This window comes from Phyllostomus hastatus, unplaced genomic scaffold (assembly GCF_019186645.2).
Source record: "Phyllostomus hastatus isolate PE091 unplaced genomic scaffold, TTU_PhHast_1.1 phas_scaffold_78, whole genome shotgun sequence".
Classification (NCBI taxonomy): domain Eukaryota; kingdom Metazoa; phylum Chordata; class Mammalia; order Chiroptera; family Phyllostomidae; genus Phyllostomus; species Phyllostomus hastatus.
In genome coordinates, this window is record NW_025334041.1 from 82,843,693 (window position 1) to 82,966,867 (window position 123,175).

General features: G+C 46.3%; 2 protein-coding genes across 4 annotated transcripts; one reads left to right on the top strand and one right to left on the bottom strand.

Annotated features, from left to right (window-relative positions):
- Positions 1–687: 687 nt before the first annotated feature.
- SLC4A5 (solute carrier family 4 member 5) lies at positions 688–100,774 on the top strand. 3 transcript variants are annotated; one of them, XM_045827469.1, is made up of 27 exons: positions 688–708; positions 6,810–6,890; positions 12,150–12,341; positions 28,445–28,574; positions 51,188–51,348; positions 52,169–52,324; positions 53,586–53,681; positions 56,552–56,607; positions 59,902–60,059; positions 60,492–60,579; positions 61,518–61,672; positions 62,049–62,234; positions 63,319–63,493; positions 65,362–65,495; positions 66,170–66,441; positions 70,759–70,817; positions 75,358–75,558; positions 79,730–79,843; positions 80,893–81,054; positions 82,129–82,307; positions 83,558–83,630; positions 91,833–91,901; positions 92,552–92,725; positions 93,897–94,052; positions 95,640–95,724; positions 96,784–96,851; positions 98,842–98,899. In XM_045827469.1, exons 2-26 carry the CDS (start codon positions 6,818–6,820, stop codon positions 96,816–96,818), a joined length of 3,339 nt encoding a protein of 1,112 aa, XP_045683425.1. In that variant the 5' UTR covers positions 688–708; positions 6,810–6,817; the 3' UTR covers positions 96,819–96,851; positions 98,842–98,899. The 3 variants fall into 3 exon arrangements, with proteins under 3 accessions (XP_045683425.1, XP_045683427.1, XP_045683426.1); XM_045827471.1 differs by lacking the exon at positions 95,640–95,724 and having other exon boundaries at positions 98,842–100,774; XM_045827470.1 differs by lacking the exons at positions 688–708; positions 6,810–6,890; positions 12,150–12,341 and adding an exon at positions 23,990–24,102.
- Positions 100,775–101,649: 875 nt separating this feature from the next.
- MTHFD2 (methylenetetrahydrofolate dehydrogenase (NADP+ dependent) 2, methenyltetrahydrofolate cyclohydrolase) lies at positions 101,650–118,806 on the bottom strand. The gene is made up of 8 exons (XM_045827472.1): positions 118,684–118,806; positions 108,894–109,078; positions 107,643–107,765; positions 106,497–106,649; positions 105,929–106,036; positions 104,746–104,838; positions 103,772–103,897; positions 101,650–102,599 (listed from the first exon to the last, which is right to left on the bottom strand). Exons 1-8 carry the CDS (start codon positions 118,782–118,784, stop codon positions 102,436–102,438), a joined length of 1,053 nt encoding a protein of 350 aa, XP_045683428.1. The 5' UTR covers positions 118,785–118,806; the 3' UTR covers positions 101,650–102,435.
- Positions 118,807–123,175: the final 4,369 nt, after the last annotated feature.

Consider the following 123,175-nt stretch of genomic DNA (forward strand, 5'->3'; position numbering starts at 1 on the left):
TCAGACCTCCACTTCTAACATCCTTCCAGGACAGAATTTAAAAAGTAGAAACTCTGCAGGGAGATAAACCAACATTTCAAAATCCAGGCTGAAACATAACACTGCCATAAAAAGATCACTAAGTTAAAATGTGAGAAGAAATTTAGACCAAAGACACCCTCCTACGATCACGGCCAGCTCTGTTAAGACCCTGCACTGCCCTGCTCTGTCAGCCAACAGGCTCGCCCTGCAGGGTGTCCCTTCCCCCACCCTGGTCACATGGCTGGCCACCACTGAGCCCCACAAGTCAATCAACAATGCCCCAAATACTGTTCAGCCTAGAAGTCACAGGGCGTCCTCCTCGCTGTCCAACAGCAACAGAGCGAGTGACTCGGGCCTTCCTGGGACTTGGGTCGTGGTTCCTGGTGCTGACTGCGAAGGTAAGTCTGCACCTTGGTGGTTCAGGGGTGGCGGACAGCGCCATGCAGACGAGGGGAAGTGTGCTTCGCAGTGCAGCACAGGGCACTGAGGAGTGAGCTCCACACACTGAGAAGGGAAACACCGTGAAGGCTGGGTAAATCCTCCAAGTGAACTTTGGATATTTGCCTTTCCTTAAAAAAGATTATACTGTATTAGTCACCCCAGTGCCTCGAGGTCCCTGGCTTGGGGCTCAAAACCTCACACCATGTGAACAGAAATGGCAGGAGATGCATCCTCTGGGACACGGTGGTGAGTTAGTTTTTTTGGTTCTCCTGTGATGGAGCTGAGAATCTTTTCCTCTAGGCGTGTAAATTTTTACTGTCTTTGCCAAGCTTATGAGACTGGCTGAAATATTTATAAAGTAAAAGAAAAAAGCCCTGAGATTTGCCCCTTTTCCAGAAAATAAATGACATCTGTTAGCACAGGGTCACAAGAGAGAAACTGAGTGGAGGTTGGTCTCCTCTATCACAAGCCTCTGGTGTCAGGTTTGGGATGCAGCGCTGGTTTTGTTCCGGTGGTTTGCTTAGGGATATTTTGTTGCTTGTTTTGTCTTTCTTCTCCCGGGGCATCCATGGTGGGGGGCAGTGCAGAGGCAGTAGATAAGCCATCTGTCGGGAGGGTGGCCTTTCTCTAGCTTCTAGTTTGGCTTTTTAAAGCTCAGATGCCCCTGTGTCATTCTTGTCAGTTCAGTTCACAGAATCATCCCAGATGAGCCCTTTGCTGAACTACTTTGGGCTCTCAGAGGGGTTCACTGGATACCCCTCTGGTCCTATGTTCTTAGGTGTAATAAGCTCAAGCGACTCAAAAGATAGGATGGGAGGAAACACTCTCAGAAGGCTAGCCCCGATGAACATGGAGCAACTTTTTTCTGGTTAGTTTTCTTACAGAGGCACGGTGTCTAATCTTGAGGACTTGTTATCTCAATAAGGACCCAATTCCCCCCTCCCCTCTAGTAACTGAACCATCACTATGTCTCTGGTGTCTGCTGCAAACATCTGGAACACAGCGGTTGGCTGGCCTGAACCCGTGTGCCCTTGTGTGTGGGCGGAGAGCTAACTGCATTTTTTTTTCTGGACCATAAGACGCACCCCCCAAATTTGGGAGGAATAGTGCTTGTTAATGCTGCTGTTGAATTTTGTTTACATGTACATTGGTGAAATACTATGTTATTTATGTTATTAAATATTTTACCACATTTTTTGCTTCAAATTCCCCCTCCCCCCCCATTTTCCTTCTCTAACAGCTAGGTGCATCCTATGGTCCAGAAAAGTGGGCAAATGACAGGTGACCCAGTCACCAGATTTCTGGTGGTAGAATGTGCCGTTCTCGCGTCAGGTTGGCTCTGTCACCACCTCCTCGCTTCCGTGGACACGGAGGCTGCTCCGGGAGCCGCCCTGTGTGTGTGTTCGCCGGCATGGCACTCTGGGCCTTAGCCTTGCAGGCTTAGGGTATTGATTTCGTCAGTAGGGTTTGGATCAGGGACCCCAGATACGATTCCAGACTGGTAGCTGGGGCACTGAAGCGGAATGGGGCCTTAAGTGACTCCGAACAGAAGAGAATGTGGTCTGATCCCTCACCGGAATGCCCTATTTCCCACTAAGACCGTCTGTGATCTAAAGGTGGGTGGAACTTAACCGGTGCTGGTTGGGCAGCAGAGGGGCTGGTGTGGGAAAACTGCTGTTGCAAGTTTCTCATTCGCTACATGACAGGAGCTGGTGTGTTGCTAGCACAGTTCCTGTGGCAACATATTTGTAGTGGGTGGTGGTACTGGCTGACGCTCTTTGGATACAATCAGCTGAAGCTAGCAGAAGAGAAAAGTCAAAAAGTCGGGGTTGGGGGGCAGGTATTATAAAACCATTAAGAGCGATCAGGATTCAGCCAGACCTCAGGAAGGGCCTGGAACCCACCCTCCACATCTCCTTGTTTTCACTTCTTTCTTTCCTCTTCTTCCTCCCTGCCTTCCTTGGGCCCAGGAATCAGAGAGATTCCAATTTGAATGTTGGCTCCACCAGGGCTGGCTCTGTGACACGAGAAAAATTATTTAAATCTCTGAAAATTGGGGGTGAAAATTATGCACTTCATGAAATTTGGTGAGGATTAAATGAGATATGAAAGCAAGATATCTGGCATTCAATATAATATGCATTATATGAAATACTGGAGATAGAAATTTTGTTTCATGGGTTTGGTCATGATTGGAAATGTTTTTTAAAGATTTTATTTATTTATTTATTTATTTATTTATTTATTTATTTATTTATTTATTTTTAGGGAGAGGGGATGGGAGGGGAGGGAGAAAGTGAGGGAGAGAAACATCAACCTGTGGTTGCCTCTCTCACACCCCCTACAGGGGACCTGGTCTGCAGCCCAGGTGTGTGTCCTGACTGGGGATCAAACTGACAACCTTTGGGTTCTCAGGCTGGCAATCAATCCACGGAACCACACCAGCCAAGGCATGATTGGGAATTTTTATGATGGGCCCTGCAGCTGTAGATCAGAGCAATAATTAATCTAAGCACCTTCCATACGGCCAACACCTGGCTTCAAACGGACGGACGGCTCCCTTTGAAGCTGATCTGGGGCAGCCCCCATTCTCCTGCTACTTCTGCAGACTCCTGGACGGGAGCTTTTCTTCTGTCGTGATGAGGCAGGAAGCGGTGGTCTCAACTAGTGCTGGGCCGGGAAGTGCCTCCAACTGGATGGGAGCTACATTGTGTCTCCAGGCTTCTACAGTTCTGTAGAGTTTTCATCCCTATTTGCAGCTGTAATGTCATTTTGTATTCACTTTTGTTCAGTTTCCAATCTGAAATCTATAGGATTTCAAACATGAAAGAACACATTTTTAAACCACCCTGGAAAACGATTGTATTTGGATTAGTCAGGAACTGTTGACTGCAAGTGTCAGAAACTGGACTCAAATGTGAAGAAAAAAATAAAGGGCATTTATCCGCTCAACACAACTGAGAAGGCCAGTCCAGAGTGAAGTGACTCAGGAGTTACAGAGTCGGCAGTGCTCTGTTCCTTGGGCACCTCCCTCCACAGGGCCCGCCAGATAGCAAGCAGCCCCCAGGCTCATCAGCCTCCCAGGCTGGAACAGAGTGGAGGCAGTGTTTCCGGATGGCTCAAGCAGAAGTGCCCTGGGAAGAGTTCGGACTGGCCCGGCTTTGGGCTCGGATCACCCCAGTGTCTGTGGCTGGGGACCCAGGAGCATTTGATTGGCCAGGCTGCGTCACTTGGCCTTTACAGTGTGAGGTTGGGGAGAGGCAGAGTCAGCCTACACAATTAGGAGGTAGTTCTCTTCACTCCTCCTGCCATGCCAGGATGGAGAAAGATATCAACCCTCAAAAAAGACACCAATCTCTATGATGCTACCTGTGTGTTCTCACTAAGTTTACCTGTTCCCAGTGCCCAGTTTGAATGAAAAGACGTGATATTGTTATGTAGGTGAAGCTCAGCATATGGAGATTCAATTTAATAGAACATATAAATTAAAAGCTATTTCCTTAAGCCAGTGGTTCTCAAAGTATGGTCCCTCAGTCAGTAGCAGCAGCAGCGCCGATGAGAACTGCTGCCTTGCCGCCTTTCCGGCTGCACCTCGGACCGCTGAGGCCGGTGATGGGGACTAACCCGCCCTCCAGGCGCCACCGCCGCTGAGACAGACTCAGGTTTGGGAACCTCTGTCTCACAGGGCTCTTCGTTTTGTAGTTCTGAGTATTTTAAACATGACTCACTTTCAACAAATAGATTGAAGCATACAGTGGAGCCACATGTGTCATCTTGGATTATTTGCCTTAAAATAAAAATAATATATAACTGTAACGTGAAAACCAGTCAACACATGTGAGGATGTGTGATAAAAAGCAACAAACTCCACCCTAGCTGGCCTTTCCACCCATCCCACAGTTCCACTTCCCAAAGACAACGTGCCAGAATAATGCTTTTAGCTTCTTCTGTTGATCACTTACACCCTCCTAATAAAACCTGTGTATATTCCGCTGTTCATCAATGTTAGAAATTAGCCACCTAACATACGAATATTTAACTATCTTACAGCACGCCCATCTCCTCCTTTACCCTCTCAGTGTAGGTACATCACCACTGTTTTTAGTTAACTCAGAAGGCCGTGTTCATTCTCATGGTTATGCACTATGATCACCTTTTATTTCCTGTACTTTCAGTTTTTCACTGGTGTTTCTGACTGCCTTTCTTTTCCTTTGCATGTTTTATTCTCTGTCACTCCCTTAAGTTCTTCCAAGTTCTCAAGGAGTGTATCAAATCTCTTGTATTTTATTTTATTTTGAGGGGGGTGGCTTCTTCTGAACCCTCACTTTTAGCTCTTTCTATAGCACAGCTGCCCTGGAGGAACCTCTGGGGGACGAGTGGGTGCGGCCCTCACCGTTTTGTCGGGTGTCCCCTCCAGTCTCCCGCCTGGAGCGTGCATGCTTTGCTGGTGTCCCAGGAGCCGGTCAGGCAGTGAGCTGCACACCCAGCTGCCTTCACTTAAATCCTGCTCCCCTGCCCCCAGGGAAATGACTCCTCCCTGCCCTCAGCTACCCGGGGCCTCCTGGTGTAACCCCTCCATTTTCTGCGTGGTGGTGGAGCAGCTAGAGGACTGGAGCCTGGGAGGGAGAGCTGAGGGTTTAGCTGATTGGAAGAGTTCTAGCAACTCTCCTGTTCTCAGTCCCACCCTGAGTCCTGGTCTTCAGACGTACCTGCTGCCTCCAGCTCTTCCTTTCCTGCTTTTGAGAACCATTTCTGTGTAAGTTAGAGACTGTCTAATCCTTGAAGATCTGGAAAAAACATTTTTAAACTACTTCTGGTGTTTATTTTTCTTTTAATTACATAAAGAAAGATTTCAAACATAACAAAAATAACAAAATAATATGATGGGAGCCAAAAATGGGACAGGGCAGACCCTTCTGTACCTATAATCCAGCTTCAACAATTATCAATATATGTGGCTAGTTGGGCTGCCTTTCTCATGACCATTTCACTTAGGGGATATTGGTTAATTCAGGTTTTCTAATTTTTCTCAACTCAGTTTTGATCACGTACACTATTTTTCTTTTTTTAAAGATTTTATTTATTTATTTTTTTTAGAGAGGGAAGGGAGGGAGAAAGAGAGAGAGAGAGAGAAACATCAATGTGCGGTTACTGGGGGTCATGGCCTACAATCCAGGCATGTGCCCTGACTGGGAATCGAACCTGTGACACTTGGGTTCGCAGCCCGTGCTCAATCCACTGAGCTACGCCAGCCAGGGCTGCTATTTTTCTAACAAAGTATTCATTCAGTAGCTTTGTGACTGAGTGCTATAGTTCCAGAAACAGAGCTATCTGGGTTCGAATCCCTGTTCCTCCATTTCGGCAGTCAGTTAAGCTCTCTGTGCCTCAGTTGCCTCATCTGTAAGATGGAAATAATAATAATGTTACTTATCTCGTAGGGTTGTTGAGAAGATTCAATGAAGTCATACATGCAGAGCATTTGTGATAGGGTTTGGCACGCTGCAAAGTGGCTATTGTATATTATCTAAGTTAAAATGTATCGGCACAGGAGGGTGGAAGGATGGAGCAAAAAACAAAAAAAATATTGGCATTGCATGAAAATGTATTTTCATGGCATTCATTTATAATTAAAATTTTTCCTATTATATTTTTAGGATGTCCCTTTTTTCTTAATGTTTATTTATGAATATTCTTTTTTCTTCTTGGTTAGTTTTGCATGGTTTGCTTATTTTAATAATCTTTTCAAATAATTGCCTTTAGAGTTATTAACCACCTCTATGCTCGATTGTTTTCTATTTCATTATTTTTCCTTTATCTTTTATATTTACATTCTACTTCCTCTGGGTTTTCTCTCCTGTTCTTTTTCTAGGTTCTTTCATTGAATGCTTATCACATTTATTTTCTTCCTTCTTTCTTCCCTCTAAGTATGTTTTACTCTGCACATTTCAATGTGTAATAGTTGTAATTATTGAGTTCTAAATATTTAATAATTTTCATTGTGATTTCCTATTAAACCCATAATTAGAAATTATTTTTAGTATCTAAATGTGTGTATTTACCATGGACATATGATAAAAATTCTTCAAAATTTACTAAGGCTTTTCTGTAACCTGGTAAATGTTTCCTCTTTGTAAATGTTCCATTTGTAATTGAAAAAAAAAAAGGTGTGTTCTCTATTTGTTGCAGGTGGATAGTTGAGTTTCCTCAGTTTATGCATTCCTTTGCCTTAATTTTTTCATCTGCATTAAGGTCTCCAGCTATGAGTATGGATATAACCATTTCTCCTGGAAATTCTACTTCTTTGTGCTGTACACATTTTGAAGCTGTGTCCATCTTTCACTTAACAGTGCTGCAGATGGAGGAGGAGAAGGCTGGGGCGGGGAAGCTGGACCCTGCTACCTACCAGAGGCGACGTCAGAATCAGGAAGGTAAGGGCACTCTGAGACAGGAGGCAGGTCCCAGGAGGGTCTGAGAATTCCTTGAATATCCATCCTTATAAAACCTCTCCCTCTCTAGGGAAGCTAGAGAGCCAGTCCACTTTCCTGACCCACCCAAGTGTCTCCTCTAGATCCTGTGGGACCAGACTTCCCTTCATGTGTCCAGAAGGGACCACGTGGTCCAGCTGGAGATAGGACACTAGCACTTTGCTTGCATGGGTTAGGGCTCAAAATTAAACTCACCTAATTTTACAAGATCTAAAACCATACTTAATGCCAAATATCAACATTTTATAGATTCTAAGAATGGCAGTGCCGTTAAAACCAGTGCAAGAGGGTGCTGAGTGCACATATTCCTGTTGCTTCAGAATTGCTGACTCAGAGGCCTGAGGGATCCTGCACTCTGAGAAGCAGCCACCGGGCTCAGGAAGAGGCAGGCAGACAGGCTGGTGCCCCACCACTGCCCCTTCACTGCTTGGAGGGAAACACTAATCTCCTGGCCCAGCTAGGTGTTTGCTGAGCTGCAGAATGTGTAGAGCCACTCTGTCAATACAAAAGGAGTGAGGAGTGCTTAGAAGAACTTGGCATTGCCCTGAACAAACTGCAAGACGTTCACCGTGGGAGAAGAGGTCCCACAGAGCAAAGAAAGAGGGTTAGCCCTTCCCCAGTTTACCAGCTAAATGAATTGGCCTCACTCTGATGATCAGAGCCACAAAAAAAAGTGGGGAAGGGGGTACAAAGCAGATCCAGGACAGAAAGTGAAGTACTTCCCTGACAGCCATCTCTCCTGGTTCCTTTAGTAAGCATACACTTCACGTATATAGCCACTTACAATTTTTGTAATCACATTCTCACGAACCATCCCATTCTACCTTCTCAAAAACCTGTCCAGCCAGTAGCGGAAGGATTTTTTATTTCTTCGTGACAGATGAGGGCACTGAGTCCCAGAGAGGGAGATGTCCATGACCGTAGCATGCAGGGCAGCTGACTCTTCAGGGTTTAGCTGGATGTGATTTCTGTATGATATCTGCAGTCAGGAAGTGCCCGGGCATCTAGCATGTGCATTTCAGGAGTTTAAACCAAGAGGCAGTCTTCCTTTCAAGAAAAGAAAATCAAGTTAATGTAGATCTTGAAAAGCTGAAGGTTCTTCCTTTAAGACCAGGAACAGGATAAAGATGCCCACTCTTACCACTTGTATTAACATAGCACTGTAAGTCCTAGGCAGAGCAATTCGGCAGAATGAATAAGTAAGTAAACAAAAAGTAAAAATAAAAATTAGAAAACATTCAAATAAGTGACACTGTTTCTATTTGCAGATGACATGATCTCATATACAGAAATCCCTAAAGGCTCCACCAAAAAACTGTTAGAACTAATAAATAAACTCAGTAAAGTTGGAGGATACAATATACCAAAAGTCAGTTGCATTTCTATGCACTAATAACAAACTATAAAAAAGGAAACAATCCTGTTTATAACTGCAACAAAAACTAAAATGCTAAGCCCTGGCTGGCATAGCTCAGTGGATTGAGTGTGGGCTGCGAACCAAAGTGTCGCAGATTCGATTCCCAGTCAGGGTACATGCCTGGGTTGCAGGCCATGACCCCCAGCAACCGCACATTGATGTTTCTCTCTCTCTCTCTCTTTCTCCCTCCCTTCCCTCTCTAAAAATAAATAAATAAAATCTTTAAAAAAATTTAAAAAACTAAAATGCTTAAGAACAAATAAATTTAACCAAAGAGGTGAAAGACTCGTACACTGAAAACTATAAGATATTGATGAAAGAAACTGAAGAAGACACAAATAAATAGGTATCTCATTCTCATGATTTGGAAGAATTAATATTGTTAAATGTCTGTACTATCTGAAGCACTCTACAGATTGAAAGAAGAACAAAACTGGAGGCATCCCGTGTCCTGATGTCAAACTATATTACCAAGTTATAATAATCAGGGCTGTATGGTATCTGTATAAAAACAAACATTTATATCAGTGGACCAGAACAGAGAGTCCAGAAATAAACACACAAATATACACTCAATTTATAACAAAGTAGCCGAGAACATACAATGGGGAAAGGACAGTCTCTTCAATCAATGGTGATGTGAAAACTGGACGGCCACAAGCAAAAGAATAAACTAGGCCACTGTCTCACGCAAAACACACAAATCAACTCAAAATGGATAAAGGACTTGCACATAAGACCTGAAATCATATAACTCCTAGAGTGAAGCACTAGGGGTAAGTTCCTTGACATGGTCTTGGCAATGATTTATTTACTTACTTATTTATTTATTTATTTATTTATTTATTTATTTATTTATGGATTCGACACCCAATGCAAAGGCAACAGAAACAGAAGCAAACAAATGGGATTCGATCAAACCCAACAGCTTCTGTACAGCAAAGGAAACCATTAACAAAATGAAAAGGCAACCTACAGAATGAGAGAAAATATTTGCAAATTACATGTCTGATAAGGGGTTAGTATCCAAATATATAAAGAACTCATGCAACTTAATAGCAAAACAAAACAAAACAAAATCCAATTAAAACACGGGCTGAGGAACTAAATAGATATTTTTCCAAAGAAGATATCCAGTAGCTAATGGATACTGGAAAGGCACTAAACATCACTAATTATCAGGGAAATGCAAATCAAAATCACAATGAAATATCACCTCACACCTGTTAGAATGGGTATTATCAAAAACACAATAGATAAATGTTGGTAAGGATGTGGAGAAAAGGAGACCCTTGTACACTCTTGGCTGGAATGTAGGTTGGTATAGACATAAAGGAAAACACTATGGAGGTTCCTCAAACAGTTAAAAATACAACTGCCATATGATCCAGCAATCCCACTTCTGGCTATCTATCTGAAGGAAACAAAATCACTGTCTTGGAGACATGTCTGCAGCCCCATGTTTACTGCAGCATTGTTTAGAATAGCCAGGGTGTGGAAGCAACCACAATGTCCAACAGTGGATAAGTGGATAAAGAAAATGTGATACATTCAATATATGTCAGCCATGAGAAGGAAGGAAATCCCGCCATTTACAGCAGCATGGATGGATCTTGAAGGCGTTATGTTAAGTGAAATAAGTCATACAGAGAAAGACAAATACTGCATGATTTCATTCACACATGGAATCTAAAAAACCCAAACTTGTAGGAACAGAGAACAGATTAGTGGTTGCCAAAGGTGGGTGGTAGGGAACAGACAAAATTGGTAAGGACTGTCAAAGGTGCAAGTTCCCAGTTATAAGGTAATTAAGTTCTGGCGACCTCATGTACAGCATGGTGACTCTAGTTTACAATCTGTATTGTGAAAGTTGTATTTGAAAGTTGCTAAAAGAGTTGGTCTTAAAAGTTCTCAGCACACACAAAATGTAACAGTGTGGTGATGGATTTAACTGAACTTACTGTAGTAATCATTTCACAGTATGTACTTAAATCAAATAATTTTGTTGTAAACTGGAAATACATACAATGTTATATGTCAATTATACCTCAATAAAAATAGAGGAAATTTTGTGGAGGTGGGGTGTGTGGGGGAAGTGCATGGAAGTCTATGGACTGTCTGTTTGATTGTTCCACACACTTAAAACTGCACTAAGCAATCTATTAATTCTTTATTTTAATTTTTAAATTTTATTGATTTTTTAGAGAGAGAGAGAGAGAGATTTGTTGTTCCCCTTATTGGTGCATTCATTGGTTGATTCTTGTATGTGCCCTGACTGGGGATTGAACCCACAGCCTTAGTGTATCAAGATGATGCTCTAACCAAAATAAGCTACCTGGCCAGGGCCTATTAATTATTTTAAAAAATCATTGACCCACTCAAGACACCACTGGTGAGAAGCTGGTAGCCGAATGTCCCTCCCGAGGGCTAAGGGAATTTCAGCTGCCTCTGTGGCGCAGACCTAGAGGCGCCGGCACGGCAGTCAGGCTTCCTTGTGGGGTCTGCACTGAAGGTTGTCTGCAGCTGCAGTTCTTGAAAAGTCTGGTTTACGTAACCAGCTTTGAGAAATCCTTAATAATTTGCTTTGCTTTTTCTTTCTTTTTTAACTTTGTTATTATTATTTTTCTTTGCTTTATTTGATCTTTATTGTATTCTTTTCCATTCCCATTTAGTCCCCTTATGTCACCCTTCCCCAAGCAATCACCATAATGTTGTCCGTGTCCATTAGCCCTTTTTCCTTTTTGCTCAATCCCTCCACCCCCTCATCACCGCCCCTCCCCAGCTGTCATCCTGCTCTCCATCTGTGAGTCCATCCCCAATTTCCTTGTTCGTTCAGTTTGTTCATTAGATTCCACATATGAGTGAAATCATAGGTATTTGTCTTTCTCTGACTGGCTTTTTTCACTTAGCATAATGTTCTACAGGTCCATCCATGCTGTCACAGATGGTAAAATTTTCTTCTTCTTTTTTTTAAGGCTGAGTAGTATTCCATTGTGTAAATGTCCCATAGTTGTTTTGTCCACTCATCTACTGATGGACCCTTGGGCTGCTTCCATATTTTGATGATTGTAAATAACACTGCAGTGAACATAGGGGTGCTTATGTTCTTCTGAATTAGTGTTTTGGGTTCCTTTGGATATGTTCCTAGTAGTGGATGCCGGGATGAAAGGCAGACCCATAGTTAAATTTTTTGAGGTATCTCCATACTGCTTTCCACAGTGGCTGCACCAGTCTGCATTCCCACTAACGGTGCACTAGGGTTCCCCTTTCTCCACATCCTCATCAGCACTTGTTTATTGATTTATTAATGATAGCCATTCTGACAGGTGTGAGATGATATCTCAATGCGGTTTTAATTTAATGACTTGCTCTTCTGATAAGTAGTTCAGTAGATAAGTAGCCCTTGGTTGTTAGTAGAAATGGCCCACGATGGAGGTGCATGCAGCTTGTCTACAACAGCCAAACAGAGGCTCTTCATTTTGGACTAAATCCGTGACCCAGTGAGGGCCATGTGGTCATTGCCGCCTGGACGAGCAGGAGCAGGGAGATGGGAGTTCTGCTCGTGCTGACAGAGCTCTAAATAGCACCAAGAGTATCTTTCCCCGCAACTGTTGAGTTGCTCAGAAGTGGAATTTTGCCAACCCCTAGTCTCGGGGCAGTGGCCCTGTCCAGGAATCCTATGCCTTCCATTTTGCTTTTGGCCTTAGTTCTTTGTAATTGTAGGATATTAAGGAGAAATGTCAACTTTTATTAACTCTTGCTTCCCCTTTCTTGTGTGCCCACAGACTGCCGTTCCATCCACATTGGGCTTTCAGTCCCCACTTACCCTCAAAGGAAGAGAGACCAAAAGGGACATCCCTCAGGCCAGCAAAAGGGCCGCTGGGGCCTGAGGCCAGACAGGCCTCCACAGGAGCTGACCTGCTTGGGGAGCAGGGGAAGCAGCGGGGACAGCAGTGTGGATCATGCCAGCAGGACCCGTGAGTTCTTCGGGGCGCATTCTGGGGGTCCACCCACTTGTGGGAGCAGACGGGCAATGGCAGGGCAGCAGGGACTCTGTGGAGCCCGTGGCTCCGGCCTCTCAGCCCCCTCTGCTCTGCGGCCCCACTGCAGACAGCCTTGCTGCTCAGGGACACCTTCAGCCAGGCTGAGCCCCATCTCTCTGTGGTGACTCTGCGTCCTCTGCTCTGACCCATTCCTTGCGGATTTCATGGTTTAATGCTCAGAAACTCTTTCCCTCATTTCTACGTTCCTGGAGGCCACATGGCTATTGCCCCAGAAACCAGTGCAGACATGACTGCCGGGCATGAGGCGTTGTGCTCAGAAAACAGAATTCCCTGTTCCAGTGCCTCCCCCCACCCTCACTCGGACTTGAATGGTGCAGAATTGTCTGGGACCCTGGCTGAGAGGGCTTCTCTCCTGCACAGAAACCAGTTTGGGGCTGATTAAAAATCAGCCTTTTGTTCTTTCCCTGGAAAGAAAGACATCAATCTTAAGAGGAGTGAAAAGGCTGGCGTTCTCAGAGCACGACTGTGACATTTTATTATTTTCTGTCTGTTAATAGGGACATCATTTTACTGCCGTCATACCCTACCCCAAGTCTGCCTAATAAATGGTATTTAATTGGTTTCTATTACATATTTTTACTGTCTTGAGCAAGACAAAATTAGTGATTTCACCATCTAAACCTTCCCAGGAAGGTCAGAGGCAATAGCGGGGTTTAGTGTCCCAGTGGGAGAAGATCAGACACACGTGCTGCTGAAGGCCCCCAGGGCCTCCCCCAGCCCCGCAGCTGCCTGAACCGCTGTTCAGGGACGCGGTCCACTAGGGCCTGTGGCCTCTCCAGGGCATATGCATCTGTGTGACCGGACAGGGGCCTGGCCCTGAGCAGGTCTGCCCAGGGCCAGAGGTAGTGCGTGGGTTCTTGACTTCATGTAGGGAAGGTTTCACAGCACAGGTTCGGGTGACTATGAGGGTCTGTGTATGAAAGCCAGGGAGAGTGAAACACGGAGGGGCTTAGCATGGAGGAAGCAGCAGGAGAGCTCGGGCTGGGCTGCCTTATCTCACTGGGAAGTCAGAGAAGAAGGGGCTCTGGGGACAGGTTCAGGGGTCAGCCTGTGACAAGCTGCCAGCTGCCCATTGCCTTGGAGTTTAGGAGAGTTAAGAAAGAGGTGGTGGGGGAGGGGAGAGAAGGAAGGAAAGGAAACGGCCCTGGCTGCTCCCCAAAGGGAGAGCGCGTGCCTCTGTGCTGGGACCTCTGTCTTGAGGCTTTTATGTCTTTCTAGAAGGCTAAGCAAGTGTAGGGGAGGTCTCAGGGGAGGGTTTTAGTAGAATATTCATCAGTCCTCCAGGTGTGTGTGTCATTTCAGGGTCAAGGTCTCCACTGACTGGTCAGCGCCAGGGCAGGGGGTCTTTAGTCATTGAAATTGGTTCTGGCGATGTCCACCTGGTTTTGCTGCATCTCTGGGCCTGGAGGTGAAACACGACTGAGGCCTAGGTGTTACCTCCAGAGAGGACAGGCCAGGAGAGGAAGGGTGACCCTGAGGGTGAGGTCCTTGTTTTCCCAGTCTACATCTGCCTGGTCTTCGCCCTGGTGACCATCGGTCCCTGGTGGTAAATTGCTCGGCCACTGTGTTCAGCTGCCTGTCTCAGTTTCCCTGTTCCATTTGCGAAGGACTTTTCCTAGCTTCTCACTATCCTGTCTCATCTATGCGGGAGACGGGGTAATGGGGAGTCCTTTGGGTATGCCCAGGGTAAGAGATATGTGCTGATTAAAACATGCTGTACACACAGACACACAAACATGTATGCATGTGCGTGTGCACACGCCCACTGGGGCAGGGGCAGCAGAGGCCAGCAAAGGGCAAGCCTGGTGGGGAGCCTCCCGCTCCGCATGTTGTTGGCACGGGATGCCTCATGCTCACTTTCTGGGATATCCCCCTGTGGCCCCACTGCTGCCTCCACATCCAGGGATGCAGTCACCCTTTGCAAGTTGAGTCTGCTGGGTCCTTCCTGAGCCAAGGAAGAGGTGGGTGGTTTAGAGTTGGTGCTCTCTGCTCAAAGGGTTTGGAGGAGGCCCAACAAGTAGTATTTATTGATGTGACATAGCGTATCGCATGGTGTGAACGGTGGGTTGTTTGGCAGTTTCTGGCTCAGTTAAGGGGACACTGGTTTTGCCTGGAAACCAGTGTGGGGGAGAGAATGAAGACTCCTTTGGTGCATTCGTGCGTTTGGTTTATCCCTTTCCTAGCCTGCTGTTCCCGTAACACGTGCACGTATTACTGGCTTATTCCTGGCATGGCTGTGAAACAGGGGAGAGAATGAGACAGCCTAGGAGGACCAGAAATTGTAGGCTGTGTCTTTCAAACCAGAGTAAAGTAGGGACCCCTTTTAAGAAGAAGATAGCTTCTTGTAGATGCATGAAAATGCATTTGTACGTTTGTAGAGCCACCCGGGGACACCAGATCTCAGTTTGAGAAACTATCTTAATTAACTAAGGCTTTAGTTCATAAAAATATGTTGCAGCTTTGAATTATAACCGTAAAAAAGTTTTCCCCTTATATCTGATAAAAGAAATACAAAATTTAAAAATTCCCACAGAACCTACTTACCCCTAAGAATACATTCCAGACCCAGTTGCAGGTGAGCTGATTGAAATGAGCCACAAAACCTACTAGAAAGTCAACAGCCAGAGCAATTTTCCTGCAGCTGGTCTGAGCTTGTTCCTGCTGTTCTCCATGGGGTTGGGGAAGCGATAGAATGACCCCTAGTCATTCACTTCTTCTAAGCCAATGGGACATTGTCTCTGTGAGGCAGATACAAACTCCGCTCCATTGTAGCGTCAGTGACAATGACCTGTGGAAGAGAGGACCCAAAAGTCCCTAAATCCTTTCTACTTGCATCATCTAGGTACAATAATTGCCTGAATCTTTCATTTCTCCTTGGCTTCTGACCGAATGTGGTTTTCCTCTGTGAGTGTCCTGTCTCTTCTGTGAATCCACCCAGACAACCCAGGCAGGAGGTCCAGCTGGCCTGGCCACATAGCCCCAGTGGGAACTCCTACTATGCAGGAAGGGTATCCTGCAGAGTTGGGGGGAACTGGGCTGGGCAAGGGTGGCTAAATGTGATAGGGCCTGAGCATAAAGCAGGCTGTGCAGATGAAAGATTGCCAGGAGACACTTTAGTTCCTGCCTCACTGAGGAATGGCCAGGATCCAGCAAGACTATGTACGTGAAGGAGCTTTGTGCCTATGAATGGTAGTTCATTATCATTGTGTTAGCTAAACGTAGTGTTAACAAAAGGGAGATATTACTCTGCCCATCTTCAGATGAAGTTCAAAGGGATGTAGTATGATGCAGCTGTAATCAGTGAAGCTGGGATTTGGATACAGGTCTGTGGACTTCAAAGCCTGTGTGTGCTGTCCTTCGTAAGAGGCCATTGGTAAGTCCCCACATTCAGTACAGGCTGAGAACTACATCCTTCCAAGCAGCCAAATTGCCTTATGGTGAAAGGAGGAAGTAGGTAGGGAATAAAATGCCATAACAGTTGGTTTGTCTGTTCTCTCTCTCCACACCACCCCTCCCTACAATGTGAATATAATTTTAGGAAGTCAATACTCAGTCACAATCAATTTCAGCAGAAGCAGAGCAAGTGTGAGGAATACGGTCACCAGGCTGTGGTGAGGATCAGTAAGAGCCATGCTTCCTGTCCTGGAGAGAATGCATTTTCTGGCTCTGAGAACCTCCTGAGAGGCGATTAGGAGCGAGTGCACAGAAGCATCTTTAGAAATATGGTTGCACTTCTACCTCTCTGGGCTGGTAATAAGAACTGGAGCCAAGGCCCCCAAACGCAAGGTCAGCCAAACCCGACCTGACCGTGCAGTCCCTGGAGTCTTGGAATCTTCACCTGTAGAGGGAGAGGTGGCTGCAGGATGACCACCTGCTTCAGTTTGCCTGGGACCAAAGGGTTTCGCAGGACAAGGAATGTGGGACTTCCGATGCCAAAACCAGGTCACTCACAAGCAAATAAGGATTGTTGGCCATACTAAGTTGTTGTGAGTTGCTAAGTGTATATAAACAGATATAAAATACTTCACATGGTTCACGACACATGGTAGGTACTTAGGATATACAGGGTATAGCACAAATAATGCCTCTTTTTATTACAAACACTTATTACAAAATCATAAGCATGTAATTCTGTAACATAACAATATCACACTCAAGCACACTGTATGGCATTTTAGGTGAAGTGTTCAAATTTATTACACACATATTAGTGCCCTACCAACCACACTCAAGCAATCATTTCTTCTGCCAGACCCTATATTAGGTCAATTGGTATACGAGGTCTGTCCAGAAAAAGTCCAGCCGTTGTGAGAATGTTTTGATTGACACTGATGTAACCTGGCAGCCAAGGAGAGTGGACTGGAATGCGCATGTGTGAACAACAATAACTTCACTGTACTAGTCAGAGGGGACAGTAGATGCTGTTGAGTGAGCATGTGTATTATGTGGCCATCACATTCAAGTGGAGCAACAAATCTGCATCAAATTTTGCATTAGGCTTGAACATTCCTCCACAGAAGCTACTGGGATGATTCAGAAGGCCACAGCTACAGACAACTGGTGATTTGCAGCTTCATCACGACAATGTGCTCACTCATGCATCACGTCTCATGCAGAGATTTTTGGCAAAACATCAAATCATCTGGGTGGCTCACCCCTATTATAGCCCAGATTTGGTGCCCTTCAACTTCTGCCTTTTCCCAAAACTAAAATCACCTTTGAAACGGAAGAGATTTCAGACCATGGATGAGATTCAGGAAAGTGTGATGGGGCAGCTAATGGTGACTGGAAGAACTGTGTGAGGTCCCAAGGTGCCTGCTTCGAAGGGGACTGAGGTGTCATTGTTCTGTGTATAATATTTCTTGAATCTTCTTCAATAAATGTCTCTATTTTTCATATGGCATGGCCAGATACCTTCTGGACAGACCTTATATATTAACCTAATCTAAGAGCAAGAAGGAACCCAGATCTTTTTCCTCTACAAGTGGGTATTGGTTTGGCTTGGCCAATTAGTACCAACAGCTTATGAGAGACTTCTGGTGGCAGGGGTGTGAAATTATTAAGTCCTTCTACTTGCCAGCTGTTGAACAGCTCTGGGGTCACTAAAGGTCAAAGCCACCGCAAGATGATCAGTAAAGGAGAGAAAGGTGGTTTTCTGGCCAGACATTTGAGCCTCATATGGTTCTAAGGCCTTAGGACCAAGGGTATGTTTCACGTGGTCTTTCTTTCCCCATTTCTGATGAGGAAGGAGCAAAAGTTGGGACAGAAGACATTTATCTTGTTGAATGAACTCAAAAAGAGTCTGGAGGACTTTGCTAGAGAAAGATGATGAAAATTTATTCGAAGGTCTTAGAGTCTGTAATCTTTAAACAAAGCTAGGCAAAAACCCAGAAGTGTTCCAAAGGAGACAGAAACGATTTCTTACAGTAAAAAGTGCATTCTGGAGAATTATCAGTCCCGCATTCTTAACCCTAGGCTTGGTCCAACACAGTTATGTCAGCTGTCGGGCAGTCTGGACAATGGACGTCAAGGGACTAGAGGATAGATGCCCAGCTGTCTGATCATGTCCCGTGGCCTGGATAATGGATGTCAGGTGGCCTAGATATGTGAGTCCTTCAGGCAGTGATCAGGGGGCTATCTGGGGACCTGGGTAAGTTCTCAGTCTAGTTAGAACAAGAATAGAGTCTTCTCATGCCTCAACCTTCATAATGTTAATGATTTACTTTTATTTTGTTTTTATTAAAACATTTAAAAAATATGTTTATTGATGTTAGAGAGAGAGAAGAAAACATTGATGATTGGTTTCCTCCCATACCTAGGTATGTGCCCCAACTGGGAATCAAACCCCCAGCCTTTTGGTGGATGGGATGATGCTCCAACCAACTTAGCCACACTGGCTGGGGCCATAACATTAATGATTTTAACAGCTTGGTTAAAGTGACTGCATTTTATACACGCCCTGTCTTCACTCTTTCCTCAATCTCTGAAGCAAGGGTTTCCAACATTTTGACGTCTCCAGGCCACACTGGAAGAAGAGTTGTCTTGGGCCACACATTAAATACACAAACACTAATGAAAACTGATGAGTAAAAAAAAGGTTTTAAGTAAATGTATGGTTTCATGCTGGGCTGCATTCATAGCCGTCCTGGGCCGCATGCCACCCCACCCACCCTCGGGCTGGAGGAGCCCCTGAGACAGAGACCAGAGACAAGCTGTGTTGCCAATGTAGGAGCAAGGACAGCTGGGTTCCATTTAGCATTTAAAAATTTTTTTAAATTTAAAAAGGTGTGGCTTCCTCACTTTTGTCTGTGTTACTCATTCGTATCTGGGAAGGATACAAGAGGAGAAAAGGGGGGGAAAGGGAGGAGAAGGGGAAACAATGGGGATCGTTCTAGACCCTGTGGGCAGAACGCCTGTCTGCACTCGTCTGTCCCGTCCTCTGCTCTGTGAACCTGGGTCTCCTGGGAACGTCAAGGTGTCCCCTCTTTAGCTCCAAGGGCTATTCTGAAAACAAACAAACAAAACACCAACAAACAAAAAAACCCTAGTGGGACAGAATCCTGAGTTAGTGGCCTTAAGCCCTTAAGGGAAAAGTAGGGTTGGAAGCCTGAGTTTACAAGTGAACCAACAAACGCGCCCCCACACGTTGTCTTGATAAATTGTCCATTAGCCAGATGGACCTGGTTCCTTGAGAGCTAGCAGTCTCCTAGCCCCCGTCCCAGGGAAGGTCTGTGCCGTGGCCTAAATTTCTGTGAATTCCCAGGGGCTTTCAGCCTCAGGTCACTCTGGCTCCAAGACCCTCCCTGACAGGCTCGCAGTCTCGCTGTGCATCACCTCCTGCTCTACCTCTGGGCCAGCTCCGGCCCGGACTTCAGGCCCCCTCTGCTTCCCCCCAGCTGGTCACACACAGCACATGTGTGAGTAACAGGCTTTTTGACGGCCCAAAACCATGGAGCAGTTTAACATTGCAGAGAAACACAATTTTTAAGATGAGATACTAGATAACCTTGTTCTTAAAAACCTCTGGCCCCTGGAAATTTCCCGTGTGGTGCCAGCCTCCTACCCGCCTCACCCTGAGTCCTCCTCTGGAGCCCCTCACACCTACCTCCTCGCAGCTCAGGTTTTGAGCCCTCCCTGCCCCCCCCCCCCCCACTTACTCCTCTCACTTTTCAGTCACATGCGTTTCCCTTTGCCCCTCACCTGGCTCAGGACTCATTTTTGCACAACTAAAGACACGAAGACCCTCTCCCTGAAGTCTAGTCCTTCAGCAGCCTAGAGGGCCTGGAAGACGCCCCAGCCACCAACCTCTGCCAGAGGAAGAAGGCAGAATGAGATTCAGTCACAGGAGTTCGGCCCCCATGCCCATTTTGGCTTAGACAAGAAAAGCAACAACTGTCTGTTTTGATTTTAAATAACCATTTATTCACTTTATTGCATTTATATTCACTAAAACAAAACAATAAGGACTACATGCTAAGTGAATACTATCAGTGACATTTTATACCTCACAGATTAGAAATAATGGACGCAGTACAAAGAGTTGCCTTTTACTGTTTTGGTTCTCCGGGAATGTCAGAATCTTTTCCTCTGGGGCTCCGGTGAGAACAGTGTCATCGTGGGCTTTTCCCTGTGGCCTCATTGACTTCACCCTGAGCTGGATGCCCTTCCCAGGGAGCTCCTGGAGGAGCAGAGTGGGGGGAGGCTCAGCAGGGGAAGGTTGAAGGGTCTCTTATTTGAATTTCTCAACCAGCCTTGGCTGAGTCTCCACTCACCCAACACAGAGATCTTCCAGCCTTGGCTCCCGCTGAGAGCACTTTTGGGGAGCTAGCAATGCACTTGTGAGGCTCTGCCACCCCTCAACACAGCTTCCTCCTCGGGCCAGGGCCAGGGTTTCTTCCCTCCCTCCCTCCCTCCCTTCCTTCCTTCCTTTCCTTCTTCCTTCCAGCCTGTTCTGCCTTTGCTCTGCCCTCTCTTTCACCAATTCCCTCTTCCTTTTTATTCTAACTGTTCTTACTATAGTAACTCAACATTCTTTTTAAGTCTTAACCTTTCAGTTTTGAAGAAGGTGTGCAGAAGAAAATCTTTACCCTAGAATTTCATACAAGGTGTACTCACGATTAAGAAGGCAATTTTATCAAAAGTATCAGAAACTTATTTGGGTTGGTTTGGCAAGGAGGGAATGTGTGTGTGTGTGAGAGAGAGAGAGAAGGAGAAAGAGAAAAAGAGAGAGCTATTAGATTGTAACAGCAAAGGAGTTTCTCACAGTCCCAGAGCAGAACACCCAGCCGGGCTCAGTGGGTGGGCACGGCACCCTCTCTGTCACCTGTCAGGGACTGCACTGGCTTCTTCTCCACACCTTTCCTGGGAGTCTGCTTCATTTCCACCCTGCCCCTGCCCCACATTTCCTGCTCCCTGTGCCCTTATCTTCCTGTTTACCTGCTCTCTCTTCCCCAAACCATCGGGAAAGGCCTGGCTGCCTCAGAGACCCAATTCAAAATTTTCAGGCTTGGGTCGGGTAGTCAGCTAACTCTTCCTGGTCCCATGAACTGTGGCCAAAGGGCACAGGTCATGCATCCTGAGAACACGGCTGCCGAAGGGCCATCCTTTTGCAGGAAGGGTGTGGACTGGGCTGACATCCCCAAAGCTACCTACATGCAGCAGGAGGGGTTCCCATAAACACCACAAACAGGCAGGGTCCCTGCTCTTCCTCTCTCAGGGAGCACATTTGGAGTTTAAGGGCAGCTTTCTCGAAAAAGACATTTACTATTCATGAAACTAGAACTGGGGGCCTTCAAGTCCCCTCTCTAGACCAACTTCACCCAACTGCAGGCATGACTTTGCCCTCAGGTTTGTCTCCCTTTCCCCAATACTCGGTGGCCTTGAGCTACCCAAAGTCCTCGGCCAGCTCCACCCACAGCTCCATTTCCTTGTTCTTCCCTCTTTTCTTGCTGAGCCTAATCCCAGCTGATATGCTTGCAAGTGTTAGTGAAGTTCATTCACCCAGCTAATATTTATTGAGTGCCCATGCTGTGTGAGCCCTGTGTTGAGGGCCAGCAGCGTAGTGTGAGCATAAATGGACTCCGACCTCACCACGCTGGCTGTCTGGCAGTTGGTGTGGAGCCTAGGAGAGAGGGGGCCTCTGATGGGACTGGTCCAGAGACGGGAACTCTAGGACCACGTCCTCATGCTGACTCCCTTAAAATCCTAAATACCTCCTGGGCCATTTTTAAATTCACACTCAAGGATATGTTTATTGATTTTAGAGAGGAAGAGGGAAAGAAGAGAGAGAGAGAGAAACATTGATGTGCAAGAGAAGCATCTATTGGTTGTCTCCCATATGTGCCCTGACCAGGAATCGAACTCACAGCCTTTTGGTGTACAGGACAATGATCCAAACAGCTGAACCACCTGGATAGGGCCCTCATGGGTCTTTAATAGGAACTGAAGGCTTGCCTATTTACAGTCCACTAGATTATTTAGTGCTTTGCTCCTCTGATGACTGGACAGTTCCCATCTAGTAAAAGCCCGATTCTGGTTGCTTCTTTTAGTGTGCTTCCTGGAGCTTGTTCCCACCAAGGTTGTGTTTCTTCCAGCAACTAACTGCTGATTGAATTTATTCCTATAGTTGGGCATTGCTATGTGACTCACTGTGAGCTACGGACCAGTGGGGCTGTTGCCTGTGGCATGTCTCATTCTGTGGATTAACTTTTGACATGCTGCGTGCACGAGGGGCCCGCCGTGCATTACAGCCACCCGATCCAGCATGTAGTGTGCTAAACCTTCCCTGGGCAGCAGGGAGGAGCAGGTGAGGAGAGAGGCCTCAGGGTGGTGGGGCAGAGGAGCAGCATGGGGGTAGAATGGAGATTTAGAAGCTGAAAAGGTTTGAGCCCTTGGAGTGTTGGAAAGACCAGGCAGGTCATGGTCATAAGGGAGAAGAAGTCACTTGTTGGCAACAACAAATGCAGTGATATAATTTATTGGGTGACAGGTGTATGCCAAGCACTGTGCCAACCACATCACATATATTATTTCAATGGCCACTGTGATCCAGTGAGATGAGTGTGAAAGTTCTCACTTTATGGACGGGGAAACTGAGGCTCAGAGAGCCCAATGCCTTGCCAGGATCCTAATGCCAGTAACTGGCGGAGTCACGAGTTGAACCCAGTCTGGATGGTGACAGTACCACATAGAGACAGGATCCTTTGGCCTCCTTGGTGACCTCTCTGGTATTTCTCTGGGGGTCAAGGTCACACACAGCCCCTGCCTGACTCAGCGTGGTGTGCAGTGGCTGCCCAGTGGCGTTCAGGACGTGCTATGCAGTGTGCGCTGTAGAACCTGGGACCCTCAGAGGGGCCCATCCCCCGCATCGTCCTGCCTGCCAAGGAGCCCACGGGGCCGGGAACTCCTTGCTGATGGTGTTGGCGTGGATTGTACTCCAGGCGCCCCTGACTGGGGTCTGTTGGGGCCTCTGTGGTGTAAACTGGGTCTCGGTTTTCTAATCCATGAAATGAAGGGTTTGACCGGATGATTGCTAAGCTGCCTTCCAGCTCTAAGCCTTAGTGAATTCAGGGTTCAGAGCTCCTTGGAGCAGCAGCCGCTCAGCGACCTCTAATCAACCTTGGCACATTCTAAGTACTCAGTAAGCACTTGTTGAACCGAACCCAGGAGACTAGAAGTTTTTCTCGGCAGAGCAAATAATCTCCTGGTGGGGTTCACCACACACCCTGAAGTGGCCAGTTCCCACTGTCCACAGATGCTCCGAAAGCACCCACTGGGTGATGACATCTGGGACTGTACTTAGAAGTAGGTAAAGAGGGAAAGAATCAGGAGTTCCGGTTTGAAGTTGTGGGGGAGACAAACCAGCTTGAGGTATGGTTGCCGTGAAATGTGAAACCCCACAGCGACCTTCCCCCCAACAACCCCACCTCCACACCAGTGCCCTGTGGCTGAGAGGCCTGCCCTGCCAGGCCACTCCAGCCAGCTCACCTGCCAGCCAAGGCTCTTAAGGAGGCTCCAGGGAGTCTCAAGGCAAATCCTACCTCTGCCTTTATAAAGGGGCCAGAAGAGAGGTGCCTGGGCACTTCAGGAGCCCCCCGGCTCTGTGGGAAGGGCCAGTGGGGGCGGGGAGGGGGCAGCTCTGCCAGTCGCCTCAATGGCCTGCGGCTGTGGGGACCCGGCTGCCTGCTTGAGGTTCTGCTGCAGCCACTGAGCCCTCCTCTTCCAGTGCACCTGAGAATCTCTCTCTCTCTCCCTCCCTCCCTCTCTCTCTCCCTCCCCCCTCACACACACACACACACACACACACACACACACACACACACCCCTCTCATACTTGTAGTAGCTTTACTTCCCTTTCAATGCAGTTTTTCTCTCTCACACTTACTCCATCTCTTTTCTCTCTCACATAGAGTCGTCACTCTCCCCCTTCCCAGTCATTCTACATTTCCTTCTCTGTCTCTCTCTCCCTCTCTCCTCACCACCCTCACCCCACCTGCCTCACCCACACCTCCCCTGGTGCTCGACTGGAAACAAAAGTGAGTTTGTTGTGCCGGGCCCGGAAGCAGACGTGTGGAGGCAGTGGCCGGTGGCCGGGGTGGCAGCAGCAGAAACAGGCTGGGGCCAGAGGCAGTGCCCACAGCTGGAGACCCCAGCCCTCAGCTATTCCGGGGAGCAGGTAATGCATCAGGCAAGGCTCACTCGGGGATCCTGCTCTCCGCTCTGCCTCATCTCTCCACTTATTTGCCTTCTTATCTGGCCTTGAAGTGTTAAGGGGACTCCAGACTCAGGGAATTGTAGGCATGAAGGTCCATGGAGTGAGGTGTCCTCCTTTTCAGAGAACTGTGTGTGGTCTGATGTGGCTGGGGTCCAGGGCATGTGGGGTCAAGGATGGCTGGGGTCAAGGGTGGCTGGAGTTGAGGGTAGCTGGGTTGCATGGTGGCTGGAGTCCAGGGCATTTGATTGGGGGACATGACAGAACCTAGAAAGGCAAGTTAGGTCCAAATCACAAGGGATGTTGTAAGCCATGTCACGGACCCCTGGCTTTAGGTAATCAAGAGCTACTGAAGGTTCACCATCTAGAGAGTAAGATGATCAAAGCTACACTTTGGAACAATAGTTCTTGAACTTCCATCACATGGAGAATCAGTGCGCCCTCTTGGGATCAGTCAGTCGTCTCCCAATTTAGAGAAAAAGTAACGCTATTTGTTCAATTGTTGGTTTTTCTCCTATAAAGTTTCTTTAAACCTTTGGTGTGTGCTACCAAGTATCAGCTATCAATAAGCTAATGAAAAAGATGTAAGTTAAAAGTAATAAAAATTAAGAAATAAAATCTATTTAAATAAATGAGCTCCATTGAGCCATGTGCAGGTAAATTAATAGCATTTTTTGCTAGTAAAATTATTTCTAACTCATGCACAAAATATTTTTAGTGACTCCCAGGAGTCTGCCTTGCGAACGTGTTTGAAATGTTATGAAAGCCAACTCTGCTGTCTCATACGGGATGGGAATGGATGGGGCAACCGGAAGCTGGGGGAGCACTAGGTGCCTGTTGCAGTAACAGGAACAGGAGACCATGAGAACCTGAACCAAGAAGGCAGCGGTGGGTGGGGGGAAAGGAGAGAGGTAAGAAATATTTAGGAAGCAGCCCTGGCTGGTTGGCTCAGTGGACTGAGTGCTGGCCTGCAAACCAAAGGGTCACCAGTTTGATTCCCAGTCAGGGCAAATGCCTGGGTTGTGGGCCAGGTGCCCGGTGAGGGGAATGTCAGAGGTAACCACACACTGATATTTCCCTCCCTCTCTTTCTCCCTCCATTCACCTCCCTCTAAAAATAAATAAAGAAATAAACAAACAAATAAATAAATAATGTTTTTAAAGAAATATTTAGGGAGCAAATGAAAGAAATCAGTGTCTGATTGGACCTGGCTGGTGAAGGAGAAGGAGGCTTCTAGAGTGAGTCCAACATTTCTTGGCCAGATGACTGGGTAGCTAGGAGTGCTATTGATCAAAACAGAGGAGGGCAGGCCTGGGGTGTTGGAAGAAGGGATGCAGAAGTGTTTTGAATATGTTGAGGCTGACTTGGGAAGGCTGCCAAACTCCCAGATGGAGAGGTCCAGTTGGCAGTCGGAAGTGCTCAACGCAGGCTGGGCCTAGAGACATGGGTGGCCTGGGGAAAATCAGGATTTAAGTGAGATGGCAAGAGGGACCAGAGAAGGATGTTGAGGAGCCCTCAAAGAGATAGGGAAGAATATCAAGAAAGTGCTGTGTTGTGGGAGCCAAGAGTAGCATTTCAGTTCAGAGGGAGCAAAGATGCCCCAGAGAGATAAGCCAGTCCATAGCTTAGCAGCACTGTTGGTTTGATTGATTTTTTTTTTAACATACCGGTTAGAGGATAAGATAACAAGGGAGGTCTGAGGGTGGTGTTGTAAACTCTGGTACATAACATAAATGATATTAGCAGGGTAGTAGGGAGTACTGGGGACTGTGGCAAACTGAAATACGTATGCCCAGCTAAAGAAGACAGCCATTACTCAGCTCTAATTGATTGTTGCCAAACAGGAGTGCCAGCACAGCTTTCAGAGCATCTACATTTTCAACGAAAGTCAGGAAATGGATTTTAAATGATATCTCACAGTTTTTTTTATGTTAGCAACAATTTCAAAAATGTTTATACTCCATGAGGTCTGAGTTAAACACATCTTTGAGCTGCCATTTTGAAATCTCTGCCTTAGTCAATGTCCTTAATGTGGTGAGGTTGAACCAGTTGTGGCAGGTTGGGGAGTGACTGGGTAAGGAGGAAGTGCAGGTGACAAATGTAGACCACTTCTTCAAGAAGTTAGGGGAAAGCAGGGGAAAAGGAAATCAAGAGAGTTTGGAAGGCCATCAGGATTAAGGGAGGATATTCTAAGGTAGAGCTATTTTACAGGCTAGAGAAAGAGGTGGAGAGAGGGAAGTTGAAGACCTAGCAAGGAAAAGCTAGTTGATGAAATAAGGATCCAGCAGAATGGAATGGATGGGGCCAGAGATCAAGTTGGAGGTAGGGCTCCTTTGTTCAAAGGTGGAGTGTAACAGTGGTAACGAAAAGAAGGACCAGAGGGGAAGAAGTTGGTGGATTTCATACCTGGAGGCCTGTATTTTCTTGATGAAATGGAGTAGGAGATGGTCCAAGAGGCTTGAAATGAGGAGCAAAGGTTAGGGGTGGCATTGGGGGATGCTGGAAAGGGTGCTGACAAGGATGAGTGGAAGGTGGCTGCACTTCCGGAACCTACTAGAGAGGAAACCCTCCATTTGCACAGTTGGGTGGTTTTCTCCAGCAGGGTTCAGGAGGCTGGCTGTGGAGTTGGTGGTGAAAGGGATTAGCACCTGTTACATTCCAGGCCCCACGTCATGCGTCTCCCTCTCCCTCTCTGATTTATTCCTCCCAACACCTCCGCTCACTCAGATTTCACTCATGAGTAAGTGGCAACTCTGATTCCTACCTGTGGCTAGTTGGATTGAAAGCACACTGCTTCCACTGTACCACTGTACCCCACTGCCTCTCCCTGCACCCCAGGGCACACCTGCAGGGAGGAATCATGGGCCAGTGAATTCTGGTCTGGGAATTAGCTGGCTGCTTTTATTGGGAAGTTAAGGAGTAAGAGTGGAAGCTATGGTGAAAGCATAGTTGAAATTATTGACCATTGGGAGCCCATGAAGCAATAAGTGCAGGTTAAAGGGGAGGATGATCTGAGGGGATGGAGGAGGTTCAGAGGAAGGGAAGACTTGGGGAAGCCCAGGAGATAGTCGGTGAGTGAATGAACCAGGGCAGTGATGGCCGGATCAGTGTGGAGGGAATGTGTTCTTGAAAACTTTCAATATGGGAGTGGAGGTGAGAGAAAGAGGTGAGGTTGACTCCAGGGTATCCTATGCAGTTGGGTGGACAGTTGTGCCTTTAACAGAGACATTCCACATCTCGTCACCCTCTTTGCACACCATGCCCTAGACACACTGACCAGCACATTCCCACCTTAGAGTCTTTGAAACATGGGAGCACCCTTCTTCCGGATACACACAGTGACTCTGCCCACCTTTCCCATCATAACTGAAGCACACCCTCCTTGGAGAGGTCTTTCTTGACCGTATCCTCTAATGTAGCTCCCTGAAAAAGAAAAGTCATTTTCTTTTCTCTTTTTCAGAACACTTATCACTACCTGAAATAATCATTTATGGATTTGTTAGTGTATCGCCTGTCTCTGCCACTAGAACAGATGTTTAAGGAAGCAAGGACATATGGGCCTTCTTCACAGCTTTGTTTTCCAACACCTACAATGACACCCAGCACGTAGTAGGCGTTTATTAAATATTGAGAGAAAGGAAGGGAGGGAGGAAGGAAGGATGGAAGGAAAGAAGAAAGGGAATAAGGAAAAGAGGAGAAGCATGTCTGGGGAAGGGTGCATGTCCAGTGTCCAGATGCTAACTTTTGAGGTCCTGGAGACACATGTGGGAGGGGACACCCCGTGGACAGTTAGAAAGCAGACCAGGAGCTCAGGCACAGGCTGTCTTCTTGCCCGTGTAGAAAGTCAGCCACGTGGCTCCCTGGTACAAGCCCGTCCTCTCACACAGCTGACCGCCCCTCCAAGACCAACGTTGGGAGTTGACTGGCTTGGGGCCCAGTGGGAAAAGGATCCCTCCGGGATTTTTATGCTGAAGTTGGGTCAGAATTTTTCTCACTTCACTTTTGTGTCCCCTGTCCTTGCTGCTGCCCCAGCATTGGCCATTTTACATCCTTCTTCATTGTCCACTACATGACCCTAGATTTTGAATGCAGACTAAATCCTTTCATCACTGTTATCCCAAAGACTATCTCATCCTCATCCAACCCACAGAGACTTGAATCCAGCTTCACCCAGAAGGTGGACTTAGTTTTACTGAATTAGGAAATACCTTTCCTTTGCTCTTGGCTCCTGTTCCATTTCAATTGGCCTCTCAGGCCTCTGTCTCCCCCGGGACACTCAGCGGATCCTGCTGTCCTCTCTTTGCAGGGGCTCCAGCTGCTGAGCAGCTCCAGGACATCCTGGGGGAGGAAGATGAGGCTCCCAACCCCACCCTCTTCACAGAGATGGACACACTGCAGCACGATGGAGACCAGATGGAGTGGAAGGAATCAGCAAGGTGAGGCAGAGCCCCAGGTAGGAGGCAGACGGGGGCTTCCCATTGTGCTCTGCCCAGGGCCCAGGCTGCGCTGGCTCTGCTGTTGGGAAGGCCATCGAGCAGTGGCACCTTGCAACTGGAGTTCTGCAGGCCACTTTGTGGACCCTAAAGACCTTCCCACCTGCCTTGATTGGTATCCTGAACTGGGTTGCACACTAAGGAGCAAACAGAAACTTACAACTTTTTCTTTATCCTCTAAGAAATTAAAATCCAAGTTGGAAGATAGACCAGATACCCATGCAACCATGAGAGAATAATACGAGGGCATACATTCTTTTGCATCAAATGGTCCAAAGTAAATACTACAGGAGAAGGGGGAGCATCAAGCCAGCTGGGGTGGACAGGGAGGGAGAGAATCCAGACGGTGTGCTCCAGTGGGCTGCTGGGGCTTGGGGCGGGGCAAGCAGAGTGGAGCTATGGAAGCAGGTGCGGGGAGCAGAGAGCTGTGTCCGTGGGGCAAAGGAAGAGAAGAGCCAGAGCCTGGAGGGAGGAGCTGTGTGGTGAAGCCATGGGAACCAAGGGAGGATTGGGGTAAGAAGTAATGTATGCCATACCCTGGGACAGAGTGACCTCTGAACTGGACTGGTCAACAGTACAAAATGCTGCCAAGAGCCCAAGGGGAAGAAGGGTATGGTCGGAGGTGGCAGGAAGGGCTGTGAGAGGAGGGCGACCCTGAGCAGAAAGTTGAAAGTCTGGAAGATGGACCATACCAGTGTTTCCCAGCCTTCTTTGATTAGCATCCCCCACCCGACAGAAATTTTAATTTAAGCTAACTTTGTTAAATTAGAATTTACTTCACTTCTAATGAGAGAAATGAAATACTACTAAGATGATTCTCACATCAGTGTTTCTCTTTCTCCCTTCCTCTCTAAAATCAATAAACCTGAGGTGAGGATTAAAAAAAGATAAATTATAGTATTGTACCCCTGAAACCTATTAACCAATCTTATTAACCAATGTTCCTCCAATAAGTTGACAAAATAAAATATAAATATAAACATAAACGTAAATATAAATAAATACTACAAAAAATCAGATTTTGTCAGGTAGGGTTGAGCTTTGGAGTGCCACAAACCATTGTAATATCTAAAACTATTTTTGCTCCTCTAAGAACCAATTTTTGCCTTGTTGGGGCTGATATCACCCCGACTGAGAGTGCACAGACGCTCTGCCTGGGGGCCACCATATGCCCAGAGCCTGGCAGCTGCCGCAACCATGACCTGGGTCCTTCCCTCCCCTGCCAACCTCATTCACCTACATAGTTGTTCTGCAGAGCCAAGAGGAGCAGGTCTTCACATCCCCAAGCCCCAGCCTCTCTGGGAAGCAAGGCCATCGGGAGGACTAACTAGCAAATCCTTGCAGGCCTCAAGGAAGGAAGGAATTTCTGGGCTCATGGCTGGGCCCAATCCCAGTCTGGAAGCCACTGAGCCTCTTCTCATCGGCCCATTCAGTGAGCCCTTACTGTGTGCTAAACAATTCACAGGCTCATCCTCTTCAAGCTGCACAGCGACACTGAGAAGGAGGGAACTATTATTATTCCCATTTTTCAGATGGAGATACTGAGGTTCAGAGGGGCAAATAGCTTGCAAGGGTCAGAGGGTGCCGGCAGCTGAGTCTGGGCTCCAGCCCCAGCCTGTCTGCCTCCCCAGCCCGAGGCCTGAGGCACGTGGCCCTGCCTTCCTCATGGGGTCAGTCATCTCCCTCTCCTTCCTCTGGCTTCCGGGGACTCTGCCTTGGTTTCCAATCTGGAGGCAATCTCACTGGGGTGGGCGATAAATGGGGACAGCCACAGAACCTAGGATATCTGTCCAGGGCTGACAAGGGAAGGCAGGACATTTCAAATGACCAAGGCCCAGTCTGAGCTATCGTGGCTTAATGGCTGTGAGGGGCTAGTGCCTCCCTGAGCAGGTGCCTTTCTTGTCGAGGGGAGCTTTCTCGGAGGCCCAGTAGGGAGAGCTTGCCTTTCCCCCTCTCCCTCCCCGTGGCAAGGTTGGCATGCAGACCCCTGGCAATAGCTCCCAGAGCCAGACCCACCAGGGGAGCCCGTCGGACACGCCCAGAGCCCTTGCTGGGGAGGCCTCAGGGCCTTCAGGGACAAGAGTGTTCATCCCCATACATAAAATACCTATGTTCTGGCCTCTCTGAGACCTGATTGTCTGTCCCCATAGATGAAATACCCACTTTCTAGCATCCACAGCGTCCACACTACAAACCCCTCAATGAAATGGGTAAACTGTAGATGATGATGTTTCTAGAAGGAGGCTCCTCCTGAAACATAAAGGTGCCTGACGATTCCCATTGGCAAGCTGGCGGGTTCTCCCACCAGGCGGGCTCTCTGGGGACAGCATCCAAGGCGACCCGGGCAGGGCCTCACCACAGCCTCAAATGGACACAGAGAGGAAAGTGGCGACTGTAAGTTAGAATGGTTGGACCTGATTCCAGGCAGAGCTGAGAGGAGCAGCTCGAGGAACACCCTGGGGCATGAAGCAGTTGGGGGAGAGGGGCTCCGGCCTACCACCCATCTCCTTTTTCTACCCCAGCCTCCTTCAACCTCCTTGCCAGCTCTCCCCACCCGGCTTCCAGCTGACTGTTGGAGGTATAGCCAGCTAGCTTCTAGAGAGGTCAGGGCCCCTGGCCCGCAAGTCCACCTCAGCCTGGACGGTTGTGCTGGGGACTCCCTCAGGCAAACTGGACAGTAGAGCTGCTTGGGGCCAGGCCTGTTGGAGACCTGTTTCCCCTCACAAAGGAATGGGACGCATTTCCCTCAGCTGACGGGCTGTAGGACCTCCTCGGGGAAGTCAGAGCTCTCAGAAGTTTTCAGAATCCAAAATTAGCAAATTCTAGTGTGTTCTGGGCCTCCTTGGAGCAGGAGAAAATGGTGGGCAGAGGCCGACCCCTTACAGACACACTCAGGCCCTGGGAGGGTAGGCCGGTCTACACCACATCAAAGAGAATGGGGGAGGGGATTCTTTAATAAAAGTATTTAACTTGCCGCAGCAGTGTTGACTTTATTGAGTTAGGAGATTAATGGAGTGAAAATCTCAAATCCGCAAGGAATTTTCCCTCGGCAGTGCTTTGTCTGGGGTTATTAGTTTGGGGGATGTTTCGGGCCGTGGGGGAAGCAGTCACCCCCGGTCAGAATTAAACGGCTTTTTGAGCTCCTCTGAGCCTTGCCCCTCTGCGCATAATGGGGACTGTGTGTGCGAGCATCATGTCTAATGGGATCAATGCTGGCTGTTCAGGAGATAGATTTTTACTAACTCTGTCTCTTTGGCTTTCCTGGGAGGGAAGTGCAGCTGGCTGCTGATACTGACCTTGCCTGAAGGGAGGGCTGGGTCGGATGGGGTGGGGGCAGGCGAGCCCCTCACTGCCAGCAAACAGTTCACCCAGAGTTCCCTCCTCTCTAGAGCCCCTGCCCGCCTGGGGGGGAGGTCCAGAAGGGAAGGAGAATGGCCTGAGCTGGAACCCTCCCAAGGTGGAGGGCCCTTCAGGGTTACTCAAAAATACCCAGAGCTTAGAGCCTTTCAAGAGCTCTGAAATCACATTTCAAATCCAAGCTGCCTCTGATCTCAGACAAGACCAAAATCATGAACTTGCCAGAAAGTTCTTGTGAGACACACATGCCCTGAGAACCTTCTTGCAAGGACCAGGAAAGGACAGAAAGAGGGGCAGGAGAAGTGGGTCAGCTTAGTGGGGTCAAACCAGATCAGGACATTTTCAAAAGCCCCGAACAACTCTCAGCGCAGGTGGGGATGCTTCCTCACTCTGCACATGGGGGGGACGCGGGGATTGGAGCCCGAACTTTGTCTCAACCCTAAAACTGCTCCTGCCCAAGCTCTTGGGGGTTGCCCTGCTAGCAGCATTTCTGCTGTCGGTCCAGGACAGAATGCACCCCAGCACTCTGCTCTCGCCGCTCACCTGGGGTCACCCTTTTGAGACCAGCGCTGACCACTCCATACACGAAACAGACTAGGAAGCTGAGAGCTCTAAGTACAGAAGTCAACAAACCTTATCCATTTATTCAGCCAATATTTACTAAGGGTTTGCTACCTGTAGGCCCTGAGCCAGACACTGGGGAGACAAAAACAAACAGCAGACGCCACCGCTGCTCTCAGTCTGATGAGGCACAGAGGTGGACAGCCGGGCTTTGGTGATGGGGTGCCCTGAAACCACCGCGTAGTGGCGCCTATTTAGACAGGAGGGGTCAGAGATGTCCAGGAGGAAGAGGTGTTCACACTGAGACCTGAAGGATGGGTCAAGGTTAGCCAGGAGAGGGAACGGGAGGGGAAGGGGCCCTGCACCAGGGGAAGCAGACATGCAAAGGAAGGCGTGGAAGGGTCCTGTGGCTGGCCTGCAGAGCATGGGGCTGGGAGTGGCAGTGGCAGGCCCTGTGCAGGCCGTGCTGTGGGGGCTGAACGGGGTGCTGAGGCTTCAGAGCGCCACCGAGGGGATGTGGTAGGAAGGGGCAGGTTTGTCTGTTTGAAAGAGAGCACTCGGGGGGCTGGTCCAGGTGAGAGGTGACAAGCCCCTGAACCATAGGTTGACAGTGGGAATAAAGACTTGTAAGCATATTTTTAAGCATATAATATAATAATACACATATATCCTTTTAAATATACTTTATTTTTTAGAGCAGTTTTAGCAGCAAAATTGTGCAGGAGGTACATGTGTGGGGTGGGAGGCCCCTCCCATATGCCTCCCACCCCGCACGTGTATAGCCCCCCGGCATTATCAACACCCCCACGAGAGGGGCACATGCGCTACCGCCGGTCAGCCTCCGCTGACACATCACTAACACCTGGAGTCCTCGCCTCCATAAGGATCACTCTTGGTGCTGTGCCTCCTACGGGTTTGGGCAGACAATAACATGTATCTGCCACTACAGTATCATATAGAGCGGTTTCGCTGCCCTGAAAATCGTCTGTGCTCTGCCTACTCATTCCTCTCTCCTCCCTAATCCCTGACCTTGTTTCACTGAATCTGAGAGGTGTCTTAAAAGGTAGAGCTCTCAGGATTTCAGGCCTCATGGCGTGTGGAGGAGAAGGGCAGTCAGGGAGATGCCCAGCTTTCCAGGCTGAGCAAGTGGGAAGCAATTTAGGAAGCGCAAGAGCAGTAGTAGGTTTTGTTGTGTTGGGAATGATGCTTCGTTTTGTCTTGAGGAGGTAGGTTGATGAGGAGCTCCATCAGAGGGAAGAACTGATGAGTATCCATAGGATGGAGAGATCGGAACAGTCTCCAGGGAGGGATGGGGACAGAGGGTGAAGAAGGATGGAGGTGGGTTCATTTGAATTGTTGTTTCAAGATGCTTGTTTGTGGAGGGCAGGAGTTTGGGATGTCTTTCAAGGGGAACATGGGGCCACAGGAGGCTTCTGCTTCTTGTTTTTGAGGATGAAAGAGATGTGAGCATATTGAAGGCTAGCAGAAAGGGGCCACATGAAAGAGAGTCGTTTAGAGATGCAAGAAGCAGAGCGGGGCTGCTGGATGGAGGGTTCAGGGCCTTGGGTGCAGGTCGTGAGGCTCTTCCGGCCAAGAAGGCCCACATCTCTCCCTGGTGACAGGACCGAAGGGGAAGAGGGTAGGGCACCTGCAGCAAGGGTTGGGAGCTCCTAGCAGAGTTGAGAGAGTTCTGGGCTTCCAGACTGGTCTTTTGTTGGAGAGAGGAGACTAGAGAGCTGATGGAGGAGTTGCAGATTGCCATGCAGTCCTGAGGCAGGTGAGCAGGACAGGGCCTGAGGCAATCCTCATTTATTTCGGTGGAGCCACACATGGAGATTTTATTTAAATTATATTTTATTTATTTATTTTTAATTATATTTTATTGATTATGCTATTAGAGTTGTACTGATTTTTCCCTTTTACCCCACTCCACCCAGCACCCCCCACTCCCTCAGGCAGTCCCCCCACCATTGTTCATGTACTTGGATCATGCCTATAAGTTCTTTGGCTACTCCATTTCCTATACTGTATTTTACATCCCCATGGCTATTCTGTAACCACCTATTTGTATGTCTTAATCCTCTCACCTCTTCACCCATTCCCTGACACACCCCTCCCATCTGGCAACCTTCAAAAACGCTCTCCATATCGATGATTCTGTCTCTGTTCTTTCTGTTTGCTTAGTTTGTTTTTTAGATTCAATTGTTGATAGATTTGTATTTTTTGTTATTTTATTGTTCATAATTTTGATCTTCTTATTCTACTTCTTAAATAAGTCCCTTTAACATTTCATATAATAATGGTTTGGTGATGATGGTGAACTCCTTTAGTTTTTCTTGTCTGGGAAGCTCTTTATCTGCCCTTTGATTCTAAATGATAGCTCTGCTGGTAGAGCAGTCTTGGCTGTAGGTCCCTGCTTTTCATGACTTAGAATATTTCTTGCCAATCCCTTCTAGCCTGCAAAATTTCTTTTGTGAAGTCACCTGACAGTCTTAAGGGAACTCCCCTGTGGGTAACTAACTGCTTTTCTCTTGATGCTTTTAAGATTCTCTATCTTTAACTTTGGCCTTTTAATTATTACGTGTCTTGGAGTAGGCCTCTTTGCATCCATTTTATTTGGGACTCTCTGTTCTTCCTTGACTTGCATGTCTACTTCCTTCACCAAATTAGGGAAGTTTTCTTCCATTGTTTTTTCACATAGATTTCCAATTTCTAGCTCTTTCTCTTCTCCCTTTGGCATCCCTATGATAGGAATGTTGGAATGCTTGAAGTTGTCCCAGAGGATCCTTGCACTACTCTCACTTTTTTGGATTCTTTTTCCTTCTTGTTGTTCTGATTGCTTTCTGCTTCCTTGCATTCCAAATCATTTATTTGATTCTCAGCTTCATCCAGTATACTGTTGTTTCCCTGTGAATTGTTCTTTATTTAAATTAGTGTATCCTTCATTTCTGACTGGATCTTTTTTATGCTGTTGAGGTCCTCACTAAGTTCCCTGAGCATCCTTATTAACAGTGTTTTGAACTCTACATTTGATAGATTGCTTATTTCTATTTCACTTAGTCTTTTTTTGGAGTTTTGATCTGTTCTTTCATTTGGGCCATATTTCTTTGTCTCCTTGTTTTGGCAGTCTCCCTGTGTTTGTTTCTATGTATTAGGCAGAGCTGCTTTGACTCCATGTCTTGGTGGTGTGGCCTAATGTAGTAGGTGTCCTGAAGGGTTCAGTGGCACAGCCTCCCCTATCACCCAAGTTCAGTACTTGAGGTGAACCCTTTGTGTGGGCTGAGTATACCCTCCTCTTGTAGTTGAGCCTTGGTGGCTCTTGGCAGGTCAATGGGAGGGATTTGCCCAGGCCAGTCAGCTGCAAGGTCTGGCTGTGATCACTGACCACCAGTCTCCACCCTCTGTGGAGAATCAGCTGTGTGGCGGTAGGGTGGTGGTGCTCCTGTGTGGTCTGTAGCTGTCTACTGGGTGTGCTGGATTTGAGGTTTCCTGGGTGGTACAGGCCAAGGTCAGCCCCTACCTGTGTTCTGCCTGGGGCCATCCTGCGTGTGCTATACAGCAATCTGCAGATGACTACTACTTCTGCAGGGCTTGGAGGTTCCCAGATGAAGCCAAACTATAATCCAAATCTGGCTGTTGCTAGTGCCAGGCCTGTGGCCACTTAGCAAATATAGGGGGCTGTGGCTCACTGAGGCCAGCTGTTGCTTCTTTGAGAGGATTCAGAAAGTTGTGAAGCATGACCCAAGACCAGCCATTCCTATGGAAAAGCCATTGTTAACTGCTTGGGTGGGCCTGTAAGGGGGGCAGGACAGAGTCTCAGGGGATCTCCAGGGTGGGACAAACAGTGTTAGCCAGGTTGGCCAGGTTGATGGAGTCTCAGTTATGGCACCTGCCTGTGGGCTCTATTGTTCTGTTGGGGGAAGTTTCAGAAAAGGGACAATGGCCTCTGCCCACCTTTCTGTCTGGGAGAAAGCTATCCCCCAGCTCTGGCCTTGATGCCAGACACTTCAATTCCTCCCTGTATGCCACTGGTGCCCTTCAAGCTGCTACCTGGTGCTGGGTCAGAGGGAGTGAATCTGAGTAAGTCCATGTGTGGGTTCTTTAAGAGGAACTGCTTGGGAACCCAGAAGCTTCTTCCACTTACTCAATCCCTACTGTTTTTTGTAGCCAGAAGTTACAGGGACTTATCTTCCTGGCACTAGAACCCTGGTCTTAGGGGGCCTGGCAAGGGGCTGAGACTCCTTGCTCCCAAGATATCCGTCCCAAATTTGTAGCCATCACACATGGGTGTGGGACCAGCCTGTTCTGCATACATGTCCCTCCTACCATTGTGGATGGACGTGGTTTCTTTAATTCAGTAGTTGTTGGACTTTGATTGAACTTGATTTCTGACAGTTCTGAGTGATGGTTTTTCTATATTGTAGTTGTAATTTTGATGTGGTTGTGCAAAGAGGCAAGCTGTGTTTATCTATGCCTCCATCTTGATAGGAAGAGAGCATGGAGATTTATGGTCAGAGGAAAGTTGTAAGGTTGTTTGACCAGATGCTTACCTACTGGTCTGAGCAGTCATACAATTTGTCATCATCAAACTACTTTCACACCCGATATTTAACATGGTCCTTCCCTCTCCCTCCACCAGTCAGATACTAATACCTACTTGATGCTATGCTGGGCAAGCAGGAAAAGTCACTTTATATGAATCAGAACCTGGATCAAGTTCCAGGTAGATGTGAGGAAGGTTTCCCCAGGTCTTGGAGGCCCTGGCTCCAGCCACTATCTCATCTTTGAGCTGTGTGAGCACAGAATGGGGGCTGTTAGGGCATTCATTCCCCCAGATTTAGTGATCACTTACAGTCAGCACAGCTCAGGATGGGGCTGCATGAGGCCTAACCCATAGGGGGTGGGGGTGGGGCAGCTTCAAAGGGCCTGCAGTTAGGATGGGGAAGTGGCAGTCTACAGCCGAGGAGACAGTCATACAATGATGCAAGGCCATCAAACAATGGACCCAGGATGGTAAGATTGAACTGGTCATGAGTACGATAGGAAGGACAGGTAAGTGAGGTGAGAAGAAAGGGGCTCTCCCACGCACCACTTGCTGGCAGCTCCTCAGAGCCCTGTAGGCTGGTCATCAGGAGAGACCCCTCCCTGGAATGGAGGACATCCTCGGACAGCTCCCACAACTGCAGGGGGACAACCCCACCATCAGACTGCCTTACAAGTCAGATCCCACTTGATTTATCCATATGTATAACATAGTATAAATTATATATAATAATTTACATTTCTAAATGTGTATTTTTAAAATTTTTATTGTGGAAAATTTTAAACACAAAAGTAGAGAGAATAATGTAATAAATCCCCATGTATCCATTACCTTCTTTCATCAATGATTAATATTTATGTATCTCCACCACTATTTTTTGTTTGCGCTTATGGATTTTGTTTTGTTTTTGCCAGAATACTTTAAAGAAAGTCTCAGCTGCTGTAAACATTTTTGTACACATCTTTATGACATTAGACTTCTTTTGTAAACACAACTGCAATGCCATTATATCCCCTAACATAACTGGGAACCGTTCCTTAATGGAATGGAATTGTCTTAATGCAATGAGACATCCAATATTGATTCAAATTTTCCTTACTATCTTAAAAACACCTTTTTACTGTTGCTGTGTACAACTTAGAATCAAAACAAGATCTACACACTGATTTTGGTGGTTTTGCCACCTGTCTTGTTAGGATCAGAACTGTCAGATTCTAGAGGTGCCAACAGAAAGGTCCCCGCTGAAAACCATCTGGCAGGAGCCCTTTGTGCTAAGAAAGGGCCCCCATCTTATATGTCCATCTTCAACAGCCCCAGCCTAAGCTTGAGTGAGCTGTGTGGCCCTGAATATGATGCCCAGTAGAGTGAAAGGCCACGGTCATTGTCAGGACATTTTAGGCTGCATGTTAACAGAAAGACACTCAAGTTAACTTATGCAAAAGGAGGAAGGACCGGCAGAACACAGAACACAGAGGACCTTCTGGTGCCCAGGGACTGTCAGATCTCTCAAGTGCTGGGCCTGGGAAACCAGGCAAGCTTTTTCTGCTTGTCTCTGGCCCTTGGCCATTCCTCAGCCTCCATGTTTACACCTACTCTACTCAACGGACCGACCCAGAGCTCCTGGCTGCTCCTGAATCCCAATTCACAATTCTTCACAGAGAATCTGATTTGACCGGCTTTGGTTGTCTCATCACTGTGACCCAGATCAGAGTTATGGGGGGTAGGGGTGGGGAGAGCTGGCCATGGCTTAGAGAACATAGCCCCATGGATGGCAACAGAGTGGACACCCCCAATTATGTCTTCCTTGTATATGTAGTAGTAAGATATGCACTTTTATACAATCTGTTCTTTGGCCGCAGTTATAGCTGTTATGCCAACCCAAACTTTCAGAATTCTTCAAGTTGTCCATGAAAGTGTAGATGACAGAATTTCGCAAACCCATCCCTGTCTTGGACAAGCACCTTGAATATCACGCCCTGTCTTGGCATGTGGACATTCACGGATGTCCTGCAGTGCTGTCTCAGTCCCCAGGGCTGGGGAGAAGGGGAAGCTCCATTCTGTGGCTCTGGGAGACCTGTGGAAAGTGTCTTCTTCACACCATTATTTTTTATTTTAAAAACATTTCAGGGGATGTTGTGTTTTAGGTCCCATGGGAGAATTTAACAAGTAAGATATGAATCTGTTCCCAAAATACATATGATCTAGCACAGATGTCAACAAACATTTCCTAAGGGCCAGATAATAAATATTTTAAGCTTTTTGCTCATATATGATTCCTTCCTCTTTTTCTTCTCCTTTTTTACACTCCTTTGAAAATGTAAAAACCGCCCTGGCTGGTGTAGCTCAGTGGATTGAGCGCGGGCTGCGAACCAAAGCATCGCAGGTTTGATTCCCAGTCAGGGCACATGCCTGGGTTGCAGGCCACGGCCCCCAGCAACCGCACATTGATGTTTCTCTCTCTCTTTCTCTTTCTCCCTCCCTTCCTTCTCTGGAAATAAATAAATAAAATCTTTAAAAAATGTAAAAACCATTCATACAAAAACAGGCTGTCGGGTGCTTTTAGTCCATAAGGTATGGCTTTCCGACTCCTGATCTGGAGTCAAAGGCAGGTGTGTGCTCATGTACACAGACAACCAAACCTCAGGGCAGGGTGTGTGAAGTGGAGAGAACACAGCTCTAGAGTCAAAGGGCTTATCCTCAAACCCCATCTCTTATAAGCTGTGTGATTTTGGGTAGGTTCCTTATCCTCTAAGAAGCTCGGTCCCCTCACCTGTGTAATGAATATAATCACAGACCCACCCATGGGAGCAATTTGAGGATTAAATGAGATACTACACAAAAAGTCTCAGCAGAGCACCTGGCACACAGAAAGTGCTCAGTAAGCTTTAGCTATTGTTGGTGTTACTGTGCTATGTGACAAAGGACACAAAGTGCAGTGGAGCCAGAGAAAGGAGCTGTCTCTTCAAGCTAGGCCCCTGGGGAGACTCTGTCATGTGGGAGGTGGCCTTTGAAGTAGGCCCTGAATAGCAGAGGTGGAAGAGAGCGCCTCTCCTGAGGGGCAGTGAGGAGAAGGTGCCAGCAGACTCTGGGGGAGGCGGACAAGTCTATAAATGACAATCCCGTGGGGCCAATTACAAATACCGGCTGGACACAGACCAGCAGCCTTCAGAGCAATTTGGCTCCAGAAACCTTCCCCTGAAGAAGCCAGTTCAGAATTTGCCAGCAGCTTTGTCTGGTGGCACTCATATAGCCATGGGCTCCCCCCACCCCAGCCCTGAGTGAAGACACGATGTGCAGCAGGACAGACCCTCACCAAAGGCATGAGTTTGCAGGGTGCTGCCTCCCTGAATTCCCTTCACCACAGCTCCCGGAATGCCACACCTCTGCCGCATACCTGCGGCCTACCACGAGGTGCACTTCTGGGGAGAAGTGGCTCTGCAGTAGCACCCAATTGCACCGCATAGCCAAAGGCCCTTAGAGGAGCCAGCAGCAGGAAATACTTTCGAGCACAGGTTGTTAGTCAGCCATGGAAGCCTGTGGGGTTACTTCCAAATTGTCCAGGACCCAGCTCCCACCCATCTGGTCCCAGTCTCTGGCAAATCTCATCTGTGGAGTTGCAGGACTCCAGACAGCTTATTCAGAATCTCTTAAACATTTTAATTCGTTAGTTAATGTGCCTCATTCTGATTCTTTATCTTTCCGATGATAATTTGACTTTTCCTGTAGGTCTGCCTATAAAGAGAGAATGCAAAGGCTAGAAGATGTGAATTGTTAACTCCTATAACTGTTGTAAACCTCATTGAAAACTGAGTAAATTGGCTTCTGGGTTTCTACATCAGCCGGTGTGAACCTGGTATGCGTTAGACAACAGCCTGGGGCCTAATCACCTCTGGGACAACAAAAAGGCAGATTTCTGAGTCTGGTCTGGGGTGAACAGCCCATGTGGCCTGCCAGGGCTCTCTGGGGCTCACCCACCCCTCCTGGGACCTTCCAACTTCTGTATGTGCCTGCTGGCCCTTGAGCTGTGCTTGCCCACTCAGTCTCTTATTCTTTACCGTCTTCCCAATTCGCTGTCAGGTTTGATTTGTGAGCATACACACCATATGTGTTGTTTTAATCAGTTGAAGAAACAACTTTTTGCATTCTTTCACATACATATTTCAATGCATGTGCTTGCATTATGTAGTAAGAATTTGGCAAATAAATTATAGAGATGAGCAAGAATTTGCTTAGGAGGTTCCCTTTTGAAAAACTTTCCTTCCATAAATTACCATGTGGTGCCTCTATCAAAGACTGAACCTGCAAGTATCTGATGGTTGCTCAGACATCTCTAGGAAAATCCTTCATTGGCCTGTAAGAGAATTCACATTGACCTTTGGTTTCTGCTGAAAAAGCCAGGTCCCTGATATGACTCAATGTGAAGCTAATGGCTTTGCTGGATAATGGGGCAAAAAACTCACATTCCTATTACTTTTAAAAAATATATCTGTTAGAGTCACAAAATTTATTACCAACAGGCAGAAAGTGAAAACACTAAGTCTTAATGCTTTGTAACTAATACATGGATGTCAACTCTTAGGTGATGGGTGGTGGCATGGGGATGGGACGGGACCGAATGAGGTCAGGGAGGCCTCGTAGATAGACAAGGCTGTGCACCTCACAGCTGGTAGGTGAGTGACCTTAAGTTCTCTAAGAAACAAATTCGCACAGATATAATCTTAAATGTTTGGCGGCAACATAACCCTAAGGTGAAAGGTTGTATTCTATAGGCAATTACGTTTTTTTAAAAAAAATCTTTAAAATTAGGATGCTCTAAGGGGAATTTTTGAGCACAAAGTTAACCACGGCACAATTGAAGGGTAATGGCATGCACAATAAGTACAGACAGAAAGGTCCTTCTCTCCAATCCCAATATTTTTCTATATTCCTCAGATTTTACTCTTATCTAACCTCACGCAATGGCTCATGCCTTGTTTGCCTTCCCAAAGACCTGGCTCTTCTTTTTAAAAACACTGAAGTCTGATTCTCAGGCCCCTGAAATTCTGGTGTCATTGGTCTGGGGTTCAGCCTGGTTGTTGGAATGTGTTAAAAGTTCCCAGATGATCCTCACACAGCGAAGGTTGCAAGCTGCTGCTGCATAAGCCAGTCAGGGAAGGGTTAGTGTGGGTCATGATTTAAGTCTCCCTCTGAGGGAGGACCTAGCTCTCAGCTCTCTCGTGTGCGGCCCTTTCCAGATCCTCCTTTAAGCAGAGCTGCCCTCTTGTTCCCACACCCGTGGTCTGAGCGTTGGGAAGCCTTGGCTGTACCTGCTGGCTTGCCCCACACACTCTCTTCACTCTTGGTATTAACTGAACAGCAGCTTCCTCTAATCGTTCCTGTGACCGAGTTACTACTGGTCACAGGAAAGGCCTGAGTTCTGGACCCCCTTGCGTGACAGAGAACTGCTTTCTGGGACATGTGACTCTTGGAGGTTCTGTTTAGCTCCATCTCAGCTGGGAGAGGAGCGGCTGATACCTGCCTGGCCCAGACCAAATCCCTGAGAGTCCTTTTCCAGCCCAGAGGTTTTCTTTCCACTTGACCTGGTTCTCCAACTCTAATTCCCCACTTTTTGAAGTCAACCGTGACATAAAGGTCACTTTGCAGTGAGGTGCTTGGGATTAGACATGAACCATTTATTCAGGCTTCTAAGAGTTTAAACCTGGCTTGGATCAGAGGCTTCTTAAAGAGCCCATTCCTTAATTGATTCTGTAAAGGGGTTGAACACTTTTTAATGGAAAGTTCAAATTTATACAAATGTAGTATGCGGTAGAATGAACCCCCACGCGCCCATCACCCAGCATCGTGGGCAGGCTGCATGTGTCTCCACCCACACCCCAGACCCCACGCCAACGGTGCCGGTGCTGGTGCCGGTGCCGGTGCCGACGCAGGCCTGGCCCTGTTTCATTCCGGCTGCAAACATTTTAGTGTGTGTCTCCAAAGGAAGGCCTCTTTCTTTACCAGTTGTTTTTACTGTAGTAAAATATACTTAACACACAAATGACCATCTTGATGATTTTAAGTGTATATTTTAGTGGCATTAAACGTACTTTAGTGGCATTAAATGTTGTGCAGCCATCGCTGCCATCCGTCTTCACAGCTCTCCTCAGCACCTGTCAAACTCTAACTCCCCGATCACGCCTCCCTCCAGCCCCTGGAAACCTTTCTGTCTCTGTGATTTGGGCAGTTCTGAATGCCTCGTGCAAGTAGAATCCTACACTATTTGTCTTTCATGGCTGGCTTGTTTTACTTTACACAATGTCCCCAAGGTTCCCACATGCTGTAGCATATATCATAATTTCCTGTCTTTTTACAATGCGATAAGATTCCACTGAACATGTATACCACATGCTGCTTATCTGTTCGTCCACTGGGGGACACTTGAGCTGCTTCTACGTTTTAGCTATTATGAATAATGCTGCTTTGAACATGGACATACACATACTCCTTCAAGACCCTGTTTTCAATTCTTTTGGGTAAAGGCCTCTTTTTATCACAATCACAATAGCACTGTCAGGTCTTTTTAAAAAAATGACAGTATTTTTTATTTTTATTGAATTATCCAGGCAGTATCCATCTTTCCCAGATTATCTCATTTTTTACAAAAATGTGATTGCTCCACACATTGCATTTGGGAGACACATCTAAGTTACCTTTAACCTACCTGTCCCTCCTCCTTCGTTTCCCCTACAGTTGTTATTGCTAAAGAAATGGCATCATTTGTCCCGAGTGGTTCTCCATACTCCGAATCTTGTTCATTGTGTCCCTGTGTTCACATTCAACAGATGCCCCTGACCCTGTACTCCCTCTGAAGTGCTAGTTGGGTCCAGGCCCCTCTGGCTCCTGCCTGATGTTTTCGCAAGCCTGTTTTGTAGGCGGTGGTGTCTGCTTCCCTTAGGAGGCAGATGCTGCCCAGTTGCCCTTCACGTATCTGTCTGCCACATGACTAGACTATGATGACTACACTTAGATTGTACTGAGTATTTCAAACACACTTGAACCCCACAATTGTTGAGCTGTCTTTTTTTTAGTCATGTCCTCATAGCGAGACTTCCCCCAAAGAAATCAGTGCAGCCATGTTACCCTCAAGCAGGAGGGCACGAGCATTTCATGAGGTCTGTTATGGGCCAGGGACCACAAAGAACCAGAGAAGAAAGAGTCCCTGTTCTCGAGAAACCTGATGTCTATTTGGAGAGGCAGGTACAGATGCTCCTCAACTTACCATGGGACTATGTTCCATGCATAAGTTGAAAATACTGTAAGTCTAAAGTGCATTTAACATACCTAACCTACAGAATGTTGGGGCTGAGCCCCTCCCACTGTAAATGTTGCTCAGACCTGGAGCCAGGCCACCATCTCAAGAGGAAGAGCCTCCCTCTTCTTTCACCAGAAGCAGGAGACACTGGTGGGCATTTTATGGACATGATGGGATGTGAAAACACAGAACATGATATCAAAAAATGCTGGCCACACGGTGCACAGTGAACTGGTCATTTCCCTCGGTGAGGGCACGGCTCCCTGGGAGCCGAGGCTCGCTGCTTCCGCCCTGCAGCATGAGAGTGGGTTACCGGGCGGTGTCGCTGGTCTGGGAACAGATCAAAGTTATAAATTCGAAGTTCGGTTTCTAGTGAATGTCTGTCACCTTCACACCATTGTAAAGTCAAAAAGTTGAAAGTCGAAGCATGGAAGTCAGGAACCATCTGTGTATACCAAACAATGGGGAAACAAGTTGACTTCAAATAATTGTTATTTTAGCCTCGGAACCCCAGAGGTCAGGAGTGTCACCTACAATAGCCTGTAGCAGAGTTGCCTGGTTCCCATTCAGATATTCTCATGTAGATTGGTCTGTGAAACCTAGAATTACAGATTTTAAAAGTATTTTAGGTATTTGTATGAGCAAACAAGTTTAAGAATCATCGTCCCAGGACAGCATTTTTTCCCCTTGCCTGAAGACATTTTTTCATTGCTTTTAGAGAGAGAGGAAGGGAGCGAGAATAACACTGATGCAAGAGAAGCATTGATTGGTTGGTTGCCTCTGGTGCATGCCCAGTGCAGGGCTCCAACCCGCAGCCTAGGCATGTGTCCTGTTAGGAAATCGAACCTGCAGCCCTTCGGTTACAGGGTGACACACCAACCAACTGAGCCACACTGGCCGGGGCCCCAGGGCAGTGGTCCTTAAAGTGTGGTCCCTGGGGCAGCAGCAGCAGCATCACCTGGGAAATTGTTAGAAATGTCCAAATACTTGTTAGTATTTCTAACAAATTCTTGTTAGAAATGTCCTCCCATCCATGCAGACCCATGAAATCAGAAACTCTGGGGTGGGGTCTAGTCATCGGTATTTTCGGTCTTTCAGGTGATGCTGATGCATGCTTACAGGTGAAAACCCTGCCTCAGGTGTTTGTTATTGGAGAAATAAGAAGGTTAACTGGGAGAGGCTGTTAGAGGAAGTGGCACTCTTGCTAGGCAATGGAGAAAGAAGGGATCAGATCTGAAAAACAAAGAAGAGAGAGGACATTCTACTGTATAGCCCTAAGATCCTCGAAGGTGGCCTGCCGGCCAGCAGCGTCAGCACACCCAGGTACTTGTCCGAAATGCAGCATCTTGGACCCCATCCTGGGCCTGCTCAACCAGATTACACACTTTAACAAGACCTACAGGTATTTGTATGTGGGTTAAGAAATGAAAGCAGAGCACAACCATGCTAGGAAAGAGGCTTAGGATTTCCAGTTCCACTCTCTTGCCGGTGTTCTCAGAGCCATGGGGGGGGGGGGGAGACCACGCCCCTCACGTGTAAGGAGAATGGGTCCCGTGTGCACAGAGCAGCTCGCCTGTGCAGGGATCCCAGACAGGCCATACTATCTCTAGTCACACAGTTCTGTGTGGTTACAGAGCAAGGGCTCCGATCCTCAGGGCGCAGTCTCATAACCTAGGAGCTCCCATGGGCAAGCCACCCTCCTGATGGGGTGACCATCCAGGCATCAGTAATTTTTAAATCTTTCCAGGAAATTCTAATAGGCAGCCAAAGTTGAAAACCACGGTTTCAGGTCCTGGGTTCCCCATGTTTCCAAGTTCCACTCGAGGTGAGAGTGAGCTCTGCTTCTAGCTGTAACCACTAAAAACACAAAATTGAGCTCCAGGTCTCAGACTCCCCGTTTCAACATCCTGATTCCCCAAATAGTTGCAAGGAGGATTGGAGAGGTGTACCTAGTGAGGTCATCAAGTATTTTGGAAGTTGTCAAGTGAATTTTTGGAAATCAAGTTAGGGATGCCAGTAGCAGAAATCTAGTTCTGGCATTACCCTGAACCTGGGAATAGATAGCTTTGTTTTTCTGCAGACAGCTTGGGTGGGTTGGTGCCCTCGTCTGTGTACAGAGCTAGTTTCTGCATGGGCCTCACACAGCGCAAACAGTGAAGTCCTGGGAGATAGAGAGGACCGACTGTCCTTGCTCGCTGGAGTTAATAAAGGATGTTTGAAGGAGAAGGTGTGCTCTCCCCTGCTCCTTTCAGGTGGAGGTGCATTTCTGCAGGCAGAACGCTGAAGAATGGGATGTCGTGGAGAGAGCTGCCCGAGGCAGTACCCCAGGATGTTTAGGAGACAGCGTAGAGAGAAATCCACTCAAGTGGCCCCTGCACTGGGACACATCACCTTTGGGTTGGGGACGGGGAGTAAGGCTGTGGAGGAGCAACAGGGTCTTCGGTGACAAGCCAACAGGATAATTTGTTGTGTGTATTTTGAGGGGTGGGTGGAAAGGGCAGTGTGATTGCTGAATAGAAGAAAGGCTCTCAGGGAAAAGGTGAGCATCCTCTTGACAGAAATATTTGAGCTTGTCCTCTCAATTCTTCCTTGCATGTTAGGAAGGAAGTTATGCTCTTTCTAGTTATGCTAGTACAACTTTTAGAAAAACTTTGTATTGGTGTCATCCACACTTGGATCTACTGTAATTTAAATGATCTAAATAAAGTGTCGCAGGTTCAATTCCCAGTCAGGGTACATGCCTGGGTTCCAGGCCATGACCCCCAGCAACCACACACTGATGTTTCTCTCTCTCTCTCTCTCTCTCTCTTTATCCCTCCCTTCCCTCTCTAAAGTTAAATAAATAAAATCTAAAATTTTTTAAATGATCTAAATAGATTTAAATGATCTAATTAGTTCCCCTAAATAGATCTGCCCATTTAAAACAGTCAGCAAATCTTGGAGGGGTCTCCAAGGCAATTGAAACTATTGTCTGTGTTCTCCCCACTCCAGACCCCCTGTTTCAGGTCATCTCCCCAATCTCCTCTAATCAGACCTTCCCTCCTGAGTCCATTCAAGCCCTGAAGGCCCTGCCAGGCACCTGGTTAACCAGTCTCGAATAAAAGTACTGAATTAGGATGTTAAATGTTGATAATACAAAGTACTCACTCACACAACAGTGTAAAGAGGGAATCTTGAAATGATGTTCAGTCCCACTAGTAACAAAAAGAACACAAATACAATATAATCTTTCAATCAGCAACTAAGCAAAGCTGAAAAGGAATGGCAATACTAGAGTCTGAGAGACTTCAGAGAAGAGAAAGGTCTCCTGGGCGTTGGTGGAAGTGTGAATTGGCACAGTTTCTGGAGAACAGTCTGGAAATACATGTCATATACTAAGAAATGTGCAGATGTAGCAATTTCACCTCCAAGAGTTTATCCTAAGGAAACTATTGGACAGGGGCCAAGGATATTCAAACCAGCCTTGTTTATAATAAAGAACAATTAGAAATAACCTAAATAAATATCCACCAAGTGAGGATTATTCATATCAATTATGGTCCATTCCTACAATAGAATACCAAAGAGCCTTTAAAATGATAGGAATTTAATAAACATGAAAGGATGGCCATTAGTTGTTATGCCTTATGGTGTCAGTAATGTAAATTGTGCGTGCACACATGTGTGTGCATCCATGTGTGTGCCTGTGTGTGTCTATGTGTTCACACACACACAGATTTACAGTGATGGTTATTGAAATGCCTTTTTCTGGTTTTCTGGTTGGTAGAGCCCCGAATGCTTTTACCTTCTTATCTTTTTATTGTTTATAAAATCACACAAGCAATATTTGTTGTTTTTACGCTCAACACTTAACACTAACAGCATGTGCATTGTGTGCCGGGCATGCTCTCATTGCCATCTACTGAAGAAAATGAAGGTGAGGAGAGATGAAGTAACTCGCCCATGGTCCACAGCTAGTGGATGATGGAGCTGGGGTTTGAAACCTGGCCACCTAACTGCACAGGCTGCGCTCTAATTATCTGAACAGAGTGCAAGTCTCTTAAATCCCCCCTCCCGAGGTCTCCATCCTATCCTCAGCAGTAACCATTGTTAACCATTTGACAAGTATCCTTCCAAACTTTCTGCTGAGCATTTCCAGACACATGTGCACACATGCACAGGTGTGTGTGCTTCATGATGCGATGGCATTGTCTATCCTGTCAGCCTGCAATTCATCCTCAGACTCTACCTCTGAGGGGGATCTGGCAGCATGCACATAGAGCGTGGATGTGACCATGACTCTACTGAAAACTGGTGGTGTCCAGTTCTTCACCGCGGGCAAAGCTCTAATGAACACCCTGGTTCACACATTACTGGGTGCAGATGTGTGCCAACAGGCCTGTGATCATCTCCCAGAAATGGAACCACTGGGTCAACAAACGTGCACGCTAACGTTGAAAGAGGCTGCCCAATTCCCCACACCAAGAAGGCTGCACAGCTAGTATAGTGTAAACATACTGCATGTGTATAGTGGCCCTCGTAGAGTAGCTTAGTGGGTTAGAGCATCATCCTGATACACCAAGGTTGTGGGTTTGATCCCCACTCAGGGAACACACAAAAATCAACCAATGAAAGCATAAGTAAGTGAAAAAACAAATTGATGTTCCTTTATCTTTTTCTTTCTCTCCCTCTAAAATCAATAAAAAATTTAAACACCCTACATATAGTGTGTACATACATATAGGCATACACACATATACTGTATATGCATATACTATACACACACACCCAGTAACTGAGTGCTCATCCCCCCATTTTCAGCAACACAGGAAGTTGTTAGTCTTTTTACTTTTTGCCAATATGAGAGGTAAAAATGGCATTTAATTTGCAGTAATTTAAATGTCTTTAATTACTAGTAAGCTTGAGCATCTTTTCATGTTTATTGGCCATTTTTGTTTCTTTTCAGAATTGTTCACTTTCAGTTGCATAATTTGAATTTTTCTTACTGATGTGAAGGAGCTTTGTTATATTATAAACATCAGTCCTTTGATGCCCTACTTGTTGCCAATATTTTCCAAGGATGTTATATTTCTTTGAACTTTGCCTTATTTTGTTACATAGAAGTTTTAGTTTAGTTTATTTTTACATAACATCTATTCACTTTTTTCTTTATGGTTTTATATGCTGCATGGGAAGTCTTTCTCCACAGTCAGGAATACAAGAAAACTCTCCTGTATTCTCTTCCAGTATATTTGCATTTTTGTTTGTAGACTTTGAACTATTTATTTATTTTTAGTGAGGTACAAAATACATAACCGGTATACCCTCCAATACTACAGCCGTCTTTATGCGCACAATCAGTGGCAGTGAGTGCGTTCGCAGTGTTGCGTGGCCTCCAAGACCGCCAATCTCCGGAATCTTCCATCTCGCAGAACTGAAACTGCGCCCCTTACACAGGAACTGCCCCTCCCCCTCCCGCGCCCCATTCTACTTCTGCTCTATGAACCTGACTACTCTAGGTCCCTCACGTAAATGGAATCGTCCATTATTTGTCTTTTATGACTGGCTTATTTCAGCTAGCACAATATCTTGAAGTTTCATCTATGGCCTATGTCAGAATTTCCTTCCTTTTTTAAGCTCCTTTTTAAAGCAGTAACATTCCATTATAGATTTATTTTTACATTTAGGTTTTCATCCACGTGCAATTTAATATTGTATTTGGTGAGAAGTCACTATTTTATTTTTAGGTTGGTCATCTTTTAAACAGCTCCTCCATCAACACCCACATTTCCATGGGGTCCGGGTCTGTTTCTGGACTGTCGTCCCATGATCCCTTTGTCTATATCTGGTCTGGAACTACATTGATTTAATGACTGAAGCTTTTAAGCAAGTTTTTTTTTTTAATCTACTAGAAGCATATCTCATCCCCATTCTTCTCCTTTTTTTAGATTTCCCCCACAATTCTCAGATATTATCTTTTTCAGAGAAACTTTAGAATTAATAGTCATGGTCCAAAAAATCCTCCCTGGGAATTTTTATTGGACTAGCTTGAAGCTTCCCACTAATTTGGGGCTGACGTCTTACAAAGCTGAGCTAGCTGACCCGCTCTGGGCGGTCCAGTGCTGCCCTCTGCAGGGGAAGATAGACCAATGCTACCTCTGCACAGGGCTTTCCCACTGGGCCCCCTCCAGCCAGCCTACGAAAAAAGGGCAACTTCTGCACACCCTCCGCTTAATTTCTTCTCTTTCTCCAATGGCATTTGTATTTTAACCAGAATTTTCAGGGCCAAAATCCAGCGCAGATGCTTAGAAACCTCAGGTCCTTCGGTAGAGCCTGGGGGGGGGGAAATATTTTTGTTAGGACATGCCTTCCCTGCTCCACACCCGGTAAAGGAGACGCTGAACACACGCATGACCAACCCTAGGTTGCCAGGTTCCAGCTGGAACTTTTTTAACAGCTTTGTTGTTATAAAAGAGCATAAAGTTCTCTTATTTTAAGTGTAGAGTTAAATGACTTTTAGTGCAAAGTTGTGCAACCATAACCAAATCCAAATTTAGAACATTCTCACCTCCACCCAAAAGATTCCTCATGCCCATTTACGGTCATTCTTGGGATACCACTTTGCCCGGAGCATGACAGCATCAGGAGGAGTGGGGGACAGAGTGAGGGGGTCCCTGAGAGATCCTCCACCTGTGAGCCTAGAACCAATGCCCCAACATCCTGCATTGAATAACTTGCAAGCCAACGCCCCTCTCCTGAGGAGACCCACCTAGGGGCCCCTCCTGAGGACAATGGCCTTGCTGAGCCCATCCTTACCCCTTCTAGGTGGATAAAGTTTGAAGAAAAGGTGGAGGAAGGAGGCGAGCGCTGGAGCAAGCCCCACGTGGCCACACTGTCCCTACACAGCCTCTTCGAGCTGCGGACCTGCCTGCAGACGGGAACGGTGCTGCTGGATTTGGACAGTGGCTCCTTGCCACAGATCATAGGTGAGGCAGGGACTGTCGAGGCCCCAGAAAACCAGGGCAGGTCTTCCTCTTCCTGCCTCCGGTCCACCCTCAGTCTAGGCGACATTCTCACCTCGGACACCCACCTGATTCTGCAGAGACCAGGCTTTGGGTTGGATGCTCACAACGCAAATCAGTCGCTCTAAATTTCAGTCCCATGTAGAGTTCCAAAGGAGGAAAAGATCAGCCTCGGTAGGAAATACCGTTTGGCACTGCAGCAAAAGGGAGGAGGGGCTTCTTAGTGTGGTCCGAGATACCCGTTGCCATGGCAACCTGTTTCTGGTCAGGGTGCATGAATCATCCTTCATCTTTAGGAAACTAGCCCTCATTTAGTGGAGTGGCAAAGGGAGGGGCTGGCTTGCCTTATTCCTAGGACTTTTTGTGAATTTGCTCTCTAGCACATTCAATTTTGCCAGAATTGTTTTGCCCAAGATACTTGCCTAAAGAGAATTCATGTTAAGACTAAAACCAATTAACACAGTATTTTGTGCTTCTAGGGTACTTTTATGTGTATTTGACAATAGAATTGATAGAGCAGAGAATTCTCCACACGAAAACACACACCCACATAAGTGCGCAAACACGTGCACGCATACAGCCTTTTACATCTGAGGAGCCCGGGGGTTCGTGATTTGCCCAAGTTTCAATAGTTTGTGGCAAAGCCGGGACTATTTCCACATCCCCAGCCTCCTTTGGCTCACTTTTAATCCCACAAATAAGAGACGAAACTGAAAACCCCCACACCCCTGGTCACTGTGTCCCACGCGGAGGGACAGATGAAGCATGTTTGCTTCCCACTTAGATGACGTCATTGAGAAGCAAATTGAGGATGGCCTTCTGCGGCCGGAGCTCCGGGAGAGGGTCAGCTACGTCCTCTTGAGGAAACACCGTCACCAAACCAAAAAGCCCATCCACCGCTCCTTGGTCGACATCGGGAAGTCGGTCTCCTCCACCACCAGTGAGTCCGGCCACAGGCTGCTGGGCCTTGGGCCCGCGGGGGGCTGCTCTCGGGCCCTGGTGCTTGGGTGAGCGCACATCAGTGACGGTAGAGTCTTGGCAACTTGGAAGCTTCCCGGACTTCACAATCCTGGAGAAACTCTGAGGTTCTGGGGGTTCCTTAGCCTCCTTCTCTATCAGGCCTTCAGGGACCCCAGCCACACCCCAACGTTGTCCCCACGAGCAGAGCAGAACCATTTCTAGGAACAGTTGATTCTCAGTCACCTGGGGATATGAAATGTGTCCTAATGTCTAGGCCCCACCCTGGAGAGTTGTATGCCACTGGCCTGGGGTGTGGCCTGGGAACCGGGAGTTAAGAAAGATCCCCAGGAGATTCTCACGTGCAGTCTGGGTGGCAAAATGCTGTGGAGATGGGGTGCTTGTGGGAAGGGCTGGGTTTTTCCCACTGGACCCCCCAAGAGGAGCCAGGAGCCTCGGCAGAAAGTGAAGCACATCAGGATGGTAGAAGGGGCTGGGTCATGTCCAGGTGCCAGGACGGGCAAGTCTGGCAGCTGCCGTCATGCTGACTGGCAGAGATGGGGGCCACTAGGGAGAGTGGCTTGTTCCCTTCACATGTCTCAGTCCTGCAGCCCGACACCCCAGAGTCGTGAAGGCCAGACACTAGCCTTGCTGGACTTGTCAGATAAATGCAGTGAGCAGAACAAGGATGATAAAGTTGCTCCATAAGGAGCCTTGAGGGATCTCTTTAGATGAACCATTTGAAATGGGGGAGCGGTTAGAGTATCGTAACAGCAGATACATACTCAGCTCTTACCACGTCCCAGCACTGAAGCATGTTAACTCACTTCATCCTCACAATGACCCTGTGACTAGGTACCATTCCCATCATCCCCATTTTACAAATGAGGAGCTTGGGCACAGAGAGGTTAAGTGACTTCCTTGAGGTCACATAGCAAGTAAATGGATGAAGCCAGGCCACCTGCAACACCTGTATCTATTTAAGCAATTGGTTGTCTACCTCACTTTCAGCAGTATAGATATTTTCTCTAATCTTGTTCAGACTACTAACTTGCTCCAAAAAAAGCCCCCCAAACAAGGACAAAACAACCAAAACCAGACTTTCTACTGGAAGGAGAAGAGACAGGTCTTGTAGCCCAACTTTATTTAGGTGAAATGACCATAAATTGTGAACCACATTAACAAGAGAGGCAGTGCAGTCCAGCCAGGCTGCTGAAGCAAACCACCTCTGTTCTTCCTCCCAGATCGAAGCCCGGCCCGGAGCCCGCCCGCTGGCCCCAGCCTACGCCGCTCCACCGAGGACCTGAGGGTGCGGCAAAGCACGAACTACGGCCGCCTGTGTGAGTGCATCCACTGCCACTGTGCCACAGCTTCTTCATGACAGCCTCGTTGGGGCTGTCGCAGCTGGGGGGTGTCATCTTTCACACACTTTCAAAGGCAGAGGAGATAAAGCCAGATCCATCTAGAATTCTCAGGACTGAAAGGTTTTCTTAGGCTCTGAGGAATAAATGCTAATCAGCCACAAAGTTAGGCAGTATAAAGCTTTTTAATGGAGTTTGCGCTTCCAGGCGAGGTTCTCTGGTCTAGAGAAAGGGGGCCAAAGAAGTCTGGCCGAGCAGGGACAATGGCGGGGTTTTATTCTGGGTTGGCTTTCTGTGGGGGCTGAGGATTGGTCCCTTGTGAACAGAGCGGCAACATATTATTGGCGGTTCCCCTCGTGCCCTGGTTGACGTCAGCCGCCCCTTCCGGGTTGTAGTCCAACCGTCATTTTGTCCTACCCCGCCCATCCTGACAGGGACGACTTCGGGAAAGCTGTAACTTTCCCGTAATATCTGGCCTGGTCCGCTCTCAGAGCCTAATCTACTACAGTTTTCTGTACCATTCTTCTGAAAAAATGCAACACTATTAAGTCCTGACGTAATACCACATCCTATGTGTTAGGCAATAGAATCTTAGTCTCCCTGCCTTTATTTTTTTTTTAATATTTTATTTATTTTTAGGGAGGGGGGAAGAAGAAAGAGGGAGAGAAACATCTATGTGTAAGAAAAAGATTGATTGTTTGCCTCTCGTGCGCCTCCAACTGGGTGGGGACCTGGCCCACAACCCAGGCATGTGTGCTGACTGGGAATCGAACCGGCAACCTTTCGGTCTGCAGGCTGGCACTCAGTTCACTGAGCCACACCAGCCAGGGTCCTACCTTTGTTTTCATCAAACTGATTGTTAGCCCTGGTTTTGGTAAGAAGCCCTCCTAGAAACAGAATTAAAAGCAGGTGAGTTACTTTCCCCCTGGACAGAGAATGTTCCTGTCACTGGGGGATAGTCTCTTGCCATCAAGACAATAAAACGCTGGCCGCCACAGCCCCCTGAGTGCCGGGAATTGGGAGGGGGCTTGTGAGGTGCCTGGCTGCAGACGGGGCATTTTCAGGCAGTCCATCGGGGATGAACAGGACAGGTGAGCTGTAAGGCAAGGAGAAGAAGGAACTTGAAAATGAAAAGGAGAGGTGGTGTAAAAATAGCAATCCTATTTTCCTTTAAATACTTTTACTGAAATGCCAAGACATGAACAAGCACAACCCAGGGCTGTGCCCCTCCCAGGCCTGAGGGATGACTTGGGAGGAGATGTGGCCCGTGCCTGAGCCTCAGCTGCAGTTTGCCACAGGCTTTTTTCCCTGCTCTCAGTGACCCAGGGTCCTCTCAGTTCTGCCCCCCGGGACTTGGTTATTCCACGTAGGGATGCCAGGGGGCGGCAGTCAGCGGGCAGCGATTGTCTTCAGGACAGACAGCCTTCTGCTTACTTATTCAGTGTGTGAGGTCGCCCCTGCTGTGCTGCAGGGGTGGGGACCCAGATAAAAGGCATGAATAAGGGACTACAGCATTGTATGCAGCTGCCCCGTACTGAGGGGGCACCCGGAAGAGCTCAGTGAGGAGGGGTCACTTGCCTGAGCCTTGGGGCTACGAGAGCAAGAACTGAGGGAAGGTCGAGGTGGGAGCTGATGACTGGGGGGAGGAGGTGAGGAAAAAGGGGAGTCCATCTCTGCTCTGATTGTCCCTGGATGAGAGGGCGGGGCACTGGGTGGAGTCTGTGGGGGAGTCATTTGGTGGGAGACGATGAGTTGTTTCCCAGGTGAGGTGCCAGAGGAGTCTGGAGCTCAGGAGAGAGATCTGGACTGGAGACCCCACTTGGGCATCCTCCGCCAAGGTGGGGGCGTGGAAGTGAGAGGGGCGGTGTGACTGGCCAAGGGTGGAGGGAGTTAAAGCCTTTGGAGGGAGTGGGGGCAAAACAAGACCCTCAGGAGAGCCCAGCAGGAGGGGATACTGGATGGAAATAAGAGGAGGGGAGCCACAGAAAACCAAGACTCCACAGGCCTGAGAGCGTCCCCTGGACCTGGGTGACCATCTCCTGCCTTAACCAAAGTGGAGAACTATTGGGCAGCTCAAATAAGCCACCACCACTGTTCTCCCCGTGGGAAACCCACTTTTCCTCCCTCTGCCACCCCAGTCCCTAGCCATCTTTAAAGACTCACGTGGGTCATGGAGGACAGAGGTGAAACTCATCTCTCTCCAACAGAGTCCAAGCTCAGTGACACCTGGGACTTCACCTGATAATGTGTCTGTGTCCCTACCCCCCAGCCCCAGGGCCTGGCACAGAGCAGACAACTTGGCCTCTGCTCAGAAAGGTGTTCTCTGCCCAGGACGGAGGGATGGGGGTGGAGGGTTCAGATGAGGACACAGCAGACTGAGGAGTGAGAGGGAAGAAGTAGCTCTTTTAAGAAAGCTGCCATTGCCCTGGCCAGGTGGCTCGATCAGTTGGAGCATCGTCCTGTACACCAAAAGATGCAGGTTCAATCCCCAGTCAGGGCACATACCTAAGTTATGGGTTTGATCCCCAGTCGGGTCATGTACAGAGAAAACCAATAGATGTTTCTCTCTCACATTGGTCTCTCTCTGTCTCTCTTTCTCTGAAAAACCAATAAAATATATCCTTCGGTGATGATTAAAAAAAGAGTTTTAAAACAAGTCACATAAAAAAATAAAGAAAGCTGCCACCGAAGAGAGGAAAAGAGAGCAGAGGCTCACTCAAGGGGCTGCAGGTTTGGGGGGTGGTTCTTTTCGTGGTTATGAAGACGAGAGAGGCCCGTGTAAGCATCAAAGGGGGAAGACCTGTGAGAGCTCAGCTTCCCCTGATGGACCTTCTTCCCTTCTCTCCTAGGTCATGCCCAGAGCAGAAGCATGAATGATATTTCTCGCACCCCGAACACTGACCAGGTAGTAAAGCCCCTGCACTGGGCTGCAGCGAAGGGCCTGGGAGGATGAAGCCTTTGGTTTCACGGGCAGGGAGCCCCTGTGGGCAGGACTCCAATCTCAGGAAGGGGCGGAAGTCTCCAGGAAGGGCGCAGGGTCTGGGGAGGGGCTCTGGGCTGCCTTGATGATGCTGCCCACGCCATCCCGTGGGTATTGACTGAGCCCCAAGTACTGGCTCTGTGCTGGGCCCGGAGAGGCGTGAGGGGCAGAGGAGCATGGTCAGGTAAGTGCCAGCTGTCTCTGAGCTCAGGATCTGTTGGAGAGAGAAGACCAGACACTGAGTTTCACCTTCTGTGTGACACGGAGTACCTTGAAAGATGGAGTGGAGATCTGGGCTGGTAGAGATCGGCAGAGGGGCCTCCCTGTGGGGACAGTGGTGATAGCAAGTCAGTTGGACTACCTGGCAGCGAGTCTCCTCCTTGGCTGGGCCAGGAAGAAGCAGTTCCAATCCCCCACCAGCTTGGCTGCAATCTCTTGGTGAGATCAGAATCCTACAAACAGGCCGAGTCCATGTTCTAAGGCCCACAACCCAGGACCCTGTGACTGTGCCACTGGGGGAAGCCCAGAGGAGCTTCCCTCAATTCCAGCCCCTGCAGAGACCATCACGGGCCCCTCGCTTTGGCCCCAGGAGTAGGAAGAAGGCAATGAAAGAAACCAGAAATTTGGTGAGGACTTCTCAGGTACTTGGGTGAAGGCCTAGCCTCCAAGGCACCCCAAGTTTGGTGGCAGGCAAAACAAAAGCAGTCCCTCATATCAGGGTCCCAAGGGCCCTTTGATGGCCAAAATAACAAACTAACAACAGTAACTGCATCAACTAACATTTGAAACCCACACACTGCATGCACCACACCAGGCCAAGTGTTTTCTGTGAGTTGTGCAGGCACTACCATCATCTCCAGTTTACCGAGAACATGAGGCTTGAAGCAGGTGAATAACATGCCCAAGTTCTTGTGGCTGAAGCATGGCAGAACCACGGTGTGACCCAGGCAGTCTGCCTCCAGAGCTCTTAATTTGGAAGTGACTGAGGAACAAGTATTCTGGGATGTTATTTAGAGAAGATCCCCACTTGGGTTCAGTCAAGCACACAGGCAGTGGAGCCATGATAAGGAAGTGCTGCCTAGTCAAGGTCATTCACAACCTATTTTAATAGACGTCTAAGAGGTAAGAAGAATGCTAGCTGTTGCTTTCTCAGGCAATGCTGCCTTGATTCAGGGATCAGAGTCCTGCATCCAAGGTCCTGCTCTTCTAACTGACCAGGTCATGCTGCTTCTCAGTATTTGTAGCAGCAGTGGCTTGTGGGAGCAGCAGCTTGTCTGCCAGTGGGCACTCTTCAGGTTCAAGGCCGGAGGCAGTTGCTCTGCAGACTTGTCACAGCCCCATAACTGCCCTGGGCAGGTTCCCAGGGAGCAGAGGGCGGATTCAGGCAGCAGAGCCGTGTGCAGGCACTCGGCAGAGCCGGAGCAGACTCCCCATGGGTTCCGGAAGTGAGGTCAACAGGGACCTGGTCCAGACTGTGGTCAAGCCAGGGCAGCCAGAACAGCAGCATGGCCCATTTCTGGGATGTCACCACCCAGACCTGGCTCCTAAACAAACATGTCACCACCAGCAAGGGAGGACCAGGGCCCCATCTCAGGTCCGCTCCCTCCTGGGTTATGAGCGTGCTTGTTGGGCGGCCCCAAAGCCTTGTGTGCTGCAAAGCCCTGCTCTCCAGGGCACTCCTGCCGCCCCCACCTCTTGTCCCCTGGACCTGCTCCCCACCTGATGCTGTGGGCACAGTGCAAGCGAGGTCCTCGGCTGCCCCCACCCACCAAACCTCCATCCTGAAGACCACTGCTAATGAATCAGCTGACTGCGCTGGGACAAAGGGACTTTCTGAGTTGTGGGGGCTCCGGCCTTCCTGTTAACCCCTGCCCTTGCCTGTTCTCACTGTGTTTGAGTCCTTGAGGTTGCTGCCTGGGTGGCTGTAGAGAGTTTTAATTTTTGATTGGATTTAAAAGATTATAAGGGTGCAGCCCTCGCTCATGTGCCTTTTCTCACGCTGGGAGGCCGCCCAGCCCAGTGTATAGCTCGCCCACTGTGAGGGAACCCGAGAACGGCTCTGGGCCCACTGGCCGTGCCCATGCCCACAGCTGACCCCCTCAGTGCAGAGAGTGACACAGAGAGCCTGTGTCTTCTCTGAGCTCACGAGAAACAGACATTTCTGTGCCCACAGGAGAGCCCACGGGGGAGTGGGTGGCAGACTCAGCGTCCACAGGGTCTCTCTGGAGCTCTCACCTCCACCTTCCAGGCCCTTCCCACCTTCTTTGGCCACTGTGGACTTCCACCTGCCCTGCCCTCACCCACACTTCCTCTCCACCAGCTCGCTGCAAAGCTATCTCTGTCCTGTGGTGTGCATCCCTGTGCTGCCCCAGGGGAAAGCAGTCTGCAAAACGAGTACATCCTAAGCTCTCAGCTTGTGTGCGACCACCCCGGGGCATCTCCATCGTGAAGGAGGACTCAGGAGGAGTCGGTGTCTCACCCTAGGAACCGGGTCATAAACACAGACAGCAGAAATAAGCTTCCCACTGATGGGAAGAGGGCTTGTCTCCAGCGCCTCTCCCGTCAGATGCCACTTGCTCTGTCCATTTGACCTTCCTGCCCTGAACGGACAGGCGAGAGGGCACCTGGACAGTCTCAGCTGTAAAGTCTCAGAAGCTATGAGTTTCCTGGGAGGTTCCCTGCTGGTGACTTGGGGGCCTGGGAGTCTCCCACAGACTTAGAGGTGTGGTCCAGGGGTTCCTGTCAGTGAGGAAGCAGGTGGCAAAGGGGAAAAAAAGTGCATCTGCCCTGGCCATCAGAAGGGGACCCATTCCTTCCTCAGCCACCCAAGGTGAAGGCCTAGAGGGAGGGGTGGGGGCTGCATCTAAGAGCCAAGACTCTGTCTGCTGGAGCCGCAGAGGCTAGGGGATGAGCCTGGAGCTCTCTCCTCTGACCCCTCGGCTCACACTGGATTTGAGCAAATTTTTTACCTGTCAAAGAACATCTTAGGGATCAAGTCATTGCCTGTTCCTGCCCATCTACAGAGGTGTAGTTGGTCCCTGGGAATGTCTTCCTCTGCAGAATGGGGGAGAGTGATTATTTCTTTGAGTCTCTTGAGAAAGGCTTGGAGAAGTTTTCAAAGTTAGGTCTCCGCAGCAATCCGAAGGCGGGTGAGGGAGTGAGGGCTGAAACCCCTGCCTGTGAGTATCTATGGGAACCTCATTTTCACTCCATGACCAGCGGAAAAACAAATTCATGAAGAAGATCCCCAAGGACTCAGAAGCCTCCAATGTGCTCGTGGGGGAGGTGGACTTCCTGGACCAGCCCTTCATCGCCTTCGTGCGTCTCATCCAGTCGGCCATGCTGGGAGGCGTGACTGAGGTGCCCGTCCCCACCAGGTGAGGGCCACTGAAATCTGCCACCACACCTGTGCTTAGGGAGTAGCTGTCCACCCAGTCAGCACACAGTGCTGGTGGAGACAGCCCTAAAGCCTAAAAGGACAGTTAGGTCATTGGCTGGGGAGGGAAATGTTGAGTAGGCAAGAGTTTTAGAGAGTGTATGTGTAATAATCACTCTTAAAGCAGGAGCCAGCTGCAGGAGAGATGCTGTTGGGTAGGCTGTTGGTGAGGATGCTCAAGGGGCAGCGGGTGGGAGTGGAGAGGGACCGTCTCTCCAAAGCAAACATGGGAGTCAAAAGAGGGAAGGGACACACTTGTAGCCAGTTAATAAATTAAGAATGGATATTGTTTGGAGCCAGAGAACCCTTCTCTTTACCTGCTTCCATTTTTCCTTCTCACCTTCCTCCTCCTCCTCCTCCTCCAACTTTGCAGATTTCTGTTCATACTGCTGGGACCTTGTGGGAGAGCAAAGTCCTACAATGAAATCGGCCGCGCCATTGCCACGCTCATGGTAGACGATGTGAGTGGTGACGAGAAATGTGCACTCCTGAATGCCATGGCTCCTGAATCAGGCACTGTACCTTCACTCATTCATTCTTCCACACATGTGAATACCTACTGCAGGCCAGGCTGTGTGTAGGGTGCTGAGGATTGTGAGAATGAGGGATTAGTCACTGCCTTTTAGGAGCATCAACTGAGTAGGGGAGACAGACCTATAATCCAGGAAGCCAGGGGAGGCTTCACACACGAGGGGCTTTAAAGCTATGGATGAGCAGGAGGTAGGTAGACCCACCATGAGCCTAGGAGGCAGGCATTGCAGACAAAAGGAATAGGGGCCAAGGTTTAGAGATGGAGAAGCTGGATGGAAGTGGTTCAATGTAAGCTCAGGGTTAGAGCATCAAGAGCAGCGGCAGGGGAAGGGGGGTGTGGCACTAGAGGTGAGTCAGAGACCATGCAGAGCCTGTGGGTGGAGCAGAGAGTTCATGCTCTGTTCCCAGATGGTTGGGGAGCTCAGCGGATTTTAAACACAGGCATGATCAAATCGGATGTGTAAGTCAGAAAGAACACTCTAAAGATAGTGTGGAATGACGAAGGGCTAGGAAGTTCTCTACAGACTTGAAATAGCTGAGCTGCTCGGACTGGGCTCTGCACAGGTTTTCCGATGAGCAGCTCTGCAAAGCTGAAAACAGAAAGGTGAAGTCACTCAGCCAAAGTCCAACAGTGGAAACCTGGCCTTCAGATCCAAGAGGGGCCACCTGCCCCCAAGACTGCTGTTTCTACTGGGCCATGTTTCACCTGCTGAGCTATTGTTCTCCTCTCCAAAACTGACAGCAAATTGGCAGCAAGAGCAGTGGTTCAGAGTGGTTTTCTTTGAAACAATGTGTGGTGTGCTCTCAGGAGGAGGGTAACAAGGGGACCTCGACCCGGGCTGACCTTTCTCTTCCCGCTTGCTGCCAGCTCTTCAGCGACGTGGCCTACAAAGCCCGCAATCGGGACGATCTGATCGCCGGGATCGATGAGTTTCTGGATGAGGTCATCGTCCTTCCCCCTGGAGAATGGGACCCAAATATCCGAATCGAGCCCCCCAAGAAGGTGCCCTCTGCGGACAAGAGGTGAGTGTGTAGTGGAGGGACAGCAATGGGGGCAGTGATACAAAGGAAACTTCAAGTCTGGCCATTTCTTTTCTTTTTGGGAGGGGGATTTAAAAGCAAGATGTCAGCACACATGGGCTTAGACTTTTTCCCCTCTAGTTTCATTCTATTTCTCTCTAAAAAATATCAGAAACAAATATGCTGCATTTGAACATCTGTAAAATCTGGGCAATTTGTGTGTGGGTATTGTTCCATCATTTCCCGCATTTTTCTCTGTATTTTAAGATTATTTTATGATTTTTGTTGGAGAAATAAAAGGTATTCTGGGGACAGTCCCAGAGGGCTGAGCCCTGCCTAGGATTGGGCACCACACTGTCCCACATCCCTCTTCTTCCAGGAAATCCGTGTTCTCCCTGGCTGAGCTGGGCCAGATGAATGGCTCTGTGGCAGGAGGCGGCGCAGCTGCAGGAGGTGGCTCTGGAGGAGGCAGTGGCAGTGGTGGGGTCGGCGGAGGGAGCAACGGCGATGACAGAGAGATGCCGGCCATGCATGAAATCGGGGAAGAGCTTATCTGGACAGGAAGGTGCCCACCCCAGGCCTGACAGTGGTGCCAGGAGCCTTTAGTCATGTCTCCCTCCCACCCACCCGTAGGGACCTCCCCCACCTCTCCCTGCAGCGCCCACTCTGCGCTGGGTCTGGCCATGGGATCTGCCCAATGCACTCTTTTCCTTCCCATACCCTCAAAGCCCCTCCTGCATCCAGGGAAAGAATTCCTGTAGGAGAAGGGAAGCGGGACCCAGCACAGGAGTGGAGGGGCGCATACTTTTCTCTAGACACCCTTTGTTACCTCTATTAGTTTTCTGGGGCTGCGGTAATCAAGTATCACACACTAGGTGGTTTAAAAGCAGAAATGTATTCTTTCGCAGTTCTGAAGGCTAGAGGTTCCAAATCCCAATGTCAGCAGGGTTGTGCTCCCTCTGAGCCTCTAGGTGTTGCGTCTCCCTGGCTTCTGTGGGTGCGGTCTGGCCTTGGCATCCCTCACTGGCAGCCGCGCTACTCTGGTCTCTGCTCTGTCGCCCTGTGCTTCCAACTACAAGTGGCATCTTTCTCTTCTTATGAGGACACCAGTCATATTGAGTTCGGGCCCCACCCTAATACCCTCATCTTAATTTCACCCCATCTACAAAGGCCCTATTTCCAAATAAGGCCACACTCACAGGTTAAGATCTCAGTATGTGTTTTGGGAGGACACAGTGAATCTGTGTTGTAACCTGGGACATCTCTGTCTCCTAGTTGGAGACAGAGCACAGGTGTTTACCGAGCACAGGTGTCCTGCAGATGATCAGAGACGCGAGGTGGACGGCTGTCAGTGGACCTCAGGATTTCCGTCCCCAAGCATGTTAGGTCTAACCCAGGGCACATTCCCATCAGGCCCCCTCTCCCATCCGGGCTGTCTACGACCACCCTTCCTGGTGGAGATGGCGCGACCACAGACTCAGTCCTGAGAGAATTCTTCCCCAGTCTTAAATGTTCTGGTGGAAAGGCCCCTGCCCCCATCCACTCCTCACTGAGTCTCCTTCCTCTGCCGACTCCACGACTCCGGTAATAGCCCTGCACCTGCACTGGGGTTCGTGTGAGAAAGCTGCGCTCCGCCCTGTCTTGAGCAGGTTCTTCGGTGGCCTGTGTCTGGATGTCAAGAGGAAGCTGCCCTGGTTCCTCAGTGACTTCTACGATGGCTTCCACATCCAGTCCATCTCTGCCATCCTCTTCATCTACCTGGGCTGCATCACTAACGCGATCACCTTTGGTGGGCTTCTGGGGGATGCCACTGACAATTACCAGGTGTGTGGGTGCTGGGGACACAGGCCTGAGTGCAAACCTCAGTAAAACCTGCTTCCACCGGGTGGCAGTAAGGAGCTTTGTCCGGAATCCCTGCGGCAAGTCTTGGCTCTCATCTACCATCCAGGTTCAGACTATCACTCTTCATAATCCTTTACCCTTCAAAAATTAGTAAGAAGCCAACTTTGTTAAAAATATATAAGACTAAATCATGTTACTAAAGACCAATTTTAAGGATGATGTAAATGGAGCGAAATTTAAGGGGAATCATCTGCTCTGTTTGACACTTTCCCCACTGATGGTTGAATGAATTTAGTCAGCACAATTAATGAGTTGCTAATTGTGACCTCCCCACACTGCCTTTTTTTTAAACAACCTTAAATTCTTAGCTTGGAGTTAAGACATTTTCAGAAAGTTGGTGAACTGTTACCATGACAATGGCACAAGCCTCCTGGGAAAGTGCCCGTTCAGCAGACTCTAGCTTGAGCGCCAAGCAAGGGTCTTCTCTGAAGGGGACGCTCAAGAGAGAACCATTAGAAATCTCAGAACATTAAGGTGAAGACCTCTTTTCCCAGGTAAATTGAGATGAATGCCTGTCTCCAGCCCACACCACTTTCCTGAGCTGTAGGTCCAATGCCCAGCTGCCCCTACACACGCCCATACAGCTGCCCCTCAGGACCCCCCAAATCACAGGGCCTACTTTGCACTTCATTGTCTTCCCTCCAGACTTGCTGTTCCACCAGCACAGCGAGTGACTGGTTCACCCAGCTGTCCACATGTCGACTCATAAATCCAGCTGCCCCGAGAGGCTCTCAGGACATGGTCCTACTTGCCGCTCTCGCCTCACTTCCCAGGACTCCCTCTCTCAGATTCCTGTCCTCCTCACTCATTCTGCATTCTGTTTTCCACCAGTCCTGATCACCTTTCAGTTCTTCAGGCCATGTTCCCTGCATGTGCAGCCTTGGTAAACACCGTTCCCTCTTCCTGAGACACTCTTTCTCATTACTACACGTGCTCTCTTTTCCTAGTCAGTTCCCTGCTCAATGTGGGTGTATCAGCTTCCACATAGCTACCTCTGGAGAGGCCTTCCTGACCACCGCTTCTCTCCTACCGTGTGTTTCCTGACCTTATCCCAGTGTATCACACTCCTTAGCAGAGATTCTCAACAAGGGATGCTTTTGGACACCTCTCCCCCACCTGGAGACATGGGGCAATGTCTAGAGACAGTTTGGGTTGTCACAACTGCAAGGGGTGGCTACTGGCATCTAATAAGTAGAGGCCAAGGATACCGCTAACCATCCTGTAATGCACGACACAGCCCCCTCACAACAAAGAATTATCTGGCTTGAAATGTCAATAGTGCTGAGGTTAAGAAACTCTGCTGTGTGGACATTGCCTGGTTACTTGTCTATATCTCCCACTGGACTGAAAATGCTTTATCTTGTCTACTCACAGGTCCCCAATATCTAGCACAATGCCTGATACATAATAGGCACTTAATGAATTTTGAGTGAATGAATGGTTTAACCTCCAAAAGCACCTTATAGATGCTTCAATGACTAAGTGATTGGATCAATCAATGGGCTGTCCTCTGGGAGTAGATTGGGCACAGGGACAAGTAGAGACATTGGCAGCTCTGTTTTAGATCTTAGGGTGCCAAAAGGGAGTCACATGAGGCCTTTACCCAAATGGAATTGGAGAGAGTGATGCTGGCGATTGTGGGAGGTTGTGGCATAGGAGATGGGAAGCAGAGAGCCTGGAACAAAGGATGAGCTCTGTGGCCCGGGCCCCTGGTGAGATAGCTGTGTTCTATTTTGTGCCGGGACCCCTTTTCCTGCTTCCTTGGAGCCTCACACTCCTTGTGCCCCCAGGGGGTGATGGAGAGCTTCCTGGGCACTGCCATGGCCGGCTCCCTGTTCTGCCTCTTTTCGGGACAGCCTCTCATCATCCTGAGTAGCACAGGGCCCATCCTCATCTTCGAGAAGCTCCTCTTCGACTTCAGCAAGTAGGTAGCCCCCTCACAGTGGGGGTAGTCTGCTGAGACCCGGGCAGGGGAGTGACCCCAACGGGGAGGCAGGGGTGAGGGGGCACCACAGCTGCCCAGACCTATGTGGAGGACTGCCTGGGGATCCCTCTAGCTGCCTGCCTTTAAGCCATCTTAGTGCATAGGAGCTTAGTTGATAGGGAGACACCCAGGCAAGACGAGAGGAGAGAATTCACACCACTCTGCTTCCGAGCAGCTAGGACTTAGAGTCAGTGCAGTGTGTGGAGAGTCTTGGGCTGGAGGTCAGAAGGCTACCCCTGACCCGGGCAGCCCCCGTCTGCACTTCAGGCTCAGTGGCCTCTTCTGTACCATGAGGCTGTTCCTAAGGCCTGTCCTGGCTCTTTCTGTCTGAAATTCCTTGTTTTTTCACTCATTTTGGGTGTTTGTTACCAAATTGTGAGAAATGAGATGTCTTAGCACCTTCCTGCCATCCTCAAGAGATTCACTTTCAGAATTCTCAAAGATCAGACAACCCCACCCAGGGATCATCCCTCTCTCCAGTCCTCTCGCAGTTCTGCGGGGAGGGGGCAGCTGTGCCACAGCAGGGGCAGATAAGCCATTCAGGGTGTGCCTGGGGAGCCAAGCACAGGCCAGAGCACTGGGGTGGAGGCCCCCCACTGTTCTTTCCCTTCCAGAGGCAATGGCCTGGACTACATGGAGTTCCGCCTCTGGATTGGCCTACACTCGGCTGTCCAGTGCCTTATCTTGGTGGCCGCAGATGCCAGCTTCATTATCAAGTATATCACCCGCTTCACTGAGGAGGGCTTCTCCACCCTCATCAGCTTCATCTTCATCTACGATGCCATCAAGAAGATGATCAGTGCCTTCAAGTACTACCCCATCAACATGGACTTCAAGCCTGACTCCATCACCACCTACAAATGCGAGTGTGTTGCTCCGGACACAGGTGACCGGTAACCCCAGTGGTGCCCACTACCCCTCCTCCACCCACCCACCACTTCCCTCCATCATATGTCTCTACTCAAGTGCAGGAGGGTAAGCTTGCTTTGAAGGGCACCTACTGCCCCAAGGGAGCAAATGCAGAGTTTTGAAATCAGTGCTTGGAAGAAAAACAAGGGGAAAGTACAATAGCCCTAATTAGGGTCAGGATAGGAGAGCCCAGGGCTGTGATCAAGGATGAGCAAGGATGCCCCAGGCAGGGAGGAAGGCCTGCTTTGCCTCAGTGTGGGAGGGATGGGAAGGCCGTACCTGTGGGGGATGCTTCCCAGCTTCTTGAGACCATGACACTGTGAACTCCCCCTAGTACATAAGGTGAGACCGCACCAGAGGGATGAACATGCCTACAGATCGGGGTACTTCCCAGGTGCAGGGGCAGCCGGGGTGCGAGAGGGTCTGGCAACCATGTCATCTGAAGAATGGCTGGGGACGTGGGGTTATTCAGCACATTGGAGAGGTGTGAGGGAAGGGCTGCCCAGCCTCAGGGAGGCCAGATGCACATGCTGGCCGATTTCAGGGGAGAACTTACAGTGGTGGAGCCTCCACCCTGAGAGGTGTTGGCCCCTTGGGGTGTCTCAAGCTACTTGGGCACTGCTTAGATGTCCATCTGCCAAAGGTGTTATAAAAAAGGATCCCTGCACTGGACAGGAAGCCCCTGCACTGGACAGGAAGCCAAATCAACCAACAGGTCAACCTGCTAATGCTCAGTGCCACTCTTATGGTTCCTTTCTGACCAAAAAACTGTCACCCGGAAAGGTAGGGCTTCCCATAGTCTGACCCCTTCACAGTCATAATCATGTCCCAAGAGCCTTCTGTGGGATGTGCTCCGAGCACCCAGAATGCTACAGAGCAGGGGCTGGAAGTCCACCTATAAATTTCTGGGCACCACCAGGCTGTAAACACAGAGAGCAGCTAAGGTCCAGAGACCACCAAGATCACACCAAACCTCAGTTTTCCTGGCTGTGAGGGAGACACCAGTGCTGCCCTGGCCAGTCTCATGGGACTCTTGTGCGGCTTCCCAGTGGGGGCGGAGGAAACAAGCAGGCAGTGTGTTGTTCAGCCTCTTAATAACGCTATCAATAAAAAACACTCATCATAAGTCAATCAAAACATTTATTGTGCTATTACTATGCTCCCTACTTCAGGCCTGTGGAGATAAAGATGTCCTAATCTCCGAGAGTGTAGTTGTGGTTGTATCCTCTTTCCCTACATCCCTGCACTGATTTTGTAACAAAGCCTAGACTTTCCGTTTTTTCCTATCATTAATGTTTTTATATTTTAAATTTGTTTTTAGAGAGAGGGGATAGGATGGAGAAAGAGAGAGAAACATCTATGTTTGTGAGAGACCCATCAATTGGTTGCCTCTGGCGTGTTCCTAACCAGGGACCTAGCCCACAACCCAGGCATGTGCCCTGACTGGGAATCGAACTGGCGACCTTTGGGTTCACAGGCCGGTACTCAGTCCACTGAGCCGCACCAGCCAGGGCTTCCTATCATTAATTTTAACATTCTATTAAAATCCAAAGACAGGTAAAGCTGTCCTTTGTCCTGAGCTGGGACGTACTGCTTGCCCAGGGAATCAAGGAGACCCTGCCTGCAGGTTCTTTCCCTCCTGCCCTCCAGAGAACCCTGCCATGGTGCCTGGGCCCCATGGGGGCACTCCCATCCCCCCCGGACTGTGGATTCATCGCACTGAACAGAAATATCTCTATAAACGAAGCGTTTGGAAGTACACGTCCTCGCTCTCTTTGAGAAGCCTTCCCAATTCTGGGGTCATATGTGAACGAACCTTCAGCCATTCTGAGCATCATGTGTCCACAGAAAAAACAAATCTGAGGGTGCCCTAGAAACAGGAGTGTGCACGGTAGGCTTAATGAGATTCTTCTGCCTTCAAACAGTGCCCCCCACCCTCGGGCCTTGCCCAGGCACCTCCGTGGCCTTACCCTTTTGGATCATGCTATCGTCATGGTTCTCAAGTGCAGCCCCCCAGCCAGCAGCATCAGCACTATCTAGGACTCGTTAGAAATGCAGATTCCTGGGCCCTGCCTCCCAGACGTACTGAATCAGAAAGTCTGGGGTAGGGTCAGCTGCATATGAATAAGACTTTTGGGTGATTCTGATGAATGTTTAAGTTTGAGAACTATTGCTCCATTAACCTATTAATTAAAAACTGAGGCACTGTTAACCACTAACCCTAGTAAAATTGGATTTTTAGTTCCTTCACAGAGAATGAAGGAACTAGACCAGGACTAGCTGGAGAATATGAAAAAGAAAGTTCTAGACATTTAGGAGACTGGGCAGGGGGTGGGGGCTACTAACGGAGGAGGGTTTCTTTCCCAGTCCATGGACCACTTCCTTACTAATCGTTCCACATTCCTCGTTTTACTGCAAACCCAGCCGGCCTCTGGCCCACTGTCACTCACTGGCACTCTGGGGACACTCTTTTTTAATTTAATCTTGTTTCCATTGTAACTGATTTGTATTCTGTTTATGGATGCTGCCCACACTGACTTGGCTGCTTTCAATCCCAAGTGAGTATCATGTACAAACACTAGAATTTTAAAATATGTGATACTTTGATACTCTCTGGAATTTTCCACGTTATATTTCTTCCTTCATCTCATAGTGGCTTTCAGGTAGCTCCTACAAACTTCTTGCTGTAAAAGAATGGACAAGCCTAAGCAACAGACATCAAAGGAATGTCTGGCGTGAGGGCCTTGGCAGCGGGCAGGAGTCAGCTCCCAGGCTCGGGCATCAGCTGGGGGCCCTCTAGCATTTGCGTGGGTCGTCAGCCTTCCTGCCACCTTTCTACCCCTTGTTAATTGTGCTTCACTTTCTCCTTGTCCGTGGTATGAGGAAAGGCAGCAAATGTCCCTGATTTCTATGAACTGAATGAAGCTTTCCTCAGAAAAATCAGAACAAACCTCTGGGTTGTAGAGCCTCTGTGTGTGCTGTGACCTGGGTCAAAGCTGAATCCTTTTGCCACTTCCAGGCCCAATTTCCCCAGAAGTGGGCAGCTTAGAGGGGCCCTGTGGTCACATCCACCCCATGGCAGCTTGTTGGGGGCAGAAGGAAGCTCCAAGAACAGCCTCTTCTTCCCTCCTGGTCCCTAACCACAGCCAGCAGGAGCCAAAGGGGCCTGCAGCACTTTTCAGATTTGTCGCCAGCAGACTGGCCTGTGGCCTCCTTCCTCCCCAAACTTGCCGCAGAGGTGCTGCTCAGGCAGCCTTCCCTGGAGCAGGAAGGCGAGGAGGGCTTGGCCCTTTTCCTCCCCCCATGCCGTGCAGGAGCAACAGAAAAGGAGGCTGGTGGCCCGCCAAGACCTGCCTTTATAATGAATGGTCACATACCCCCCGGAGAGGGTTGCAGTTCCTCTCGACCTTTCTCATGACCCCTGATGGGAAGTCATACACTCCACTTAGATTTAGGGATCCTCAGACTGGGACCAGGGTTTAATTTTCCTCAGCTTCCACTCAAGGGGCAGATTAGAGAAGATAATATCAAAGCCAAAGAGCCAAAGAGTTCTTATAGGCCCCACTGACCTAAAATACACACACACACACACACACACACACACACACACACATATATATACATATACATCACATGTGGATGGGGCAGGAGAGAAAGGAAGCGTGTGCAGAGAGGAGCGGGGCAGGGAAGGACGCTCACTGTGTGGACCTGGGGATCTGTAGGCTGTGGGCCAGGCTGCCTGGGATGGATCACGGCTCTTCCAAGTGCAAGCTGTGTGACCTTGGGCTATTGGCGTGTTCTTAACTTCCCTGGGCCTCAGTTACCTCATCTTTAAAATGGGGGCACTTCTTTCAGATGTAGGGACTTAGCCAGATGCTGTGTGTAAGGGTTTTGCGTGGTGCCTGGCATCAAGTAAGTTCTTTGAAAATGTTTAAGTCTAAGAGCACGGACATGGGCCAGGGGCTGGTAGGGATTCATAGGGCACACCAGGCATTGATTTGTATCCTGGCAGTGGATCCCTTTAAAGGGATCAGCATCAGACGGGAGCTGTCTTAACCTGGCCCAACTGGTCTATTGGAGCTGTGGCTGGGCTCCCCCCCAACCCTGTCTTCCCTGGACAAAGCAAGGGCAGTGAAGTGTGGTGGGGGTTCAACGTGCTGCCCTCACATTGGAGCCAATCACTGACTCTAAGCGCCTAGAGGAAGATGGGAAAGGGTGGGGGCCCAGAGTGAGTGATCGTAGCCTGCCCGCCCAGCGGCTGCTGACTCTCCCTATGTCCTGTGCTCACCCACAGCAAATACAACCGGGTTCGATGCTTCAGCCCTCCTGCCACCAAACACTAACACTTCTCTGGTAAGTCCTTCCCTCTTATGTCCGACACTGGGTAGCTTTTGTCTGTGGGGAGAGTGAGAAAAATTGGGAAACTGAGGCCATCTTATGGTAACCCAGACTTGCAAGTACAGTCCCAGCTGCCCGTCATGGTCACCTGTGCAGCCTTGTCAATGCACATTTTTATTTTACGTATCTACTGTCAAAATCCCATTTTATAACCTGCCTTATTCCATTGGATTCATGTGTATAAATATCACACACGCATGTGCACACACAAAAGAGAGGCAGATGTAAGGAGTGATAAGTAGGGCTGCACAAACAACTTTGTGAACAAAGTTTCCCACCCATCTCTCTACCTTCCTCCTTGCCTTTCTACCCAGGATCCCCAGTTCCCACCCAGCAATGCCACCCCTCAGCCCTGGAAAGTTGATTCATGCTCCCCGCTCCCTGAACTTGGTCTGCTTTTCCTAATAATAATGAGCAGGGGCCCTCATTACTAAGAGGAATAAAAGGAGAGTAATTTATAATAAAAGTTAACATGTATTTAAAAACTTTTTTAAAAACTGTGAAAGTTCAGACTCCAATGGTGGGAAGTCGAAAACCAGGTGAAGGGTAGCACCTGGTTGGCCCTGGGGAAGATTCTTAACCCTCCCATGTCCCCGAGGTAGTTTCTTTAGTTACCCGCACACAGGTAGCTGGCTGTTCAGTTGACAATTTAACCTAAGGTTTTTTTCTAGTATCTGATTTTGAAAGAAGAATGGAATCAGTCAACGCCTATATCTGAATATGTGCAAGTGCTGTGTGTGCTGTGAGAGCTACAACGACCTGCAAAAAACAGATTTGGGGGACTTCCAGTCAAATTGGAGGCCAAGGTAAATACAGCTCTCCTCCTTGCTCAACTATAGCAAAAATTACAACTAAAATACAAAACAACTATCACCCAGAATCATCAGAAAATTGAGCTGTATGGAAGTCTGACAACCAATGAATTAAACAAGTTACATCCATCCAGATGGGTAGAAGGGATGCAGATGTGGAGACACTGAACAAATGGATAAAAATTGGAAGGGATACCTCAGGAGTGAGGGATCCCAACACCACACCAGACCACCTAGCCCAGGATTCCAGTGCCGGGAAGTTAAGTCCCCATAAGTTCTGGCTGTGAAAACCAGTGGAGGTTGGGACAGTGGAAGAAAGTTTGGGATTCTCAGGTGTCTCCCCTTAAATGGCCTGTAACAGATTTAGGACTTAGGTAGATTCACTCTCTCTGGGCTTCCACACTGGGGCAGCAGCTGGAAGGGCATCAGTGGCATATGGGTAGAAATTGAAGTATCTGGCATCAGGGCGAGTGCCAGTGGACAGCTTCCTCACAGACAAAACTCCGGAGGCCAGGCAGTAGCATTGTCCCCTTTCTGAGCCCTCCCCTTAGCAGAGCGACAAAGCAGTAACACCATATTGGAATCTTCATCAACCTGGTTCACATGGATAGCCTCGCCCTGGTGATTACCTAAGGCTCTGTTCTATCCAACTTACCAGTGCGCTTTTCTACAACAGGACACGCTACTAAGACAGGGAGTCAAAACAGCTCTACCTAATCCATAGAAACAACACAGGGAGGATGCCAAAATGAGGAGACAAAGAAATATGGCCCAAATAAAAGAACAGAACAAAACTCCAGAAAAAGAACTAAATAAAATGGAGATAAGCGATTTATCAGATGCAGAGTTCAAAGCACTTGTTATTAGGATGTTCAAGGAACTCATTGGGTACTTTAGCAGCATAAAAAAAGAGCCAGGTAGAAATGAAGTTTACACCAAGTGAAATGAAAAATTTATAGGCAACCAACAGTGGAATGGATGAAGCCAAAAGTCAAATCAATGATTTGGAACATTCAATCAGAATAACAAGAAGAAAAAAGAATCCAAAAAACAAGGCTAGGGTAAGGAGCCTCTGGGATAACTTCAAACATACCATCATTCAGATCACATCGGTGCTGGCAAGAGAAGAGAAAAAGCAAGAAATTGAAAACTTATTTGAAAAAATAATGAAAGAAAACTTCTATAATTTGGTGAAGGAAATAGACATACAAGTCCAGGAAGCACACAGAGTCCCAAACAAGATGGACACAAACAGGACCACTCCAAGACTCATCATAATTAGAATGCCAAAGGTTATAGATAAAGAGAGACTCTTAAGAACATCAAGAGAACAGCAGAGAGTTACCTGCAAAGGAGTTCCCATAAGACTATCAGCTGATTTCTCAAAAGAAACCTTGAAGGCAAGAAGGGACTGGCAAGAAATATTCAAAGTAATGAAAAGCAAGGACCTACATCCAAGATTGCTCTATCCAACAAAGCTAACATTTAGAATCAAAGGGCAGCTAAAGTGCTTCCCAGGTAAGGTAAAGCTAAAGGAGTTCATCATCATTATATGAAATGTTAAAGGTACTTATTTAAGAAAAAGAAGATCAAAACTATGAACATTAAAATGGTGATAAATTCACAACTATCAACAATTGAATCTTTAAAACAAACTAAGCAAACAAGCAGAACAGAAACAGAATCATAGACATGGAGATCATTTGGAGAGTTATCAGCTGGGAGGGGGAAGGGAGAGAATGGACAAAAGGTGCAGGGATTAAGAAGTACAAATTGGTAAGTTCAAAAGAGACAGGGGGATGTTAAGAACAGTATAGGAAATAGAGAAGCCAAAGAACTTATATACATGACCCGTAGACATGAACTAAGGGGGGGATTGTTGGAGGGAATGGGGGTGCTGGGTGGATGGGGCAAAAGGGGACAACTGGGACAATTGTAATAGCTTTGCTCTCAGACTTGCTGGCATAATGACAAGCCTGTGGAGATGAACCTGGAAAGTAATGGGCAGCATGAGCCGATCATGCCACGTGTCATCAGGCCAAATGTGTAACTCCAAGCTGGAGAGGAAAGCCTCAAGGAGAAACTGGAATGCGGTCTGGTCTTAAAGATTAGGAAAGTTGGTTCTGTGGAGAAGTACATTCCAGACTGAGGGATAAGCACAGACAGAAGGGCACAGAGGAAAAACACAAAGCTGTTTCAGGGCAGTGAACGGTGATTGGGCTGAGACAATGTGAGGGTGGGGAGTGCGCAGGGAAACCACAAGAGAGAAGCTGGCAGAGAGCTGTTGGGCCAGACCAGGGACACAGTAGAGGCATGCTACCCTGCAGGGGGCATTTTTTATCGCTATGCTGACTGAGGGACACCTTGACTTTCAGCAGATGGCTGGGCCTCTCTCCTGTAGTTTTCTCTGACCCAGAGCTTTCTCACAGCACGGCAGCCTCAGGGTTCCAGGAGGGTGAGAGGCTCCTCGAGGCCTCAGCTCAGAACCTGCTCAAAGCCACTTTGGCCCCTGTCTGTTGGTCTCAGTCGGCCCATGGAGCCCAGACTCAGAGGGCTGGAGAAATAGACTTCACCTTTTGATGGAAGAACTGTCGGTGTCACATTGCAAAGGCGTGTGGACACAGGGAGGCGTGATTCATTGGGGACTGTCACTGTATCAAACTACCACACTTCTACCAAACTACCATAATGGATGCTAATCCAAGCATCCGCTATGGTTTTAAGTATCTGTTTACTTCACTATGTAGGTTCCTGAATGTTTACATATTAAATTTTTAATATATATTAAATTTTATGATAAATTACTCTCCTTTTATTATACTTAGAAACATAAGAAGATATATAAATAAACATAAATGAATATGCACTTAGGAATATGTCTATACAGGGTCTGGCAGAAGTAATGCCTGCTTGAGTGTGGTTGGTAGGGCAATAATATGTGTGTAACAATTTATAGTTTTAATTTGAACATTTTATCCAAAATGTCATATGGTGTGTTTCAGTGTGATGGTATTATGTTACAGAATTACATGCTTATGATTTTGTAATAAAAAAGAGGTGTTATTTGTGCTGGACCCTGTATATATGAATATATGCACACAGAAATATACAAAAGAATATTTATAATACATGAGTATATTCCTGTGTGTGTATGTGTGTGTGTGTGTGTGTAAAATTGTGTGTGTCCTGGATTTTAGGCTTCTGGGACACCAAAAGGGGAAGTGACTAAAGCAACTGACCCAAGAAGGGTCTGATGGGGTGGGGGATGTGCCCCAGTATGTGAAAGGATGTGTGAGGGATAGGGAAGGAGAGAGTAAGAGTGAGACACTCCAAGAAAGAGGTGCTGACAGGACCATGGTTGGTTAACTGAGCTGGGGCAAGACCTTCTGAGGGAGAGGGCATCCCACCCTCTGTGCTTTTCCTCCATGCTAGCACAGCAGTGCATCCTAGAACACAATGAAAAAACACGTCCCAGCTTCTAATCTTCCACGGGAGCCTCCTGTCAGTCATTCCTTAGTGCAACCTGTCCCCAGGAGCATCGTTCTGTTGCTGGGCTCCATGGGGCAGGAGGGCTGGGGCCCCTCAGAGAGCAGGAGGGGCGTGTGGGCTGCTTGAGTACTGCCGGGGAGACCACAGCTGACCCACCAGGCCTGACCCTTTCTCTCCTGTGCTTGGTCTTCAAGTACAACCCCCTTAACCTCACAGCGCTGGACTGGTCCTTGCTGAGCAAGAAGGAATGTCTGAACTACGGTGGGCGCCTGCTCGGGAATTCCTGCCAGTTCATCCCAGACCTGGCACTCATGTCCTTCATCCTTTTCTTCGGGACATACTCCATGACCCTGACCCTGAAAAAGTTCAAATTCAGCCGCTATTTCCCTACCAAGGTAAGCTCACTTTGCAGTTAGGAGGGGACCTATAGTCAGCCATTTGCAAGATCTCCCTGAGAGAATTCTGACCCACTCACAATGTGGACAGACACATTAGCACTGGCTCACTGAGGTTTTTCACATTAACAGCACGGACTTGGAGTCAGAAAGAACTGAGTCCTTTGTTGTCAGTACCCATGACAACATTTAGTGCTACTGTCATACTTTTATTTTTACCCTTTTTGTGTAGTAGTAAATCCTTGTGTTTTTTAAATTTCATTTTCTTGATATGATACAAATATCTTTTCCCACTCTTTTTAACTTTCTTAATGGTATCTTTTTATTAATAGAATTCGTAGTTTTACTGTAATCTAATATATTGAAATTTTCCTCAAAGAAAATATTGGACAGAAGATATTCTCTTATATATTATCTTTTAAAAGTTTCATTGTTTTCCTTTCATGTTATATAAACAGTCTATCAGAATTGCTTTTGGCATGTAATATGAGATGGTATTTCTTTGTTTTCATATAGATAGTCAGTTGTCCCAGAACTTTTCTTAAAAAATATTTTATTTATTTATTTTTAAAGAGAGGGGAGGGAGAGAAACATCAGGGTGTGGTTGCCTCTCATGCACCCCCTACTGGGGACCTGGCCCAAAACCCAGGCATGTGCCCTGACCTGACTGGGAGTCAAACTGGTGACCCTTTGGTTTGAAGGCCCACACTCAATCCACTGAGCCACACCAGCAGGCCAGAACTTTTTCTCTTAAAAAAAGACCATTCTTTCTCCCCCTGCTATACAATGCTTTGCCATATATTAAATTTCACAAACAGTGAGGGTCTATTTCTAGGTTCTTTATTCTGTTTCATCAGTTTATTGATATGTCAATATCACAACTTCATGTCTATGGCTTATATTAAGTCTGTATATCTTATACCAACCTCTCTCTCTTTGTCCTTCTTTTTCAATAATGCCTTGGCCTTTGCATTTTCACATAAGTTTGGCAATTACATTAAATTTCACCAAAATAAAAAGTTGTTGGAAATTTTAAAAGATTTTATTGACTCTACATGTCAATTTGGGAAAAACTGACACCTTTCAAGTTCTGAGTCTTCTGGTTCATGAACATAGTATACCTCACTATTTATTAAGGTCTTTTGTCTTTCCATGATGTTTTACAAGTTTTGGTCTTCAGGTCTTGCACATTTTTTATTGTGTATCCCTAGATGTATCCCTAGATACTTGATTTTTTTTTTAAGATTTTACTTATTTATTTTTAGAGAGGGAAGGGAGCGAGAAAGAGAAACATCAATGTGCAGTTGCTGGGGGCCATGGCCTGCAACCCAGGCATGTGCCCTAACTGGGAATCGAACCTGCGATGCTTTGGTTCACAGCCCGCGCTCAATCCACTGAGCTACACCAGCCAGGGCTTTTTTTTTTTTTTTTGATACTTGATTTTTTTTTAATACTTTTGAAATGCTAACTGCTAGTTTTAACTTTATTTTATGTTCTGTGACCAGAATAAAACATAATTAATCAAAACAGCACTTGCATACATGAGCAATAGCTGTGCCATGGGGAGGGGCATCAGAAACATTTTAGCAACTCTCTTCCACCATAAACCTCATGAGCACTCTCCTAAAGCCATCAGATAGATATTACTGTGACTACTCCTAATTATCATCATCATCATCATCTTTGATATGAATAATTGGACTTTTCCCAATATTTTGTAAAGGTTAAATAATAAAAGGCTCTTTAGGAAGATTCAGACTATATAAACTGAGTAGAAAAATAGTGTGCTTGCACCACAAAGGCGTCTTCAAGACACATTCTCTTCTTTCTTTCCTACTTCCATTCAGGTTATATCCCTAAGTCACCTCTTACATAAAAATTGTAGAGCAGTGACTGCATCTGATAATGCCTTTTTCCTAAAGGATGAAATATAATTCATGTGGCATGAAATTCTCCCACCGTCTCCCCCTACCCTCAAATTACTGGCAAATTGCTCTCTTGCCTCCTGGAATTCAGTGTTGCAAAGAAGAATGACGCCATTTTACACCCATCAGATTGGTAAAAAATGTTAAAGGCTTGGGATTCCCGGTGTTGGAGATGAAAAGGGACGGGTGGGAGAGTAAACAGGTCTATTCAGTGTGGAGAACTGCGGGCAATCTCTGACGGAGATGACGACAGATATGATCTCCAACCTGGCCCTTCTCCAGGTCCACGCCCCAGAGAAGCTCACTTGTGCACAAGAATGTTCGTAGAAGCATTGATTCTGGGAGAAAAACAATGAAAACAATCTAAATGTATCTATTGAGAGGAGAATAAGAAACAAAGGAAAACAATCACACAAACATTAAGGTGCAGTGGGCTCACATAGACTACATTTATCCATAGGAAGAACTATCACAAACACGGTGTTGTGCAAATAAAGTGTCTGCATTTTGCCATGTATAATGCGCACCTTTTTGCCCAAATTTTTGAGGGAAAAATAAGAATGCACATTATACATGGGTAGTACTAATTTTGTATCTCTATAAATGTTTTTCATTCTTTTATTTATTCTGATGTGTTAAAAGTATAACTCTAGAAAGCAGTAACACTATCCATATGCAAAATAATACTCTAGAAAACAATAATCGGCTTTGTTTCTAAATATAAATAAATAAATAATTGAGTTAAAAAATTAAAATGGAAGATTTTTTTCCTGAAAGTTTGGGCCAAAAACATGGGTGCACATTATACACAGGAGTGCATTACACATGGCAAAATATGGTAAATTGCAGATTACAAATAATATGATGCCATTTATATAAAATTCTAAAACATGAAAAACAATGCCATATTTAGTTTAGCATTATATACATATTTAGTAAAAGCATGAAGGCATTCACAGGAATAATAACTGCAAATCCAGACCAGTGGGCCTCTCTAGAGAGCAGGGACAGGGATGCCACTGCATGGCAGAAGAGGAGCTGACTGAGCAGGTACACTAATATTTCTTAAAGTGGGAGGGAGTTCACCCCTGTTTATTATGTCCATCTGATATTAGGCTGGACCATGTAATTTGCCTACAGTAAGTCCTCAGTGTCATTCATTAATAGGTTCTTGGAAGCTGTGGCTTTAAACAAAATGAAATATAAGAAAACTAATTTTACTGTAGCCTAATTGTTATTAACAAGAGTTAAGTTCCTATGGCTTGTTTCTGGTCACAAAAACATCACCAAACTTCTAAACAGAGACTCAAAGCCCACATAACATTAAGCATTGAAATAAATGCACACTATATATACATTAAAGAAAGATTAATAAAAACAAATACATTCTTTTCCAACCAGCTTATTCCAGGGTTGTGGGTGGCTGAAGCTGATCCCAGCAGCTCAGGGTGCAGGCAGGACCCACCCTGGACAGGATGCCCTTCCATCTCAGGGTGCATCACACACCTGCACACTCAGACTGGGACAGTGTGGACACACCCACACACCTCACGTGCACGTCTTTGGGATGTGGAGGAGATCAGAGTCCCTGGAGGAAGCCCCTGGAGACACGGGGAGACTGGGCCAACTCCACACAGACCGTGGCCAGGAATAGATTTTTTTCCCCTCATCAACATTGTAACAAAACAATGTTCAACTAAATGATGTTATTTGAGGACCTGCTGTGTATTTGACTGTTTTGACCTACAAAAAAATGGCAAATTCAAATGGTCTAACTTAACTTTTTATCTGGATGCTTGGAATATTGTAGGAAAGCAAGTGAAACCTAGCACACTGCTTGGTTCTCTGTGACAATGTTCTATATGATCATAACAATACAAAGCTCTTATTGATTTTCAACTTTTAGAATCAACTTATAAATAAAACACAAAGGACACACGTTTACAGAAGAGAATATGAGTGTTCTCAGCTTTGACACTGTACAGATGAAAGGGAACTGTCACAGGATGGAAGGGGTGGGGCAGGAGGAAGATGGCGGGGAGGGTGCGGCAGCGAGCCCAGTCCCCCATGGCAGGGGAGGGGAGACACTGGCAAAAGTTAGTGGAAAGAGAGGTTTGATTACATATCTTCAAAGTACAAAGGAAACCCACGGAAGGTGCTCTTAATCATTCTCCTCTTTGCTGCCTGAGGACTGGGTCTGCCTGAGGATGGGCAGGGAGTTCGCTTACTTGCTCATCTTTCTGCAGGTCCGGGCCCTAGTGGCTGACTTCTCCATTGTCTTCTCCATCCTGTTGTTCTGTGGAATCGATGCCTGTTTCGGTCTGGAAACCCCCAAGCTGCACGTGCCCAGTGTCATCAAGGTTTGCTCTGGGTGTTAGCTCTGCTGCCCACCAGCTGCAGGTCCTTCCCCACCTTCACTGATCAAACTGCTTTGTGCTCTCAGCTCTGAGACTGTGTGGGTTCTCTGTGCATGCTCCGCCCTTCCTGTGTGGAACAGCCTCCCAGGGGGCGGTCTTTTGAGACATTGGGTTGCGGCCATATTCACAATGAAACTCCACTGTGCAGCCAGAGGGTGGGCAAGGTGCTGGAATCTAGCTGAAGCCTCTTGATTTCCATTTGAAGGTCTACAATTCCCTGACTTCTGTGAGCTGGGCCACCTGGGTTCTGGTGAAAATGATCCCTTAGGACAGTGATTCTCAAAGTGTGGTCCTGCTGCCTCATGAGGAGCACCCCTTCCCCATCTATACCAGGCTGGGAGGCACAGGCTCTAAACCTGGCCCTTCCTGCCTTTGAGGCCTTGACCTTCGCAATATTACTTCAGGGTTCTCCTAAGGAGATTAATCATATCTCATGAAACTGGTGTTGGCCTAGAAAATTAAAGTACCTCTTAAATAAAACAAAAGAAAAACTTCAGCCCAGCTCCTGCACAGATAATCCTTTATGTCTCAATATGTGAGTCTGAATTGATGTTCAGTGTTTTCACAGACAGTTCTGTAAGGCTCCCCAGACAGGTGACCAAGGAGAGGCAGCAGCATCAGGCACTGTGCCCATCAAATTCTTTCTTCTTGCCTGTTGAGCCTTATTTCTGCTCCTTTTTAGTTTGCAATTACGAGGTGACTGCAAGCTCCTTCCCCACACCCTCTGTGCTCCTCCTGTTTCCTAACCAGTCCCAGGCAGCTGCCACAAATGACTCCCTTTGCTCTGCAGACATGGGGTCCTTCCCAAGTCTGTTCCTTTCAGGGTCTCTTTGTTCTCAAGTTGTAGGTGCCAATGTCTGTAAGGGAAATAATTGCACTTGAAAAGGACTCCAGATAGAAGATCGGCAGGAAGGTGGGGAGAGGGGGCCCTGGGTGGCAAGTGCACTGGGACAAAGGAGAGAGGAAAGGGCCTCTCTGTCTGCTCCACTCAGCCCACACGGCCAGACCGAGGCTGGTTTGTGGCCCCCTTTGGGAAGAACCCGTGGTGGGTGTACCCAGCAAGCATCCTGCCTGCCCTGCTCGTGACCATCCTGATATTCATGGACCAGCAGATCACGGCTGTCATCGTCAACCGGAAGGAAAATAAGCTGAGGGTAAGGCTGGTGCTAGGAGCAGGGGCATGACCTCTTTCTTCCCACAAAGTCAGAAGGAATGAAGCAGGCAGACAGTGTGTCTATCAAAATTCTGGGCCACTTGAGACTCGAAATATGAGGCCAGAAGACAGGAGTTCTGGTATTTGGGGAGGAATGTGACCTCCAGATGCAACAAGGCCACCAGGGCCAAGGTGACCTGATCCAAAGACCAGGACCAAGTCTAGGGTGGGCCACTGGGCACCTTGCTTCTCCCAAAGAGCCCCTCCAGCTCTGTACCTCCTGACAGTGAATTTGGAAGTCTGCGCAGATCCCAACACAGGCATTTTGACCCAGAACCATGAGGAAGAGGAACATCCTTAGCTCTCCTTGTCCCTGCAACTCCCCCACCCTACCTCTGTGTCTGAAGAGATTTGGGCTACCCTCTCCCCCATTCCATTCTGGACCACTCTAGGTCAGATTTAGGGCAGCGATTTTCAATAGGTGTTCTGCAAGAATTTCTAAAACATGCAATACCTGACTCTAGTCAGGGGCACTGACCTCTTTTCCCTTAAAGTATCAAATTAAAAAAGGACAATAGCCCATACAACAATAGATATCCAGTATGAATGAATCAAAATTATACCTATTTTTTGGTCAGATTGTCAAAAAATATATTTTTTTGGTGTGCCACAGAATTTTAGTAATTAGTTATATGTACCATGAGATGAAAAAGGTTGCAGATTGCTGGTCTAGGGCCTGTTGCAGCCCGGGCCCCTGTTCTGGAACTGCAGAGATGTTGTGCCACTGTTAGGAGCCCTTCTTCCTGGGGACCCACGCCCAGGCCCATTCTAAGTTAACCTCTCTCCTCACTCATGTGTGTCCCTTCCTTGGCTCACCAAACCCTGGGGTTGGTAAGACTTGAGCACTTCAAGATGGCAACCCCCTCAGGGTTCCCTCTAGAAGGTCAAGGGGAGCCCCTGAACCATGTTCCACCAAATGGCCATTTTGGGAAGACTTCTATCTAACCCACCCTACCCCAACAGATGGTCAGCAACAGGCTCCTAGACAGCTTTCCCTCTCCTGCTGTCCCTGCAGAAGGCCGCTGGCTACCATCTGGACCTGTTCTGGGTGGGCATCCTTATGGCCCTGTGCTCCTTCATGGGGCTCCCCTGGTATGTGGCGGCCACGGTCATCTCCATTGCCCACATCGACAGCCTCAAGATGGAAACGGAGACCAGTGCCCCAGGGGAGCAGCCACAATTCCTGGGGGTGAGGTAGGTGGGGCTCTAGGCCTGGGGACCACCTGAGCAGCAGTGGTCAGTTTGGGGGAGGAGAAGCAGGTTTTTCTTACCATCAAAGTATTTGAGCGACAGGGGCCCCTGCTGGGACAGCCCAGGAGCAACATGGATAGGAGTGATATTCCTGAAGGGAGGGAGGAGGGGAGAGGGAGGCGACAATTCAGTTCTAAGTGGTGCTTTTTTTCTTAATAGATTCCAAGCAACACACCGCCAAGGCCCATATACACACTCTCAGCTCTCATCATAATGTAGAGGCCACTTAAGAGCCCCACAGTCCACTTCTGACCTGCTCCGTTGTCTCCTCTTTAAGATGCCCTGTCCCCACTGTCCCTCAAAGCCCTCCTGTGGGTTTGGGTCCTGCTCCATCTTCATTCCTCTAGAAAGCCTTCCAGGACGTTCCCACTCCTGGGCTGTGGCCCCTGGCCTGTGACCACTGTTCCTCTCATGCCCCATGTCAGGTCCTTGATTCGTTTCAGACAGAGAAGCACATCTCCCACCTCTTAGGGCCTCCACGGTGAGCCCACACCAGACACTGGCATTCTCAGAAGTGACTGTCCATCCTCAGTGCTTCTCCCCGAGGCCTCAGGAGACCTGACTTGCCCAGACTGCCCAAGCAAGACTTCTCTGGTCAGGGCAGGGTCCCCTCCCGGACCCCTGAGCGCCAGAGAGCTGGGCCTGAGCAATCTGCCCCAGTACCTCCAGCTCCCACCTGCATCATGTGTGGACCTGGGCACACGGCAAAACCCACCTGCTCTCCTACCCCTCATACCTGCTCTCACAGCAGCCGGGCACTCTTCCCCCGAATCCTCCTTAGTCGTGGCCTGCAAACGTGGGATCTTATTACAGTCAAAGGGCAGGGACAATAAGCACTTTATGTCCCATTTCATCATCACAGCAACCCACCTCTCTCCTACTTAGGTGATGCCACACAACTAGTAAGTGGCCAAGCCACCTAAGTCAGTCTGGCTCAAGCTCCTCCAGTATTAGTCACTACGCTGGACAACCTCCCAAACACCCCTTCAAAATGCCTTCGCCTCTTTGGGGGCTGCCTGTTTTCTCATCTGCCTGTCAGCTGGGCCTCGGGCAGTGGGCCTACTCTCTGGAATGGGGGAATAAGGCAGAGGCCAGGGCCTTGGACATAACCTTGATGTGCCCACGGAGGGCCGGAGCGCTGTAATGATCATGGAGCATCTCCCAGTCTACCTGACTGTGCTCTTCTCCACCAGGGAACAGAGGGTCACCGGCACCATTGTCTTCATCCTGACTGGGATCTCTGTCTTCCTGGCTCCTGTCCTGAAGGTGAGGCTCTGCACCCTTCCCAGGGGTCTGTCTGCCTGGGAAACCACTGGCCTGGTGCCTCGGAGGTTGAGGGAGGGTTCTCACATGGTCCCTGAAAAGGCAGGATTCTATTAGGCCAAAGAGATACTTTACCATCATCATTGTTTTCTAGAATATTGTATCATTTATTATCAGCAGCTAACAGTCTTCACTGCTCTATCCACCTTTCCCAGGGTTCACCCTCACCTTTCTGTGAAACACTCTTCCCTCAGAAAGTTCTACCGAGTTCCATCCTTGCTTAGAATAGGAGCTTCAAGAGCAGGTGGTGTTTCCCCACTGTTGTGTTTGTGGCTGGCTCGAGGCCTCCTTGCTCTTTGACTTCTGAAGTTTCAAACATTCAGGGGGAGCCTTCTGTAAGTGTACTTGGGGTCTATTTCCTGCTTTTGTGTCTTTCATGTCTTGGGCATATAAGTGACTTTTCCCCACACAATCTGAAGTTCCTCTTATTCATGTCTCTCCAGACCAGCTTCAAGAGAGAGATGAAATCAAATTGGAGTACCTTTGGAGTGCGTGTCCTCACACTGAAGTACTGAGCGTGAGGACTTCAACACATAAATCTGGGGGCACACAGTTCAGCCCATAGCACATATCAATGGCCCTTCGACATAAAGAATGCCTACAAACATGTTCCTTTCTTGAATTAATCTCTTTAAGTATATTTTATTGATTATGATATTTTCAGCTGTCCCATTTTTTCTCCCCTTTATTCCCCTCTGCCCTGCACTCTTCCTCCAGCATTCCCCCCACCTTAGTTCATGTCCATGGGTCATACAAAGAAGTTCTTTGGCTTCTCCATTTCCTATAATATTTTTAACCCCCCTTTGTCTATTTTTACCTAACATTTATGCTTCTTATTCCTTGTACCTTTTCCCCATTCTCCCCCTCCCCACTGATAACTCTTCATGTGATCTCCATTTCTGTGATTCTGTTCCTGTTCTAGTTGTTTGCTTAGTTTTTGTTTTTGTTTTTTAGGTTCAGTTGTTGATAGTTGTGAGTTTGTTGTTGTTTTACTGTTCATATTTTTGATCATTTTCTTTTTCTTAGATAAGTCCCTTTAACATTTCATATAATAAGGGCTTGGTGATAATGGACTCCTTTAACTTGACCTTATCTGGGAAGCACTTTATCTACCCTCCCATTCTAAATGATACCTTTCCTGGATCAAGTAATCTTGGATGTAGGTCCTTGCCTTTCATGACTTGGAATACTTCTTTCCAGCCCCTTCTTGTCTGTAAGGTTTCTTTTGAGAAATCGGCTGAGAGTCTTATGGAAACTCCTTTGTAGGTAACTCTCTCCTTTTCTCTTTCTGCTTTTAAGATTCTCTCCTTATCTTTCTTTAATCTTGGGTAACATAATTATGATGTGCCTTGGTGTGTGCTTCCTTGGGTCTAACTTCTTTGGGACTCTGAGCTTCCTGGACATCTTGGAAGTCTATTTCCTTTGCCAGATTGGGGAAGTTCTCCTTCATTATGTTTTCAAATAAGTTTTCCATTTCTTGCTCTTCCTCTTCTCCTTCCGGCACCCCTATGATTCAGATGTTGGAACATTTAAAGTTGACCCAGAGGTTCCTCAGCCTCTCTTTGTTTTTTGGGGGTTTTTTTTAATTCTTATTTCTTCATTCTCTTCCAGTTGAATGTTTATTTCTTCCTTCTGCTCCAAATCATTGATCTGAGTCCTGGTTTCCTTCCATCACTGTTCCCTGTATATTTTTTCTGTATTTCACTTTGTATGTAGCCTTCACTTCGTCCTCTATTTTGAGACTGTACTCAACTATTTCTGTGAACATCCTGATTACCAGTGTTCTGAACTCTGCATCTGATCGGTTGTCTATTTCCTCATCATTAGTTCTTTTTCTGGAGTTTTGATCTGTTCTTTCATTTGGACCATATTTCTTTGTCTTGGCACACAAGTCTGGATGAATATTTCTTCTTTAACTCCTTGGTCATCAAACTTCCATGCAGTTTGATTTTCTGGCAGTTCTGATGGATTTTTGTTTTTAAATTGTTTGTTACCCTCCTTTTGGTTGTGCAAGGAAGTGAAGCATATCTACCTATGCCTCCATATTGACCAGACTCTCTTGAATTAATCTTAATTGTAGCTGCCCCAATCTTTTACAGATATTTCCCCCCTTTGACTATCTCAGAACAACTCATGCAGGGATGACTTTGTAAAGTACAAAAATTGAAGAACCATGATATCAATTGATTCATTTACAATGGAAAATATTTCTAGCCTGAGAGCTGGGGCTGGGCAACCCAAACAGCTGGTTTGTGCAGAAAACAGATTGCATGCAGGTGGGCAGGCATTTTGTTTATTTAAAAGTGTATTGTAAGTGGCCAGGGAATATTTAATCTTGTGGAGAGGGCTCTAAATAAACATTGTGCCTGTTGATCCTGATACTGTTTAACAGAAAATAATTTGCATAAAAGAGCTCAAATCTAAGAACAAACCTACTTTAGAGGCCAAGAGTTCCTACAAACCCTTTGTGGATAGCAGCATCTACATCCCTGAGAGAGAGAGCTCAGCAATCCATGGCATGCCATCCCAGCTTCGGGGCATGTTCAGTGATTTAGTCTTTTATCACCAGCTCTGATTGGTATTTGAAAGAAACACAAAGCAGTTAGAAAGTTCCACTAGAATTTCCCTCCTTTGTTTCATTTATAGTGTACTCAATTATCTTGTTATGTACTTGTTATGAGTATGAATTTTCTGGGCTTTTGTACTCATGTGCTTGACACATCTGATTTTAGTGCATTTTTGTTTTGGCACTAATGTCACCTATCTTCTGAATATAAATAGCATGTCCAAAAAGCATATGGGGGCTGTCCAGAAGGTATCCAGCCATGTAACATGAAAAAGAAGAGATATTTATTGAAGAACATACAAGATACCAGAAACAATGTACATAGAATAATGATGCCTCAGTCCCCTTCAGAGTAGGTGCTTTGGGACCTCACACAGTTCTCCCAGCATCTCTTCCACTGTTCAAAACACTCTGCAAAATCCTTTGTTGGAATCCTCATTAGCTGCCCTGCTGTATTTTCCTGAATCTCATCGGCAGTCTGAAATCTCTTCCCTTTCCAAGGTGATCTTAGTTTTGGGAAAAGCCAGAAGCAGCAGGGTGCCAAATCTGGGCTGTAAGGGGGCTGAGTCACCTGGGTGACTCATGTTTTGCCAAAAAACTCTGAATGAGATGTGATGCGTGAGTTGGCGTATTGTTGTGATGAAGCTGCCAATCACTAGTTGCCCATAGCTGTGGCCATTTTCATCATATCACATCTCTCAACCAATAAAGAACATCGAGGTGGTACTTATTAATTGTTTGGTCTAGAGGGGATACTCGTGATGAACAACACTTTCCCAATCAAAAAACACAGTTAACATGGCCTTGATCTTGCTGCGACTTTGCTGTGCTTCCTTTGGGTATGGAGAACCAGGAGACTTTCACTGGGACAACTGGGCCTTCATATCTGGATCATATGCATAGCCATAGACCCAGAATCCATCTCTGGTTATGACCCTCTTGTGGAAATCTGATTCATTGGTAGTGGTTTCAATCTAGTCATTAGCAACTGCAGCACAATGTTCTTTCTGCTCTGTTAGCAGAAGCCACAGAATAAATTTAGCCACAACACATTTCATGCCAAGATCCCATGTCAAAATCTCAGGCCCAGTAGCTTTTGAAATTCCCAGATCAGCTTCTAGTTTTTGCACTGTCAGTGGCTGATCTTTGCTGATTGCAGCCTGTTACACGTCCAGCATTCTCAGGTGTTCTGCTTGTTGCAGGCCTTCCAGCATGTGGATCACTTTCAAGAGATTCTCAACCATCTTTGAAGCATTTGTGCCACACTTTTATTTGCACTGCACTCACTGCATTGTCCCTAAAAGCCTTCTGAATCATCCAAATAATTTCCAAGGAGAAATGTTCAAGCTTAATGAGGATTCATTGCTCTTCTCTCTCAGTCATTTTGAATGCAATGGCCACACAGTACACATGCTCACTCAATGGAGTCTGCCACCTGCTCTGACTAGTACAGAGAAGTCATCATTGTTCACACATGCACATTCCAGTCCACTGTCCTTAACTGCCAGGTTACACCCCTGTCATGCAAACCGTTCTTGTTATATTAACAATGGCTTGGCTTTTTCTGGACAGACCTTGTACTTAAAGTATTTGCAATTAAATTGGTTCTGTGCCTAGGATCTGACATTGCCAAAGCCTTTCGTGGTCATCCTTAATGATGTGCTGTCAGACTGCCTATTCGTGGGTGATATGTAATAGTTTTCTAACTTAAGCAGTAATGCAAACTCCTTTCCGGGGCAGTTCTTGGCTCAAATGTAAGTTTTTCAAGCAGCGCACTGTATTTCTGTATTAATTTAAGCACCTGATAAAAATGAATGGGCTCTAATAAGAGGGTGAGATGCCAGATATGGGGAGATGTTCGTCAATACTCTGGCCATCTCAGAAAAGTTCCCTTGGATTCCATAGCTCCAAATGTTCTGATAATGTCTTTGCATTTAATGACAACAGGATTTGAGAAATCCTGCCCATGTTCTTTCACAATAAGAGTGGAAAATATAATATTTTGTTTAACCACCAAATAATCTGTTGAACAAACTCAAAGAGAATCTGGAGGCTTTGCTGGAAATAAATTTTAATTATTCAAGGTCTTAGTGCAATCAGAACACAGCTAGGCAAAAATCCAGAGGTGTTCCAAAGAAGAAAGGAAGGTTAGAAGTTCTTATAGTAAACAGTACATTTATCAGTCCTGCATTCTTTTTTTCTAAAGGTTTTTGTTTTGTCTTGTTTTGTTTTAGAGAGAGGGGAAGGCAGGGAGAAAGAGAGGAGAGAAACATCAACGTGCAAGAGAATCATTAATTGGTTGCCTCATGCATGTGCCCCAACTGGGGACCTGGCCCACAATCCAGGCATGTGCCCTGACTGGAACTTGAATGGGAACCAGTGATGGTACAGTTTGCAGAATGACACCCAACCCTCTGAGCCACACCAGCCAGGGCCAGTCCTGCATTCTTAGTCCTAGGATTGTTCCAGGATGGTAATCAGACAGACGATCAGGCAGTCAGGCTGATGGATGCCAGGGTGTCCAGGAGACAGATGTCAGGTGATCTGGTCACACTGAGTAATCTGGATAATGGATGTCAGGTGAACATATATCGTTCAGGGGGGTATCAGGTTGCCTGGATACATGGGTCCTTCAGGAGGTAATCAGAGGGTTACCTGCAGGTTCAGATATATATACAGGCATTGCCACAGAACTGGAAAGTTAAAAAAAAATTAAGTTTCAAGGCTAGTTAGAACAAGAATGGAGTCTTTCCTCATGCCTCAACCTTCATAATGTTAATAAATTTAGCAGCTTGGTTAAATGATTGCATTTTATGTATTCACTATCTTCACTCTTTCCTCAATCTATTTGATAAATTTTATAGCAGTGCAAACCCATCTAGATTTTCCTTGATGGTAAGATTTAGGATTCTGATTTGATTATATGAAGGTATATACCTTTTTATAAAGACAGGTTTTCAGGAGAAGTGAACAACTTTACACCTGCTTCTTCCAAGAATGAAGTCTCATACCCAAGACTGCTCTTGGGAATGAGATATCAAGAGTATCTTTGAGGCAAAACTCTCCCATCACAACCCAACAACTATCCTGTTCAAGTTTCTTTTATCTTAACCAAGCAAAATGAAACAATTTCTAATTAAAAAAAAAGTCTTCAAAACTGTTAGTTTAATGATTAAAGCATTATCATTAGCTGACACCAGTATTAAATACTAGATTAATTTTTGGTCAAAGAATTATTATTTATATAGCCAGTTCAAGAAAAGTATACAGTAACTTAATCCAGATCTGACATCTTAGATTTAATCCCCACACTTATTTCCAGACAAGAAATATTTCTGTAAAGCTTGTTTACATCTGGCTGGTGTGGCTCAGTGGGTTGAGGAATGGCCTATGAGTGAGTGTCTGTCAGGGCACTTACCTGGGTTGCTGGCCATGTCCCTAGTTGGGGATGTGTGAGAGGCAACTGATCCATGTTTCTCTCTCACATTGATATTTCTCTTCCTCTCTTTCCCCCTCCCTTCTCCTCTCTCTGAAAATAAATAAATAAAATCTTTTTTTAAGTTTAAAAAAAGAGCTTATTTAACTTTTTGCAACTGTAAGTTTGCCCAGCTGAGTACAGCCGAGTAACAGCCAAGAAACCGCTGAGTAACTGCTGAGTGTGAGAATCACCGAGAACTTAGCCTGGGAGCTGTCAGCACAAGACCGAACTTCAATTGAAACCTTTACTTCTGGCATATGTAGCCAGCAGAGGAGAGGCTTCCTGATGAGACAAATTTCAGAGAGTGCCAATTGGACTCAGTTACTAGTGTTTCTTTTAATGTTTCTGTATCAGTTATTAACTATACCTGTCTTTGTACCAATTCCTCCAGTAGAGTACTGTTCTAGGGCTTCTCAAATTTTAATGTCTAAAAAAAAATCACCTGGAATCTTGTTAACGGAAGATACTGATTCAGTATGTTTAGATGGAACCCAAAGTTCTGTGTTTTCAACAAGCTCACAGGTGACGCCAGTGATGCTGGACCAGAGATCACACACTGAGCAGCAAGGAATGAAATTCTCTCTCTCCCCCTCCCTCTCAGAGGATGGTTGTAATAATGTTTATTATTAGAGGACCAGTGGTAATCTTCAGTCCTTCTATCGCCAATTTGCAAATCTTCAGTTGTCTTGCCAAATGAGGGCAGTGGGGGGTGAGGCACCCATGCGTCTGGTGGGCAGCATAGATGCCTTACAAGACAGCTTCCCAGGCCATCCCAAACCCTGAAGTTTTGCTTTGCTTTTATCTTGCACTTTGCCACAGCTCTCAGGGACTGTGAATTTCTACATGCTGCCTCAGAGGGACTCCCGACGGTGTCTGAAACCCCCCTCCCCTAACTTCATGTTGTTCTCTGATCTCAGCTCCAATTCTATAGGATGCCGTGATGTCCTTGTTTGTGTGGTAATGTGGTCCTTGTCGAGTGAGCGCTTTAACAGATGGTGTCAAGTTGGCACTTAGAAGCACCTTTTTGCCACTGCACTGTGTCATTAGCATTGGAACAGGGCCTTTCCCCAGGGCTCTAAGGAAGATTTGTGCAGATTCGTCTGGAATTCTGGATCATAGCCCCATCCCTGGAGGGAATGTGAGGTCCTGGGCCTCTGGGATTTGCTGGGAAGGTTGCTCCAGCCTGGAAATAACGGGACTAGAAATCATCCCCTAGGCTGGATGATCAGTCACTGGTCACTAGAAATTATCGAAGACCTGGCTCACTTCTGTCTGACGCAGTTCCCACCCTCATGAGAGCAAAGGGAAGTTGTAAGCAGTCTTAAATTTGTGCTATTACAGACTGTACCTGTCATTTATTTAAGATTTTATTTCTCTCCCAATTGCTCCCACTTTGAGAATGATCAGGACCGTGCTGTACATTTAGATTTTCACCGTGTTTCCTAATCAAGCAAAACCCTCAGAAGCCGTGTAAAACTGAGCAGTGCCACGCCCCACCTGTCCTCTCCTCCAGCTCAAATGTCTTAGACTGGTGTTCACAGCATGCGGGTCCAAACCACGTGGTTTCTTCTTTATTTTTATATGTTCCTGTGTGATGTGTGAGTTTTGTTAATCAGCAGGTACTCCCTGCTGATGTATTATAGGTGAGCTCATGAAAAGTACCCTCCGCACAAGCTGAGAAACACAGCTTTGGGGACCCCTCAGCTGGGGCTGGAAGTGGGAAGGGACAGACAGGAATAAGCAGGGGGCTTTCTATGGGGCTTTCTATGGAGCTTTCTCGTGTTCCAGAAGCTATGTCTTCAGACCACCCGGCTTCTGCAGGGCCTGCGCGGGGGACCAGGCTGGGCGAGCGCCTGCACACTGGCCTGGCCGCCCCAGGTAGAGAAGGCGGCAGAGGGGCCCTGAGACCATCTCCTTCCCCACTGGCTGCAGATCTGATCAGCCCCTCCAAACATCCAGCTCCTCCACCACCGTGGGAGAGCCCAGTCGGGCAGGGCAGCCGGTGTTACTTGGCAGATACTCTTACACAGAAACAGGGCAGCCAACGGCTTGCCACAGGCAGAGGCTCAGTCCAAAGCTCTGCTTCCCCCTCTCATTTCAGTGCATCCCCATGCCAGTGCTGTACGGAGTCTTCCTCTACATGGGTGTGGCCTCCCTGAATGGCATCCAGGTAAGGCCCTCCCCTTCCTGTTGGCTCTCCCAAACGGGGCCCAAGTCACCAAGACCCCAAGGGCTCACTTTCCCAGTTCAATGAAACAATAATAGTAATAAGAAGACTACCATTGACCATTCGCCAAGTAAAACAACTATACCAGGCACTTTATAGGTGTTATATAATTAAATCTGTATAAGTACGTCCTCTGACACCAATTTTATAGATGAGGAAACTGAGGCCCCGAATTCCAAACCCAGATCGGGCTGACTCCAACGAGCATTTCACTCCACCATTGACTTCTCTAAGGCCCCTCGGGCAGAAGAAAACATTTTGTTTCGTTCTTTATTTACCACGAAACACCAGGATGTTTTGAATTATTGATATTATAATTAAGGTGTTTGGGGTTTTTTTTTTAAACTGTGGACAAGGCTCATTTGTGACCAGCTCCAGGACCGCAGCCCTCAGCCAGGGCCCAAGCTCCCTCCCCAGAGATCTGCTGCGTGTCCTCCTGCACCTCCAGTTCTCTTTCCGTGCATCCTTAGTGCCTGCCCAGGGCCCCCTCTCTATGAGGCCCCACTGCACCAACCCTTCCCCCACAGCCCGAAACCCCAGGCAGGGCTACCGGGGTCCCCACTGCTGGCTGAGCCTCCTGCTGTCCTCACCAGTTCTGGGAACGCTGCAAGCTCTTCCTGATGCCGGCCAAGCACCAGCCAGACCATGCCTTCCTGCGGCACGTGCCCCTGCGCCGGATCCACCTCTTCACCCTGGTGCAGGTGCTCTGCCTGGCGGTGCTCTGGATCCTCAAGTCCACGGTGGCTGCCATCGTCTTCCCGGTCATGGTACGGCGGGGCCGGCGTCCCCCTCCTGTTGCATGGGTTCGGCCTGGGCGGGTGTCCATGGGGAGGTTCCCCCTTGCTTTCTCCACCCAGATGGCCTGACTCTCTCCTCAGACGCACTGAACAAGATTGGGGTTGTAAGTCCAGGCCCGAAGGGATGGGGGATGGGGGACGTGGAGAAGAGGGCAGGGGAAGGAGGCCTGTGACCCGGCAGTGACTATGCACACTCCCACCTCCACCCAGCCCAGGTGGCAACGCCCAGCGAGACTGCAAGAGCCACCCAACCTCCCCAGCTCTAGGGCAGGGTGGAGAAGCTAGGCAAACACAACAAGGAAACTAAGGTCCCCACTGCTGAAATTCACCGTATAAATCCTTTCACCATTCAAACTAAGTGAACTGGAAAAGATAAATGGGGGTTGGAGGCTGGGAAGAACTAGAATCTGAGATCAAGAACTCTGAAGCCCCATGTCATTTACCTGACATTTGAGGAAAGTACATAAGAGTTCTGTGGCTATTCTAACACTTTTTATTATATAAGTTTGAAAGTATTCCAAAATAAAAAGTAAAAAGGACAAAAAAGCATGAAACATATTGCCTCCGGCTCCTGAATAACCGGCCAGAGGGAAGCAGCCCCAGGCCCCGGCTGGGGAACTAGAGCCAGTGAACTAACACTCAGGGAAAGCCCCAAGGGGCCCCCAAACTTGCAGGGCTAGAGTTGGGGCCAAAACGTGGACACAGAGGTAGGATTTGAACTGTGCCTTCCTGGGAGGCACTGTGCGAGTGATTTTGACCCGGGCTTCTCACTGGGGTCCTCAGCACCCAGCAGTGTGAGTCTGGTATTGACAGCCTGCCAGGTGATGATGCAAGCTCATGTTTGAGGAGCACCGATTTAAAGAACAACTGTAGTTCTCCAGCCCATGGTCTCCACTGGGCTCCCCACCTCGGCCTCCGCAGGCTCTGAGCCTGTGGGTCACTGGTAGGCCTTGGCATCCGACTAAGGAAAACCCAACAGGATCCAAGGTGGGCAGGAGGTGAATAATGGTTTGTGGGAGCCTTGAGATGCCTCCAAAGGCACTGACCAGAGAAAGTCCTTGAACATGGCTGACTGGGGAGAAAAAACTGTGCCCAAGGTTGGGAACTTGAGCCTGCAATTCTCTCTGAACTCTCACTGCAGATCCTGGGCCTCATCCTCGTCCGAAGGCTGCTGGACCTCGTCTTTTCTCAGCATGACCTGGCCTGGATTGACAACATCCTCCCAGAAAAGGAGAAAAAGGAGATGGATAAGAAGAAAAAGAGAAGGAAGGGAGCCCACGAGGACAGTGACGAGGAGGTGGGGAGGATGTGAGGCCTGGGCCGAGGGGAGAGATCAAGAGACCGTCCCTCCACTTCTGCTGGGGCCGGGGATGGGGTGGCTTCGCAGGCGGCCAGCAACCCAGTCTGGGGCGCTGAGAGCTCATATGTTTATGTGAGCTCAGGTTGGGCCAGAGTGAAAGACCCCCATGCAGGGAAATGTTGGTTGGCCAAGCCCACTCTTTCCCGTTCCTATGGGCTCTTGGGGCCATTATCAACAGCAGTGCAGTCCCTTGAGGGAACAGGCCGAGCCTGGCTCCACCATGGAGGTTATAAGGACCGACCTCCAAAGAGTGCAGCAGGCTCGGGGGAGAGGTTTCAAGGCAGCCCACTAGTACACCGAGCTCCTGAACAGATCGAAGGTCTGGGGACACGGTTTGCTTGGTCCTGCCCCTAGGGTGTCAGGGAGAGAGGTGGGGGAAGAGGACGGGTCCTCAGTGAAAGGGGAGTGGCTACATTCTCTAGATGCCCGAAAACACTCAGTGACCCTGACTACTCTCCCCTCTCCTACATTTCCTCTCCACCCCAACCCCCGCCCCGCTCCAAACACTCAGGGAGTCAATAGACAAGAATCCAGTCCAGGACTTATAGTAAATCACAAAATGTCAGGCAAAAAGATTGTCTAGTTCAAGTACTCATTACAGATGATGAAACTGTCCTCCAAAAGGAAAGTGATTCATCCAAGATGGACATATAGCTAAATGACTTAGAGGGAATTAAGAAAACCATTCCTGACTCTGAATCTGATCATTCCCAGTATACTAAGCTGCCCTTGACCCCTCCCAACACCATGCCTGGGTCCCTTCCTCCCAATTTGACTTAGAGCCACATCCCTGCATCATCCTTGAATTGTTCTCCTAGTGATGCCGCCTTTTGCAGATCAAAACTGTTCTTAGGCGAATCCTTGCTGACTGATTGGTGGTGATTAAACCAATCTTCTGATGATAGTGAGAAGCCCAAACTCCCTGGGTCCTTAATTACTACCCTCTTCCAGAAAGGGAAAGGCCAGTCATTCATTCACGGTTTTCATTGATGGTTAGATGATTTGCAAAGAAAAGTTCTGAGAACAAAGAGACCAAGAGTCTAAGTGCCTTTTAAAGACAAATACTTATTCTTTCATTGATTCATTCAATAAATTTTTGAGTGGCTACCATGTGCCCGGAACTATTCCAGGATTGGGAAAAAATATCTCTGGATTGTATGATATATTCAATGGAAAGCTAACTAAATATCAATGGGAAAACAGGATTTAATTTACACAAGTTCATTTTACACACGTCCTTACAAAGCTATAATGTGAGGTCACTCCCAAGTGACTGGTCACCACGACAGTTGAGACTGTTCTGAGTAATGCTCCTGGAGAGTCCCATCCTGTCTGGGACGGCGGGCTAGCCGTGCGCTGCCCCTCAGTGGGCCCAGGAGTGTTCACAGCACCCACTCGCTGTTTAGTCTGGACGCGAAGATGGTAGTTTGCACCCTGTGGATGTATGTATTTTCCGTCTTGGCAAGAAAACCAAAGCTATTTCATTGGTGGTGTTTATCAGCTTTTCCCACTGTTTCTCTCCAGCCCCAGTTCCCTCCTCCCTCAGTTATAAAGATTCCCATGGAAAGTGTCCAAACAGACCCCCAAAATGGTATCCACTGCATTGCCAGTAAGTAAAACACATGGTGTCTCTCCCTTCCTTACTACTAACCCTTCACCTCTTCTTCAGGGAACTTCCATCTTTAATTCAGGAAATTGAATGGTTTTAGATGCTAGAGGACCGCTGTGCTAGGCAGAGCCCAGACAGAGCTGCGCCACGAGGAATGGGACTCCAGCCAGATGGAGCCCAGCCTCAAACCAACCCTGCCAACCCAGGGACCAGTCTCCACTGTAGGCCAAGCCTGTCATTCCAGCTTTTCCCCTGGTGCCCCCAGATGCCTGTGGCGCTGCCTGGCCCTCTCTTGCATTGTCTCAGACCACACTGATCTGAACATGACCCACTGAGCCCCCCATGTTTCCTAGTGACTGTTGAGATGATTGAGAGCTCAAACCCAAGCTGAGTTGTCCCTTAGAGAAACAGGTAGATCACATCTGGACTATAAATTAGAAGGTCCCAACAGTTGGGCTGTGATTCTGTACAAATCACAAGCATCTTTCACCTGCTGAAAGGGAGGCTGCCTGGGATGGATGCGGTGTTGCTTATGAAGATCCTGGGGGATTCTGCTGCTGCCTTTACCCCCTCACAGCCTCAGCTCCCTCTGGGTAGACAGTCTGTCACTGAGACAACACAGCTGGAGTTCCCAACCTGAGTCCAGACCCCGTCGCCCCTGAGATGGAGCTTGTCACTTTCCTGAAAGACCCAGACTAGGGATCCTGCCAGCACCCTCCAGGGCCCTTCAAGGGCTTCCCATCCCTCTCCATCAGATACCTCTTGGAGCTTCTCATTCTCCTTCCCTCCTTCCTATTTATATAATCCTCTCACCCTTTCTCACTCTTCCCTGGCCCTCCCTATACCTCCCACTCCCCTAACCTGGCTGAGTCTTCTCCATGAAGCAGTGACTAAATCACCCGTCCCTGCAAGGGCCCTGCATTCCTCTTGTGCGGTGATGGCCATGGGGCTAGAGGACAGAAAGGAGAAGAAATGGGTGAGGGAAGCTGGAAAAGGAGGGTATCCTCCAGTGTCATCCTCAAACCTGCTCCACATCTGACATTTTAATTTTCCTGCCAGGAAAAAGATCTTCCAGTTGGAGTTACTCATTCTGATTCTTCCTTCAGTGACTCAAAACTTGATCACAGGTAACAGTGAAGTGTGCTCCTCAGGTGTTGGTTAAGAAATTAAACAAGGGTGGGAAGGTTGAGGGACTGTGACCTCCCAGACTAGCCAAGGTCTCAGCAAAAGGCCTCTGTGGTCCACCGCGGAGAGACAGGCTGACAGACCTGATTGATCAGTGTCCAGTAACAAATCTGTCATCTTATTGACAAAACAAAACATAATTACAATGCGAAGAGGTATTCAACCTTAGAAAAGGAAATTATTATGAAGCATTAGGTAAAATGAAAAGTAAAAGTAAATACTGAGAAATAGAAAGCAACAAAGAGGAAAGCTAGATTTGACTAAAATATATATCGTTGAAAGCCAGGATAAAGGAACAGTTAGGGTCAAAACGTCAGGTAATCTCATGCTCTGTGGAATAAAATAACAGCATGGGTAATTAGCAAACACCAGAACCAGAACAGATGTCAAGGAAAGCAAGCTAAATGTTAAAGATTAAGTGGAGATAAGAACAGTCCAGAAAGGATTCCAGACCTGGATCCCAGGATCCCCTGCCAACAGAGCCATTCCCACCTGTTCTAAACGGGAAGCCGCCCATGAAGACAGCGGGGCTGCTTGATGGTTGAAGAGAAGCAGGGCTCAGAAATGGAAAAGCAACTCAAAGGCAAGAAAGCCAGCCTCGGTCCCTGCGAGGGAAGGCGAAAGGGGCAGGCGGTCCTCCTCTGCGGCTGGCCTTGCACTGGGCGGAAATCACAGGGCTGGGCCAACAGTAACAGCGCAGCTACCCAAAGTCTAGAGGCAGATAAACCTCCACTTACGTGGCACTCCCTCGGGATATTTTAGGAAACATGTATGGGATCTTGTGAGGTAAAAGTCAGAGCTGTTATCACAGGCTGGGATGAGAAGACACATCACCAGTACAAGCCCCCGAGGCAGCAGGCTGCGGCTGCTCTGGCCCAGGAGTGTCACACTTCCCGTTCTGCCTCCGCCTGCCTCCTCACCCCATCGCCCCAGACAAGGCTCTCGCATCCTTAAGGTCACCGGCCTTTATATATAAATGTGTTAAGAGAAAAAGAAGTCTGTCTACCCTGATTTATTTTCATTTTGAAATAGCCTGCACTAAATTGAATCTCTAATTACACCAATTTCAGTCACTGGAGAGAAAATTTAGACCAAGACAAGACACTTGAAAACACTGTTAAATGATACAAAGCATGGGACAAGGTCAGAACAGTAGCAGATTTGGTAACCGGCAGTGGCATCTCCCAACTACGCTGGTGTGTGACCGAAGCTGTGAAAGCAGATGGACGCAGAGACCACTAAGTAGCAGGATTCCGTTTCAGGAAAGAGACGTGATCTAATTTAAGAAAGGTTAACAAAGGTTAAGCATCCTGATCTCCCAGGCAGAATGCCTCGCTAATCCCTGGGGATACAGAAAGAGAGGCATGTGAACAAGGACACCCAGCACCTTGTGACCAGAACAATGGAGCACACGTAAGAGAGACAACAGCCATCTAAGGGACAATTTGGCTTATCTGGAACACCTAGGAATGGAGAGGGTGGAGAGAAATGGGTTTTCGAGCCATGAGAACAGGCCGGAAATACTACTTGAAAACACACACACACTCAGGGCAAAGAACGCAGGGGTGGACGGAGTGGTCACACTGCCACTAAACAGGAGCATGAGCGTGGGAGCTTGCCACACTAAGGAGCTTGGATACTATGTTTTGAACAGTGGGAAACCATGGGAAAACTTAAGCAGGGGAACCATAGACAGATTTGTGATCCAGAAAGCTCACTTTGGCAGCGATGTGAAGAACAGGGTTAAACAGGGCAGGAGCAGTAATGACTGCAGCTGAAGACTAAGCAAACAGATACTGCTAGTTCCTGCAATGTGTTAAGATTTCATAGGCAAAGACAGACCTACCTGCATTTAGAGCCCTGCTCTGGGGGGTAGCATGAAAAAACACCAAACACTAGATAAATCATGCTTCCCTCCTTTTTCTCATTCAGCATCACCTTACACTTCAAAATTTCCTGTCCAGCCTCCCCTGCTTTCAACTATTCACAGAGCCCCGTGTTCATGGTGCCGCAGGTGAAGATAGAGATGGAGTCAGACTGTGACTTCACAGATGTGGACATGGATGGAAGAGAAGCCAACGGCAAGACCACCCTCTAGGTCACAGCACCCGCATTTGGGGCACGGGGGGCATGGTTTAGTCTTCACTGAGGGCCTGGGCCATGACACTGAACTTGTCTGAGCCCATCTCTGAATTTACCAAACTGTCATTATTCTGCTTGATAGAAAACTGCAGCTCTGTGGATGTAAAGTGCTACTTAGGTGCAAAACTCTCCTCTCTGTTATAGTTAAGAAATAAATCGAAAGCATTATGCCTTATTTTAAAACAGTCCAGCATAGAAATTATAACCTTTCTTTTGAAATGAAAAAAAAAAAAAAAAAAAAAGCTCACCTCCCAGAACCATAGTTAAGGTAAAGGGGCAATAGTCCATTTTTATTAAAATAAATTATCAGTTGAGAATGTGTTTAGATTTTAAAGTGTCTAGGTGATTTTGAAAGAATTAAAATACTCATACTTCAATACAGAAAGGTTGAAAAATTCATCTTGCAAATCTGCGTGTTAAGAAATGCTTGAAGGTCCTGTCTTTTCTCTCCATCTAAGCCCAGTTGCTAAGGATCGTGGGAACAAGTTGAACTGCCTGCATGAGGGCCTTGCCCGGGCACTGACGTGTGGCTGGGGCGTGACCAGATTGAAAAGCCAGTTCCAAAGTGTGTTAAAGAAACAACCAACAAATTTGAGTAAATGTTTTTAAAATGATTCTTATTAGAGTAAAATCTGAAACCATGTTAAACCAACAAAATGATCCTTTGCATTAACATCACTGGTTTTTCATGCGCAGAATCAAATTTCCGGGCCTGTGGATAGGTCCTTCCTGCAAGTTTCCAGTGTCCTGATTCCCCAAGCTGAACTCCCATTCACATGAACATTGATTGCATGTTAGGCAGAGCTGAGGTCAGAGCTGAGGAACAATTATAACTTTGTAATATTAGACTAGCACTTTAAGGGAATGATCGAAAGCAAATTGGATAGATTAAAACCTGTTATTAGTGAAGCAAACCCTTTCCTCATAAAACAAGATCAGTCTTTATCTTCAACCCACGTTTAACATCACCCATGTTTATTTAGCAGCTATGTGCCTCACAGCCACAACGCATCTGATGTAAAACCAAGGATCTGAATCCTGAGTTAATCATTAGGTTAGACTTACTACATGTACTCAAGATGACAAATGCAGGTGCTTTTTCTTTATTTCTTCCTATTTTTTAAAAAAAGACAAATGACACTAGATCATTAACACCTTGAGTACCAGAACAGTTAAATGTCTCTGTAATTCCCAGGGCTTAGTCCTGGTCCATAGAAAGCTTAGTTGTTTATTAAATTAAATCTCAGAGCTCCCTTCCAAGGTATACTGCCAAGAGGTACAGCCCTAAACCTCTACCGCTTCTGACAGCACATAACTGCTTAGCTGCTTGCTAATCCAGAACCATCACCTGAGTTTAAGCATAAATTCTTTATCTTCATCTGTACCAATCTGGGAGAGCTAACAATCTACCCTTAACATTTTACTTTTAAAACTTGGCTGATTTTCAGTAGTACTTTGTCCAAATCAAACTGTAGAAATGTTATGGATTCAGGAATAAATGCGCTTGATTAATCAAACAAGCTGAAAAACTAAAAAGTTAATTTTTTTGTTGTAAATTAATCACTACAACTTTTACCTTATATGTCATTTGTACTTTGTATATACATGAGCATTTTAATTTTGATAGCTTTGAACAGGTTGACATATTACTTCTCTGTGCAGTAGGTCCGTACTTTTTCCCACTTGTAACTACAATTCAATAAAATATAATGCTGCCTGCTCATCTTGCTCCATGTTTAATAATTTAGGTAAGTCAGCAGGCTTGGCTTACAGACACCAGCTGTATCTCACAGAAACATCTCTAGCAAGCTGTCATCTTCTTCATCTCCAGAAAACTATCAAAAGAATAAAGTCAGCTGGCAGAGGCACCGCGGGGAACAGGTCAGCTCCTCATCCTGCTCCTTTCTGTCTATGCAAGGTTGCAGGTTGCACGGAACAGGAGCTGCTCCTGCCTGCATGAAAGGCAAATACCCAGTCCTGGTGGGGAGCACAGAGGGACCTATCCTAGCCTCCAAATGTGCACAGCCAATACCTTCCAATCCGTCACCTCAAACAAACACATACATTTAAGGACTGTTATACACACAAACACACACACACAGTGGGGGGAGGGGGAAGGGGAGGAGAGAGAAAGAGAGGGAGAGATAGTCCATTATATCTTGTGATATAAGAAGACTAAATGGAGTAGGGCGATTCCTTCACAGCCCTTTAAACCAACTTGTTTAAGGCATTGGTGTGGGTATTACCAAATATACAAACAGCTACATTGATTACATCCAATGAGAAAAATAAACTATGGTCAGGTCACAACTAAGATGATACAATAGCAGGAAGATGCAGTGTTTCAGAAACTCATTTCATACCAGTCAGGTTTTATTAAAACAAACAAACAAAAATCTTTAAACAGAAAGTCTGATTAAATTCAATACTAACTAAAGGTCTCAAAAACTTAATGGGGAAAACCAATAAATAGGTGCATCGGAGAAAAGCAGGCAGCTGCTGACAATCAATTCTTTGGTGGAAAAGTGAGTTGCGTCCTTGTACCAACTGCCCTAATGATCATCAAGCCCAAGTCTTATTTTTCAAGAGCAGGTTTCAAGATCTACCAAAAAGATCTACACAGACAACCCCAACAGTACAAAAACTTAACAATGAAGTTTAAGAACATAGGAAAAATCAAATAGGATGATACACATGAGTTATTTATAAAATAAGCCTTTTGATCCCCAAAAACTAAAATGGGGAGAGCTCATCAATGGTAACACACATAAAACAAGGGCTAATAATAGCACACGGAGCAGACATTTTCTGGATGACTGACTAAGCTATAAAATGACAGAATTCTATTAACATGTAGCTTTTATTCTGGTTATCAATCAACATGTACAAAATTAGGGTAAATTTTTTTCTACTCAAGTACTATCATTTCTTCCTTCTTACCTTTTCCCTAATTTTCTCTAGCAATATTTTTCCTTTGGTTTCACCAGTTGAACTCAAAAGGTTTGGAACCTGAAGTGAGTACCAACTTTTATTGGAATAGCACTTGGGAAATGCAATCCTAGAAAAGGCAAATTGTAACTGAAGTGGTCTGACCACATTAGGCAGCTGTTCTCAAAGTGACAATGTCCCCGCTGTGATCACTAGGTTAATGGCTCCTCTTATGGCTAGATCACTGACCCAGCACGATGGTGGGTGCTCCCTGGTAAGGTACTGAAGACCTCTTTGTGCAAACATCCACCATTTAACTTAAGCTTTCAATAAATACAAAGCATCGTATAAAACCATGTCAGTAAAATAAATAAAAAATGCTGCATTTCTATCAGCCTGTTTTGCCTCTTGAACTGGCTTTAGAGTACACTGTTCATGACACAGAAGACACGATATCTAATTAGTTGCCACTCCACGCTCTGTAGGCTTCAGTGCTTCCTGCTCTTCAAGCCTCAGCACCTTTTTTGCAGCAATAACGGTATTTTTCATCAGCATCGCCACTGTCATGGGGCCAACACCTCCAGGGACTGGAGTGATATAACCAGCTTTCTTCCGGACTCCTATGTAGAGAAACGAGAAGCAGGCCACTTTAATTATGACAAAGGAAATGCATGTATTTTAACATATCATGGAAGGAGCATTCAAACAAAAAGCAAAAATATTCCTAAGCACTTTTATAAGCCTCAAACTCATAAAAACAACACATTGAATTACTCAAGAGTAAAGGCTTTTGAACGTACATAATAAGCAGAGTTGTTTGATGAATGTTTATACATCTAAATAACCTGTAATCTACCAGCCACACTTTTCTCCATATCAAAAAAGAAACATCTCAGCATGTTAACTGTATGAAAGGTATACCTATAATAATAATAACAATAATAAGCATTACCTCAATTAATACCTACTTACAACATTATCTTAATTTTACTCTATTTATATACTACATGTATTTATATTATTTGCCCAAAGTACCAAGAAAAGTAATTTTCTGGAAAGTAAAAAGCAAGATTTTTTTAAACCCAATTTTAAAGAGAAAATATGTAGATACCTAGGCTTGGTTCTGATGGCTTCAATAGAAAGAGAAAGCTAGGAACAGGATTATCAGCATAAAATTTATGTAAACATAATACCTTAAGAACTGAAAGGAGGTATCTACTAGCAAATTCCAAATTTTCAAGAATATGGTTTTTTTCCTGGACTGTTTTAACATTCCAGGTCTAGGATCTCCCCTCTCAATGTGATTCTGAGAAATCTACAGCACTTTTTAGGAGACTCAATGGTTTAGGAAAATCATTTTATTAAATTTTCAGACTTGTTCAAAAGTCTTGAAGTTGTTTTAATTATGAAATAAACCTAAAAAAAAAAATTCCCTGAAAAGTTTATATTCTCTCTCCATTATTTTATGATATAAACACCTAAAATAATTCGAGAGTATCTATATTTTTTTTAAAAAGATTTCTTTTAATTCTTATGGAAAGCATTTCTCCTTCTCACAGAAAATTAATCTTTACAACCAAAGACTAGAATAAATCACCACACTGTTGTCCATGTCCATGAGTCCTTTGTCCTTTTTGCTCAATCCCTCCACCCCCTAAGTAAAGCATTTTAAATGGTATTCCCAGGGTAACACAAGTTCAATAGTTAAAAGAAAAAGTAAATGATCAGTCCTAAATGTCCATTAAAGGTAGTATTTATTGATTTTATATTTCTTAAAAATTATACTCTTTACCTTCAAAGTCCACATCTCCAACCAGCCTGGGCTTGGCAGTGATGGGGTCCAGAACCCTATTTATTCCCACATCGATGACAGCCGCCCCTTCCTTGATCATGTCTGCTGTGATCAAATTTGGAATGCCTGGAAATGGGGACAGGAACGACCACTTTAGGACCGAAAAGAAGGTTTTACCTATCAGATTTTTTTTTTTTTAAGATTTTATTTTTTATTTTTAGAGAGGGAAGGGAGGGAGATAGAGAGAGAGGGAGAAAAATCAATGTGCGGTTGTAGGGGGTCATGGCTTGCAACCCAGGCATGTACCCTGACTGGGAATCGAACCTCCGACACTTTGGTTCGCAGCCCGCGCTCAATCCACTGAGCTACACCAGCCAGGGCTACCTATCAGATTCTTACGTAATTTCAATTTCGAGACCTGGAAGAACTAATTAGTTTGTTTTATAAAAAACTTACAAGAACCATTAACCAAGGAAACATTTAAACTTCATATAGTAAACAGAAATCTTTTGAGGCTACAGAAATAAACTTCACCCACGAAGTCCATAATGAAATGACCAAAACTGCTACTCCACCCACAATGCTTTCCTCTTCTTTGTGGGTGACTCATAGAGCCTAGGGCAGCGACTTTCCACCTCTGTCATCTCGAGGCACGCATAAACTAGTGGAATTCTGTGGCACACCAAAAAATACATTTTTTGCTGATCTGACAAAAAATAGGTATAATTTTGATTCCTTCATGCTGGATGCCTATTGTTATATTGGCTATTGTCATTTTTTAATTTGACAAACTAAGGGAAAAGAGGTCAGTGCCCTTGGCTAAATAAATAGTCAGGTCTTGCATGTTTTAACACTTCCTGCAGCCCCTTGGCGGAAAATCGCTGTCCTGGGCAATAAGGAATGGGATGGCAGCAAGGAGGGCAAACTCTAAGAGGAGAGGTCTGTCCTCTCCGTCCCCTCCCTGGTGTTTTTACCTGCAGCAGAGATGACAATGTCTGCAAGAACTGTATGTTTCTTCAGCTGCTCTTTGGGAGTGTATCGATGAGATATTGTAACAGTGGCATCACCTGTGAGTTAAAAATTAAATGTCTTAATTTCTAAATCAAAGCTAGGATGGGACTAGGTATCAAAAAATCACTGCAGAAATTCAATATCTCTGAAAAAAATAACACGTAATTCATGTGCCATATCTGGACAGCCAATTATCACTTTCTTAAAAATTAATACCCAATTTCTTGTTAACTTTTACCTGTTAGTCCTAGCTCTACTCTTTGGAATCACATATAATTAGATTTCTTCTTTATCCTGTTTTTCAAGGATTTTAACTTTCTAAATAAAATACCACTAGAATCACTCCAGGTTTGTTTTGTTTTTAAAGATATGTATTTATTTATCTATCTATTTATTTTTTGAGAGAGGAAAAGGGAGAGAGAAAGGGAAAGAAACATCAATGTGTGGTTGCCTCTCACATGGCCCCCACTGGGGACCTGGCCTGGAACCCAGGCATGTGCCCTGACCAGGAATTGAACCAGGGACCCTTGGTTTGCAGCCCACACTCAATCCACCGAGCCAGGGCTGTTTTTTTTGTGTTTAACTGTGCTAGGAGATATTTGGAAGTATTTTGTTTTAACATTAGTTCTGATATAATCATGTAGTATCATAATATGATAATCACATAACTCTGCTTTGACGCTTTTTCTCAAGCAAATTAACAAAATTTGACATGACACATTAGTCATATTAATTTAATCCTTTGCAATGATCTAAGATTTTTTCCATCAAATGACATAGAACACAATAGGAACTTTGAGTAAGAATTGTTTCTTAGCTCCAACTATCAAAGCCATAACTGAAAATCTCTAATTGCCTATAACCATACTTATACTCAAAATTCAAATTCATTTCTGAGGCACATCAATTTCTGAATTAGTTCCGTAATAAATGAGTATAAATAAATTCCCAGGTGACACTGAGTACAGCTTCTCCTACAAAGATTACACCCCAAATTATCTGTTAATAAAATTACAACAAATGCAAACACAAATACAATGTTTCCTTGGAAGTTTAACAAAGTTAACACTTCCAAACATGGACAAGACAGCCTCTGAACGTTCTCACATGAGGGAGAAGACTCTCCTCTGAAAGCAGTTTGCTTACCTCCAGGACGTTCGTGCGCCCCATCTGTGTGCAGTAACATTGCAATGGGCATTCCAACATTTTTTGACCTTCCAGCTACAACCACATTCTTCCCAAGGGTTGGAATGCCTATTAAAAAAATTTAAATACATACATACATATGTATATATACACACATATACACACATGTGTGTGTATTAAAAGCAATGCCAGGCTGTCTTAGGGCACCAAAGGAAAAGAAGGCAGATGGCCTAGGATGTGAATCTAATTGTGATAAAGAAGGAAAGCTAAGCCTATTGCCTCATCAATCAACTGGCGCTATCACTTCTACACATAGTGAAGTTTAAAGAAAACTTTTTGTGAGCTATAAACTGTTGCACGAATGTGCCCTAGCACCACTATTAAAGTTTAAGTTTCCTTCACTGAGGCTTCTGGATTAAATAGCAAAAACAGTCATAGGCAATCGCTAAAAGAGAAAGGCTCTGGGGACTAGGATGAGTCATGAGTGGGATTCCTCACTGTTACCATTTGCAAGTACTGCTTTGATAGTATTAACACAGACATACAACTAACTGTGGGATATACCTACCAGTTCGCTTAATTATTTCCCACACACCCCATGGGGTAGCCGGTAACATGGAATACTGGTCCAGACACATGCGCCCCACGTTAATTACATGAAAGCCATCCACGTCCTTGTCTGGAGAAACAGCATTGCAGATCCTTCTCTCATCTATATGGTCTGAAAAAGCAAGCAGAGCAGTGAGTGGCCTTCAGTCACCATTGCAGAGTTAGTACCGCTTGACTCCAGCTTATCTGGTTTGACGCACAAATCTGTTCCCCTTCTACAACTTGCTTCTACTTGACTCCATGATTTATCTCTTCCATCTGCACAGAAGGGACACATCAAGCAAAGCCAAATGCCAATAACCTCTTGTAAAACTGCTTCCCTGCACTGTTTTTTGTATCAAGATCTGAATGCCAAATCAAGGAGTAATTGGTATTCTTGATTTACCAGCTCAAAATTATTTTTCCTCCTAACTTTCTAAAGTCTTCTAGCTGCATGAATCATCAAATTAACATGAGATAGATTAACAAGAGACAATGTCCAAATTTATTATGTATGTATATATGTATAAGAATGGGGGTTCCATGAAACCCAGGACACATTGGGCAATTAAGGCTTATATGCCTTCTTGAGCTAAGGAGAAAGGGGGTTGTGGCTGGGGACTGCAAAGAGCGGGAAGGCAATGCACACAGAGATAAATTAAAAACAACAATAACAACAACAAATGTTTGGTAAATAAATGTTTGCTGGGCCATCTTTACCAACAGGACACAGAGAAGACTTTGATCAAACAGGCCTTGCTAGATTCCTCCCGGTCTAGCACACCTTGTTCACATTCAACTATAGTTATCTGTGATGCTATCTCCCTTCCTGGAGGAGGTCCTCTATCTAAATTCTTTTAGGCAGTTAGGGGAAAGGTCAAAGCTTCTCCCTGGGTCTTTTGTTTCTTGAAAATAACCAGCTTAAAGTAATCAATACCCCAAAAGGCATATTTTAGGGTGGCAAATGCTGCTTCCCGTCACAGAGTAGGCCTGCTCCATGGTCTAATAAAACATTCACTCAAGTTTACCTCTCTTTTGAGTCAAATTCACACAAGCAGCCAGCTGTATAAAGTAACCAAGCCTCTCCATTCAGAAATCATCTTAAATGGTAGAGTCTAAAAATCACCTGGAAGGGGCAGCTGAACAAGGAGGCCATCTACATTATCATCATTATTTAGTTTGTTGATTAAATTCAATAGTTCTTCCTCTGAAATTGAAGCTGGTTTCACAATTGTCTCACTGTTAATTCCTGTAAGAAAGTTTCAAAGTTAAAAAATATTGAGGCATTTGAAGACCAACGCTATTTGCCCGTCTTCCACCACTGAGGTTTTTTATTATCATGCTCACCCTGGTAGCTGAAAAGCTTGAATCAGCTCAGAAGGAACCTAAAACAGTAATTTCACAAATATATACACTAGTAAATGCTGGCTTGACATTTTCTATATATTATTCTATGTAATCCTCATTAACCTCATTTTATAGACAGGAGACTGAGGCACAGTGGAACTGAAACGAGCTAGCTAGTGACACAGCCGATCCTCCGGTCCTGAAGCCCCTGTCTTCCCGCTGCAGCATGGCACCTCCCAATGTCCTAGGAAGCCATGGCTTGCTATTTTCTAGAGGCTTTGAAGGTTTTCCAATGAAAAGTGCAGGAGGTCTCAATCTTCAGTAATACAGAATAGAGTACATCAATTGGAAAAGAAAAATGGATGAGAGTACACCAAGGGCTCACCGTCCAGTAAACCTGCCCAGCCACACCAGTGCTTTCAGAAGGACAGGATGCCTGCTCAGGCTACTGACCCACGGATGAGTCCACCCACACACAAAGTCTGTGGTATAGCGAGACCTAGAACACAAATCTCCCATCACCCAGACCCATGCCTTTTGCATTCAAAATTCCCATCACTTCTAAACTGCAGGATTTAATTGGCTTTACCAACTGGTGAAGAAATCAAAAGCCATTTCCCAGAAGTCCGAGTTATTTTCTTCAACTCTATACTAAGTCCTAGGCTATATCACTGAGGTCTCCTCAATCTTCCCCTAACACTCAGTTGCCTTAGTCTGCAAGTGCTTAACCACCTCAATGCTCTCATCATTGCTCAAGGAAAGCAGGCGTAAACTGTGTCCAAGGCCACATGTCCAAAGTTAAAACTAAGAAACAGGCAAAGATAAGATAAACCATAGTCCTTCTGTCCAAGTCTATGTGCCTCCCCAACAGATACACCCTGATCTCTTTTTAACAAAGTTTTGGCCGTAGTTCAATCATATGAGCCTCCTCTGCTTGAGTTTCTAGTCAGAAAAAAAGAAAAATTACAGCAGAGTTTGCCTCAGGGAACCCTGAGTTTAAAAGTGGTTGGGATCTGAGAATGACACATACCCACATCTGCAGCGGCCTTGGTTTTGTTGAGGACATAGGAGTGACTTGCAGGATTCTCGCCAACCAGAACCACACTCAGGTATGGCCGTTTGTTGCCCGATGCCACCCACTCTTCCACCTCCTGCCGCACTTCCTGCTTGATCTGCTGGGCAAGTTTCCTTCCAGAAATGACAACAGCTTCATTCCTGCAGAAGGCAACAAAGCCACAAAACCAAATATTAGCTTGAATTTTTGTAAAAAGTAAAGATAAGACTACAAAAAAAGTGTTATTACATACCCAAACTTTCCAGGGCTGGGAAGAGGAGGAATTGGAGGAAAGCAGACAAAAGGTACAAATTTCCAGTTATATGATAAATAAGTACCAGGAACGTAATGCACAGCATGATGATTATAGTTAACACTGCTATAGGACATACAAGAAAATTATTAAGAGAGTAGATCTTAAGAGGACCATTTTCTCCTGGTCTTCATCACCAGGAGAAAATGTTTTTCTTTCATTGTATCTGTATGACATGATGGATGTTAACAAAACCTACTGCAGTAATCATTGCACAATAAAGGTAAATCATGCTGTACCCTTAAACTTATTCAGTGGTATATGTCAATTATTTCATAATAGCACTGGAAAAAATACCCAAAACTTAAAAGTTTAGGTTAAAATACATAGTGCCTAATCTGAGGAACAAGTGAAATCTGAAGAACAAGTTCAAAGTAGGAAATCTGTATCCAGGTACATGTTTAGCACAGTAACATTGATTGAGGTACACCAAGACAAAGAAATATGGTTCAAATGAAAGAACAGATCAAAACCCCAGAAAAAGAACTAAGCGACCAGGAGACAGACAACCTATCAGATGCAAAATTCAGAACACTGGTAACGAGGTTGCTCACAGAAATAATTGAGTTCGGTCACAAAATAAAGGAAGAAATGAAGGATATACAAAATGAAATAAAGGAAAATATACAGGGAACCAACAGTGAATAGAAGGAAACAGGGACTCAAATCAAAGATTTAGAGCAAAAGAAATAAACATCTAACTGGAACAGAATGAAGAAACACGAATTCAAAAAAAAATGAGAAGAGGCTGAGGAACCTCTGGGACAACCTGAAATGTTCCAACATCTGAATCATAGGGGTGGCCAGAAGGAGAAGAAGAGAAAGAAATGGAAAATTTACTTGAAAAAATGAGAGAGGACTTCCCTAATTTGGTGAAGGAAATAGACATTCAAGTCCAGGAAGCATAGCATAGAGTCCCAAAGAAGTTGAACCCAAGGAGGAACACACCAAGGCACATCATAATTACATTAGCCAAAGATTAAAATAAGGAGAGAATCTTAAAAGCAGCAAGTGAAAAGGAGACAGTTACCTACAAAGGAGTGCCCATAAGACTATAGGCAGATTTCTCACAAGAAACCTTACAGGCAAGAAGGGGCTGCAAAGAAGTATTCCAAATCATGAAAGGCAAGGATCTACATCCAAGATTACTCTATCCAGCAAAGCTATCATTTAGAACATAAGGGCAGATGAAGTACTTCCCAGATGTTGGGGAACCGCCCTGCCTGGTTTCAGAAGCTGTAACCCCCCATGGCTAAGGCTGAATGAGAGACCCCGGGACCCTAAGCCACTAAGGAGACAAAGCTTATCTCCCTGGCAGAGGCACTGCCTCTGGCTCCTTTTATTTCATGCTACTTAGCCCTGAGCGAATGACCAGTTAGCCAATGACAGGTAAGATTCCTCTAGGGAGGGACGGCCTAAGATAGGTACAGATGCAAAGGGGCCCTCAGGGAAGGACTTGGGGGGGGTGGGGCTATAAAAACAAGGGGCGATGGACCCTCTCCCTTCAGTTTTGACATAGCCTGAGTCCTCATTCTGTCTATGAGGAGTCTCCTAGTCTCTTGGCTGCCTTACTTCACCTGTCTGACTTAAGCCTGAAACAATGCTGGAGGTGGGTGTAGCCCTGTACTGGAAAGGGCAGGTTCCCTGGGGTGATCAGGCCTAAGAAAAAATGCATAAATTCCCATGAAACCTACTTTGCTAATACCCTCAATTTAAATGATAAGGGTTCAAGCATAGAATCAGTTTGTTTCCCCCAAGTTTTATGGCCCTTTAGCTATCTGACCCTGACTCAGAATAAGTCTTCATAGTTCTTTGTATGTTATCTATTGTTTGATCCTTACTGCCTGACAATGATTGATGAGCTTTACCTGTATTCCTGTGCAAATTGAACCCAATAAGAGCCCATTGAGGAACAGGCTCCTGGCCCTTCTCCTTTGAGATATCAGCCACCTTTCCTCCCCAAGCAAATCAATCATGTCTTGGTAGTCTTATTCTCATCCATGTGGCGGGGGGGCAGTGCAAGGGGGGGCCTGTGGGCAGAGCTCCTCTACACCCAAATAAGGTCAAGTTAAAGGAGTTCATCATCACCAAGCCCTTATTATATGAAATGTTAAAGGGACTTATCTAAGTAAAGGAAGATGATAAAAAATATGAATGGTAAAATGACAACAAACTCACAACTATCAACAACTGAACCTAAAAAACAAAAACTAAGCAAACAACTAGAACAGGAACAGAATCACAGAAATGGAGATCACATAGAGAGTTATCCATGGGGAGAGGAAGGGGGAGAATGGGGGGAAAAGGTACAGGGAATAAGAAGCATCATTGGTAGGCACAAAATAGACAGGGGAAGGTTAAGAATAGTATAGGAAATGGAGAATCCAAAGAACTTATATGTATGACCCATGGACAAGAACGAAGATGGGGAGAATACAGGAGGGTGGGGGAGTGTAGCACAGAGGGGGATAAAGGGAATAAAAAAATTGGGACAACTATAATAGCATAGTCAATAAAATATACTTTAAAAATAAAAAATATGACAAAATAAAATTGATCAAAACAGTTACTAGCATTAATTTGAAGCTCTAGAGTTTAAGTAACTGGCAGCCAGTGCACGGGGAAGCTGGGCTTCATATCTAGCTCTGTCTGAGTCTAGAGTCTAGATTCTTAATGCCACAGCATCCTGCCCCCTGATTATTCACAAACTGATAGGCAATTTATATATATATGTCTTGATGTCTTGTATGGTCAGATTATGATTAATTCTGAAAGCCTGCTAATTAAAATAGAATTTTGAAGTTTTAACAGTCTTTAAGCCTTCAATGCCTACTTTTTATTTGCGTTATTTTACTTTATTTGCATTGTTACTTTAAATTTCAATGTCTAGGTACAATGCGGTAATTTTATATCCAAACTTTATATTATTAGTCCTGGCTGGCGGGGCTCAGTGGATTGAGTGCTAGCCTGTGAAGCAAAGGGTCACTGGTTCCATTCCCAGTCAGGGTACATGCCTGGACTTTGTGGGCTAGGTACCCAGTAGGGGGTACATGACAGGCAACCACATATTGATGTTTCTCTCCCTGTTTCTCCCTCCCTTCCCCTCTCTAAAAGTAAATAAAATCTTAAGGAAGTAAAACCTTATATAGTTGTCCTGCACTGTATTGTGGTTCACTTATTGCAGCTTCACTGTATCATGGGTTTTTAAAAAAATATATATCTCTGTATCGTGGAGTTTTCACTATATTGTGGGATTTTGCGGTATATAGGTATTTATATATTTATTATTCTAATTATTTTTGCCTAAAAATTTAAAATATAAAAAATATAAAAAATGTTAATTCAAACATATTAAAAGAATATTAAATCAAAATAAAATATAGTATGTATTTCATCAGTGGATGAATACCGTACTATACACAATGGAAATGCAGTATGCCACTACTGCTTATGCAAGTTTGCCAATGTGGGATTGTACACGGCACACTATTGGCTGATGGAATGGAAGGCGACCAACCACAGCACTGTGTTCTGTATCCTGGGTGCTGATTGGCTCAGTGACCATACCATCGATCTGTTTGCTCTCCCGCACTGTGCCCATACGTTCAGCATCTCCCCTTGTCTACTTCACATCAACGTCTGATTGCTGAGCGTAGCATTGCTCTGCAGTGTTGTTTTTGTGAAATTTTCGTAAAAGTCTGAATTTATTTCAAGCCCTAGGATGCCACCCAACGTTCTGCGCCTTCTAAGGCTTCTGGCAGTGAACCCAAGTGTCAGAGGAATATGCTTACCACCAAAGAAAAGGTGGAACTCCTCAACATGTTAAAGGAAGGCAAAAGCTACCCAGCTGTAGGCCGCCATTACGGGATCAACTAATCTACTGTTCACTACATAAAGAAAGATAAGAATATTAGGTCTATGACTACAATGACTTAAGACTGCGAAGAGGGTGGTCACTTCCTGCAATAAGGGCATTGTGAGGATGGACTCTGCATTGGCCCTGTGGATAAATGACTGCAGGAAGAAGAATATCTTGCTGGATACTAACACTGTCCGGAGGCCAAGAAACTTTGATAGTTTTGAGTAAAGCACGGACGTTCATGATGATGAAGACAAGAAGGACACAGAAGCAGGACCATCGAGTGCTTCTCCCACCAGACCAACCCCATTCAGTGCCAACAAGGGCTGGTTTAACAAATTTCAGAGACGCTTTGGACTCTTGAGTGTTTCTCTGCACGGAGAAGCTGCCTCTGTGGATAAAAAGCAGCGCCAGCAACTCCCCATTACTATGTTCATCACTTGGACAAAGAGATCAGTTACGCCTATGCCTTTAGCATAGAAATAGAAGTTACTGCCCAGGGTGAAGATACTGCACCACCTGATGAAGTGCCGATGAATTGGTGCCTTCAGAAGAGCTGTAATGCTCTTCTTGGCTGTGCAGTACATTCATCTCATTGTCTTCACCTTCATCACCATCAGTACCGCACAGCTACATAATTCATGATCTTCATAATTCAAGTTATAGTATACTTCACTGGTGAGTAACCATATAGAATTATCTGTGTTGTTAAAATTACTTAGGTTTAAGAGTGTAGAAACTGTTTAAGAGCATATGAAGTGCTTATAAGAGTGTAGGAAAAGTTAATAAGAATGGGAAAGGTTTATAGGAGTGGGGTTTATAAAACCTTAAAATATATAAATAATAAATATAACGCCGTTATTTTGCAGATTTTCACCTATCATGGGGGTCTCTGGAACGTAACTCCCACGATAGGTGAGGAATCACTGTACTAATCTGTATTTGCATCTTGTGGGATGTTAGGAAGATATAATTTTGTAGCAAACCAAATACTTTTACCCAGATTTCATGTCATAGCACAAAATAATGATAGCATTTCATATATACCCATGGTACATTAAGGAATTGAAAACATTTCAATATTTACAAATCCATTTCAGAACTGGAGTTGAAGGAAACTTCACTGAAAGGGCTTTGCTGATACAAATACCCAGCAGCATGCCTGATCTATATTAGTACCAGGAATACCAACCCCAGCCCAGAAATACTTTTGCGACCTTAGGACATATAAAGAGAAAGACTAGTTACACAGGGCTTCCGACACTCATTTAGATTGAATGAAATAACATATATAAACTTCCAGGAATATATATTCAATAAAAATCAATTTTATTCTCTTCTATTGGTTAGATTTATATTCACACACACATACATATGTATCCTTAACATGTAATAGATATATATGAATAGTTACTATGCAATAGATATATTTACCTATTTATATAATCATAAGGATATATATATATATGGAACTGCCTTGCCTGGTATCAGAAGCTGTAACCGCCCCCTGCCCCGCCCCCCCCAGGCTAAGGCTGAGGGAGTGGCCTTGGACCGTAAGCCAGCAAGGAGACAAAAGCTTATTTCCCTGGCAGGAGTTCTGCTTCTGCTGCTTCATTCATAACTGAACCCCAAAGCTTGGTCGGTTAGCCAGTGACGGGTAAGATTCCCCAAGGGGGGAACGATCTAAGACAGGCACAATCACATGGGAGGCCCCCAAGGAAGGACTTTGGGGGCTACAGCAAAAGGGGGTGATGGACCCTTGCTCCTCGGCTTTTACATAGCCTGAGTCCTCACCATCTGGGAGAAAATCTCCTTATCTCTTGGTTGCCTTAGTTCCCTCGCTCCACCTAAGCCTGAAACAATGACAGGGTGGTGCCACTCTGTGCTGAAAAGGGTGGGTTCCCCAGGTGATCAGGTCTAAGAAAGAATATGTAAAATCCTGTGAAACCTGCTGTTTTAGAATGCTCTCAGTTGAATGATAAGGGTCCAAGGAAGAAGTAAACTTGTTCCTCAAAGTTTTACAGCTCTTTGATCTTGACTCAAAATAGGCCCTCAGACTTCCTTGTTATCTATTGTTTGATCCTTACTTCCTAGCAATGAGTAACGAGCTTTTACCTGAATTTTATTCAAACGAAACCAATAAAAAGCCTCTCTGGAGGGGGAGCGGGGCACTCTCCCCACCAGGGAGGGTGGCCAAGTGGTGCGCTCCCCATGTGAGGAGTGGCCATGGCGCCCTCCAGGAGAGAGGGTGGCCAAGGCGCTCCCCACGTGAGGAGTGGCCCTGCTGTTCCTATTCCCCCACAGGACCTGGTTGTCTCTGTGTATGTTTTTCTCGAGTGTTGATGAGTGTTGACATCTGCAGCCGAGATGGATACTGCTGGCCGGTATCCTCCACATATATATAGTTATATAGAGATACATATACATAAAATCCAGTGAGAAGGGCTTAGCTTTCACTTCATTAAAAAGTTCCTTTTCAACCCTGGCTGGTGTGGCTCAGTGGATTGAGCACGGGCTGCGAACCAAAGTGTCACAGGTTTGATTCCCAATCAGGGTACATGCCTGGGTTGCAGGCCATGACCCCCCGCAACCACACATTGATGTTTCTCTATCTCCCTCCCTTCCCTCTCTAAAAATAAATAAATAAAATCTTAAAAAAAAAGTTCCTTTTCAAAGCAATAAGCTTAGAGAAAATGGTAACAGCACACTCGGGCTTAGAATGATACACTAAATTTAGGGACACAGGGTTCTAGGAGAACTTAGAGTTCCAAGTCCTAAAGGCAGGTTCTGGATATTACGCCAACTTGCTTAAAAACCTGGCAAAGAATAAGAAGTACCACAACAAAAAAAGCCACAATGCAGTGCACCTATTTCTCATAATGTAACTGTTTCAGCCCTTCTCTGCATACCACCACTCTGCAAAATGTGAAACACTGCCCTGCAAGGAAGTCTACAAGTTACCTAACTTCCCATTATTTTTTTTTGCCAAAGGGCACATAAAGTAACTGCTATGCCCAAATAAACAGAAATAGAAACTGAGCTCAGTTCCACAGGAAATTCAAAATGTATTTACTACATTAGCTAATATTACTTATTTCACAATTAAGTGTTTTCACAGATGTGTTTAGAAAAATTCCCATTAAAATTATGAACTAGAAAGAGGTCATAAGGATTATTCAAATAAAATTCAAAACTAAGATCCAGCCCTGGCTGGTGTAGCTCAGTGGATTGAGTGCAGGCTGCAAACCAAGGCATTGCAGGTTCGATTCCCAGTCAGGGCACATGCCTGGGTTGCAGGCCACGGCCCCCAGCAACCGCACATTGATGTTTCTCTCTCTTTCTCTCTCTCCTTTCCTTCCCTCTCTGAAAATAAGTATTTTTTTTTTTAAAAAGAATGTTAGTGTCTAGATTTCTAAAAACAAAAAAAAACACACTAAGATCCAAGTTGGTAGCTAGCATCTTCACTTTCCTCCTAATTCAACAGCTTACAGTACTGTAATTTTCCATGAAAAATTATCATTAGGTAAATTTTACAATTCATGATCAGCTTATTTTAGAAAGAAGTTTCATGGATATTAATTTAGAAATTAGTATCCACTAATTAATGGAACCATAAATGAGTGAAGAAATACACAAAGTGGGATGGAACTAATATCTGTTATACACTAGATACTTTGCTAAGAGTTTGCATGTATTATTCAGTTACCTGTGGGTCAATATAATAACCTTATTATGCAGAAGGGGAAACTGAGGCCTGTAGAAACAAGATACAAATGCAAACCTCTGCATCCAAAGTCCATTCTTCCATGTATCTTACCGTCTCCTGAACTATAGTTCAGGAGAACTGATGTAGTCTCTCTCTAACCAGGGGTTTATGCTCCTGAAACCCTCACACCAACTTCCCAATCCCCCAAAAAGGAATACATTTAGACTCATACATTAAAAAAAAATAGTTTTACCTGCCCTGGCTGGTAACTCAGTGGATTGAGTGTGGGCCTGCGAACCAAAGGATCGCTGGTTTGATTCCCAGTCAGGGTACATGCCTGGGTTGTGGGCCAGGTCCCCAATGGGGAACATGCAAGAGGCAACCACACATTAATATTTCTCTCCCTCTCTTTCTTCCTCCCTCCACCCTCTCTAAAAATAAATAAATAAAATCTTTTAAAAAATAGTTTTACCAGCCAACAGTAATCAAAGCAGCACAATGGAACCATAAATACCAAGCAGAATATTGTCTCCAGAGGTAGGCGAGTTGACTTGCAAGTCATTCAGAAAAACAAGTGAAAGGAAAGCATTTGTTATTGGAGAGCAAGCAAACTGTTCCAGTTCTTCAGGTAATAAATGAAAGGACCTTTATAGTAAATTTCTCTTCAGTCACAAAAGCCACAGACCCATGTGGCCATGACTCAGGGAGGAAGTGGAAGGAGAATAGACAGTAATGAGAGATGAGGCTGGAGAGACAGGTCAGGGTCGGACCAAGAATAGCTTTGAGTGTCTCCTCCCAAGTGTTCTACAGCACCTTGGCACTGTCTCTAATAACATTTTACACCGAGAGGAAATTACATACGTGTGTTCTGCCCCTAGACAGGTGAGTTCTGCTATAGAAGTAACAGTCATTATCACCTCTGAATTCGCCACAGCCTAGCACTGCACAGTGCCTGTATGAAAGAAAGGGCTGATGTTACAAGGCTTAGGTCTCTGGCAATGCAAAGGCTCTTAGGATGAAAGGAAGAGGAAGAGTGCACAGATTTGGGGAGAGAAATCACAGGACTGCCCTCCCCAAGACTCTTCAACCTAGATTTAAAAATGAGTTAGATGTCCAGAAAAATTAGGAAAAACCTATTACCTCTCCATGGAAACGCAAACAGAGCTTCTCTTCTCTCCCCTGGTATTTATCACCTCATTTGACTCTGCCTGGCACTGACCTGCTCTGGCTAGGCGGAAGTCAACGCCCTGGTGACCACAGCACATTTACTCATTCTCCTGGAAGGGAATGGGGAGGCAAGAGCCATACCCACCTCCTGGAAGAGGGGGGAAGTGCGGGTACCCTGGAAGCAAGGCAGCTAAAGGATTTCATCAGACTGCACCAACCCCCTGCGCCACTAGGGTGCCGAGAAATGACTGTCGCTTAAGGCTGCTCATTCAGAATCCTTCCCCACGCTCGCCAAAGCGTCTTCGCCGCTTTCCCCAAGACAGATCTCTCATCACTACCAAAGGCAGCCGGCAGGTTTTGACCTGTAAATTATGTTCCCGTAAATCGAGACTCCCCATAACCCACCAGTACCTTTGCTCCCCACTGGGGCCCCGTCCCGCCAGTCCACCAGTGCCGTGAAAGGGCGATGCCCCGAACCTGTGGGAGACTGGGATCCTCCGAAAGGTGGGCACCCGGTAACAGCCCACCCTGCCTAGCACCCAGGTCGCTGGTTGAGGTAGAATTCTGCTGCCACGTCGCCCCGCCACACCCCTCTTGGTGGCCACCACAGCCCGGCGGAGATGCTCAGGAACTCCTTTGGAGTCCCTCTAGAGCCCAGGCGGTTTCCCCGCCCTCGGTTCCCCTCGACTTTTGGCACTGCCCGAGTTCCCGACTCTCTCACCGGACTGCCGAGAAGTGGAGCAGACGTTGGCGGAAGCGACAGTTCTGGGTGGGCCGGAGCAGCCGAGTGGCAAACGTACACACGAGGGATGAGGCAGCCATAGCCGGCGCCGGCGCCAGTGCCCAAAGAGAAGCGCGCGCGCGGGCCGAGTGATTATACCACTGGCGCGTGTCAGGTACCGCCTTCCGTTGGCACCCATTGGTCCCTGTCCCGCAAAGCCTTGTTTGTGATTGGAGCGAGAGACCCAGGCGAGACCCTAGAAGGCTCGGAAGCCGCGGGACCAAGTGGTGATTGGCTGAGGAAGGCCAACCCGTACCAGATGGTCCCCAAAGCCCCGCCAATGCTAGCGTTTGTTCCTTTTAGCACTTAACTGCACGCTAGTCACTATAAAGTAGGGGTGTCAAACTCATTTTCACCCGGGTCCACGTCAGCCCCGCGGTTGCCTTCAAAGGGCCAAATGGACGAGATTTGTACATTACTCTTTTGTACTTACATTAGTTATTTGTACTTACATTAGTTATTTGTACTTACATTTGGCCCTTTGAAGGCAACCGCGGGGCTGACGCGGACCCCGGTGAAAATGAGTTTGACACCCCTGCTGTAAAGAGTGGATGAAAAGAGAGATAAAATGCCAACTAGTAAATGTAGAATAATCGGGTTAGAAAATAACTATTTTAGCAAGCCATTGATTCAGAATCGTCAAAGGATGTGAAAATGGGTGAAGTTGGATTTGGAACAAGCTATTCATATAAAGGGTTCCCAGATCCTGCAAATAAAAATACAAGATGCTCTTGAAACTAATATTGAATGTAAACTGTAACTGAAAAATAAAATTTAAAAAATAAAAAATAAAGTATAACTTCTTTGCTCAAAAAATACAAGATGCCCAATTAACTTTGAATTTTAGATAGATAATTTGGGAGGAGGGTCATACTTACACTAAAAAAGTATTTGTTAGTTACCTGAAAGTTAAATTAAATTGGGCTTCCTGTATTTTATCTGACTGCCTTATTTGTGTAGTCTCAAACTAACTCTTCCAAAAAATCCTTTTTAATAGCAAGGGTAAACTTATAGTAGAGAAACCTACAGTTTTCACCTTAAACAAGTGATCAAAGTTAACACCACCAGTAATGAGGACAGACATGTTGTATACCCCCAGATAAGGTGCATTGAGGAGGACACATCACTTCATAACTCTTGAATGAAATGATTTTCCTAATTCATCCATCAAGCCCCTAAAAAATGTTACTGATCTTTCATTTATAATGTGAGAGAAGAGATGATAGACCTGAAATAATAAAACAGTCCAGGAAAAACCCTGAATTCTGAAATTTGGTAATATACTAGTAGACTTTAATCACAAGAAAATATCAGACAAGCGCAAACTAAGACATTCTGCAAGACAAGTAGCCTGTACTTTTTGAAAATATCAAACTGTCCTTTTGAAAAACAAAGAATGAGTAACTGTTCTGGGTTAAAGGAGTCTAGACATGATGACTAAATAATGCATGGTTTCTGAACAAAATTTTTTTCTTTCTTTTATTCTTCCCTCTATTTTGCTATAAAGGACATTATAGAACAATTAGCAGAATATTAATGAGGTCTGTAGATCAGCTAATAGAAAGATATCAGTGTTAATTTCCTGATTTAACTATTCAACTTTTAGTTATAGAAGCAAATGTACTTGCTTTTAGCAATGAATAAGAATCATATCTGCAACTTACTCTCAAATGTTTCCAAAATTATAATTAACATTATAATATAATATAATATAATATAAATAATTACTACTTTGTTAAGGCTGCCATAACAAAATAGCACATGCTCGCTGGCTTACACAACAGAAATTTATTTTCTCCAAGTTCTGGAGGCTAGAAGCCCAAGACCAAGGATTGGCAGGTTTGGTTTCTCTGGAGGCCTCTCTCCTTGACTTTTGTATGGTTGAGCTCTTGGTGGCCTTTTCTCTGTGACAGCACACCTGTGGTGTCCTTCTCTGCATGTCTTAATCTTCTCTTTTATAAGGACGACAGTCAGATTGGATTAGGACCCACTCTTAAGACCTTATTTTAATTTTATAGGCTGTATTTCCAAATACAGACACATTCTAAGGTACTAGGGAATAGCTTCAACATATGAATTGGGGACACAATTTAATCCATAACAATGTATATACATAAAGAGAAACTGATGAAGCATATGGCAAATGTAACACATTAACAACTGGGTAATTCTCTGAACTTTCCCTGCAATTTTTCTGTATGTCTGAAATTATATAAAAAATTTAAAAGCCAGATCAGTAATATTTCTGCTTTCATGGTGCTTGGGAATAAGGTAGACATATAGGGAACAAGAAAATAAACTAAGAAAAAGAAACCCTCAAGAAGCATGTAGAAAGGCTGAATAGGGTCAGAGCACATCCTTCAGAGGGAGAGAAACCAGACAGGATCAGATTTTAAGATGCCTAACCCTCTTACCACTTCACAAAATTTTGGAAATTCTGTTTTTACAAAATGTGAACTCTCAAGAATGAAACCATGAGAACATTGCTTTATATATTTTTAACATGCTTAACAAAAGGATTTGCTTCTATGCTCTCACAGTATTATATTGAAAAATCATTCATTTAACAATACTTTGTGGTGCAATTTTTAGCACAAATTCTATAGGGTGAAGATGCCCAGGGCCAACTAGCCTACGACCCACTCTTCCCTTCACTCTGCCTCCACTGAGCATGTCCTGTGCTTCTGCCCTGTGCTTGGTCGCCCACCTCTCCCTTTTCTACAGAGTCACTGCTACTCATCCCTTAAGGCTGCACCTGCCGATTTTCTGACTTAAAAGTTTTGCCTCTAGGCCTCCACATTAACTGGCCCCGATGTTTCGCTGACACATAAAGGAACGTCAGGACCACACACTGGCAAAATGGTATTTTTGTTCTAAAACTATATGAATAGGCAGAATGAATTGCCCTCTCCTCTGGGCTGTCATAGCATGTAGGAACACTCCTATTTCAGCTCTCAGAAATATATCTTATTATTTGTGCACCTGTTTATCTCTCCCAATATGATGTGGGCTTATTCAACCAACATAATTCATGTCGCATAACTCTTCTCGATCATGCAAGCACTAAACACGTGAGTGACCCAACTTCTATTTATCTTTTTAATAGTTAAGCTTTATTGAACACTTACAATGTGTCATTGTTTTAAGCACTATGCATATATAATACTACTTAGTTCTCACAATAAGTTCATGAAGTAAATGCTATTATTATATCCATCTTATAAATGGGGAAAATGAGGCACAAGCTGTTTAAGAAATGTGTCAGAGGTCACCAAGCTAGTAAGGGGAGAGGCAGGGATTAAACCCAGACAGGCTGGCTCCAGAGCCCATGCTTTTAATATTAGTTACCATTTATTGCACACTTACTCTGTTCCAGGCACTCGGTTCAACACTGTCTTCTTTAATCCCACCAACCATGTGAGGTAGGTACCATGTTCCCCACTTGAGTTGAAAGAACTTAGGCTCAGAGAGAGTAGGCCAAGTGCCTGAACTCACTCACTCAACAAGATGAGGCCGGCTCCACCCCCAGGTGGTGGGAATTGAAAGCCTTGCCTCTAGCCCTCCACTCGATGTGGGCCTGCCTATTTTACAGAGCGATGGGGAGGAAACCAGACCATGCATAGGCAACATCACTTAAAACCCCACGAATGGGTGAGAGATAACAGTTGGGTAGCAGAGGCAATGGTGGTGGGACCACAAGGTTGGCTGTTCAGCTACAACAGTGTTCCATGTCTGGGAGGAACCACAGAGTTTATGAACTCTAGCCCATTCCACCATTGGTCAAACTTCCATTTTAACTAACCTGAAGAAATCTAGGAGCATGTATTATCTCAGAGCACTTTCTAAGGAACGATTATACCTGGCACTGAAGTTTCACCCTTCATAATCTGGAGCTTATAATTAGTCTTCATGCAACATGATAGCCAATATAGTTGTGAAAATATTTAAGTATTTCTCTTCCAATTGATAAAACTTATACTCCCAAGGCCCCATCATCATACCCTAGGATCCCTTGCTAGGGAAATTAATATTGACACCTGGACTATGGCGCTGCTTTCACCCGAGGCCAGCCTGAGGCATACCATCCATTCCATATTCCCTGAACTTCTCTCATCTCAGAATGTTACAGAGCAACAAGGGGGGGGGGCTCAAAGGGCAATATACTATTCCCTGAAGGAACCCCCCAGATTTATGTCTGCCGCCAAAGGAAAGATATCTCTCAATGCCCGAGATTCAGTGAAAAGGAAAGGAATTTATTATTCATTTGAAATAATACAAACTAAAGTTTCCCACAAATGCACACAGTCCTCCCAGTGCCCTCCACGTGGCAAAAGGGAACACTTCCAAAGTCTCGTGGTCCTCTCACCCAAGCCGCATGGTCCCAACCAAGACACCAAAGTTGTGTGGTCCTAAACAGACATGTGGTCCCAAA

What these genes read in the sequence shown, in the direction of transcription:
- SLC4A5 (XM_045827471.1), top strand. Translation starts at nt 6,818, where the DNA reads ATGGAGGAGGAGAAGGCTGGGGCGGGGAAGCTGGACCCTGCTACCTAC. An exon ending in ATGCCACTGACAATTACCAG is followed by an intron (nt 63,494 to 65,361) that starts GTGTGTGGGTGC and finishes TTGTGCCCCCAG; the next exon opens with GGGGTGATGGAGAGCTTCCT. An exon ending in CTCCTCTTCGACTTCAGCAA is followed by an intron (nt 65,496 to 66,169) that starts GTAGGTAGCCCC and finishes TTTCCCTTCCAG; the next exon opens with AGGCAATGGCCTGGACTACA.
- MTHFD2 (XM_045827472.1), bottom strand. Translation starts at nt 118,784, where the DNA reads ATGGCTGCCTCATCCCTCGTGTGTACGTTTGCCACTCGGCTGCTCCGG. An exon ending in CTCCACTTCTCGGCAGTCCG is followed by an intron (nt 109,079 to 118,683) that starts GTGAGAGAGTCG and finishes TGCCTTCTGCAG; the next exon opens with GAATGAAGCTGTTGTCATTT. An exon ending in TGGAGATGTGGACTTTGAAG is followed by an intron (nt 102,600 to 103,771) that starts GTAAAGAGTATA and finishes TTCTCTACATAG; the next exon opens with GAGTCCGGAAGAAAGCTGGT.